This window comes from Oreochromis niloticus, linkage group LG11 (assembly GCF_001858045.2).
Source record: "Oreochromis niloticus isolate F11D_XX linkage group LG11, O_niloticus_UMD_NMBU, whole genome shotgun sequence".
Classification (NCBI taxonomy): domain Eukaryota; kingdom Metazoa; phylum Chordata; class Actinopteri; order Cichliformes; family Cichlidae; genus Oreochromis; species Oreochromis niloticus.
In genome coordinates this window covers 4,724,933-4,869,111 of record NC_031976.2, presented here as the reverse complement: position 1 = coordinate 4,869,111, position 144,179 = coordinate 4,724,933, and the positions used below count along the sequence as shown (strand labels likewise).

The 144,179-nt window shown below is 40.3% G+C and overlaps 1 protein-coding gene across 3 annotated transcripts; it reads left to right on the top strand.

Annotated features, from left to right (window-relative positions):
- Positions 1 to 27,047: 27,047 nt before the first annotated feature.
- On the top strand, positions 27,048 to 117,048 carry gask1a (golgi associated kinase 1A). Of its 3 annotated transcripts, none has more exons than XM_019364929.2 (6): positions 27,048 to 27,372; positions 56,513 to 57,507; positions 59,377 to 59,814; positions 97,737 to 97,859; positions 111,583 to 111,686; positions 115,615 to 117,048. In XM_019364929.2, the coding sequence occupies exons 1-6, from the start codon at positions 27,324 to 27,326 to the stop codon at positions 115,817 to 115,819; spliced, it is 1,914 nt and encodes a 637-aa protein (XP_019220474.1). In that variant the 5' UTR covers positions 27,048 to 27,323; the 3' UTR covers positions 115,820 to 117,048. The 3 variants fall into 3 exon arrangements, with proteins under 3 accessions (XP_019220474.1, XP_019220473.1, XP_025766940.1); XM_019364928.2 differs by having other exon boundaries at positions 56,416 to 57,507; XM_025911155.1 differs by lacking the exon at positions 115,615 to 117,048 and having other exon boundaries at positions 56,416 to 57,507; positions 97,737 to 97,876; positions 111,583 to 111,639.
- Positions 117,049 to 144,179: the final 27,131 nt, after the last annotated feature.

The window sequence follows — 144,179 nt, the reverse complement described above, 5'->3', positions numbered from 1 at the left end:
AGTTGCCATAGTTGCAGTACAGGATGTTGACCTGTGTAAGATTTAAGGAACTTTACAAGGTAAGTTGTCTGAAAAGACCACACTAACAATGCTGGATTAGGCCCAAGCTTAATTTTTTTCAGATTACATAAGTACATTATTGTTGAAAAACTTGTTTTTCTTCTTTCTTTCTTTTTTATCTTTATTGTCATTGTAAATATGTGAAAAAAATACATGGAGGTGGCTTCCTTATGGTGACAGTCATTCACACAATACACATTGCACTTAACACATAACACTATTGCATGAGAATGCCATCCCATGTCTGGCATTATTGCACATCTTTTACAGTAATGGCTACCGAATAGAAACTAATCTTGGGGCCAGGGTGTGAGGAGTCTTTTAAAATGTTTTTGGCTTTCCTAAGGAAGTGGGATCTATGGAGTTCTTCAAGAGAGGGTAGAGGATAGCCGATGGTCTCCTGGGCAGTCTTAATGATTCTCTGGAGTGTTTTCCTCTGTGCTGCTGTGCAGCTGGATAACCACACACAGAGGTACTAGTAAAGGATGCTCTTAATAGAGCATCTGTAGAAGGACACCAGCTTTTTTTGAGAGATGCTGAGGACTCTTAGGAAAGAGTCATCCGCTGGGCCTTCTTAGTCAGCTCTCCCACCTTCACATCTCAGCTCAAGTTCTCTATGATGTGGACTCCCAGGAAATGGAAGTCTGGGGGAAGTGGTTGAATGTCTATTTTTCCATCCATCCATCCATCCATCCATCCATCCATCCATCCATCTTCATCCGCTTTATCCGAGGCCGGGTCGCAGGGGCAGCAGCCTAAGCAGAGAAGCCCAGACCTCCCTCTCCCCAGCCACCTCCTCCAGCTTATCCGGGGGAACACCAAGGCGTTCCCAGGCCAGCCGAGAGATATAATCTCTCCAGCGTGTCCTGGGTCTGCCCCGGGGCCTCCTCCCGGTGGGACATGCCCGGAACACCTCACCCAGGAGGCGCCCAGGAGGCATCCTTGTCAGATGCCCGAACCACCTCAACTGGCTCCTTTCGATGTGGAGGAGCAGCATTTTTCTTTTCCTGAAATCCACGATGCACTCTTTGGTCTTAGTTGTGTTCAGGAACACTTTGTTACTGTATTTGCAAACTGTAATTGCATGGTAAAATATTTCCATTGATTGTGGTATTGAGTTGAAACAGACAGTGATGTCTTTGCTTGCTAGTTTTCATATTGTTTCTTTGAAAGTGCTGGCATAAATTTCATTTAAAAGTAACTTTCTTAAGATTACCACCATAAAAACTAATATTTTATATTGAAGCATTCGCTACTGACAAAGGTTATGTTAATAAGTACTTTTCCAAAAATAAATACACCTTTTCATTTAGCCTGGGTAACCACTGAGTGTAATGACTATACCACATATAGCCAGTTGATATTTGTAGCATGTCCTCTAGTGCATAACCAACAGTAATCTAAATAATTTCCCTTACAGTGACAGCTTTAGCCAGCAGCTAGCCTTTGCACTTTAAAAGCTTTAGCACCAGTGTTGCACTCCTCACCACCAGTGTTGGGAGCTATGCTAAATGTATTGCTAACGAGTAATCTGAGTATTTTAATGTTTTACTTTATTACACATTGCGCCAAACACAGGTCACAACTGCTAAACATATTGGGTCTTGTGAGTGTGACTCACTACAAGCCACATCCGCTAGTAGTTACAATGCACAACATTAAACACAGACAGACTTATTTTTGATCCACTGAGTGATGTTCCATTCTGTTTACTCTGCTGTTGTAGAGCAAACATGAGTTCTGGCTCTCTTTGAAACACTTATATGTCATATATCACTACAAAGTCCAAGAGCGGCAGATTTACAGATGAATAACTGCGTGACTCAAAATTTTCAAAAGCAAAGTTAACATATGCACATTTCAGAACGCATTCAGACCCATTTACTTTTCCTACATGTCATTTAGTTGTTGATTTGTCTTGAATGGATGAAACTAAATGTTTTCTCTTCAGTCAGTACTCCATAGCAAACACAAAGTGAAAACGTCAAAACCTGAAGTGTCTTATTACACACTTTAATACTTTGTGAAACATAGACTTTATAGAAGTTACAGTTTCAAGTCTCTACAAGTGTCCACATCTGGATTTGAGCAATTTATTCCTTTCTTTCTGGCAGATCCCGTCCAGTGCTGTCAGACTAGATGGAAAGCGTATGTGAACAGCTCTCTTCACAGATATCCTGTGGGGCTTAAGGCTGGGCTTTGACTGAGCCCCTCAAGGACAGTCAGAGACTTTTGCTGAGGTTTCTTAAATGCTGTTTTGGCTGTATGCTTCCAGTGCTGTGTTGTGGGTGAATCATGGACCCAGTCTTAGTTTGCTGTGCTGTAAAATCTTTTCTTTTAGGACCTTTTTTGCTTTTAGCTGCATTCATCCTGCCTTCATTCCTGACCTCTCTTTTTCTGTTGCTGAGAAGCACTCACAAAGCATGAAGCATGATGCCGCCACCACCATGCTTCACTGTAGGGAAGGAGGACTAGATGGAAAGTTCGTACTTGTCATCTAACCACGGTGCGGCCTGGTGGATCAGCAGGTAGCTGATCAGTAGCATCACTGTTTGTCTCTCGCTCTCTCTTTTTCTCTCTTTCTCTCTCTTGCCAGGGTGGAACTCATTGTGGGTTCACGCTCTCGGCCTACGCACCTGTGAAGTGGAAACACCTGGGCCTCATTATTGCTGTCAGCATTTAAGCTGAGGGATGGCAGCTACTCACATCACTGGAATGTTGTGTGACTGGCGTCAGTGTAGCCGAGCTCTCAAAGACTTGTGTATAGCACTTGTTACTTCTTTGCCTTCGTGCTTACGTGTATGTCCTGTATATAGATTCCCTGGACCCGTTCCTGTGTTCCCTGAGAGGATTCCTTGTCGTGAGTGATTGGAGAGTGGCTGGCAGCGAGCAGTGAGTGACCGAAGAGGAGCAAGTGTTTTCCCCCTGTCCTCCCCACCTTGAATTCCCTGGAGCCCATACCCCTGTTACCTTTGTATAAAGCACTATTCCCAGCACTGTCTGTACATACACCTGGTGAAATGTGTAATAAATTCCACTGTGTTCATCTCAAATTGGAGAGTCCCGCGTGTGAGTCCTCAGTGAACCATGACAAGCCAGGAATGGATTTTATTTCCATTTGGTGATCACACAATTGTAGTATCTGTTGTATCATCTTTGAGAACAAACTGCAGCTAAACTGAATAAGGGAGATGTGGTCAGGGCTCTCTTCACTGATTTAAGGAAAGGCTTTTATTCGTGTTAATAATGTTTCAGATCTAGTTACCATTAATTCAGTTTCTCACAATTCACATTCACAATTCTCACAATGGGAAGTAACCGTGACCTCTTTTTCAGAGGCTTCTCTAACATTTAATGGTTGTGAAAAACGTCAAACTTTTCTCCTCTACTTTAACAGCTAAGAGCATTTTGAGCACAGTGGAGACAAGGAGTTGCACTGGGGATTTTGAACTATGGCCTGTTGTCATTGCTGAAGATTCGTGTACACAGATCCTTATTCACTTAGCTGCTGTTTACAGTTTCAAAGTCTTCATCAGAACAACCACTTCTAATTGTACTTTGCTCCTCACTGTCTTTGAAAAGCAAGAGCTGATAAAACAAATTCAGTAAAATGCATTTTTATCTTGAAGTTTGGTTTAGTAATCTCTCTTAATATATTTTGTGTTTTATTTATTATATGGGGAAAAATCCTGTCAGCCCTGTGCTGAGAGGGCTGTGGTCATCCGTCCTGTTCTAAAAAACCCAGATTTCAGGAACACCTTTAGATCTGTTGAGTTTTATTCATATAGCACCAGTTAACAGTCAACAAATCTTGTCTCATGTCACTTTATATTGTAAGGTAAAGACCCTACAGTGTTAATCTAGGTCAAATAAAGAGTTATCTTATCTTATCTTAAATGTTCACTCTGATTCATTGATGAAGTGAATGCAAGTTGGTAATCAAAGTTGAGTTTTTGGCCATAACTGACTACATATGTATAGTATATGATGAGTGGACAGACATGGATGTAAACCACACCTTAACTGTTTGGCTGAACCAAAACAACTACAGCAGTGATTTTAGCTTAAAGGTACTCTGGATATTGTTAAATGTGCAAATATAGTTACATTTTTTGTTTGTCAGGTGTCCTGTGTTGAAGAAAACACTTTGAAGCCACTTGAATGCATGAATGTATATGAACACAATTACATGAGGACAAACTGACTTCAAGAAAAATAAAAATGCTCAAATTTTGTGAGTTTGTGAGTTATGCTGTCTTTATATTTTAGTATAGTTTTTGAGTTGAGGACAAAAAGAATATTTAATATTAAATGCACCAATGTTCTTGTCTACTACTTGTGCACAGATAGTTTTAAGAAGTTTTCATTTACAAGCAAATTCTGTATAAGGTTGTAATTGTATAGAAATGTATGGTTAGGATATAAAAAAAAAAGTACATTTCATGGGTTAAAGTTAAAAGAAGTGACTGTAAACAAGAATAGAAACAGAATTTTCAGTTTTTCTATTAATGGAAAATATCCACTAATGATACAGAAAGTATACGGTGAATAAATGGAATTGAAAGAAATATCTGTAAATAGTACAGAGAATATACTGTAAATCTACAGAATTTTCTGTTTTACGGAAAAGTCTGCCAATTTCCATAAAAAAATTACGAGGACATTTTCTGTTTTTTTACGGAATTGTTTTTTACAGTAAAGGAGCAATTAGAGGAAGTACTTCAGTCTTGTCATCATGGGTTACTGATCGAGGTTTTTGTGGTTAATGAACACTCCATGAAGCCTGTGTGCAACACGAGACACTAAAGAAATGCTGACAGAGTAGGGCAGTTTATTGTAAGTCCTCTTGTAGAGTCTCTCTGTGGCACAGTTGCTACATTGCTGTTACGGAAGGGCCCTCCCTACAGGAAAGAAAAAGTGTATTTCCCTGGCTGACCATTGAGGGTAGTGAGTGGCTTTGGGCAGTATTTGTGTTGGGTGGATCATCTCTTCTTAATGAAACTCAGCAGGCTGGAAATCCACAGAGAGGCAGAGGTGGTGTCAGCAATGATCCGTTTGGGTGGATTTCCTTAAAAATACCAAAAAAGGAAATGGTGCTATTAAACTGCTGCAACGAGAACAACTTTTTTTGCAGTTTGACCCAAATCTAACACAGCAAGTGATCCAGCAATCACCTGCTATGTTAGATTTGTTTGTTTCCTTTGCACGCTCGTAATGACAAGCATGCAAGACCGTTTTCTAAGGAAATGGAAAATAATTCAGCTGTTAGGTCTCTCTTAGTATATTCTGTCCAATATCACGCCTTACTGGGAGTTTGTGTGCATATTAGTCCTCACGAAATACCCTTTTCCCCACATACTTCTACATGTTCTTCCAATCAGTGCTCACAAATTTATTCCCATCCTCCCACTGTGAGCGATTGTAGTCGCTGCAGAACAGTGTGCATTGGACCTTTTTGCATGTGCATTTCATTGTGCAGACCCTGTATATGTGCATGTGTTTGTGTGTATCTTTTCTGGGGCAGTTATATGTCACTGTGTCAAGTGTTTTATGGAACTGACATGTGTTGCAAATTTTCTGCGAATGCAGTCACTGGAGTGTCTGCGTCCTCAAAAGAAAGACTGAGACAGTGAGCACACATGGGCATAATTCTTCAGAATGACGATGGGGGTGGACTTACGGAAAGTTGCCTCAGTATCATTTATCCTGCACGGCTAATGTGTTTTGTAGTCTGCAGTCTAGACAGTGCAAACACGCATTTCACAAAAATGAACGTGGTCATAATTATGAACAAATGTACTCGTTAATCACATGTTCTGCAAAAGAGAGAAAATAAACACATTTGGTACAAGCTGTGCTTTTAGGTCTGACAGTACAAATAACACATAAAAATCCAACACATGAAAGTGTACCGACACACAGATGTCATGGCATTCCAAAAATTATCAAAAGTGATAGTACTATCATCTGATTGCAGACATTCACACACCAACACTTGCTTGTCATTCAGCTTACAGTTCAGGCCTTGTCCATAAACCCTTTGATGCAATGACAGGAGGAGCTGGTGATTGAAATGTCAAGCAGGAATAAGAAAGTTTTCTCACTACAAACTTCCTGGTATAATAGTCTTAACTGGTTCGTGTCTTTCCACCAGATGTGCATAAGTGGTTGCCAGGATTTTCCCCCAAACAATAACAAGAGCTACAGTGAGAGCTGGCTCATTTCAAAGGTGTTGAATAGGTAGTTAAAATCGGTGTTCTTTGGAACTGGCTTTCATTACAATTAGAGTTTCAGACGATGATTATATTGTGGATTTGTGGACATATACAGCGTTATGAAGAAATATTTGCCCCCTTCCTGGTAAGCGATATAAAAGAACCGGCCTTAGAAAAGCCTTAGAAATTGCTTTGTAACTGTATCCAGACTGACAGATGTCAGTGACTTTTTATATATTGTTGTATTATCTGCTACTTTTTCTGATCTTTTATCCTACCTCATGTTGTCACAGAGGTTTTTAAGGGTTTTCATGATTCAGAAACTTTGGCAGTAATCGGGTCTGTATGTGGATACTGAAATTGAACTCAGCTTTTACTTGCCAAGCAGGCTTGGATACCTATGATACCATGTCAGATTTTGTATTTAATCTGGTTATTTTGTTTAACATTAACATTTGTTTGATGATGTGAAACATGTAAGTGTGAGAAATATGCAAAAAAAAAGGGGGGGCAAATACTTGTTTATAGCACTGTATGTGAACAGTTGTGGACATCACAGTCAAGTAGTTGTTTCTTTTTGACTTGGTGGTATGGCTCTGTCCTGGGACCTCCTCTTCTTTTTAATTGCCTACATAGAATCGAAAAGGCAGGCAGCATAGTAGCATGGCCAATGTACAGAAGAAAGCAGGCATCAGTGAAAACAGATATAACGCTGCGTAAGTCAAACAGAACATGAAAGGAAGAGCTGAGGTGGAGCTTGCTATAAAACAGCTTGTAGATGTACAACAGTTAGGTGCAGGCTAAAGGAGCTTGAATAATATGGTTTATATGATATTTGTCAATTGGATTTGAAGAAGGAAATTAACTGAGTCATCAGCTGATTTGAGCCAGAAATGAGAACATCTCTTCCAGGATTGCTGCTAAGTATATCTTCCCGGCCTGCCTGAATTGGCTCATTGTTTTTCAACTCCACTGGGAGTCAACCTGGAGGATGCATACTTAAAGAGACAAGCAGCTGATCGGTCAGCCTGTGATGGCAAAATTTATATCACACAGACTCAACTGGTCCATCGTCATTATGGAACATTATGGAACATTATGGAACATTATGGATAACAGTGGTGTCACATTTAAACAGAGCAGGACAAGCACAGGTCCAAAGAACCATCCTGAGAATAAAATGTGAACAGATCTTCAAGTAAGGAAGACTTTCAGTACAATGATGATCCAACAATTACTGACAAGCCACAGTCATTTAAAACAGAATGTTTTTTGCGCTGTGGGTATTATAATTCAATATGTTATGCAGAATCTTATCAAAAAGGTCCATAAGAGGGTCCAAAAAATCAAAAGCTTTTCCTGATATTAAATAATTGAATCTCCCATTTGGAGATGATCCTGTGATGATGATCTGTTCAGCCAACAATATGAGGTAAGCAGCCGTAGTGCAGCAGTAATCCTACTGTATAATGACCAGAGAAAATCAAGTAACACTGTGCATATACATGTCTGTCTTTGTCTTGTGCTTCTGTATCTTTACCTAAATATATCATACAGTACATATGGATTAGGAACATTAGAGCTTTAGATTCATATTGGAGAACTCAACCTGCCAAGGAGTAACCAAGGAGGCCAGGTACAGTTTAAAGGCAAATATTGATTCATTTTTTGTCTTTACTGCACTCTATTATTTGTTAATGGATAGAATAAGAATACTTATATTATATTTAATTCATCTTTGGATCTTACTGCAGCCAACCTGTAGCGCTAAATATTTTCAGTCTTACACAAACATAAGTAGCACAGTTACTATTCTAAAAACAACCCCACTAAAACAACAATTAACAGTATTTTAAATTAATCATGCCTATAAGCTCCGCTTAGGCATCGCCTCCAGTTCATCTGACCCAGAGCCTCTATCCTATTTGGCAGTGAGCTGTGACAGTGGTCAAAGGATTAGTGAAGATCAAACACTTGCTTTAACATGAAAAGACAAACCAAAGCTCAATTAGCCACGTGTACATAACCATCAGCTGACTGCAATCACAGCACAGGGCAATCTGAGCAGAGGAAGAGAGGTGAGACTAAGTCTTCTTTTCTCGTTGTTGTAAATTAGGGATACTGTGAAATCGATCTGATTGATTGCCTGAAAGGTTTTTTGTGTTATAAAAAGCTGTTACAGGTAAACAGAGGTTTTCATTAGTACAGCTGTTTAAACAGTTCATAAAGAGGTTGCAAACTTGGAAATATTTCAGAACGCTTGAATCTTGAGAACTCCTCATATCCAGTTTCATAGATGGTGGTTGTAAAAACCACAATGACTGAGGCTTCATGGAGACCACAAACGCACATTTCTTGAGGTAAGCAAAAGGGTTTGAAATATTATTGTTCTTTTTTTTTTTATTCCTGAGGGCGTTGATTATAGGAAAATACTTTTTGTTTATTTTATTTTATTTTTTGTGCCGCAACAAGACACTAAATTTCTAGCAGCAGTCTCCTCCAACCACTGCAACCAGCTGCTTCTTCTACAAACATGGAAGCTTTTGTTGTGGTTTAACTTTCAAAATTACTTATCATCTGGAAACAGGTTCTATTGCTTTACAATGTACTACATATCATAAGCCCCCAACTGACCAATCAGCATGCAGTAGCAGCATTGTTTAGATCGTACAACAAAAAAGGAAAAAGAAGGACATTAGTGTTTTATTTTAATACAGACATATTATCAATACTGTATTTGTGAAAACTGTATGAAATGAAAGGAAAATGAAATGGGAATTTCTTTTTTTTTTGCTTTGTTTTATTTTGTTTTGCCTAAAAGCTATTGGAAATGATTCCAACTCCATTTAATCCTGTAGATTGAGGACTTTTTAGCACCTTCTGCTGTGCCCCTGGCTGAATTGCTGACAATTTCTCTACAATGGGAGTAAATGAATGGCTCTCCTAAATTGGTTCTGTTCATTGTGCTGATGTGTCTTCCCCCAGGGCATGAGATCCAGTGCACTACTGTACAAAAAGAGGCTGAGAGTAATACACAATGCATCTGTGTCAACCACACTCGCTCACTGGCTCCATTCCCTAAATCACTTGTGCCAGCTGTTCATGAATCAAGCCTCTGAGGTATTTAGTTTGTGTTTGTAAAAGAAAATTATATTAAAAAAAAAAAAAAAATTAATATATATTTTTTTTATATAAAACTATAAACAATATTATTAAGGGACATAATTAAATTGCAATTTTGACCAAGTCAAATTAAGTTATTCTATTGTTTTATTAATATTTTGGAAATATCAACCTTCTTGCTTTACAGAACTAATTTGGACTAATAAGTTGGCTTTTTTTGGTCTATGGAGCAGCCACTATGTTGTTATTATATTAGAAGCTGCAGGGATCAGTGGGATATGTGGGATTGCTGGGGCTAATCAATCTGATCACCCTGTGTTGGAAATGTGGGAGCAATTTCAAACTGTACAGTCATTCAAACTGTACTGTCAACCAGCTGAGCCACTTTCCCTCCCTCTTATGTCACAATTCTAGAAATTCAAACTTGATACTGATAGCAACAAAACACTCGATACCATTTTGGATACTACAGGAAAGATTTTGACACCATCCTGGGTCAAAAGAAAAATTTATTAACCAACTTTACCACTTATAAGTTAAATTTCAGAAAATAAGTATATAAAATTAAGTTATCATAAAATACTTTGATTATTTTGGTAAAAATATATTTTAAAAAAAAACAAAGGATGCAAGAAATGCCACAATATTTAATGTAACTAAATCATTTAATTAATGTTGAAGCATTACAGAAAAGTAAAAAATTAACTTATTCTAAGATAAAGAAGAGCAGAGCGCTCACTGTGAGGGACTGAACCTGCATATTCAAATTGGCCTCACAGTTGGCTACAACAAAACATGAAACAGATTTTAACAAATTAATGTAAAAATAGAAAAGTTAAAATTTGATAATTTTTTTCTGTATCAACTGAAGAGGCCGAAAAAGGCGGATAATTATTGTAACTTTATATTATTTTTTAATCATCATTTTAGTTTGAGTTGTTGGTTAGTTGTGTTTACTTCCTCTTCCTGATCATTTTTTGTTGATGGTTTAAACTAACCTGTATTTTTCACTGACTGTAAAATACCATTAACATGGAGATTCCCAGTATTCGTTTCCACAAATTTGGCAGCAGTTCCTCTGAGGACTGCTGTTGTACTATCCTAAGTTTCTGCTGGCACTCACACTGGATGCTTTTTTTTAAGACAAGGGTTCCTCTCCCTTTGAGATACAGCGCACTCTTACTGTACCGTAACTTGTGTATAATGTAAATGTACTTTTTTTCATTTACACAGGACACATAGATATTTTATATTGTCCAAATACTCCTAATCCTTTTCATGTTTTAGCTTTGTTTGCCACATGCTAATGAATTCCAGTGTTCTTTGGATGGTAAAACTTAGTCACTGCAACAGAGACTCTGTGTCATGTTGAAAACTTCCCCAAACCAATGCATTTTTTTAAACAGAGAATGCTGGGGTAAAAATAGCAGGAAACAAAACAAGATGAAAATGTGTTTTCTGCTGTGCAAAACACTGTGAAATTGGCCCTTCATGTCATGATCACACCATGATTTATTGATTAGTGGCTGGGTGGTCAGCCATGAGGACTGTGTGATGTAACTGAACAACAATAGGTGGAAACATCATTTAAATTAAAATTTTAATGAATGAATGATCAGCGAATTCATCATAATCACTCTGGGACTTGGCAGAGGCATCTGGATGCAGACATGGAGACAGACATTGGATGTCTTTCCATGGATCCAGTTGGGTGGGGTGGGTGGTACTGTATGCCATGGTTAAGAACTGGAAAAAGGACAATGCACCAACCTACCCTGAGGAATGATGCATATTATTTATGCATCATTTGACAAAAAATATGTGTGACTCACAATAAGCATAACACACTTCATATGTTGCTATGTGTTTTTGGTTTGTTGTCTTTTGTTTAGTACATTTTACACTGGATTACAATTTTAGCATAACTTTTTCCAACAAGCATGTCTCCCAACATCTGAAATAGATGAGAGAAAGAGCTCTGCGTGTGTCACTGGGCACATAACTGGTAGGTGGGAGATGTTTACCTTCTGGTATGTGTTTAGAGTTGTAAAAGGGTATATTTGAAACCAAATAACCCAAATCCCAAAACTTCAGCACTTAGCTTTGTTGCCTAAAAATAACCACACATTTCCCGAAGGCCTAAGCCTAACCTAAATAGTAACAAAAAGAGTGAAGTCACTCACACAAATAAACTAATATTGGAAAAATTAGTCACCCAGTTAGACTTAAATGCTTGTCTTATATTTAGATTCATACCAGCCAACAAGAACCCCCCCTCACCCAAATGTTTTTAAATTACGCTAAAATGATGGTAAGGGGGAGACCCTTTTCATTAAAAGATGATGAGAAAAGGTTCCTCATAAGTGTACCAACAAACTATTGCAAAATATAACTGAACTCCTTGTTTAATTACAGATAGTAAACTACTCAACAACACCACTCATTTTATTGTAGGAGACCTCTAACAGCTGTAATGAGTACATATTGTGTGCAATTTTGTCTTGAAGGTACAAATCTTGAACATTCACAAAATTAGAGGAGAGTCAGAGGACTTATATAACTTCAGAGGCCTGTATCAAATAGGTTAACACATATTTGACCAGTTTTACTCAAATTCATTAATCAACTGATTGACTGATTGATTCATATAATAAGCGCCGTATCCGTCTTTTAGAAAGAATATATCAAGTAAAGAAGAATCAAATAGTCCACTTTATCAGCTCTGACCTGACTGAGTGAATTCCATGCTTTTCATTTAAAACCCTCATTGCGGAACATGTTTTTGTAGCTGTTTGAAGTGTTGAACTATGCCTATAAACATATTGCAGTAATGATGAAAGAGAAGAGTTCTTCAGAATTTAACAAAGTACAGTATAGATCCACTAGAGTCATGATTGATTAGAGGGTAGAGACAAGCCTTGTTGTCTTGGCAAATTCAGCTCGGGAATCCAAACTCCCAAGCATGGGTGGATACAGCACATTCTTCTAATCTGCAACCCACACAGCAGACCTCCACTTAATATTACTACTGTTCATCCACCCATCAGTCAATCCTTGTGGCCAACATAGATCAACTCGTAAGCTGCCTCCACAGTCAGCGCTCTCTGATACGTTGTCTGTGCCACTTCTGTCATTGAGGAATACAAAAACAGATACTCTCAAAGAGAGCAAGTGTGCTTGTGCAGATTAAATTATTACCAAATGTGCCTACGATTAATGATCACAGTGCAAAAAGAAAAGCACATTCACACACACTGAGATGCAGACAGATACACACACTGATTCCAGGAAAAAGAATTCCTGGAGGACCAATGCTTTATTCCCAGAGATGATTTAAATTCTGAGGTTTTCTCAGAATAAAGACTCCCTGAGTGGGTGAAAGAGATCAGAGGTATTTATCAAAGTATAAGTATTTTAATCTGCATAATATTGATAGACTTGGTAGTAATGAGCCCTAAAGATGGGAGTTCTAATTAATCAGACTATACATCACACTTGTTGTTTTAACGCTTACAGGCTTGAGTCTGTGGGCATCGTAGTTCAAATTAGTAACTAATGACCACAGTCAGCAAACCCACATGACAACATACGCCCACATGGCTCGGCTGCATTAGTCCGACGTGCCTCATTCTTTAAGCCAACACAGCTGTTGTATAGACTGTAGAATAAACTGTGGCTTTACTCACTGCCTTTGTCATCACTCTGTGCTTCAAGTGTGTCTCCGACCAGAACCCTTTCAGTGCACGTAGAACTCACAACTTGCGTCCTCATGTGACGGATTGTTTTCATCTTCATCTAAACTAAGTACTGGTTGACTATTTTCATTCTCTCTCTCAGATTGCTCTGGTTCAAACTGGAAAGGTTGAACAGAACCCATTTCCAGTGCGCTGCTAACTGTGAACTCCATGCGGTGCAACCGTATGACGTCACTACCCAGAGTGCATTGAGAAGTAAATAACAATGGCGGCCTACTGGTAAATCGGTTTTATATCAAATGTGGTTAAAAGGAAAACATTTGGCATATTTTAATACCACATATATGTTATTGAAAGCACAGTGCATATTTTAGCGCAAACATGTGTTAATAGCCGGGGTTCCCTTTAAAATGGTTTTGTACCATCATCAGTGACAGCTGAGATTGACAGCTTCTTTGAATGAAATAGTTGGAGCGACACAGCAGACTTCGGTTCAGGGACTGTACTGACCAAAGTGGTTTGTTGCATTGTTTATGGTTCGTTGAAGGCATCAATCCAATACAAAACATTGTAAACATCCTAATTTTGTACCCTGTAGACCTTTTAGATAGCTATTTTTACATATTTGTTTTCTTCCTTGTTAAGAATAGAAAAGGCAGTTCAACATCAGCCTGTTTCATGCAACTAAACACGCTGACATGCTTCCCTTTTTTATTGGTTCTGTCTCTAATGATGTCATTGTTCTGACAAGTAGCCCACTGGACTAATCTATGTAGCTCTTTCATTCTGGGACAGTTGATTTTAGAACACCCTCCTCCAACCCCCCAACCCTGTTGCCCCTCAGGCCTAACCTTATGCCCTTTCACCTCTGCTATCCTCCAGTCCGCTGTGTACTTCATCATTACCCTCCGCACACATCTGTTTACTTCTGTTGTTAGGCCTGTTCACATGGTGACCAATCTGGACCCTCAGACCAACGTCTGGGCTTGTGAACAAGTCTGGGGAGAAAGAGTGGAAAGGAAGAGGAGTGAGAGAAGGAGAGAGGAAGCCAAAGAGAGAAAAAGAGACTCGATCTAAAACACTCTCCAGACATGGCAGAGGAAAGTACATCAATCTGGGAAAGCAAGTCCAGCGCTCCAGCTTTAATTATCTTTTAAGACACACATGGAGAAGGGCAAATGATTCCAGAATGTAGCGACAAATACGGAGGCTGGGCAGGTTCATGCTGCAGATTCCTCTTTTTCCTCACAGCAGACAAACAAATGTAAATAGAAACCAAAAGTTGACAAAGAAGAAAACATTCACAAGGATGTAATGAGGGAAGTTATTATTTCAGCATTATTCTCTACTGGTTAAAGCTTACAGAGGCCTTAAATGAACCTGCTGTGCAGAGCAGCATCTGTTTGCCAGAGAGCAAGCGAGGCCTCCACCCCGGAGAAGACCAACACTGAGATCATTGTTGTTCCACAGCCCTCGCCGGGCTCTAGCAGTGGGGCTCCACTGTGGTAGGTCTTCTATAGACATTTAAAGTGTTTTCCAAACTAATTTCTGCTCTATTAGATAATGCACCTAAGAGAATGGCAGCTAGGCAGCGGGAAGATGGAACTGATGTATAAGGAACTAGGAAATCCAGAGGTCACGAGACAAAATCCTATGATGCTGCTCCATCACGTCACCGTTTGCTCTAGGAGGAAAACCCTGACAGCAAACATTTTGGTTTTGTTGTGGTGTTTTTTCCCTTCTGGTTTACTTTTTGCTGATCTTTTATGGCTTTTTTATGTCCCATTTTAGCTATTTCTGTTTCTTTCATATTTTATAGCCATATAAGCATAGACTTTATTGAATATACACACACCAGCCATTCGATTAGTTGTACCTGTTCAGTTGCTCATTTATGCAAATATTGAACTATTGGAACTATTGAAATATTGTAGATGTGATCAAGACAACTTGCTGAAGTTCAAACTGAACATCAAAATGAGGAAGAACGGTGACTTTGTACATGGCATGACTTAACACCTTGGCAAAATCCAAAGTAGTGAGGTATAAAAATTATGGCATTAAAAGCTTCAAGCTCAGGTTCTCTACTAGAGGCCTGCGAGCTTGAGGGTCCTGCGCAGTATCTTAGCTGTTTCTAGGACTGCGCTCTTCTGAACAGAGATCTCCAAACTAGGTGAGTGGCTCCAGTAGATCCCAGGAACAACTCCTGGGACCTACTGGAGCCACTCGCCTAGTTTGGGAGTGACTGCACCTAGTGTTCAGATTACCACTGGGACCACTGTTATCTTCACCCTCCACATTTTCTCGAGCTCTTCTCTGAACCCTATGTATTTCTCGAGCTTCTCGTGTTCCTTCTTTCTGATGTTGCTGTCATAGGGAACCGCTACATCTATCACTACAGCTGTCTTCTTCTGCTTGTCTACCACCACTATCTCCGGTTGGTTAGCAACCACCATTTTGCCCGTCTGCATCTGGAAGTCCCACAGGATCTTAGCTCAGTCATTCTCCACCACCCTAGGGGGCGTCTCCCATTTTGACCTCAGGACTTCCAGGCTGTATTCGACACAGAAGTTTCTGTACACTATGCCGGCCACTTGGTTATGGCGTTCCATCTATGCCCTGCCTGCTAGCATCTTACACCCTGCTGTTATGTGCTGGATTGTCTCAGAGACATCTTTACACAGCCCGCAGCTGGGGTCTTGCCTGGTGTGATAGACCCCAGCCTCTATGGATCTCGTGCTCAGAGCTTGTTCTTGTGGTGCCATGATTAGTGCCTCTGTGCTGTCTTTCAGTCCAGCTTTTTCCAGCCACTGGTAGGATTTCTGGATGTCAGTCACCTCAGCTATCTGCCGGTGGTACATACTGTGTAAATAGCGGAGATGGCTGACATCCAGAAATCCTATCATGGAATATAGAAATCCTATTTTCCATCCATAGGTCCCTCATGAATAGGATGAGGGACCTATGGAGTATAATTAAACACCCAGCGCGCCCCTGCGGGCGGTTTATCCTTCAAGCTCGGGTCCTCTACCAGAGGCCTGGGAGCTTGAGGGTCCTGCGCAGTATCTTAGCTGTTCCCAGGACTGCGCTCTTCTGGACAGAGATCTCCGATGTTGTTCCCGGGATCTGCTGGAGCCACTCGCCTAGCTTGGGAGTCACCGCACCTAGTGCTCCGATTACCACGGGGACCACCGTTACCTTCACCCTCCACATCCTCTCGAGCTCTTCTCTGAGCCCTTGGTATTTCTCCAGCTTCTCGTGTTCCTTCTTCCTGATATTGCTGTCATTCGGAACCGCTACATCGATCACTACAGCCGTCTTCTTCTGTTTGTCTACCACCACTATGTCCGGTTGGTTAGCCACCACCATTTTGTCCATCTGCATCTGGAAGTCCCACAGGATCTTAGCTCGGTCATTCTCCACCACCCTTGGGGGCATCTCCCATTTTGACCTCAGGACTTCCAGGTTATACTCGGCACAGATGTTCCTGTACACTATGCCGGCCACTTGGTTATGGCGTTCCATCTATGCCTTGCCTGCAAGCATCTTGCACCCTGCTGTTATGTGCTGGATTGTCTCTGGGGCATCTTTACACAGCCTGCACCTGGGGTCTTGCCTGGTGTGATAGACCCCAGCCTCTATGGATCTTGTACTCAGAGCTTGTTCTTGTGCTGCCATGATTAGTGCCTCTGTGCTGTCTTTCAGTCCAGCTTTGTCCAGCCACTGGTAGGATTTCTGGATATCAGCCACCTCCTCTATCTGCCGGTGGTACATACCGTGCAGGGGCCTGTCCTTCCATGATGGTTCCTCGCCTTCCTCCTCTTTCTTGGGTTTCTGCTGCCCAAGGTATTCACTGAGCACTCGGTCAGTTGGGGCCATCTTCGTGATGTATTCGTGGATGTTTCCTGTCTCATCCTGGACTGTGGTGCTGACACTCACCAGTCCCCGGCCCCCTTCCTTCCGCTTAGCGTACAGCCTCAGGGTGCTGGACTTGGGGTGAAACCCTCCATGCATGGTAAGGAGCTTTCTTGTCTTTATGTCAGTGGCTTCTATCTCCTCCTTTGGCCAGCCTATTACCCCAGCAGGGTACCTGATCACGGGCAGGGCATAGGTGTTGATGGCCCGGATCTTGTTCTTACCGTTCAGCTGACTCCTCAGGACTTGCCTGACCCTCTGCAGGTACTTGGTGGTTGCAGCTTTCCTAGCGGCCTCTTCATGGTTCCCATTCGCTTGCGGGATCCCCAGGTACTTGTAACTGTCCTCTATGTCTGCAATGTTGCCTTCTGGTAGTTCAATCCCCTCAGTTCTGACTACCTTCCCTCTCTTTGTTACCATCCGACTACACTTCTCCAGTCCGAATGACATTCCAATGTCATTGCTGTATATCCTGGTAGTGTGTATCAGTGAATCAATGTCTCGTTCACTCTTGGCATACAGCTTGATGTCATCCATGTACAGGAGGTGGCTGACAACCGCTCCGTTCCGTAGTCGGTATCCGTAGCCAGTCTTGCTAATGATCTCACTGAGGGGGTTCAGGCCTATGCAGAACAGCAGTGGGGACAGAGCATCTCCTTGGTAGATCCCGCACTTGATGGTGACTTGTGCTATGGGCTTGGAGTTGGCCTCTAGTGTTGTACGCCACATCCCCATTGAGTTCCTGATGAAGGCTCTTAGGGTCCTGTTGATCTTGTACAATTCTAGGCATTCCAGTATCCAGCTGTGGGGCATTGAGTCATAGGCCTTCTTGTAATCAATCCAGGCTGTGCACAGGTTGGTCAGTCTGGTCTTGCAGTCTCGGCTGACTGTTCTGTCTACCAGTAGCTGGTGTTTTGCGCCTCTGGTATTCTTGCCAATCCCTTTCTGTATCCCACTCATGTATTGACCCATGTGCCTGTTCATCTTAGCCGATACGATGCCTGACAGGAGCTTCCATGTAGTACTGAGGCAGGTTATTGGTCGGTAGTTGGATGGGACCGGTCCCTTCTTGGGGTCCTTGGGGATCAGGACCGTCCGACCTTCGGTTAGCCATTCCGGGTGTCTCTCGTTAACTAGCAGCTGGTTCATTTGTGCTGCCAGACGCTCGTGGAGTGCAGTCAGCTTCTTCAGCCAGTAGGCGTGAACCATGTCGGGCCCTGGTGCTGTCCAACTCTTCATACTGGAGACCCTTTCTTGGATGTCTGCCACTGTGATGGTTACTGGACCCTGTTCAGGGAGGTCGCTATGGTCTGCCCTCAGATCCACTAGCCACTGAGCATTGCCGTTATGGGTTGTGTCTTTCTCCCATATGCTCTTCCAGTATTGCTCCGTCTCCAGCCTTGGTGGTGCTGTTCTGTTATTGTTCTATATATATATATATATATATATATATATATATATATATATATATATATATATATGTGTGTGTGTGTGTGTGTGTCCATGGAGGGGAAAAAAAGCTTTTTAATGCCATAAAGTTGGGATTCTATGGGGATTCACTTTAACCTTCACTAAGCCCCCTTCCCACCTCTTGCACTGAAAGCAGAGGTGGGTGAGCTGACATGCTCTCAGTTCAGATAGAGGCAATGCATAGTTAATTCCACTTTTACCTTCACTAGGGAGTCTCATGTATGCTTGCTGTCTTTAACTTCAAATTATTTTCCTTTATTTATTTATATTTCTTCAAGCATCTTTTAGATGATTTCCTTAGCTGCTTTGCTGCTATATATGATATAACAGGCACCGATCACTGATAAGTCACAATACATCAACGCTGCTGCCGATCTTATTAATTGATCAACTGAAAATCCCTGTTTCGTCAGGGCACAAATGTTAGGCTCTGTGCCTTTATTGTCTGTCTGGAATCACTGATGATCACACAGTTCCTGAGTTTTAGTGTCCCACCTACTCCCTTTGTTTGGATAATGCTAAAAACAACTGCTGTAAATCCAATCCAAATACTGAAATCTGGCTTTCATTGCAATGGAGGGAATCTCTCTCTCACACACACACACACACACACACACACACACACACACACACACACACACACACACACACACACACACAGAGCTCATCCTGCTTTTTGTCCTCAGCGGAAGAGAGTTTGTAGCTGACAATTGTTAAAACTAATGACATCACTCCTATTGGACCAGAGGCCATGATGAGTGTTGTCATTATTTCTTTGTAGCTATGATGTGATGCTCCTGTTTACAGTCGACATATTTTGGGTATGGAGCTCCTATAATTTAGTGGTGATGTTACTGAATTTTCAGTAACCGTTCTACAGTCACACATTAGATATCACAGACACAAAATTAGATCCCAAATACCTAAATATTTCCAACAAAGCGCTGTATATATGCACAATGTTAATCAACTACCCTTACCCTTAACTACAGCATCAACATATACTATGAGGGCTATCCTGGGCCAGTTAAAAACATAACTGTTCCCAACATTATAAAGATCCGCCCAAAATGCTTGCATTTCATGCTCCTGAATCACCTTTTAAAAAACAGGCAGCGGAGGCATCAGATGTTTTCACTTCAACCACAGACTGCATTAGTCAGTCTGTGGTTGGGATGAGATGGCAGAAAGACAAAAAAGGCTGATTAAAATCATTGGATTAGCTGGGAACATAATGATCATGGATGTAAACAGATGACTACTATTGTAGCTGTACTGAGAATTAAAAAAAAATCTTTCTGGGTAATTCAAGGATCATTTGTGCCCATGTGAGTAAAAGTTGCTACTCTTTAACTTCATTTATTTGAAGTTTTTAGAGTATGGTTTTCTTTCCTTGTTTTAAATAATGCTGCTCCCTTTAAGAGTCATCACAACAGATCTACTTTTACTACAGCTCTGCACATCACACTTGTTCCACGAATTTTCTCACTCTCCAGGATTGTGTTAAACAATCTAGATAAAAAGTCCACTGCTCTTTTTAACACTCTTCATCCTCTTTATAGGTGTCCTCACTTCCTCCTTACTAATCCTCTGCACTTCCTGATTCACTAACTGTCCTCCATCCATCCTTCTCTCTCCCTCATTTTGGTAATTTCCCTTTCCGTCCTTTATCACCCTAACTTGCTGCACATCCTTTTTAATTGCTTAGTAACGGACACAGCTTCTGGCACTCGTCTATCATGTATCTTGCTTTCACCGAGCAAATGACAAAACTGAAGATAAAACCTGGAACAGCTGCTGCAGCACTGAGATGAGTAGAGGCACAGAGACGCTTCAGCTGTACTTCCCAGTCATCAGGTAACTCTTCCCTACCACCTGCAACATTTATCCTTCTTCAGCTTCCACCATTTAATCATTGCCATTGCTTTCACTAGCCGGTGCTTCTTGATTTCCAAGTTAATCCTACAGAGTACAATCCAATCCTTTATACCCATGCAGTGTCTTTCCTGACAACACCTTGTAGTCTCCTATCTTTTTCACATTGCACCTTCTGCATAAGATGTAGTTCACCTGCGTGCACCTTTCTGTGTTTCTGACTCTTCTTAAAGTGCATGGTCACTGCAGCCATTTGTTGTCTTTTTTTTTGAAAAATCCACTTTCGTAATTTCTCTCCTTGACCCCATACCTAGCCAACAACTCCTCATCACCTCTGTTCCCCCTCACTTACACGTCCATTGAAGTCTGCTCCAATCACCAGTCTCTAGAGAGTGAGGGCACTCTCTACTACTTCATTCAGTTTATCCCAGAATTCTTCTTTCTCTTTTAATAGACCTACGTGCAGGGCATACCTTTTACCATAGTCCCTGCATTTCAAGGCCTCTCCTTCCCTCTCACTACCTCCTTATGCCTTCCTCCTCTCCTCCTCATTTGTCTTTGGCGAACAATAGCACAGTTTCATGTAGCCCTGTTGGCCAACGGCACCAGAGGTGGTCATTTTTAACCTGGGCCTCAACCAAGGTAAGGAAATCCCATTCTTTATGATCCATAAGTTTCATTTGGCAAAGTTTTATGCCCTGAATACCCTTCCTGACACAACCGCATTTACCTGGGCTTGGGACCAGAGTAGAAGTGCACTGGCTTGTGCCCTCTGTCCACGGCTCAATTATAACTACATTATGTCATATATTTATTGTCCTTTCATTTTTTTTTAGGTTTTTAAGTATAAATTCATACATTTAAAACCACTTATTTGTTAGATTCAATTTAAACATCTGGTTATAAAAACCACTTTGGCCGCTCCCTTGTTAAAACGGGTCCCCACAGCAGTAAGCTCTGCATGCTTAATTTGGCGAATGCCATTCATGACGCAACCGCAGCAGAGGATTTGTGTCTCCTACAGTCTGAACTGTTTATTGATTATTTTGACCATATTTAAATCATTTATCTATTGCCTTGAAAAATATCCTCAGACATTCATGCAGAATATGTAAAGTTGTCAGTGTAGTGAGAAAAAACTGAAGTGAGTGTGAAACAAACTTTGATATGTATAAAATCTTTGGCTGGGTTTTCCCCATACCTATCAGATCTTTACCACTGCTGACTGAACATACAAGACAACTTATCTGATATGGTTTCAAATACACATTTGTGAAACAAGGCCCTGTTTGTTATCTCTGACTGTGAGTCAGAATTTTGTAGGTTTATGGTGGCTGTCTCTGAGGGCGTGCTTTGGGAGTTTCTGCAGATTTTAATGAAACTGGCCCTGGCCAGCTGTGGATCCTGAAACGAGACAGTTATATAACCACTGCTGTGTTGACAAAGAGGTGTTTGATGTGTTTCTCATAGGTTTAAGACATCTGGAGTTTTCACACAATCTGAAAGAACAGCCAGGAGCTGAGAGACTCTCTTAAACATCACATTTTTACCTCTAAGCTATAGATTTTACAAAAGCCCATCAGGAAATACATCATCTTTCTTTAGCTGAAACAACAATTCTCCAAGTACAACAGGGGATACATCTCTGTAGCTTAAATGATGATATAGATTACTGCTAATAATGTTCAGTAATGTAAAGTTAAAGGAATCTCATAATGGAACAAAGCTCTCGCTGTGTGGCAGGGAAACATCTATGTGGCTCCCTGTGGTTTGGAAATAATCTAAATGCCACGGCAGCCTAAAAGAAAGGATTAATACAGTAGAAGATGGTTCACATATCCACTGTAAATGCATACAGTTAACTGGGTGTGCACTCAGCTGCACAAAAAACCTGCCTTTGTTTTCTGTGCACACTGAGCTCCCTGTTTAACAGATCTTTTATTCAGCTCAAATGTCATGAAGCGTGAGCCATAGGGGTCGTGTGGCCGGGAGGTTCAGAGTGAAGGGTCAGAGGTCAGTAGAGTCAGATGAAGCAGCTGATTGTATAATGGGACAGTAGTACTGAACAGCAGTGCTGAGTGAGTGGGTTGCCAGGCAGCCAGAAAGGTCAGAGAGCAGCTTTCTGCTATCACATTGTCACTCACACACACTCTCCATATTGCTCTTCCTTTTCTTTTTGTGGTTCATTGCATTCACGTTTGTATAGATTTTTTAAAAGATATAAATACATTAAAAAAAGTTTTAGTCTTTTCACTTTGAGGAGAGTTAAGGTGTTCTCTAGAGAAGCAAATTTGTACATGCAGTACAAGTAGAATTTCTATAAAAGAAGCTAAAAGTTACGCTTAATAAAACTGATAACATTTAAGTTATGATTTCTCTTCCAGTGTTGTTACTTTTTACTGTCCAAGCAATTCTGCTCATAAATGCTAAATGTTTTCACAGTACAAACAGTTCACTTATGGAGCTGTACTAAAATCTCAGGGAGCGTTAACAATAAAACAATCACATCATTTTACCAGTTTAAGCTTAAGAGTTTCAAAACACAACAACATCGCCATCTAAAGGCCGTTGTATGTCAGCACATCTGAGAGCAGGATGAGGGTGACACCCATACAAGTAAATGCTTTTATTTTTCTAATAGAATATAATTTGTTTGATCTCTTGGACAACTTTAGCATCATTTTCCCACACACCTGCTTATTTCATTTCAAATGGAAACTAGAAGGGCCCACAGAGTAGGTCCTGTGCTAAGGCCAATGTATTATTCTGCATCAATGTATAAATACTTTTTCCTTTCCCCAGCTCTCTACCATGTATCTTTAAGTGTGCCTTGGTCATTTTTTGCACAACGTCCTGCTAGTCAGACAAACAAACAGCCTATCTGATACCTATGCGTCCGTGTTTACCTTCTCTGAGGAACAAAACATTCAAAATTTTTGTTTTGCAAGCCATCAGAACTTCAGTTGTAAATGATAACATACACAAATAGGTTGCTCCATATGTTTCTGTCAGAAAAGCAAGAATAATGTTAGTGGAGGATTTTCAACAGTCTGGCAATTCCTGTGCTGTGTTTTATACTCCCTTACAACTCATTACTAGTAAATAATGTCATAACCATTAATAGGACCACTGATTAAAATGGTGTATTATTAGAACATGGTATCTATAAATGGTTGTTTCGAGGTGATAAATCACATCACGGAAATATCTTTTTAATATTGAAATGTTCAGTTTTGTTTAAAGAAAAAACTACAAAGAAAAATACCATGACATTGCTATGCTTATGGAAAATTTTGTTGAATTATGTTTAGTTTTTTTAATGAATGTAAAACACACTTTAAACCTAAGAAAGTCACTTCTTCTTCTTCTTCTTCATTATTTTGACAAGCCAACTTTAATTCCCAGGCTTCTTCAACCCAACGCAAGTAAGACAAAAACCCTCATTGAACACAAGATGTCATCCTCAACCTTCCATAAGATTAACACAGTACGTCAGGGGTCATTTCTAACAGAAGCTGTAATTACCTGCCCCTGCTGATGAACTGAACCAGCATCTTCACCTGTCAGATCTCACTGCATCTTTCGATCTACTTAAATAAATGTTCATCAGATTACTGTAAATTTAAAAAGCGATACTCTGTATAAACTGCTGACTGAAAAGCTATGCATTAAGACGTAAACACTAATCTAATTTTAACATTTATCTTATCATTTATCAATTATCTTATCAATTAATGCTTTCAAATTTTTCATTTAAATCTGCTTGTGATTTAAAATTTGAATATAAGTGAAAAGTGCACTGCCCATGGATGCTGACCAGAGGAGTATAAATAAACGCAGTGTTTTGTAGTTGTTGTTTTTTTTATTTGTAGCTGACTGTTCTTACGATTGTGGCCTTGTTACTGAAGATTTTATAATGTTGTCTTGATAAATCATTAGTGCAAGACTTTTTAAATCTTGACTCCTTAAATTTTGTGCAGTTTGTGTTTGGTCCTACTCACAAACACACTGGATCTTGTCCTCTTATACAGTTTGGTATGCCCGTGTCAAACCTAGAGATTTGTGACACTATGTTCTCTGATCATATGTCTGTATCATGTGAGGTTGGGTTGTCTTGTGCTATACTTAAAACTCACACCCATGTTCGGCGCTGTTGGTTGTTCAACCCTTTCACTGCTGATCAGTTCTCTGCTGTTTTTGATCCATTCTGTGGTGACTCCGTGGATCCAGAGGAGCTGAGTGCCTGGTTCACTTCCTCCTGCAAAACCATCTTAGACTCTGTGGCGCCACTAAAAATGAAACAGCCTAAAGTTAGATCTGACAAACCTGGTTTAATGACGGGAGTGCCAATGAGCTGAACGAAGGTGGAAGAAGGACAATCTTAATCTTAAAAGATTGTTGGCGTCTGTATTAAATACCTTTAAACAGGCTAAAAGACGAGACAAAGATGACGGCATCCAACTGTTATAATTCTTGCCTGATGTTTAAAACTATCGACTCCATTCTTAATGCCTTTATTTTGGAACCTCCTTTTTTTTATTGATAAGGTTGTCACCACCAAGGCTCTCATTTCAACCCCTGGTTTTGACCTATAAGCCTCGGTCCCTTGTTCTGCTGTTTTTAACCAGTTTGAGCCTGTGTCTCTGTGTTCTTAGAGGATGTGGTTCATCACATTAAGCCCTCAGGTCCTCCGCATGATGCTGTTCCTCCTCAATTTTTAAAAGAGGTTTTTCCCAGTATAGGGCAGTCAGTTTTTGCTATCATTAATAGTAGTCAGTCTTCTGGTGTAGTGCCTGGAAACTTAAAATTGCAGTTGTGCAACTTTTAATTAAGAGATCTGATCTTGATCAAACTGTTTTAGCTAATTTTAGGCCTATCTCTAAGCTGTCGTTACTTTTCCAAAAGATTGTTCATTATATTCAGTTGAAGTTTTTTGGGGGAAAAGCAAGCTACCTTGCTTTCCCCCCCCAAAAAAACCTGATTGAGGTTTTTCAATCAAGAAAACCCCCCAAGATTCTGGTGAGTATGTGATTCTTGTTCTGGCTGATTTAACTGAATATAACTATAAATTTAAATATAAATGCGTGTCAATATGGATCTTAGCAAGAGAGAAACTTGGGGTTTGGTGGAAAAAAAAAACCCTGTTCAGTTAGCAGGTTTAGTTCATACAGTTTTTTATAGCTTTGTATTTGTATTTGACATGGGCGTAACTTTGTGCTGAAGATTGGGGGGGTCAAGATCTCTGTCTAAATAAATAAATAAATCTGGTAAATTCCCAGATGATTAAACATGCAACTATTTTGCTGGTAATAACTGAAATGAGTAAAGAAAATCAACAGCCTATTTATGAAAGATAGTTCATAATTTTAATTGGGGGGGGGGTGTATATTGGCTAGGTCTGATTACCGGGGGTCATAAACCCCTAACCCCCTGGAAATTACACCCCTGCCCCCTGATAGAAACTCTTTCAAGGTTAAACTTTGTGCCCTCTCATTCCTCAAATCTGCAGTCACAAAGTTATTTTTGTGACTGTGACTGATCATTTTTTCAGTATCAGCACCTTCACAAACACCTATCCTTTACGCCCCTCGTCAACATTTCGTAGTGTCTGCAGCTGAGTAGAACAGTCAAACTATATAATCTTTCAGTATTCAGTCACAGTTAAATTTACAATAAAATTAATTAATTCAATATTTTGAACATTATTGCAAACTGCATTAAAAAATGAAATACAGAAAACATAAAAAAAAAAAAGTCTAAGAACAACCTTACTAATAGCTAAAAAAACCAAAACAAACTATAAACATTTTAAATATTAACAAAGAGTAACACATAGCAGTTTGAAACATAAAACAACAAACCTACTCGGTCCATTACAGACATGATGGGAAGTAAGGGATCTTGCCTATAATAGCCTATATTTACTGTGCTACAGCTGGGTACATGTGTATGTGGCAAACTGGTGGAAGGAGTATGATTATCTTGGCAATAAACGTTTGGGAAACCCTGTATTCAGTATTCACATGGTCGATAATTTGGCATCTACTTAAAAAAAGCTGCAGGCAAGGAACATCCATCCATTAATTCATCAGTACCTACAATCATGCATCCTCTTGACCACGTATCGAATTCAAGAGGCCTGAAGCCTATCAAAGGTGCTACTATAAGATAGGCAGGGTACACCCTGAACAGTACCAGGAACATTCCTTTGTGGCCCTGGTACTCTCTGCTACACAAGGATAGCACTCTTGCTTTGTAATACAGACTTTAGATCTCACGAGCTGGCGTTGCGTTAGTGGCACGCAGAGAGGATCACCAGCATGTAGGACTGTTCATAATTTTCATGTCTAGAGATTAAAATATTAATAATTTTAAAGAAAAACTATTTAAATGGTAAATGGAGTGGCATTTATATAGCGTTTTTTAGTCTTTTACCCAACCTATTGAGCCATAGCCGCCTCGTTATCATGCTTGCTTTGTTTTGTAACAGTCAAGTTCCTGGTCACAGTTCTTGTTGCAGTTACAGGCGATTGTAGTCTGCCTTGTTCCTATATCTGCCTTAAGCTGTCTGCCGGTTCTGAGACGCGTTGTTATGTTTTCAGAGAGAAATCATCTCAAATTTCACTCTGAGCAGGCAGTCCCTCCTTAAAAACCAGGGCTTTTACTTTGAAAAGTCCTTTCCCAGACGCTCGCGCAGCAGCTGCGCGTTCCCCTGGGAGAGAAAACGGCGCTCGCGACACCCCGTAGACTACTTTTTGAACTTTGCAGATACAAAATTAAGGACATGGTGATGTAACTTCTGGAAAATGACTTATTAGAAGCAAAAAGTGTTTTTAGTTAGCAAAGCAAGCAGTTTCCAGACTAGACATTTTGTTGTCCGACTGGCCCGTGGCGGTTGCAACTTAAGGACCACCGGCTGTCTCATGCTTGTGTGGGGATTCGACAACTTCCAGTCAAAGGGGATGTCCGTATGATAAATGATATAAGGGTAATGCGCTCGACCAGCGGCACGCACCATGGTGAGAGTCTTCTTTTGTCTTCCTGCAGTTTCCCCTTCAGCCTTGCAGTCTGAGACAAGACGGAACACTGAAGGTTTTCAGCCAAGTGCTGAGTAGGCAGATCCACGAGTCTGTTTCACAGAGTGCATAGTACAGCCGACCACATATTTCATATGTTAAATGAGTTTATAACTAGTAGTGGAAAAATATAGTTGTAGGTCCTAAATGTGGACTGTTTGTACATTGCAGAGCACCAGTCTCACACCTGCATTGTAAACTGGAATCTTAGTGAGCAGAGCTCCCCACTCTATAAATAATAAGGACACTGCCATGTAAAAGTAGTGTAATGGAAGTGTGCATATTTAAAGACCACATACACAACAGACAGCTATACTGTATGTGTGTGATTACTGCTGTCAGCTGCTCCCTTTCTTTCTCAGCTCCTGTTGCTGTAATTCTGCCTTAAACACACTCTGCTGTGTGTTGGTTTCAGCTGCAGATGTTTTTTCTTTCATTTAACTGCCAGTTTATATTTTGTGCATGGTCTTGGTTCAGTGTGAAACCGAAAACTGGCGTTTTGCGCTGATAAAAAGGAATTTGGAAATGAGTACACACCAGCATATAGATAAATTATATGCACAACTGAAATTGTTACACTGTGGTGTTTTAACTGAAATGCAGCTGTGTTTTATTTTTAAAAAAACAGAAAACAAGGACATTGTTGAGTGACTCTTCAAGAATGCTCTTTCTTCTGCTTTCTTTTGTGGTGTGTCTCTTCTGCTATGTTTTTCTCTCAGCACAAGCTGTTATAAATTTCTGGGTGACTAATGGAGGAAACCTGGTGCAGATGGTGCTGTTGGCCTTGCACACGTGTATTTCTCATTGACCGTAAGTCATGACCACTGAGAAGTGCAGTCTTTTTTTGGGTGGAAGTGGAACAAATAACCTGACAGACAGGTTGAGAGAAAGCAGCAGGATCTCCTATTTTGTATATTTGATAAATTTCTCTCTCATAAATATACTTTGAATGTAATCTCAAAAATACTGAACAACAGTTTTTTTTTTTTATATAACTTGTCCTTTTAATTATGCAGTTCCACAGTAAATACTATTGGGGCAGCTCTGTTGGGAGTTGTAGTTACTAGTCTCACAGTCCATTTAATGACATGTAATCCATGAGGTGAGAATGCTCTTAACAAGGCAGCAGTATTTGTGCAGCTACTTAGATAATTAGAGAGAATTCATGTATACAAATTAACTGGATAAATTAACTATTGAGGTAATAAACTGTGACTTTGCGTGACAGCTTACTTCTCGAACATAAAGTTTACAATGTCATTAGCTCCTTATTGATCTTGTCCCCACATTAGGGTTAATTTATCATCACTTACTACTGATGTGCTACTTTTTGGATGGATTCTGCCTTTGTGACGCAGCAGGTTTTCAATAAATTAAGAGAAGACTTCTCAGATCAGCTGGAAGCAACAACCTAACTTTAATCTTTTGTCAAAACGTATGTTGTAGTCATTAGAAGTGAGCCTAGTTTTTACAAACTTTAACATTTCTTTAATCTCAAGTTGTATTTTATAAAATTTAATTCTGTAAAAGATACTGTAGAGCAAAGCAAAACACAGAGATTGCCATACATAAAAATGTATTTGGCTACTTAGGAGTTGTGCTCATGGATGATAATGATAATAATTATGCAGCCACTGGTATAATGGTCCTGCCAGCAAAAAAAGATTCTCTTAAAATCTAGTCTACAATTAAGGCAATATTCATTGATACAACTATCAATGAATATTGCCTTAATTGTAGACTAGACTGTAGGCCTGAGTGACTGATGCGTTAGGCTTCAGGAAGTTTTGTTGATCAGTTTCAAACTTTGATGACATTTTACATGACAATGTAAGTATTCATTTTTTTGGAAAACAAAATAAACTTGTGGTGAAGAACTTTTTCTCATTTGATATCTATTGCTAAACATGTGAACAGATTTTACGTAACAGTAAAATGAATGCTACACATGTGCCATATACACGTAAATAAAAAAAAAGGTATATTAAAATAGGTTTTAACAGAATAAAGCAACAAAAGCTTCACTTTGCGCTTGTTTTCACTTCACGATAAACTTTTTGAAGTATATTTATATGAAAACAAAATGAATATATATATAAAATACAATACTATACCCTTAAAAGTAAATGCTGCCCAGAGAGTGAGCTGCCTTAATGGTAGTTTGTGCTTCTTATATTAGTTTGGTATGTCTGTTTTTGCCGTATCTCACAGCAGGTAAGAATCCTTAGATTCTTAGATCCAGCTCCTGTGTCAGTTCCGCCCACCTCTGGTAAAATTTTGATGCAAATCCATCAATAACTTTTTGATTAAGCTTCTTAACAGAAAGATAATCCAATCATATAACTGCCAGTAATCTCTCCTGTAAGTTACAGTCACAGCAAATGTAAACTTTGAAAGGAAAAACAATGCACACAGCCTGAAACTCTCTGAGACGAGCTATACAGGACCAGAAAACACAGTGTAACCTGATATATTTTGATACAAAATTTGAAAGAGCTTGGTTGGCATTTAAATACTTGTTTTTCTATTATCTGATTGGCAGTCATCCTTCTTTCAAGGAGTCCCTATAGTTTCACATTTCAAATTGGTTCCATATGCAGAGCAGACAGACGCCTGGGTTTCAGTTGCCACATGGAAACCACAAGGAAAACCTCTCTTCTCTTCTCTTCTCTTCTCTTCTCTTCTCTTCTCTTCTCTTCTCGTAATGTAAATTATATAACTAGGTTTTTGTAGCAGATTGGATTCAGTGAAGGTGACAGACCTACCTAAATATAGACAGAACAACAGTGCAGCCCTCTGCAGATCTCAGGTCTTCTTACTACTGTTCTGTTGGGTGTACATTGGAATTCACTGCATGCAAAACTCCTCTAGAGCCATTGTACAGTTAGTCTTTGTATGTTAAGCACCAGGGACTGGTTCTTGTTGTGTTCTCAGCTGTGTGTTACTCCATGTCTGCATCTGTGTGAGAGACAGAAAGAAAAGCAGGTAGACATGCCTTTGCTGATTGCAGTGTATCAGTGGAGTAGATCCCTACTAAATATACTGTAACAGAAGTGTGGTTAAAGGACCAGTTATCATTTTGTCATGCACGGTACAACCATTTCAAAGTTAGACAGCACTGTAACTCAGAGATTTACAGTTGCACCAAATTACCCATTACTATTCAACAATTACTGTACTGTCATTGGACCTTGAACGTAATTTTATGGAGAACCATATTTCTAAAAGGCTGCTACACCAAACACACATATACACTGATAAGGCATAACACCCTGACCAATGACAGATGAAGTAAATAACACTGATTATCTCTTCATTGGGGCACCTGTTAGTGGGTGGGATATATTAGGGAGGAAGTGAACATTTTGACCTCAAAGTTGATGTATTAGAAACTGGAGAAATGGGCAAGCAAGGGCCAAATTGTGATGACTGGGTCAGAGCATCTTCAACACTGCAGCTCTTGCGGAGAGTTCCTGGTCTGTATCTGCCAGTGGACCATAGAAGGAATGGTGGTTAACTCATTGGAGACCAAGGATCGTTGATGCACAGCGGGAGTGAAGGCGGGTCCGTGTATTCTGATCCAACACACAAGCCACTGTAGCTCAAATTGCCAAAAACGTTCATGCTGGTTCTGATAGAAAGGTGTCAGAATACACGATTCATCACAGTTTGTTGCGTTTCCCAGACTGCAATCCAACCAATCATCTGTGGGATGTTCTCCTCAAGCTGCTCAGCTTGTGTATATAGTAGCTTTACCTAAAAGTAAACATACCTGAATTAATTTTAGTAAATAAACAAAGTAATTAGCAGTGTAATGACAAACTCAGGTTTCTGACCATAATTAATGATTCTCCATGTGGTTGTATACTGACCGTAATTGCAAACATGAACTACCCTCATACTCGCTCACATTTATCATTCACATTGGTTTCTCTGCTGGAGTATATATGACCCAGAAAATCTCAGTGTATGTCCCCTGTAAATGTGCAAATGGCCGGAGGGCAACCAAAAAAAAAGGTTAATGAGGAGACTTGGATTCTTCTGTTGCACTAACCATCCTCCTACTGTGTTGCATGTCAGGTGGCACAAACAGATGGAACAATGGAGTTGCGTAGCACTGCCAGCACTTCCTGCCATTTCTGTACAGATACACTGTTTGCGGTGAAAGGAGAGGTACATGAGAACGTTTTTCCACTTCCAACAGCTGGATATACTAGCATGGGAGCAGTAAATCATAGTTAACCTTGTTTGCCTATAGTGATGAATAATTTAGCCTAGCATAATTAGCAAGTATTGGATCAGTCGATGGACATCAGTTAATCAAATGCTGTTTAAAAAGTTTATTTCTTCTATACTTTATACTTTATAGTTCGAACTCTTTTGAGCTCCTTTAAGGTACTAATAAGTACTGTTAGTATTAGACAACTGAATGATAGTAAGATGTCTAGAAAGCACACATATAGAAAAAAAAAATTCCCGCTCGCCCCTGCGGGCTGTCTATCCTTCAAGCTCGGGTCCTCTACAAGAGGCCTGGGAGCTTGACGGTCCGGCGCAGTAACTTGGCTGTTCCTAGGACTGTGCTCTTCTGGACATAGATCTCTGATGTTGTTCCCGGGATCTGCTAGAGCCATTCGCCTAGCTTGGGAGTCACTGCACCTAGTGTTCCAATTACCACTGGGACCTTCACCCAGTTACTGTTCATTGGAACTCTCTGTTTGAGGTCTAAAGAGATGTCAGTGCAAGTGAGGGAAGCCATTGTCGGACTGAAAAAAATAAATAAGATAATAAAGATAATAAATAATAAGAGGGACAGGAAAACCTTTAGGAGTAGCCAAATCAACAATATTGCACATTTTTAAAAAGCAGAAATGCACTGGCCAGCCATTGGTATGAAAAACACATCAGACTGCTCATAGTGCAAAAGCAACCCAAGAGTTTCTGAAACTGGGATATTATTCAATGGCCAAAGCACTCAAGTGATCTCAATCCACTACAGCATGCTTTTAGTTACTGAAGACAAAACTAAAGGGAGAGAAATACAAACAATCTGCAAATTAAGGTGGCTGCAGTAAAAGCCAAGCAGAGTATTCCAGGGGAGGAAACAGCATGTGGTCATATCCATGGTTTCTAGACTTTAGGCAGCACACTGACTGCAAACAAGTTTCCTTCAAATCTTTATATTTTAAATTATGATAGTTTGTCCGATTGCATTAGAGCCTCTGAAAATGTGTCTCTGTAAAAACTGTAATTCCTAAACAGTTACAGTTAATACAGTACTTTGAATTAAAGATGAAAGTCTACACTTCAGTGACGTCTTGATTGTTTTATTTATATATACCCACTGTAATGGTGCACAGAGACAAAATTAGAAATGCCAATGTTCAAACAATTATGGACTTGACTGTATCTCTCCTCCACACTCCACCATGCCCTCTCCACAGTGTTTCACCAACAAACACACACTTACATTGAGTTTTAAAACTGAAAAAGCAGACAGAAATATCACCTTCAGTTTTTTCTTTGCAGTAGTGATGGATCAGTGTAGCAGTGTAGAGGGCAGGAGTGCAAGCTTTAAGTTGTGTTCTGGGCACTGGTGTGTGCCCACACATCTGTGTTGCAAGTGTTGGTTATAAACAGGGATGCCTACATGAAACTAAGCCAGTAGGATTAAATCTAACATAAATTTAATCTTAATCATAATAATAATTTATTAAGTGATTATTAATTAGTAAAGAAGTTAAAATTATCTTGTTGCAAGCTATTACCTACCAGTGACACTGCCCTGGATCAGCACAACCCATGAATTAAAGATGTTACTACTACTGAGCAAAAAGAAAAATATCTGTGGTGCTGGTAGTGCTTTTATGCTAATTGATGCTAATTGTCAGTGAGCAGTGGTTCTGTTCAGAGTTTGGAAATCGTAATTTGTGTTAACTAAACGGTTCCTCTAGACAGGATTATCAGGTGCTCAGAATTAATAATGTCAGGTCTTTAACACTGACTTACTTAAAGGAGTACAATTATTGTACTTGTATTTCAAGTTATTAATTATGCCAGTGCTTTGTTTTTACACTGACAAAAAGAAATCTTATCTTTAGTAATATGTTCCACGTCAACATTAGTGTCTTGGAATCTGGTTATCATAGCAGAGGCCTGCCCATCGCTGCTGTTCTCTCTGTGCCTCACAATTAGTATTAAAGCAGGGTTATAACCCTGCATCAGTTGAATGCAACATTAAATTGGCCCTCACCCTCACCCTGTCTGTCAAGCAGCCTTTCTGGTAGAAAACCCTGATTATGGCTGTAGACTAGTTTGACTTATTTGCACCATGTTGACGTAAGTAAGCAGCAGTGATGATGATGCAATCTCATGCAGTCTTACTAACTCTTGCATTTGTGTGCTTGCATTGATGATATGAGTTTCTGCAGTACATTGGTTTTGGTTGCATTGGCTTTGCAGTGTAATGAAACTGGACAGGAAACAATAGAAGAGATTTCAGTGCAGTGAAAGTGACTTCAGAGGCGCTTTGCCTCCCACTCAATCTGTCGCGAGTACAACTCCAAGAGGGACGCTGTCCACACAGCCATCTGCTCCTCGTGTTTGTGTGGAGGTGGCTGGTGTATCGCTCAAAACTCATAGTGATATGCATTGTGACTTGTTGGGTAAACCAAGTAGTGGGTGGTGAATGGGAAAGACAGGCTGATGTAAGGAGATGGTAGAGAGTGGGGTGTTAGGAAGTAGTGACAGATGAAAAGCTGTAATAGTTGTAGAAATAGATAGTGTTTATAGCCCTTGTTTATGGTGGACGTGTTATATTACCCAGTGATAATAACCATTTGGTATATGATACCTGATGGGTTTGCACCAGCTGTGCTTCTCTGTCTCCTCACAGAACAAGGAAAGAGAATGCCACTCATTTTCTTTCTTGCTCTATTTTTCTACAGTTTATTGTAAAAATGAAACACTTGGCTGGGATGTCTAGCCATTAAAACGGACACCTGTGAGGATCTTTGTTAAATATCTTTAAAGTCTTTAAAGACTTAAAGATTAACACAAAGAAATTAACAGAAATTGCAAACAACAGAAAGAGATACAAAGGAGAAAATATCTATATGTAGTCATTATCTTAAGTAACTTGGCAAATCTGGCTTGCACGTAGTCTGGCCTGTGGTTGCCAATGTTTGTTCGTCCATCCGTCAGCCAGTCCGCTCGTGACGCCCACGTCTTCCATCTGGGCTTCTATCGATCAATCTTGCCTTCCACGCAGAGCAGTTTTTTCCAACACAATTTGCCACATTGCAAACTTTCCACCAGAAAATTGCCCAGCGGAGGTGGTGATCGGTGAGCAGCTGGACTGTCTGTGGTGTCAGTGTCAGGTCACATATATATTTGTAAATAAGAAGTATGTAATGCTGCTGGCCAGACAGCTATTAAAATCTTTCAGCCACACATACACTTCTCCAAGGACAAACTCACAAGGTTTCAGAGAGTTATGCAACATAATGGTTTATTATAATGAACTGCTGCCAGTGGTTTAGCAAATTAAAAGCACAAGGCTGTAAAGTTAAAGACAATTCTATACTTTCTAAAGCCTGTGAAAATCTCTTCTGAAAATCTGTTGATAGATCGTAAACAGGCAGGGATGACTATTACAACTGCAGGCTGAGTAAATAGAACAGCAAGCAGTTGAATAATATGACTGCTTGCTGATTGTTTATCCTAAACAATAAAAAAAAATCTGTGTTTAATTTTTACTTCTACTGAAATAAGTACACACACACACACAAACAAAAAAAACCTGGCACTTTGCTTGGCTGTTTTACTAACGTTGTCGATGAGGATTAAATGTATTTGCATTTGATGTGTCCGTTAAAAAATCAAAGACCCGAGGATACTTGATACTGGAGTGTCAAGATAATGTATTCAGCCTTAGTAGTGACATTACTTTTTTATAATTTGTGTTTAATGAGCATTAAACGGCATTACGGCTACCGTAGTCAGGAACCTTGCGGAGTAATCTGGGTCCAAAACTCCATCTGGTTCAGGTCCCAAAGTCAAACAAACACTGCAGCATCACTAAGAGTTAAAAGCTGTCTACATTCTTTCATCTTTAATAAAATGATCAGCGCTGCTGCTTTACCAGGTGTAACAATAAAGTTTAACATCCAGGCATCCATGAAAACAGAATTTATTAAATTTAACGGAGTTAGAAGTTAGCAGGAAGTTAGCTCGCTACTTTCCACTTAAACATGATATAGCATGTTCTGACAGAGATTTATGAAAAAATTAAAACGTACAGCTCTGATATCACTACCAACATAAGACAGAAAACTAAACAGCAGTGACGTTTGTAGGGTTACTGAAGTTGGACTAACCGGATATATATCGATGTGCTACGTGATCGCTAGCGACACAGCTATATTAGCATTACATAACACAGTGAAGCTGGAGGATAAATGCTATAAAAGTTAACGCAAGGGTTACCGATGGTTAGGGACAAATGCAGTCGCATCACAGGATGCTGTAAACAGACCAAACTTAAGTCAGGAGAACAACTGTGAGAATCCATTCACAATATGAGGTTAGTCATTAATATACTGCAACAACATGGGAATAGAGCAGCTGTGAGAGAATTCAACATTAATGAATCAATGGTACGGAAGTGGAAGAAGCAAGAAGAATGAGTTGAGTAAAGTTTGACTTATCTGACTTTTTTGTCTCACCTAATGCGGTGCATAATCCGGTGCACCTTATGTATGAAAACAGACCTGTTCATCGACAGTGTGCCTTATAATCCGGTGCGCCTTATGGTCTGAAAAATACATTTTTTAAATGATGAGTTTATTTATTAAGGGAATAAAGCTTTCTAGACATACCTGATCCTTCACTAGTCACATCCAGGTCTAGGTGTGGCTAATGAAAGTAAAGGGCTTTTTAATGACTGAAATACCTCAAAACTATACAGGGCTTAGGTTAATGTACTTACTGTTTACAACTACAAATAAGCAGCCAGGGATGGTTTCTATTTGAAGCATTAGATTTAATACATAGTGAGACTAAGAAATATAGAGAGGAAGTCATCTACCATCACTCAAGCTATGTAACCATGGCAGGATTGCTGTGTTCAGTCAATTGAGACAACATTTTTGTCCTGTAAACAAGAATCACTATTTCTGCTTTAGTTTAATTTTGGCTTAAGTTGATGTAATTTGGCTGCAGCCCAAATGTAGTCTGTTTCTTGTGAGCCAGTAAATGATCCTGAAAAGTCAGCCTTCATTTTCTTCTTGCTGCCACTTCTTTCTGCAAACAGTTGCTCTTATGCAGCACCTTCCTCTTAGGAGAATGGAATGTGCGTTGTGGAACAGACTCGACCACGTATGCACTCCGATCCCTTTGCAGCCATATGGAGGAAGGATTTTTGTGCCATAAAGTAATTACTTTCAGAGCTGTGATCTGATGTCTGGGCTTCATTCTACACACGGAGATGAATGCATTCTTTATTCCTTTGCCAAAAGGGAGAAAATCAGGTCTGTGCACTCACATAAAGCTTTTTAACAAAGCTTTCTCATTTCAAAGTGAGATTGGTTTGGGGTTCTGAACAAAAAGAGATGTTTTCTCAGTGCCTGTAGTACATATCTTATTAGGAGGTAGCTTTTAGAAAATGAGCAACTTTCAAAGGCAGATGGGGTTTTCTTGAAGCTAAAAAAACTTAAATTAATCAGCACATAAATCCCTGAAAGGCAGGACTCATTAAGTGATTGTTTTTAACATGTCAGAAAAACTTGTGGTTTTAAACAGTTGACTTGTCCTTATTGATTGTTATAATCAATGGACATGTTGCACAGTTGCTTCACTCTTTTGGAACTAGCACCTGTTCAACTTGCTCGTTTTATTAAACTGGACGTGGCAGGAGTTCCCCTCCTCATAACCAAGGCTTTCATTAAAATAAGAATAAATTGGAGTGATTGTTTACTTTCTAACACTAGCTCTGTTTCAACTAAAAGCCCAGATGATAACTTATCTCAGAGTAGTGAAAGCAGAGCCAGCAGCAGCTTGTCTAGCATGCTGGTCTCCCATCAGTCTTCCGACAGAGGTTTAATGCGCATGTGTAGACAACCAGAAGAAAGTTACTGGTTTCTCAGCTTTACAAGCTCCAGCCATTGTTAATAAGACATAGACACAGCCATGAGAACACCTATCCCATGCAAATTTCACCTAATTTAGCAGCACTAATTCTGCTTCCAGAGACAATAGCCAACTGTGGCCACAAGATGGCAATAATACAAGGGATGTAAGTAAACAGACCAGGGGCCTATTTGATTCCTCTGTTGTTACTGAGCTGTTTGTCATTGTCATGTCATTGTCTTGAATCTGGTTTCAGAGACCCTTAAAGTAATCAGTTCTTTTCCGCTTTCTTTTATTTTTATTTTTCACTCGATGATTCTTTTCTTTTCAGTTGGTAGTGAGGGAGTGACAGATGCATCTCGCTAATGTCATAGCCCAGGGATTCAGTGCACAGGCACCAAAAGACACGTTGTCAGCAGTTTTGAGAAATGGGCTGAGAACAGGCTAAAATACTAGGACCCAGGGTTTCCTAGAAGACACTTGCACTGTAACGAGAGGATCAGCTTTATTCACCTAATCAGAATCAGAATACTTTATTAATCCCTAAGGAAATTATGTGGGTTACAGATGTTCCAGTACAGTAACAGAAACAGACTAGACTATTTAACAATACAATATGTTACAGATTTACAGATTTAAGAAACAGCACAATATATACAAATCACTAAATAGTAAATATCAAGGATTGACAGAGGTGATTATAAATAAATATCTAGAATATTGACAGCAACATTACTGAGTAGAAAAGAGTGTGTGCAAAAAGGGTGTAACTATTGCAGTGTTTACAGTGTATTAGATGGAGGAGCTGTACAGGGAGATGGCCACAGGCAGGAATGATTTCCTGTGTCCTTTACTGGTGCTTTTTGGTAATCTCAGTGTCTCACTGAACGTGCTCCTGTGGCTAGCCAGCATGACATGGAGTGGGTGGGAGGTATTATCCAACATTGTCTTTATCTTGGACAACATCCGGGTCTCCGACACCACCTTAAGGGAGTCCAGCTCCATCCCCACAACATTGCTGCCCTTGTGGATCAGTTTATTGAGTCTGTTGGCGTCTAGGGGCCTCAACCTGCTACCCCAGCATGCAACAACATAGAGGATAGCACTGGCCACAACAGACTCATAGAAAATCCTGAGCATTGTCTGACAGATGTTGATAGAATAGAGACAACTCTGGCCCTTCCGTTAAAGTGCAGTGGTGTTTTTAACCCAGTCCAGTTTATTGTCTATGTGTACTCAAGGTTTTCCTGGTCTTCCTAAAGTCCACAATCAGTTCCTTAGTCTTTGCCATGATTCTGCTTGCACCACGTGACAAAGGAGTCAACCACAGGCCTGACTCATCACCCCTGCTGATGCATCCAACCACCACAGAGTCATCAGAAAACTTCTGAGGATGGCAGGTCTCTGTGCGGTGGCTGAAGTATGTGGTGTAGAGGGTGAAGAGGAAGGGGGAGAGGACGGTCTCTTATGGTGCCCATGTGTTGCTGATTACCTTGTCAGACACACAATGTGGAAGACACACATATTGTGGTCTTCCTGTCAGGTAATCAACAATCCAAGACACCAGAGAAGCATCCACCTGCATCGTTGTTAGCTTATCACCCAGGGGGGTCGGCCTGATGGTGTTGAATGCACTGGAAAAGTAAAAAAACATGACCCTCACAGTGCTCTCCGGCTGGTCCAGATGGGTGTAGATATGATTGAACAGCAAACTGAAGGGGATTCTGATGTGGGCTGACTATGAGTCGGAGCTTGTCCAGGACGAGTCTTTCCAGGGTCTTTATGATGGGGGAAGTCAGTGCCACAGGCCTGTAATCCTGGGGGCCACTGGGGGCCAATGTAGAAGTGCTTTTCATGTAATTTTTGCTGATCTGTGTCTATGGAATTAACTTGGCACCCATCCTAAATTTGTGACCATGAGCAATTTTTTGTTTCGCCTAGTTGGTAACTGTGCAACATAAAATATGTTTTCCAACTGATTTGGCCATTGCCATTCTTATTACTTTTATTTTATCTGATTAACTTTAGTGTGAAATATAGGCAATGAGTTCTTGAGTCTCTCAAGAATGACATTATATGAAATTGAGAGATGTACCCTTATGCTAAAATCAACCTTTACCATTCCAGGGCAGATGGATGGCATGAGAAGACCTGCCACAATACTGAAGATTTACAGTAAACTGATTAAAAGGGAGTGTTTAATTTTAAAAGCTTCTGCAAATAGTTTATCTTGTGTGCGCCATAGTAAGTAAAAGCAACTTTTTCGATTGAAGTATTAATATAATAATTTAATTGATCAAATAGTCTTGAGATGAGCTTCATCTGTTGTTTAGAGAAAATTAATATGTAAATAAAGAAAAGGCATTACAATTCTCTTCCATATTTAACAGAAGTTATCCCCATTTCACATCTTGAGGTGTACATGTTAAAGAAAACTATTGCTTTCTCAACATCCAATTAAAAACATCACTGTTGAAAACAGTGTGCACATGTGGAACAAGGCATGACATCTAGAACATTTTTAAACATGGGAACATTTTTAAACATGGGAATTTCACTATTATAAATTATGAGCAATTTATATTAATCCCAGTTATGACGACAGGGCTGTTTCCAGGACAACCAATAAGTGGTCTGGCAGTGTACAGCTCAAAAAAATGACTGAATCGCTGTTCCTCACGCACACAAACACAGCTTATCATCATCATCATCATCATCGTTTATTTGTATAGCGCTTTACGAACACACAGTCCAAAGTGCTGAACAACACAGATTAAAACAACTACCAATTTAAAAATACGATAAAATCATTACATACAATAAAATAAATAAGTGCACATAGCTTATGTGCACTTTAGAGGTATGCAAATTAAAGGATATGCAAAAACATGCATGAGGCCACACATAGTCACACAGCACTTGGCCAGCTGAAGGTCTTGTCAACGAGAAGATTGCCAGATTGCCCGCTGTCACACTCCACCTACTCAGCTGACACATAGTACGAATGCAGACAGGTCACCATGCAGAGAGACCACACAGTCACATCACAATGGATGACAGCAGGTTCCACACAAAGCAAACAGAGCGCAAAAAGACATTTCTGGGTTTTTCCTGCTCACCGTCTGTGAGGTATGTTACAGGATATACACAACTATAAAACTGCATCAGCTGAGTCTACATTTCCTTTTATAGGGCAGCAAACACAGTACATCAGGTACAGATTGCAGTTATCTGTGTACATGTAGTAATACTATTCCATTACAAAAATATTGCTCTACATTTAAAAATACTGGTGTTGGAACAAAAAGCTGCTCAGGAAATGACAGTACTTACTTTTTAATCATCTAGCAAACATAGTACTCTTAATGTTTAAAAATGTGCAGCAGGTTAGGGTGATCAAGGACAGACATGGAAATGTGTTAATGACAGAGTGTGTTGAGAAGATGGAAGGAGTAGGCCTACTTTGAGGAGCTGACTAATGTGGAAAATGAGAGGAGGCTGGATGGAGGACAGTTAGTGAATCAGGAAGTGCCGAGGATTAGTAATGAGAAAGGCAGGGCACCTATGAAGAGGATGAAGAGGATGAAGAGGGGAAAGGTGGTTGGTCCAGATGACATACATGTAGAGGTATGGAGATGTCTAGGAGAGAAAGCAGTGGACTTTTTAACCACATTGGTTTAACACAGTCTGAGGAGAGGATGTCTGAGGAATGAAGAAGACGTGTACTTGAACCAATTTTCATGAACAAGGGTGATGTGCAGAGCTGTAGTAACTACAGAGGGATAAAGATGATGAGTCATGCCATGAAGATGTGGGAAGGAGTTGTTGAAGTGTAAAGGATAAAGGATATTGAAGATGGAGCTGCCAGGCAGGAGGAAAAGAGGAAGACAGTAGAGAAGATTCATGCATGTAGTGAAGGAAGATATGCAGAGAGTTGGTGTGACGGGACAGGGTGAGGTGGAGGCAGATGATCTGCTGTGGCAGGCCTCAAAGGGAGCTACTGGAAGAACGCTAAGCGTTTGAAACAGGTTTTTAATGTTGTATTACTTATTTTTCAGTTTGTAAATTAGAAGTCGAGTAATATAATGTGCTGTACTATTATGTTGAGAAATGAAAGCCATCTCCAACTACAACATTTAAATGCTTTATGCATTAATTAATCAACAGTTATGATTGTTATATATTATAATATTTAAAACTAGAAGTGGGAATCACCAGAGACCCAATGATACCATATTATCATGATAATTAACTCACAATATAGACATTAGTGTGATTTCAAACATTTAGTGATATGGTATTTGTGTTTTATTATAATAATTTTGTGACTTATCACCTTTTTTCAACTGTGAATAATGCCACCAAACGTAAGCTTTGTCTGTTTTGGGCATTTAATTTGATTTGAGAAATTATTGGTCTCTTGCTGTCACCTAGCCATCACCACAGACCATAAATGTTATCTAAACTTTACAAACTGAACTCTTTGTGTTACGATGTAGTTCAAATTAACTGAATGCAGACATGTGTGAACTGTAGTATTGTCCTCTTTAAGATAATGAGCGGTTTTAGTCACATAGGAATCTATAGCCCATGATGTCCACACGTTGTACAGTTAATACCTCATAACCCCTCATACTTCATTTTCCTCAGCATGTAACAAAAGTCCTGGTTTTCCACAGCATTGCATCAATGGAGGTCTTTGCACATGAAGTGGGTGATGGTTTGTGCTTTTTTCTTAGCTCACTTTGAATTGGAACAGTTTGTTTTAAGCTAGCTTTGCCATCGTTGGCTGACTACATTTAAGGACACTCTTTGCAAATCACATATGTCACATTGATCTTTTTCGTCTCATCCTTATTAACAAATCCAAAATAATTCCATACATTTGATTTTAACACAGATGGGTTTTTATGATTTCATTCTCTGATGCCTCTGTCTTTGTTTGCTAACACAACATTTCATTTGTTAATGTGAAATAATAACATGGATAAAATGACCACCTGACCACAGGTCTCCACCTTTTACGCTGTATTTGTCACTTGACCTGCATGCATTATATCTGAGCTGAGAGCAAATAGCCAAGTATGCAATTTCCTGGAAATGTTAGAATGAAGCTGTATGCTATATGGCTTATGTCTGACAGACGTTTGACAGAATACAGTGACTTTAAGAAAACTGAGGCCAGTAGTTTTAAGTATTTCATGTCTGAAAAGAGGAAAACGGATTTTCAGTGGGTTAATATGTTGTTTCATCAGCCATCCCATTAACTTTGAAAAGTGTAGAGTAGAGATTTGGGGGTTTATTACTTAACAGATGGAAAATATCGAAGCAGTTTTATGGAGTCAACCTTGCACAAATATCCACTATAGAAACTAAAACATTTATTTTTAGTGTCTATGTCTGCTTCTGTGTGTGTAAACCTTTTCTAAAACCATATTTGAAAATCTCTCTTTAAGACCAAATAATGGGGGTGTATACCTATCATAGGTGATGTTATACTTCATAAAAATGGTATGGAGTGGACCTGGCACCTGATTTAAAATGCTGTTCCTGGGCTCTTGCCTTTTTTGGTAACCTTGGTCATTACTTTATAAAAATAAACTTCTTTTTAAAAATGTAACCCTGTCCTCCAGAAGTTGCTCTTCATTAGAAACAGCTAACCATCCTTTAAAAAGGCAAAAGGATTTTCCAGGATGATTAAATGCACTTCAGATTTCGCTGTTTGTCAATTGGATCCAACGCCTGCTTTCCGGAAGAAAAAGTTGCTGATAGGAGAGCAGGAGTACTCATATTTCAAACTCCAGGAAAAGCAGGGGTTAGTTTTCTTCTCAAAAGAGGATCTCTGTGGGAATATTTAGATTTACGCTTATTCAAAGGCCTGAACTGAAGTGCATTATTCACTGTGCTCTAGCTTCGGAAAGATATGGGAGCACATGCAGGGTGGAGTTCATATTTTATGAACGCGCAAATGCATTTTCTTGTGCACGTGTGTAGCTGCCTTCATGGATTAGTTCCTGTTGTGTGAACATTCATCCCTCTGACTGTGCGCGCTCATATCAAGATACCATAACCATCGGTTTGCATTACATCAGCAATTCCATAGCTCACTGATGTATCCAATGCCTCAGGCTTGTGTGCCCTTGAGCTGAGGTGTTACATATACCAATATTATTGCTTACTTACATTTCTGTGCACTGTATCTCATATTGATACCATTTCTTTCTGTGCTGTACTACCATTTCTAAAGTATAATTTTGAGCCCTACTGTTGTGGGGAAACTGTGGAATTCATTATGCTGAATTGTGCATCACTGGATAGGATGGTGCAACAAAATCCCAGCTCTACGCCAAAGACTCAGCACAAGGTAAGCTGATGACTTGAGCTGACTAAAACTGTGTCTCTGGCCAATGACCAGTCTAGTTGGAGATGCAGTGTTACAGACTGGAGTAGCTGTTTCTGACTGACTGGTAGTTGCCATTATGCAGTAAGTAGAGCTTTTTCACCTTACTGTGTGATGCTTGGCTTCACACTACTCTTTGTTCAGCTTTGATGCTACAGGGATGGACCTATCAAACCTTTTCCAGCTCTAAGATGATATTGATACCTTTGGGTGGGGAAAAAATAATTATTAATATTAATAATATTATTGCAATATTTTGCATTGTATGATATAGGGACACCAAGTAGCAATATTCTATTAAAATACTCAGGGAATTCTATGAAAAAGCAGGCTCATGCCCCAGCATCCTGAGATAAAGTTAACCGAGCAAACTTGAATTAAATCGGCTTAACTGAAAAACCAACCAACGCTGGGCACACTGAGCTTGGCAAAGCTACCTCTGAATTCAGAGCAAACTAATGGCTCTGTAAAAGGAGTAATAATAGGACAGCAACCATCTAGCATCTACTAGAAAAAAAAAAGAATGCCGATTGCATTTAATTTTTTCCACCTTCTGTGACTAATTGCAACTTTCAGTGCGTTTCAGTGTCCATAGGTGAGGTTGCACACTCACAGCCACTTTTGACTGTAAGGCAGTTGCACAGATTGTCCAATAAAACAGCTACATTCTGACTTGGACTGACTACAATCACTCTCGAAGAGATTGTTGTCTAATTTATGAACATGTTGCCATCATTTTAATTACTGTACCATCATAAACGATTGCATGAAATTTCCAACTTGACCCCAGTCAAGCAGACTGACTCCATCATTTTGAAACATTTATGGCAGGTTTTAGTATTGGTATGCTTGATAATCGAATTGGCAAATTTTAGCTCTGATCACATTATTTGCGACTGAAAAAACGTGATAAACACACATGTTAAATGTTATTGAAATTCTCTGTGTAACGCTAAGTGCAGCCACAGTAGAAAAAATTTTTTTATCCTCTGTTTCAAAAATGAAATTGAAAATAACCAATATTTAAAAGAAAATAATCTGAACTCTTTCTCCCTAATCTCCTCTTTCTATACTTGCTTTGTTCCCATTATTGTCTGGGTAGAAAAATACACTGATATCAGGCTGTAATCTCAAAAGTCATTTATTTTTCATCTTTCATGTGTTGTCATCATCCTCAGACTCGGATGCATCAGAAAGTGAAGCAAGCAGTTGCTGAATGCATTCTGTGCCTTGGTACATCACTTTGCTTTTGTTGCATTGCTTTTGCATTTCTTTCATCTTCCTGCCATCCTTTCTCACACGCTCTTCCTTATTCATGTGCATGTCAGAGAAAAAGAGGATCTGACCACTTTCATTAAGGTCTGCTCTTGACAGCTGAGACACACACACACACACACACTTCATCTCTTCTATAGAATTCCTCAGATGCGCTTTTGTCCTCCTTTTCTTCTCTTTGCTTTTTTGCACCTTTCCTTTTCGGTTGTTCGGCTGTCATTTTTCGGTTGTTTTCGACTTGAACTCAGTAAATGACTCTGGGGTTTTCCTCTAAACAAAAACAGCAGACTGGACATGCTATAAAACATTCAGTCTCAGCTAGTTTTAAACTACATATAGTCTGTCACGGCATGCTCTTCTTCATCACCACTGGGCAGGGTTTTTATATGAGATGTCCCGAGTCAGTCAGAAGTTGAAATCAACACTCATCCAGCCATATTTTAATGGATCATTATGGGATAAAGTAAAGCTGAGCCGAATCCAATTTTTTTTTTCTGTAAGATCTACAATCTGAACTGCTTTTTATCATTAGAGTCTAAGGTGTACAGTAGTACAGTAGCACAGGAAGAGGCCAGCAGCCTTCTCTGTGGTATTGCATGTTGTAGGTTAATTTAACCCTACCTATCATCACCCATGACACAATAAGACATTCTTAATCTTAAGAGTGTCTCTTCCCGGTTAAATAAAGGTTAATTATTCAAATTATAAAATTTGTTTTCATTTATTTAATGTCATTCATTTCATTCATTAACTCATTATCATTTATCTCATCCATTTAAAAAAGCTAGTACTCGTAGCTGCAATTCTCCCAACCTGCACAGAATTCAAAACTGTCCACTCACCTTGTTTGGCGAAGTCAGAGTAGCTATGTAGGTGAGAGCTTGGTTAATGATTTGGGCTTCCGTGATTGGTGATCATCAGTTGAACAAGGTAAACTGTGTCCCAACATTGGTTATGATACTGCTAACAATTTTTAAATTAACTTCTTTTAAAGCCTTTTTTTTAGTTCTTCTGACTCGTTCTGGCTGTTTGTATTTTTGCAGAAGTAATCAACACCAACTTAAAGGTAACATTTGTGATTTGTGAGCAAAAATACAAAATTCTCTGATGCTTCGTCCAAGTCAGGTGTGAGTTTAGTCATGGATTTATTCAGCAACTGTTTGGAAAGGATGACACAAAGTTCAAAACCAGCTACAGATAGAATGAGAATTTATATTGTTAAACAATGTTTGGCAACATCTTAGACTTATGTCAGCAGACAGCAAAGTTGAGAAACCCTGACTGCTGTGGCTGAACACATACTGAATTAAACTTTGAAATGGCTAGTGATAAATGCTTCATGCCACGCAGGTCCCTGTTTTTATTGTTGGTGAATTGAGGCTGTTTCATGTCTTTCGTAGCAGAGCTCACTCAGGGTTTCTAGTATCCTATCTGTGTAACTAAACTTAGGTATTTTATAAATTAATTTTATCCTCACTGTTTATCCTGCAGCAGCAACCTGTACAGACAATCGTGTTCTTGTTGGGAATCAGCCAGTGATGTGTATTTGCTTGTAAAGTTGAACTCTTTGTAAGAGCAATGCACAAATTTAATTGGCCTATGAAAGCACATCCAATTAATTTAACAGTGTCACTGACATTAAAGGACACCAGTCCAAACCGCATGTTATGTAGTGGCATATCTTGGATTCTGTCTCGTACAAGCTGTATCTTTCGTATTGAAGCTTGGGTGTTAATTAATTGATGTTGCACATAAACACGTGCAGTATATCTGTGTCTCTGGAGATTTGATGTCTCTCTGATTGAATTAATCCAGATTGAATTAACTGGTAATTTTTTGAGTCACTCCATCCACTTTGATCCAGACAGAGTGTTATTCTTTGCTTGTGTGTGTGTGTGTGGTGTGTGTGTTTATGAGGGGATGATGTGTGTATTCGTGTGTGTGTGTTTTTTTTTCTTTCTTATAATTGAAGCCGGCACAGACAGAGACCTCCTGACCTCATAAATTTCAAACATAATTCCAGCTTTGATAGCTCTATTAAACCAATCTCTGCTGCTGGCTCATTCAAACTCTCTAAAGCCCTGATGCCAGCTTCTTATCATTCATACACTGTTAAACCTTCTTTTCCCGTCAGTATCTCTTCATTATACAACAACATCATAGAGTTGCTTCTTTCTGTACTTCTCTATATAAATGTTTAATTGCTAGACTATAACACTAATGAATAATGAAGACTTCAGCTCTGTTGTACATTTAAATCAAAGTGCACTCAGCTTTACTTAATTCCACGCTGCGTTTGACCTTGAAGCGCCACATTTGGAATAAAACAGCTCAACAGAAAGGAATGAAGATAGTAGCAGTAAAAAAGTTCAAGTACTCATGCAGCTTAAACAGCTGGGATAGCAATTATCAAAAACCTTGGATGTATATAAATATATATATGTATATATGTATATATATGTAAACTGTGCTTTGCATCTATCCCAACCTTTGATCCGTCTTACTCTGCAGGGACTGAAATGCCATTTGTTCAAGACATTAAATCTTTGAGGATGAGTCCTTATACCTCCTTTTTTTTTCCCGCCATGGTGTTGCCATTTGTAGTTCAACGTCAAGAGCTTAATAACTAATAATAAAGTCCCCAATGAGGATATCAGAGCCTTAGTTAATTAGGCCTTGAGCCACATTTACTTTCCCTAATTTGTAGTATTTGTCATTTTTGATCTTGATTTTCGTCAGTCATTTTATACTAGTGCTAGCCAAACGCTCAATCAAACAGGACTAGCACTGGTTGCTTTGCTTTGTTTGCTACAGAGGGCTGCAGTCACCTGTAGTTTGCACAGTTATATGCTTTTGTGTGCAAACACTTGCTAAATAACCACCAATTCACTTTTGGATCCGTTTGCAACAACCCTCATGGGTTCATTTGACTGCATGACTGACTTAACAGTCAACTCCAAACCGTTTTTTGTGTTTTTCATTTTTCACTTAATTTTTCAGGTTCAGGTCCAGCAGTGATTCTAATTCTAATGTAAAAGAGTTTTAAGTTAATTCTAAATCTGTCCCTTTTTACTGTGAAGCACTCATTTTATCTGTTTCATAAATAAGCACAACCCTTGCCTTCATAGCATTGCCATGTTTTTCCCCTTCTTAAAAGCTAAAGCTAGGAGCTGTTTAGTGCAGTCTGAGTAAAAATGAATGAAAGAGAGCCTAGCCCAGACTCACAAGGTGTGCCTGTGAAAGGATTATGAACAGTTTGTGCTTTCGACTCTTGGATTTGAGACTTTGTTGCTTGCCCCAAGGTACTGTGCTAGTCTGCTGTGGCTGGGGGGCTCTCTTCATCCCTGTCTGCAGAAATCTTGCAGTGAAGGCAGGCTTGTGCATGACTGACTTAACAGTCAACTCCAAACTGTTTTTTGTGTTTTTCATTTGAATATCCTCATTCAAATTTTAATTTTAAGAAAATCCTCTGTGAACAATAAATAAACTAGTAACTGAATGATGTAACTGAAAGAGTTCCATTAAAACTGTGATACTGATCAAACATGTGGATTGAAACACAAGAAGACCCCCCTGCTTTATGTATGATTTGACTGGTGTATGTCCAGTAAGGTGGTCATTTCTGGCTAATTTTTCCCTTTTATAGCACTAAGTCCAAATATACCCCTCCTCACCCTCATTAGGCGTAATAGAAGTGTACTGAGTCTCTACTCTCCTGTTAGTAAATCACAAAGTGTATTTGTTTGAGCCATGTCCCACTAACTACAGCACAGATGGTTAGCTAATGCTTCTCCAACCTGATGGCCAGTTTCCATTTGTTAATGTGAGGACGTCCATCTGGTATGTTAGAGTTTCCCATAATTGCACTGTTCTGCTGACTTTGTCTCACAGTTAAACACACTTTTGAAAACAGCACATCCACTTGTGCCAGCACACTGCTCTGTCAAGACTTTTATTCTGTTGTGTCTTGCCCTGTCTCTTTAAACACACTGATAAAAGGTGCCATAGAGAAGACAGTGAAATGAGACAGCTTTCTGGGTCCAGACATTCTCACCTCCTTCTTTCTTCTCCATTCTCTCCTGAGGCTGGCTGGCTGCAGCACCTGTTGTGTGTCTCAACCTAATGTTGCATACCTCACCGTCAGCTTTGAGCAGGAAGAGAAGAAAAGAAGTGATATTAAAAAGAAAAGAAAGGGGAAAAGAGCCAGGAGCTGTCAGATAGTGGCACACCTGCCCTGTCAGAGCAGGTAGGAGGTATACATACATGTGGAGGGTTAGATATGAAGCTGCCAGATATTAAACAACATATCATCTTTTAGTCACCAAACTACTTAGAGGGGACTAATTATTCATCGTCATCATCATCATCATCATCATCATCATCAACTTTGCCACAGTTTTTATTCCTGGACTTTACTAGACTAGCTTTGCATGATTCAGACTCCAAAATGTTTTATCTTCTTAGTTCATTCTATGTAATAACCTTTTTTGAGTTTCCTTTCCCGTTGCCAGTTATAATCTGATTGGCTGCCTCTCACAAACAGAAAGTTTGAATAGCAGGTTTTCTAGGTTTTCTGTGCTCAGTGCCTGAGATGGCCATAATAGCGATGTCCTCTCTGTATTACATCACATAGAGCCAAGAACAGAAATAGCTGTCTGAAACAGAGTGTCAGGAGTAGTCCAAATCCTGAACTTTTGGCTCACAAGGATTACTTGGATTTTATTTGAAACTCTGGCCATGTTTCACATGAATATCCACCAGTGTTGCAAGATATAACAGAAAAATCAAAAGCATAATATCATTCTACATCTGCAAACACACATGCAGATGATGCAGAACACTTTGTAGTGCTTTAATAGACATGACTCCAGTTTATATTAGCGATAAACTCTTAGCAGATAAGAGAGATGAACCATGATGAATTTGCTGTTCTCCAAATTACCCCCTTCGTGTGTTGTGCTAAAAGTTGACTCACTTTGTATTGCTGTCCTCTAGTAGGTGATGACCACAAAATTATTTTATTTCATTTGGATATTTTGCAGACAGGTTGATAGGATTGGGTAATATGTCTTCAATATATCTTCTGAATGTTTCATTGATGCTTGCAGGCAGCAGCATTTATAAGTGTAAATAAATCTGTTCCAATGAGCGAATTTCAAAGATGGCACAATTTGTAATTTGAAATGATAATCTATTGACACAAGGTGCCACCAGCAGTATTATAGTGCAATAGCAATGACATAGCATAAGTCAACTATAAGGACAAAAGCAGTGCAGGCAGTTTTTTGCATACATTTCAAGTATGAAAGTATCTGCTTAACACTTCATTTGAAGTAAACTAAACTCGTATCTCATTTCAGGAGCTTCACAAATATTGTCACATAATAACACTCAGAAATATTTTCATTGGATGGAAATCAGTCATTTTCATCCACTGTTTACTTTTCCTGCTATAAGAAGTGCATTTAGCGAGAATAGCTAGCAATGTTTCTTAGAGTCATTTCTTTACATTTGTGCCGCACATCACCAGATGCTAGCATCTCCTCTTTCATAGCCTGGTTTGACTTGACGGGGTGATCCTGCCTTAAGTTGTTGAACATGTTTGTTGTTTCCATATTTTGAAAGGTGCTATTCTTTATCAGATGTTGTTGAAGTTGTAAAAAACAAAAGCCTGAGCTGATAGCAGCATACCTAAGGAATGGTTCAGGGTCATTTAAATGTCATCACAAAGCAAAATTTGAAGTTTAGCCTTAAATTAATATTTTAGGCTAAGTTTCCTCAGGAGACAGAAATATCTCTAAACTGCTGTCACTGCTTCCCACCATGCTTTAATGCATCAAATCCACGCTGCATGCTGCTTTGTGCCTGCACCTGGTGACCTGTTTTGAATCTACGGGAACTATGCGTACCTGAACTCTGGTAACCGTGGACACCGGTTTCGTTCGTAGTCGAGAGAGAAACTGCTGGCCCTAGGGCTGCTGTCAGAGCAGTGGAGGAAGAAGAGTGGAGCCAGACAAAGAGGCAGGACTGCAGACACAAATAACCTGTCAGACAAAAAAAAGAAAACTGGGAAGATAACAAGTGTAAAATATCTTTAGCGTGGCAGTAATAGTGTCATTTTTCTTTTTGAAAGCACAAACAAAACGCTACATTGAGTTAGACTCTATAACCTCAGGTCTTTAGGGGGTTTGTGATTCTTATCGCAGCAGAAAAAGCTTACATACACATGTGAGTGTGTGTGTGCGTGGCTTCTCACCACTCTGTATATTTATTCACTGTGGTTTGCCAGTCCTTTCTTTCAAAGTATTTATTCTGTGGGTCAAAGTGCATGACAGCACAGTCAAAAGTACAGCCAACCACATCACGTGACACATGCAGTGAGATTTCCCTCCCCCCTCATTCTGGGGGGAGGGACTCATTTAAAAAGTCATTTAAAAAGTCTGGCTCTGTGCACCTTTGTATGCTATAGAGAGGTGCTGAAGGCAAGAACACACTCCACTGTTGACATATTCACATCAAGCTATGCTAAGCTGCACATGAATGGACGCTAATTAGCAAATCTCAGCCAAAGCAACCGCTAACGCAGAGGAGGATGTGTGTGTGTGTGTGTGTGTGTGTGTGTGTGTGTGTTGTGTGGGGCTGTAGTTTTGCATATGGAATGTTATCACCTTGTGTCTTCAATGCAAGGTCATAATTTGAGCTATAATTTGAAACACAAAGTTTAAAGTTAATCACTGCAGATCCAGAGTGATTGTATTAAATAAGCATCCTGTAAACTGTATGCTGTTAACAGTTAAAAATTACTAGTTGTGCTTTCCAGTTTGTCTTGATGGTGGCAGTGTTGTGTGAGTCTTACAGTGGCTAAAATGAAACACAATGATAAAGAACGTCTTGATGCATTCTCAATCATCCAGGAAAGTAAATCTCCAAAAGTTGGATCTGTTCATCTGGACGTAGCGTTTTGTGGGAGAAACGTTTCGTCACTCATCCAAGTGACTTCTTCAGTCTCAGCTGACTGCAGGTTTCCCCAAACCTTATAAACAGTACATTTGCATAATGACTGAAACCAGCCCACTGAAGGAACAATGGGCTGTGAGGTCAGTTCCTTAATCATAATTATGCAAATTCCCATGACCATTGATCAACAATCACTGACCAAAACCCACTGATCAAAGAACACTGATCAATGGCCATGAGTACCAAAACGCTACGTCCAGATGAACAGATTCAACTTTTGGAGACAATGATAAAGACATTTTTCAGCTTGACCTACTGCCCGCCACAATAACAGGATGGCACTTGTGACTACTATACTGATTTCACTCTTTGGGGGGGGGGACGTGTCACTGATGAGTTATTGCAGACTGTTGGTGGGATATTTCATTGGACTACAATGAAAACACATTAGAAATTATTAGTATTAGGAAACACTATGTGCATAAGAAGAAAGTTAAATTTTAAAGTGACCAAAATGTATTGTGTTTGTATTATGTGTGAAGTGCATTAAAAGATTAGTAATGGCTTACTTGACTAGAAACAGTAAGAGTATTTTCACTTAGTGGCACACTCACTGCAAATGATTTTCTCTCTCAGTTCCCGGTTTTGTTTTTCATAGTCTGAAGTCTACTGTCGGTATCACACTGAGCACTTTTCACAAACTTAATTTCTCAACGCAGCAGGCAACTTTTTTCTGTGAAAAAGCTTCAAACGGCCACTGTACAGTACACTACCTGCTCAGCACAGCAGACAGTGGCTCTCAGACACGAGCTTGTGAGCATACTGAAGAATTAGGAAGGAGAAAGAGCCACATATTTTCTTCAGTAGCGGAAGAAGACCAAGATGGAACTAAATTAAGAATAAATGTTGAACTTGAATCAAGTTCATTTATATGCTAGTATAAAGGTATCATATTAGATTTAATAGTTATGTATTATAACCAAATTCAGTCATTAGCTGAAAAACTGACTTTGTGCAGTTTAGCTTCATAAATTGTACACAGGAGTGGGGATGGGACTTTAAAGGGAAGTGATTTTACTTAAGAAAAATGTACAGTTAGAAACAGTCGCTGCTTTGGTTACCTGTTTAAGTTCAGGGTCTGGTTGCTGCTGGGGTCAGCAGACACTCAGCTTTATCATCACTCTGTGCAGGTGCTTGCAAAGAGCTGAAGTTGTTGTAGCAGCAGAATGCAGTCTCCTGCATTCTGTGAAAAAGCAGAATGCAGTCTCCTGCATTCTGTGAAAAAGCAGAATGCAGTCTCCTGCATGGACAGGTCGCCAGTCTGTCGCAGGGCTAACATATAGACACAGACAACGATTTGCACTCACATTCACTCCCGCATTCACACCTATGGGTAATTTAGAGTTTAATTAACATATTAACATATCCCCACTAACTGCATGTCTTCGGACTGTGGGGATAGGTTAAAAACTATATGTTACCCATAATATTTTATTGATCGTCTTCAAACTTTGCAGAAATAGACTAGGCCTCGAGGGACATACCTAGGTATCCAGGTTGGCTAAACATTTGACCTTGACTTTCATTGTTAGTGCCCTAAGGTCAAAGTTGTCCTTGAAAAAGATTTTAAGAAACCACATCGAGTAATATATTAAAGTGCTGTGCAATATGTCACCCTACAACATCACAATGATGCCATGAAGTTTTGCAAAATCACAGACTACATGAATATATCTCAAAATCTCAAGTTTTTACAGCTTATAGACGCCAAAGATTTCAGCCAGTTCTGTGTACGGTAAAAATAATAAAATGCACAGTCTTAGTATGTAATCTTTCAAGGTCATACATCTGCATGGTGTATTAAAAACATCATACAACATCTGAGTTTTCACTTTTACATTTTGACATCTCTCTACAGGGCCTCAAATGGCCATTTGATGAACTGCAGTCTTTGGCTTTTGTCCAGATGTGGTCGTTTGTCAAGCTTGTGTTAAATGTGCTTTTGTGGTTTATTGTTTTGCTGTCTTCTTACTGCTGCAGTCTGTTGGCCTTAGCGATGTCACTCAGAAGCGTTTGAAGCTGTGGGGATTGAAATTTTCAAGTTTAATCATTTTAATTTGTTTCAAATTCGTTCAGTTTGTTAAATTGAAGCTGCACCTGTTGTACTAGAAGACAATATTTTCCTTCCTGTATATAGGCTCTGTCTTGTATATACAGTATGTACGCGCACGCTCAAAATAAATGATCAATCAATCAATATAATGACTAAAAACCTGAATTTGAACATTTCAGATAAGGTATTTCTGTATTACTAGAGAATTTGTATTAATAGTTCAAATATTATGATTGTGAAGTTCTTAATGTTTTTGATATTTTTAAGATATCTAATAATTGACCAACCAGTTAAAGATTGAACATAAGTCTTTGTGGGACTGCAAATAGCAGTAGCATCTAATTGGTTAGATAAACAGTTCAGAAAATAAATGGATGGATAAAGGATTTATATGATGTGTGGCTAATGACAAAATACATTATAGCTTTAAGGAGTTTATCTGCATTATTGATTTGGAGTAACTATTTAAACGTCTTAACAAGGAAGGTTAAGGTGAGTTTCCAGTCATCCTGCTCGAAAGTGTCTGAGGCAGGCAAGCTGCAGATTTGCTGTGAAATCCAATCCATTAGCGTGAAATATAAAAAGGCATTAAGAGGTCAGTAAACGCTGCTAGTCTGCTCAGTAATGATCTCATTTATTTAAAGTAATTCAGCAGAGTCTCACACTAATGATTCAGTGACATTCAATTTCTCCATGTAGCACATTTGATCAATTCTAGACTGAATGTGTGGCTACTATAAAATACTGTAGTCTCTTTAACACTGTTAACTACAGCATTAAAAATCGTCTTTGAGCGGTAGATGAATATATCTATATAAGTCTGACACTCCAAGTCTCACACTGGCACCGTTGGGTAGTTTGTACAGGCTCTGTCAGCACAGGCAGCCTGATTCAGGCCGTCCAGTCCAGGAGAAGAATAATGGAATCCTTTCACAGGTGGAGGAATCTGGGCATGTTGTTAAGAGGCTTTGAGATGAGGAAGAGATCTCAAGGGTCTGAAACATTCCTTCATCTGAATGCAGAAAAAACGAAAGTGATGCAAAGGGAGGGAGAGAGCGAGAGAGTAGGCAGGGGCAGAGCAGTTATCTGGGTCAACCTGGCAGCCATTCACATATGGCTTTACTTACAGGTGGGGGGAAAGCGTGGCATTCAGATGGAGCTGTGTGGTTCATCCAGCAGTTGCAGGAAGTTTTGCTGTTGGAAAAAGTGCTGTATGTGTCCACTGATACTTAATATTTCTTAATATTTCCACTGGTAGCCCACCCTGTCCGCAGAGGAGCTACCATCCTGTTCTCAAACAATTTTATTTGGAGTTTCAACTCAAATCTGTCAAATAAAACAAATGCTGCTACAGAGAGTTCTTGCAGCACAACCCCTTGAAAAATCGGACGATAAATCATTGGAAGGGCCAATTCCAGTTCTATTATTTGAATGTCAGCGTCATGGCGTTATAGTTTTGCTGTTTAAAAGCAAATGGAATGAGTGCAGTCTACAGTAAATAAAGGGCTAGCGCCTCTGCGACAAAATCACTTTGACAGAGCCTTCAGCGAGAACACCACAAGTCGTACTGGAGCAGTGAGAGCACATTGTGAGAAATATGGCTTTTCCATCTTTGCTGGGCACAGGCAATGGGCATGTCACAGCTGTATTGGTCTCAGCTGGATAGGTCCAATACAATTGTAAGCTACTGGAAAAATGCAGCCGCCTGACACAAGCTTTATATTCTTTATATTCTGCTCTTCACAGATTCATGTTTGTGCAGTGTGGACAGGACGCTTCAGTGCTGATCGCTCTGTGCTACAAAATTCTAGATTATTCCTCTCACGTAAACTGATGACTCAGAGGTCACTATTCTGATCTCATGCAACCGACCCGAGCTGTGTGCCAACATCAGTTTGTTTTTCAGCTTTCCCTTGTAGAGTTTGTTTTCCACATGCCAGGAGAAAGAGCTTTTGGTAACCCCGCAGGAGCACTGAGCACTCCAGTCTGTTTATTGCAGATGCTATCTTTGATTTGTATGTTCCCTCTCCATTATAATCATTGGTCTCTCAGTCTCCCTCTAACTTCTGTTTCTTTTAATCTGTTTTTTTGTTTTGTTTTGTTTTTTTAACCACAGGCCTGGCGAGTGTGGTCCAAACTCTGGTGTGGTCACACATGGATCCTACTTCTTACCCCTCTTTTCCTTCTCTTCCTCATGATCTTTGTGATGACAGTCACTCTGCCGCTCCCTTCACCACCCGCTGACATCGCCTGGAGGTCGTCCCGGGCCCTGAGTTCTACGGGGGAGTTCAGATCCAGGAACAGGATTGTGGAGCCCCTTCCAGCTGCTGGCATCCAGCAGCCACTCACTCACATGTACAGCAGGAGCTTGAGAAGCAGCAGTAGAAGAGAGACATCTAAACATTCTGTGCCACTTCAACCTTTCGGGGATGCTGCTGGCAATGACAAAAACAGCATCAAAGAGAGACGTCACGCTGACATACAAAGAAATAAACACAAAAGCAAAGGCATTGCCTCCAAGAGAAAAGAGCTGGCAGGCGCCAACCAGCCAGCCAGTCATCACCGTCTCCATCCAGAGTTTATAGACAACAACACACTGCCAAAGCACAGAATTAAACCAAGCAACCAGAGTGCTGTGGCAAAACAAGCTACACAAACATACATTTATCTTGAAAAGAGTGCTTCAGCAGATCCCATAGAAAGTGAGACAGGAGCTGCAGATAGACAGGCAGCCAAATTGAGGTTTAGACACACAAACTGGAATGCAGACAAACAGTTACATGGCAGCCATACGAGTGCAAAGATAGCACAACAACACCTGGGTTTAAAAAAACACAAACAACCAACAAAACAGAATCTGAAATCAGACAATGTGCAGGCTGTTAAAAAGCTCCCTGGATATTTCATAAAACACCGTAATCTCTCTGAGGATCCCTTGGATGCGAAAAAGATCCCGGGATCACTGGCCAAACCAGAGGTCACTGTGATGAAAGATGACATCGACTGGTGTCAAAGCTTCACAGAGCAGGACTTCCCAGACAGCGACCGCAGGAGGATCAGGGCCGACTCGCACCGCCTTCCCTGGTTCAGCAGGGTAGACATCCAGAAGATGGAGTTCCTCGCTAAGGGCGAGGTGGTTAGCAAGACCAGGATGCCGGGACACGGACAGGTGCTCCAAGTGGCACTGGATGCTCCAGCAGACCAACAGGTATGCTGTATGGCTGACTGTAATTTTAAGTTGAAAACACTTCTCAATGTTAAAAAAGCTGTTTTCTACTTTTTCAATCACGTAATGCAGACGCCTCACAGACTGACACAGATGAGGTGAAAGCAGGTGAAAGAGTGCTGCTCTGATATGACCATAACAACCCAAAGATGTAATTTGGCGATGTAAGCTGAATACTGCTTGAGATTGTCAGCCTGTATTGTGTTGGCCTTGAATATTGTGCCATCCTTGTCACACTTCCTGAGACACACAGGGTCAGTGGTGACTGCATGCATGGGTGACAGGATCAGATGCTGAATTCTGCAAAAACCAACAGTGAATGCATCTTAGCACTGTGCATGTGTAATACTGTGTGAGGCATGTTATTCTGTACCAAAGAGCATCTATTATTCTCTAGAACTATTTAAAACAGCACTCCTGCTGCTGCACTTCATTCTCTGAACACACACACTATGGTATATTTTGACTCAGTCTCACAGTCGCAGTCATCTCACTGGAAAAACTCATTATTGCACCAAATGTGGATGAATTGGTAAGACTTTATAATCCTATTACTGCATAAAATGTTTGTAATATAGTTACGCACTATGAAGCATTAATAATCAGTTAGTAAATACTTATTTGTAGAGCATTCCTTCTTATTTTGTACTTTATAAACATGGTTTATTTTGAATTAATAAGCTCATATATAATGGAAATAATGCCAGCATTGTTATACTTTATAAATGATGGATTAACTGTAAAGTATTACAGTAAGTACTACAAGTTATTTAGGAGTTGTTAATGGTTTGTGCTATCATTTAGAAAGTCCATGTAAGTGATACAAAAAGTATTTTGCTCATTTATGCAAAAAATGATGATAAAGACATGAATTTATTGTTTGTGTGGTGAAAGTGGTTTTATAAATACTTATTTCATATTTTAATTCAGTTGATTACTAGTTGTTAGTTTAGTATTTTGTGTGACTGCCTCAACCTTACAAAGCGGAAATTATAAATAAAACTGAAAGGTCAGCAGGACGCTGCCTTCACAACAGAAAAGAAACAGAAGCATAACGTGACAGAGAAAACATGCAAACAGAATACTGAAATATGTGTCAGACCACAGTCTGAGCTTGTAGAGGATTTAAGAGAGGAGACACGCTGAGCAATCAAACATAATAACATTATCACAAAACAATAGAGAATATTTCACAGAGCTTCACAAACAAGTGTAAACACCATAAATTGTCCACCATATTAAACAGTTATATTCAAGTCTGCGTGTTAATAAAGCCTTCACAAATTTATGTTGAGGAGTATTACTCTGAAGCTGTTTTGGTGAACTACTGCCCATCTTTACTTGGGGGAAACTGCCTGTCTCAGGGTTGCTTGTTTTATACCCAGTCGTGTTATTGACTTTTCAGTTTTGTCAGTTTTTTCATGGGATTTGTGGCCAAAACCAAAAATCTAGAGTAACAGCAGTTTCAGCCATTAAGCTGGATTGTCATGCAGTGACAGTGTGACACAAGTAAGAGCTGATGGTTGTGCTCACAAGTCAAGCAGGTTTTTTGAGTCTGATAATGGATTCCTGCTGTTTATGGAAAAGGAGAGAAAAATATATTACATTTGAAAGAATTCAACAATGATCATTTGTCTACTCTAGCTCCACCTTTGGCACATTTATATATGAAAGATGTTAAAAGGTCCCATCCTTTAATTACTTGATAAAAAGTCATAATTTGCTAGTTGAATAAATATTCACTTTGTCATAAATAAAGTCCTTACAATTAAATATACATGGCTATAGGATCATAATGGGTGCACGGTCTTAAAGTGAACGGCATTATCTAACTGTATTAATCCACCACAGAAGCCATCCGTGATGAGAGACTCACATCAGCACGGAGAAGGATGTGGACGTTCAACTACCCACGGTGAGCGCTGCCAGCAGGGCTGCTGCTCCCTGGTTAAGCGCACTGATGACTGGATTGAAGTGTTCGCCTTCCACCTGGACAGAGTGCTGGGACTCAACAGAAGTCTCCCCGCAGTTCTGAGGACCTTTCATAGCCACGTGCTGCCCAACAGGTACATTAATGGTACCCCCAGACCTGCAGTGTGGTGGGACCCAGATATTCACCACCTTTCTGATGAAGACAATGACCAGAACTCAGTACAGCTCAGCTGGGTTCACTACCAGAAACTGCTAAAAGCTCGCTGTGGGAGTGAAACAGACCTGAGGTCAGCCCCCTGCGTGGGAGTGCAGCACTCAGAGTGGGGAAGGCTAGCTCTTTTTGACTTCCTGCTGCAGGTAAGAGAAGTGATTTTGTCAATTTTCCTGTGGTTTCCTACTGTAGTAATATTAAACTGTGTATATACAGTTCAGCAGGACAATTTCTTTAGATGACATGCATTAATAAAAGTTATCCAGAAGACACAGGACAATGAATGGAGTTTGCTACTACTACTGATAATAATAGTAATAATAATAATAGTAATAATAATGACAATGAGTGAAAGGCACATTTTTTAAAAGCGTCAACCTACCCGGAAACACAGAAAAAAAACAGCTAGCTAAAAAACTTTTTTTTTTTCAGGTCATGTGACCCTCACCTTGTGGGTTGTAGTGTTACAACGTCCCAAGCTAGTTAACACTGATACTACCTAAATTTCATTGCATGCTAGCTATCTAAATTGCTAACTACACAATAAGTTAAAAGAGTTCATCACAGACACTCAGATCTTGACTTTTCTGTTCATCAGTTTTGTTAAAAGTTCTATTTTTTTAAACAAGCAAAACGTTCCAGTGTCAATGTCTGCTTTGGATTCTCCGCTCTCTCGAAGGTTGCCAGTGTCAGGCTGACATGCTGTTCATCAGCTGCTTTATTTAGGCATGCATTTCAGGCTTAAATACAGTTGAATCCAAGTTTTAAATTACTTGCATGCACGAGTCAAATGTTATTTTATGAGATCAGACATGAGCCATTTTACATTGTATAGAGGAAGCTAGGTGATGCCTTTCAGCTCTAACTTAGTTTTAAAAGTTGGAACATCTTGCTATAAGACTACGCTCTGCATCGTGTATGTGGACAAACATGGGCTTTTTGATCGGCCTTAACATCGAAACATTAAATCCGGCTAATATTCATACATTAATCTAGCATGAAATGTTTTATTGCTTGTACAACATTGAAATAGCCAACATTTGTTTCAACCAGGTTCCAAGTCAGTCAGTCATGTGCAGCCTGGGTTTCCTCCCCTTTTTAAAGCTCTCCCAGTCATGGTTCTGACATTGATTTCTGCTTTGCTGGATAAAAGCAATAAAAAGACCTGTTTTTTGTTATTACTCTGACATTTGCTTCACAAGTTACACAAAGCACATAGTTGTATAAGCATGTTCTTTCATTGGCTTGTGGAATGGGAAGAAAAGACACATACAGAGTGAGAATGATGAATGTCTGCTCTCAGACACAAAAACCCACGCTGGCCAAACTGTTACAGTTAGGGGGTAATTAAAGATGCAGCGTTATGTGTAAGAACCCATCTGGTCACACCTTGTAACTTACGCAAAGCTGTTTGATCCCACCCAGAAGAAAGTCACCTAAACATTTTTCCTAAGAGGATTACAAGCTGTCACGATCCCGGACGGTGGCGGCGACGATGTTGCTTGGTGTACAGAGCGTTGGAACGGGAGATGGCAGCCCGAGCCTTGATCCAGGCCAGACGACAGCGGCGGACCATCCGTTCAGCAGCAGGTACTTCAGCCTCCACCTCCTGATGGTCGAAGATAGGAGGGTGGAAACCATGACAGTCTTCAAAGGGCGAGAGACCGGTGGCCGAAGAGACGTGGAGGTTATGAGACAGCTCAGCCCACAGCAGGTAACAAGGCCAAAGCGACGGTTGGGCGGAGACGAAGCACCTCAAAAAGCGCCCCAGCTGTTGATTGGTCCGTTCGACCTGCCCGTTGGTCTGAGGGTGGTAGCCGGACGAGAGGCTGGGAGAGGCTCCAATCAGACGGCAAAAGGCTTTCCAGAACCTGGCAGTGAACTGGGGCCCCCTGTCGGAGACGATGTCCTTGGGGAACCCATGAAGCCGAACGACATGTTCCAAGAAGAGCTCGGCCGTCCGCCTAGCAGAAGGGAGGCCAGCCAGTGCGACCAGGTGCACCGCCTTCGAAAACCGGTCCACAAAGGTGAGGATGGTGTCGAGACTGTCCGCGGACGGGAGGCCGGTAACAAAGTCAAGGCCGACATGGGACCAGGGACGTCTGGGCACAGGGAGAGGGTGAAGGTCGCCAGCTGAAGGCTGAGTCGAGGACTTAGCCCTAGCACAGGTGTCACAGGCGGAAGCAAATTCGCGGACGTCCCGAGTCATGGAGGGCCACCAGAAGGCACGACGGAGGAGTTGGAGGGTCCTGTTGGGCCCCGGGTGACCAGAGAGTGGAGAGGAGTGGGAGCAAGGCCTCCTGACGGCACCAGGAGGGGACATAGAGCCTCCCTGCAGGGGTGTCAGGAGGAGCTGGTTCGGTGACCAGGGCGTCCCGGATGGAGTCCTCCAGGGGCCACCGAAGGGGGGCAGCAAACCGATGAGCAGGTAGAATGGGTCCAGGGTCCGATGTGAGGCCGTCCGGGGCAAACTGTCTGGAGAGGGTGTCTGCCTTAGTGTTCTTGGAACCTGGACCGTAGGCGAGGTGGAAATTGTAAGACTCAAAGAACAGGGCCCAACGAGCCTGCCTTGGGTTGAGCTGCTTGGCGGTCCGGATATGGATCAGATTCTGATGATCGGTCCAGATCAGAAAAGGGTCTTTCGCCCCCAGAAGCCAATGCCGCCATTCTTCCAAGGCCCACTTGATGGCCAGGAGTTCCCGGTCCCCGACACCGTACCGTTGCTGCGTGGGAGAAAACTTCCTTCAGAAATAGCAGCATGGGTGAAGTTTTCCATCTGGGCCATGTTGAGAAAGGACGGCGCCGGCGCCAACGTCAGAGGCATCCACCTCCACCACAAAAGCTCTGGCAGGATCAGGGTGGAGTAGGACGGGGGCCGTAGTGAACTGGTGGATAAGGTCCCGAAATTCCTGTGTTGCGTCCGGGGAGAGGCGGAAGGGTTTTGGCAGGTTAGCTGGTTTGGTGAGGGATGTCAGCGGGGCGACAATGGTGCTGAAATTTTGAATAAAGCGCCGATAGAAATTGGCAAAGCCCAGGAAGCTCTGCAGTTGCTTAAGGCTGGAGGGCTGAGGCCACTGGGTCATGGCATGGACCTTCTGTGGGTCCATGGTCAGGCCGTCGGAGGAGATGGTGAAGCCGAGGAAGGTGGTGGACCGCTGATGGAAAGCACACTTCTCCAGTTTGCAGAACAGCTGGTACTCGAGCAGCCTGTTCAGCATGGCCCTCACATGACGAATATGGTCCACTTCGGTGCGGGAGTAGATCAAGATGCCATCTAGATAAGCAAACACCCACCAGCCTAGCATATCACGCAAGACATCATTGATCAGATGTTGGAAGACAGCAGGGCTGTTGCAGAGACCGAAGGGCATCACGAGGTACTCCCAGTGCCCGTTAGGGGTGATGTCTTCCATTCGTCCCCCTCCCTGATGCGCACCAAATTGTAAGCGCTGCGTAGGTCCAGTTTGGTGAAGATGCAGGCCTGGGAGAGGGAGTCGAGTGCGGTCGACAGCAGGGGAAGAGGATGGCGGTTCTTGACAGTGACTTTATTCAGGCCCCGATAGCCTATACAGGGGAGAGGCCTCTTCTGACTTGGAGTTTATTTCGGTCCGAGAGAGAAGGCATCCGTGTGAACACTGGGGACCCCAATCCAGGATCTGGCAGGAAGACCAGGAGATGTGGGGGTCATGGTGACGGAACCAGGGGTATCCTAGGATGAGAGGAGAGGAAGTGGCCGAGACTACTAGAAACCGGATCTCCTCCTGATGATCCCCGATGGACATGTGAACCGGCCAGGTCTGGAACTGGATCGGGTAGGGTTGGAGGGGGCGCCCGTCTACTGAGGTCACCGGGAGAAAGCGATCAACAGGGGTTAAAGGAATGCGAAGTCGAGAGGCTAGTTTTTGGTCGATGAAGTTGTCAGCTGCTCCGGTATCCAGGAGAGCTTCCGATGAAAACTGTTGGTGTTTCAGGTGAAAGGTTACTGGTAACAGAAAACGAGAGGGGTCAAAGGAGTGCGATGGGCCAGGTGGGACTCCCCCGCAGTCTACCTGGCATCGTCGTTTCCCGGGCGTAGCGGGCACTGGGGACGACGGTGTCGAGCTGATCCGCAGTAGGCACAGAGACCCTCACGCCAACGTCTTTCTTTCTCTTCCTTAGACAGTCTGCCCAGCTGCATAGGCTCCTCGCTGGATGCACTGCGTGGGCTCGCAGCTGCTCCCTCAGAGGGGGGAGGAGACTGCGAAGACGTGGCTCTCTGAGGCTGGAAGGGTTTAAAGGCCCGAGGGGTGTGGCGAGGCCGCGACATCACTCGTTGGTCGATCTTCAGGGCGAGGTTCACGGCCTCATCCAGAGATTTGGGAGCCTCACGACCAGTCATCTCATCTCGGATGTAATCAGCCAGCCCCTCCATAAAAATGGAGCGTAGAGAAGCATCTCCCCAATTTAGCTTAGCGGCCAGGGTACGGAATTGTGAAGCAAAGTGATAGACAGGTTGATTGCCCTGGCGTAAGTGAAGCAGCTGTGACTCCACTTCCACTTCACTGCTCGGGGGGACAAATGTCTTTTTTAATTCCTCTACGAACAGGGCATAATCATTGCAAGCTGCGGATTTATTGTTGTAGAGAGCCGCGGCCCATTCCTGGGCCTGGCCAGACAAGGGAGAGGTTAACATTGCAACTTTTGTGCGGGCGGTGGCGTATTTAGTGGGCTGACATTCAAACAGCATGTCTAGAGTGGCGAGCAAGCCGTCAGGCCGGCCATCAACTCCGTTCCACTTATTGGGTAGTCCAATCCGGGGTTCCGCGTTCACCGGCGTTGGCTGACGTTGCAGCGCGGTGACGGAAGCGGAAAGTTGAATGACAGTTTCGGTGAGAGATTCCATTTTTGTGCTCATCCGATCTACCACACCGCGGAGATATAAGACTTCAGCTTTCAGCCGTTCGAATTCCGCTGGGTCTATGATTGGCTCAGACATCCTGTCACGATCGGGGGAAACGCGCGAATTAAACGCAGTAATTCGGCGTGCCCGTGTGGCGTGCTGGCTAGACCCAAACGTGGCGAAGGCTAGCGATGGGTTGGGACAGGCATGCAGTTACTCTAGTAACAATCGGTGCACGAAACGCAGCTTCGGAACCGACGTTACAGGAGAAGAGCGAACGGAGCCGGGATGAGGAAATGAGTTATGAGAGATAACACTCACAGTCACTGAAGCAGGTGGAGACTGACGTCGGTAGGGATTCGGAGCTCCTGACATGAAGAGAACAATGTCTGAGCGGAGAACAGGTGGGTGGTGTCTCTCTTTTAAACCCGACCCCGTGGTCAGCTGACCACTACCTGACACAAGCCACAGATCACTTGTAAAGTATAAAGCTGAAGTGGTGATGTAGCAGAATAACATAATGTCATGTTCATGGGTAACTTTAATCTGAAACACCTGGTTAATGCTGAGCGACAGTTGGATTTAATGAGCTTTTATAATAAATGTTTAATGTACATGATGTACAAAACTAATCTCTGCATACTTTATGCCTGTGGAAAAAAAAGGTTTCCACTGGACAGAAAATTATACCATGTGAAGACTATTATATATTCAACAAGTATAATTTGTAGCATTTTTTTGTATTAAAAGTTTATTGTTGCCAATATGAACTCTTACCCGACTTCTACATGACATAGTAGATACAACAGAGGAGCATAGTAGTACAGGGCAGCCTGCTGTATGTCTGATTGCACTTAAGTTGATGGCTGTGCGTGCCATTTCTAATATTTTTCTTAACCAGACAACCTTCAAGGAGATAAATAATCTAGAAAAACGTATCATTGTGACTGCACTGAATATGAATTTAATTCTTTCTAACTTCATTCATTTAGTCAAAGTGACACCCAAGCCATATTCTTATGAGTCCACTGATGTGGTCATTTCGTGTTGATTGTATTTCTGGCTGTTCATCAAATTCCCAGTTTTATGCAGTTTTCCTGGTAATTACATTCATCCTGCATAGAGATTTTCTCATCAGTACAATCGCAGCCCAGGAGTCCAGTGGAGTGGGTGTGATGTGGGGCTGTCAACTTTAGCTATAATATGTACTGCCATCACTATAAATATTGGTTTATGTATTCCAGTGATACTGTGAGCATAGCTAATATATACTTTCACTGTAAGTGATGTCCAGCCATCTGTGATCAGGATGATCTTTCCCTACAAATATTTTTTCTAATTTTGTCTGTAGTGGTATATTAAATAATTCTGTGTGTGGCTAGAAATGTAATATGTGGGTTAAAGTTCATAAATGAAATCTTTAAACCTGTTGTTACTAGCTCTCAAATCTTTTCAGTGTCAGTTTGGCTGCAGTAGCAACTGCTGAAGCTGGTAAGCTCCTTGAATGAGAAGAGGGAGGCAAAAAGAGGTAATTGTAGTTGGCCTGAGCTACAGTTCCTGTCAGACTTTAGCTTGCCTTTTTGTCAGCCACACTTAGGAGAATTAATGCAGTTATAAAAAAAAGATTACATTGCAGAATACAGTGTGAAATTTTAAACCAGTGGTAATTTTTTCTGTTTGTTCACATTTTAAAGATAGATGAACAAAAAAGTGCTACAGAGATGCTGCTAGACCGATTTATTTGGTTTGAGGAGTTGTGACATCAGTAATGTAGTTATAAAATAGATTGCACTTGCACAGTAGTTCATTTTGTATGGTGAAATACAATTATGAATATATCCATTTTAATCCAGCTTATAAGTAACCCCGCAAACGTTCCAGGGCTTCCACCATTTCTGCTGAAAAGGATGAGTGCTTCCATTAATGTAATATCCAGGTTTTTCCACCTGGACGGGAAAAACTTTATGGTTTTCCCTTCCAGAGACTGGATCACATCCTCATTTTCTTTAAAAAAAGCAGGCAGACAAGCAGACATAGAAGTATTACCTATTTCTGTACTAAGACGTTCTTACTTACATACTGCCGACATTTGAATTCTCGTGAATTTTTCACAAACAGTACAAACTGGTGCCTACATAACATTTACATTTGGGGCAGCTGAGGTTGTACAGAGATATGTTGATGGAATATTATAGTGTTATTCTTTATACCTGTTGCAAATTGTAATTCTGGATGGCAATTGCAAAACCCACACATCACTGTCTATTACAACATTTGAGCAAAATATACCAGGATGTTCTTAGCCGTGCAGGGAATTGAGGGTCGGGGGAGCAATCAAACACACATCACAGGTTCTGCAAACGTGTGTTCTGGTTGTTCAACAGGTGTCTGATAAATTGCTTGTATTGTCTCCCTTACTGTCAGATCATGTTGCACTTATGATTACAAGAACTGGAGTCACTTACTTGAGAAAAACACAATCTGAAGTCTGTTATATTTTCTCCACAGTGGCCTCTGTTCTGCTGTGTGTGTGTGTGTGTGTGTGTGTGTGTGTGTGTGTGTGTGTGTGTGTGTTAGGGGTAGCGTTTCATCCTCAGCCAGACAGTAACCAACACAGAGTATGAGAGATTTCCTGAAATAGTGACTGGGGGGTTCATTTACCTCAGTTGCCTTTATTTCTCATTCCCTTTTTATTCTAAGTGTGATGCCTAATTCTGCTCTCCCTTCCTCCGTTCAAGTCACTGAGTTATGCTGTGCACTGTGGTGACTCACACCTGAGAGGAATTGCAAGGCTAGTTCCAGCTTTTGTCAGCAGTCCTTTATGCAGACAATAAGAAGAGCATCACTCTGATTAGGATTTATCCATTACGATGCTGGGATAGTGCTCAGCTCTGTGACCCACTGCATGCACCTTCGCTAATCTAATATAAATTGCTGATTTCTCAGCAAGTACTCTTTGTGTGTGGTTTTTTTTTTTCGTGTGTAGATGACATCACAGGCCATTGTCAGAGACCCTGGTTTTAACTGACCAAGGTTTTTATTTGATCATTTAAGCAAAGTTTTGGGTTTCTTGTGCAACTAACAGGGACACAAACCTCATGTTATGGTGGGGGTTGGTATTATTTTCTCCTTTATTTGCCATCCTGGAGGAGCTGGACTAGTAACAGGATGTGATCAAAAACCAAAACTAGAGAAAAATCCGTTTAGCAGAGGGTTTAGGAGAGGATAACTTAGTTGGTCTATGGAAACCCCCGATTTGGGGATTTCTCTTCCAGTGCTCCGTTTGTCATGTTCATCTGCACCAACACAGGTTAAATTGATTCTCAATGGTTTAAGCTTCCTCACTGGACAGAGTGGTCTCCCTGAAGTTTAACGTGTTGTTACACTGTGCTGATCAAGTCTTCCGTTCAAGGAGTGCATTTAATGTCTGTTCGTCTAATTTTTTTTTTCAGTAATCTGTGATCTACTGTGACAAATTGTGACAAAGTTCATGTCACCCACTGCATTTCATTTATCTTCTGGAAGGCATCACCACTACTGAGTTGAGATTGCTTGAAATCCATACAGCTACTCACTGAGTTTATTATATTTTGAAAGAAGTATGTGTCTGACTTTTTTCTTTAAGAAGTTGGAGAGCAGAGAAATTAGCTTCTATCTGGACAGTGTGTGGAAAGCAGATGTTTATCTACACCTTTATAAATTGGACTAACATGACAAATAATGTGTAGCATGTTGACTCAGTTGAATTTTGGGTAATGTAGGTTTTGGCAGAGAAGAAAAACCAACATGTGGATTAATGCATTGGATTTAACAGACTGTGAGCTTTTTTTAGTGGAGCAAGATGATCTATTAAGACTAGAGATGGCACGATACCACTTTTTTATGTCCGATACCGATATCATAAATTTGGATATCTGCCGATACCGATATGAATCCGATATAGTGTGTTTTTTAATCAATAAAACTGTTTTTTTAATATCTTGCTGCATTTTGTATAAGTTCATACTCAAGTTTAAATAAACAACAACACTAAAGCTATTCTGTTATACCTGTATAAAAGGTATAACAGAAATAGTAAAAATATTTCATAGTTCAGCAACACTGATCAATCTAATAAACTTAAACCTACTCCATCCTTCCTATTCTGGTATTTTAAAGAGTACTTTAAAGAGCAACCTAACTAATAGGGTTGCAAACTCCCAGCAACAAAAAAAAAGGGAACCACCCCCCACCCTCCACCTCATGATGCTTAATCGATGTAATCAACTTTAATTTGATGCAGCGTGAAAAAAAATGCACAGAAATAAATTATTTTTCAAGAATAATTAAATAGATTCAACATCTTTCTTCAACAGAATTGCAGACTGCACAGATGGTACTTTCCCAAAGGAAAAAGTACTATAGCTTACTAGGGTATATTAGACTTAACAGTTACTATATACAGTAATGGACTTCTATACATTTTACATCAGATTAAAACTTTGGGTGTAAGATTCAGATAATTATTTATTAAAAGCTAGACATTTTAAATGAGAATAAGAAAGAAAAGTATGTCTTTGTGCCCCCTTTTCCCTGTTCATGCCCTATCGGCCCCCCTGGCTAAACTTTGCTAGATCCGCCCCTGCACAGTTACCAGCTGTCAGCTATGTAGAAAAGGATCCTAATCTAGAAAGTAATATTAAATAAATTCTAACAGCAGCTTATCAAGTTTAAACGTGCTGCTGTTGTTCACCCGCTGGTTTCCTCTTTCTGGTGCAAAGTGGGCCAAATACAAAGAAGAGAGACGGACTCGCGACAGAAAAGCCGATCAGCTGATCATTAAGCAGTTTCACGATTGAAGTAGCAGCAGGAAGGGGAGGGAGAGAGAGAGAAGAGGCAGTCGCTCCATATATCGGTTGTTAAGCTTAACATGGGAACGCTTTACAAACATTCAGAGATGAACTTACACACTTGCTTTACTTCTCTCTGGGATAACTTTGTTGGAGATGAAATGCTGGTTTGGTAGCGAGGCTACAAATACACACAGCCCCATGTGACGCATACTGCTCCGACGTGCTACGGTTTTGTGAGGTGTTTTTTTTTTATATTTAATGGATCGGATTACATTTTTTATTTCTCGCTGATATCCGATCCAGTAATTTAGGTCAGTATCGGACCGATACCGATACGTAATATCGGATCGGTCCATCTCTAATTAAGACTACAGTCTTTCAAATGTGGGAGGAAACCTGAGCATTAGTATTAAACACAAACAAGCATTTAAACACCACACATGCATGTCTTTGCCAGCAAGGTCATCAGAGGCAGATGCATTTAAGCTTTTTTATGATCCAAGCACTGCATCCATGTTCCCTCAAACACAATAGCCTCCTTCTCTTCCAAATGCAGCAGATGTTTAACTATGTTTTTTTTTTTATATGTATTCCAGTTTTTTTTTCTTAACAGCAAATAACATAGTCAGGTTGGCAAGAGAAAACTCACAAATGTCTGGTGTTTATATTATGCTAGAAAAAAATCTGTTGTGTAGTGTCACTGCTTGCAGTAAGAATTCAAATGTACCATATGTAATTTTTGAAAGTACATTTTGTGTTAGTGACTCGCTGTAATTTGTAGCAGTGCAGTAATCGCCAAGTTAACAATCACCAGACTGTTGGCATGTTGTATAAAGCACCTCGAGTTACTTTTAATACTTTGATGAAGGAGCTGAAATAAAATTGAGTGTTTCTGGTTAAAAAAAAAAGCAGTGCATCTCTTTTAGCGACAGGCTGAACATCATATAAGTAACGTCTAGCAAACTGTACAGATGGAATTTATGTGCATGCCGCAGCCAGTACGCTTAAGCTCTGGAGATGAGTGGAGACATTTCCAACACCCGTCATTGCTTCCCCTGTGAGAAAACAATGACGAAATCTTTGCAAATGGAAACATGAACTGCACAAAATGAAGCAAATACAACAGCAATGATAACACATTATGACACGTTATTTAAAATTCTAGATTCAAATTATTTGAATCCAGCCCTCACAGGGTAGGTGGTTTTGGTTTCCACTGAGCATTAATATGCCATTTCATTCTCAACAAATTACACAAAGTATGCCAGTAAAGATGTTAGAATTTAATATTTCTTTCAAGATCTGGTGTGTGAGTTAAATCATCCCTTAATTAATAATTGTGAGTATATAGAATAGAATAGAATAGAATAGAATAATCCTTTAATTGTCCCACAAGGGGAAATTTGGTTGTAACAGCAGCCAAAAAGACACATATACAAACAAACAGTACACAGGACACAGAACAGAAACATACACAATTTTTCTTACATATTTACATTAAGGACAATGGTTACTATATACAGAGAGTACTGTACAGTTATTAAATTAAATATAAATAACTACAGATAAGAGGCAAACCAGGTTGTAGTGCGAATCGGTTAATTAACTTATTGCAGTTACAGCGCTGATGTAAACATCTATGTTTGTTGGGAGCAGTTCTGATTGTACAATCTGACAGCTGCGGGGAGGAAGGACCTGCGGAAACGCTCCTTCATGCATCTAGGATGCAGCAGTCTGTCACTGAAGGAGCTCTGCAGTTCAGCAACATTTCCATGCATGGGGTGGGAGACTCTGTCCATCAGAGATGTTATTTTGGCCAGAGTCCTTCTGTCTCCCACCACCTGCACTGGGTCCAGGGTGCATCCCAGAACAGAGCTGGCCTTCCTAATGAGTTTATCCAACCTCTTCCTCTCAGCTGCCGATAAACTGCTGCTCCAACATACCACACTGTAAAAAATGACAGATGCCACCACAGAGTCATAGAAGGTCTTTAAAAGCGCTCCCTGTACTCCAAATGACCTCAGCCGCCTCAGCAGGTAGAGTCTGCTCTGACCCTTCCTGTAAAGAGCATCAGTGTTGTGGCTCCAGTCCAGTTTATTATTCAGGTGAACACCCAGGTACCTATAAGAGTCCACTATCTCAATGTCCACTCCCTGGATGTTTACCGGTGTCAGTGTGGTGGGTCTGCGTCTCCGGAAGTCCACCACCAACTCCTTGGTTTTCCCAGCGTTGATCAGCAGGTGGTTCTGCTGACACCAGTCAACAAAGTCCCGAGTCCACTGTCTGTACTCTGAGTCGTCCTCACCTGTGATGAGGCCAACTATGGCAGAGTCGTCAGAGAACTTCTGTAGGTGGCAGCGTGGGGAGTTGATGGAGAAGTCTGCAGTGTAGAGGGTGAAGAGGAACGGTGCCAGCACAGTTCCCTGTGGGGCCCCCGTACTGCAGACCAGCGTGTCAGAGACACAGCCCTGTGACCTCACATACTGTGGACGTTCTGTGAGGTAGTCTATGTACGTATATGAGTCCAGTAGTATATGATGTGATTAATTGTTCAGTCCTCATTCATTCTATCTTTTAACTCTTTTGTTAGTTTGAGTGTGTTCTGCAGCATGCCAGAGCTGACAGGCTGATTTTTTTACATTATGTACATCATACATAATGAGCAATACCTACACACCAGAAGTGTTTCTGTGGATTTTTGCTCGTGTGTGCAAAAATTGTGCGCCTGTGTCTGTGAGTATAGATCCAGTGCCATCGGTTCAATTAAAAATCCAATATAGCTCTCGGTGTGTATATTAGTATGTGCACTTTTGGTTCTCAGAGTCTGTGTCTTTAGGTTTGCAATTTTAGTGGAACTCGTTTAAAAAGTGTCAGCTGCTAATGATCCTGTCAGAGCTGCTGTTTCTGTGCTAAACGACAGCCTGCGAGTAGAGGGAGGAAACTTAACAATGATAGGTAGTTACTTTGTAGTATATGAGAATACCACACTAATGATTGGGAGTCATTCAGTGTGGATGTTTACAACATTTATTAGTACACTGATGAGAAACCAAATCAAATGGAAGCACTAAAGGAGGGATTCAGAGGTACAAATGCAATAAGTAAAAGCAGTAAACTGCAATGAATCCCCTCAGGAACAGCGCTGAGCTGTGAGGGTAGTCCGGGGGCCACGATCGATTAGGATCTTTTCATGTAATTTGGCCACAAGTCTCCAGGATCCTGAAATTACTCCCTTTGAACAGAGACAGTATGAAGGAAACACGGCAGTCTGAGAGTCCTGGATAGAGCTTCTATGGTCTGAGCTCAATGTTCCCTACATCCTCCTCACTGACTCACAGAACTGTGTATCATGAAGAATGATGAGTAAATGTCCTTCAGAATCGAGTGAAAATGCTGGAGCCATGCGTAACTTATCTGATTACCTGAGGTGTGTAGGAAGGGGCTTTCCTCACAGCCCTATTCTCTCTATTCCACTATTACCCTGTGGGATGGTTGCCCCCTCTCTTTATCTGATGCTTAATTTCTTTAATTAATGAAGAAAAAACATACAATTGAAATGTGTAATTTTGTAATTTCTGTTATATTTTAGCTTGTAATTTGAGTTTTCCATAATAAAGGCGATGACAAGGCTTTAGATTTGAAAATCATATAGGAGAAACAGAAATACAGTGTTAATAAGAATGAATAAGAAAACAGCAACACTATTCGTAATCGTACTGTTTCAGCTGCAAAAATAAAAGGATCTCTTACTGCTTTTACATTTCCAGTTAGAAATAGGCATTTATTTAAATTTACTGTGCTGTTGCTGAGGCAACCAGCACCACATAAGTTTAAGGTGAATTTTTTTTCTTTTCTTACATTTTACCATAAAGCATAAGTATACAGCTACCATTAGCTTAAATTAAGCAGAATGTGAATCTGTCATTTCCTTATTTGCAGAAATAAAGTGGTGGAACATTTTTATGCTGCGCTCCAGCAGCACTGCACATGTGGCTCTATGCATTAGAGGCATTAATTATGTTTCATGCCAAGGTTTTTTCTCTTTGTGTTTTTAGGGGAGTTTAGAGTAGCAAGAAAATCCAAATTCAAAACCCAGAGACCAATTCCTGTGCCAGTTTGCAAATGTGACTGTATATCTGGATATTTATGCAGTTAGAAAAGCTGAGATATTTTTTTGCTTGATTTGGTCAAATGCATTTCGTGGTAAGTCGGAAATGCAGCCCGTAATCAGCACACCGTCCATCACTGTGAACGATAACAAACATTAGAGGTAGGAATCATGACATTATCACTTCACTCACAATACTTTTTTCAGCTGTAAATCATTTCTGCGCCCCAGTATTTGTGTTTCAGGTCCTGGATTAATATTCTTTGATTTAGTGTTATTCATGTTCTCCCTATTTGTCTCTGTGTTATATGCTTAGTTTCTAGTCTCTAGTTTTCTGTCACTGTGCTTTCCCTGTGTTCCACGATTAGTTCCTCTTGTGTCCATGTTTCATGTTCCCTCTGTTCCCCTAGTCATCATCTCTCCATGTCACAGTGTCAAGTCTGCGTCTTTGTGAAAGTCTCATGTTTCCTTTTTTATTTTGATAGTTCCTTGTCCTGTGTTCGTTGTATTCAGTTTTGCTTTCTCCTCGTCTCGTTATGTCTGATTAGTCCTGTGCCCTGTGTTTTCCTCCGTGCGTTGTCGTGTCGCACTCCCTCATTGCTGTCGTTTTTCTCTGTGTTGCCTGAGATCTTCTAGTTCTGTGTTTTTCTAGTTTCCTAGTTCATGTTCCTAAGTTCCTAGTTTCCAGTGTCGTTTTTTTCTGTTGTAATATTCCGGGTTTTTGTCACAGCAAATAAAGCTGTCTTTTTTCAGTTCAACCTTTTGTTTGGGTCCTAATTCTGCCTGCCACAACCAGCTGGCACCCAGTTGAGTCCAGTCCCCTCGTGCTAAATAGAAGTTTGTCAAGCTAAGTGTGTCGGGTGTAGGGATGGGTATCGATTAGGTTTTATCCGATACCGGTGCCAAACCAGTACTTTTGAAACGGTGCCGGTGCTTAAACGGTGCTTAAACGGTGCTCGAACCGGTGCTTAAACAATGGAAAACACAAACTTTGTCCTAAAACCTCTCATGTTTAGCTGTTTTTTTGTAAAAAGATAACAATGTTAGCCTTTTCTGCAGCTATAGGGCATATATGGTATCACTCTAGACAAGAAGACAGCCGCATGTAACTACGACGGTGTTTGCTAGTTCACCTTACGTGCATTAATTTAATAACGTGGTTAGCCTACTCAACGTAAATTACACACGAACAACATTAAGCTACTCACCCAGAGAAGAACGGCTGCTGCTGCCATCATCATCATTTCTGCTACACTGGCAGGGCTAGGGGCCAGGACTCTACTCTTCGGGTTCTTGGGGGATGTTGCTAACTCCGGGTCCGATAACAGCCACCACACCCGCTGTAGATGTGCTTGGTGTGAGGTCTTGCAGCAAGCTATCAAATACGGTGCATTTCTGGGCTTTTAAAAAAACGCTATGCATCGCCAGGTGTTTCATCAGATTCGAGGTGTTACCTCCTTTGCACAGTATCACCTTAAAGCACTTGTTGCAGACTGCTGAGTTTGCATCTTTTGCTGTGAAGTACAGCAAGACTTACGACCGCTTCGCCTTGGGCATTTTTAATCTGTAACTCTGCTCTAAAAGAACGTACGTACCTGGGCCCGCCTACTATCCTTGGAAAGGTAAAATGATCGGCTAGAATCCAAAGTGTATGACAGCTCAAGAAAAAAAAAAGCACCGAAATAAACCACCGAAATGTGCACTGCTTTTCGGTCTGGTTACTACCGTTTATGTCAGTTTATGTCCATTTAAACCACCCCATCCCTATTCGGGTGGTTTTTTCGGTTGAGCTGATTAAGTTTGCTCGCCTAACATTATCTCGATATTTAGTGTCCCTGTATCAGTACGTGCAAAACATACTAAAATACTAAAAAAGAGACTTTCAGCTCTCATTTCTAACTCTATCACAGGAGTGAGACTTGGAAAAAAAAACACTCTCAAGTAAAAATTGACATTTTTACTTCTACCAAGTCAAAACTATAAACTAGAGAAGAAATAACAGTTCATAACAATAGGTCAGTCACACTGATGTTATTGAACCTGTTCCATAAAAATCACTAGCGAACACCGAGCACGAGTTTGAAAAAGAAGAGTTTACCTTCACACATCCTCTTATGTTTGAACTTGGAACCAAAATGAACACGACTGACTCAAACACACTGTCCTTTATTCTGTCCCTTTTGTACCTACCATGCACAGAGACACTATGACAGCTGCGTCTGGAGCATTTTGGGTTTCAGTGCCTTGCCCAAAGACACTTTGAATGTGCCAGGGATTGAACACACATTTCAGTTGAGTTCAGAGGAGCCTTTTATCAGTGGCTGTCTTGGAACTCAACAGGCTATTTTTTAATGAGGCTGCAACACTGACAGTAAAGATAAATGTAACATTTATCCCCTCATTATTCTCAGCTGCCATCTGGCTCTTAAAACAAACAGTTTGATGAGCCAATAAGTTGGCCCACTGGTGACATTAGACATTAAATAAAGGTTCAGTGTAGTGTACCTGTTGTTTCAATTGAAAATATTTTGTTCATTGAGTCAAGAGCATGTTAGTCAGCTAAATGTTTAAGTGCTGCACATACATGTGGACCTGTGAACCTGCAAGGAACGAGAGCTATTGCTGTTTGCTAATCTTAGCCATACTGGCTTACAGAATGTGATTAATGGTTCGGAACGGCTTACAATAAATGTTTATATAGATAATATGTTACATTTTCAGCTCTCCGTTCACAACACAGAACCAAATGAGAATTTTTACTTTAAGAGCTTAAGAAAATGTCTCGTGACTACAGATACAATACTGGTGCCTTGGTGACTTGCACTATACATTTACAAGGTACTGGCTACATTTCTGTTTGCTTACTGTTTGATTAAGAAGGTGGGACTCAGTTGGCCATATCTTGGTATGTTTACACACACACACAAACCTCAAAGCAACGACTGAAAATAAAGCCTGGCTCCTTAGTTTAGAGCTGCCTACAGTAATCTTGTTTACACCATGCTTGAGATTATCCAGCGAAAATTATGTTTCTACTAAATTAAAGAAAAAAAGCATGCTTTTGACAGCTTTGATGGTGCTCAGGGTGACAGTAAATGTGAAATCTGGGTAACTGTTCTAGGCTGGAGTTGGATCCGCAGTTTGTGTGCCAAGTGTTTTAGACTGTGGTGGTGGAGTTAAGAATCATATATTCAAACACACTTCATACTGACCTTACTTATGTCCACTTAATGAAGACATCTGCTTTATTAGCAATACAGTTGTCCAGACTCACTGGCCAGTTAAGGTGTGCATCTTGCTAGTGCTGGGTTGGACGCACTTTTGCATTGAGAACTGTCTTAATTCTTCATAGCCCAGATTTGACAAAGTGCTGGAAACACTTGTCAGAGATTTTGGTCCTTACAGACCTGAACAGCATCACACACTTGCTGCAGATTTGGAAAATCTCTTTTTCAGTCTGTTCTCTGTAAATCATAGAGACGATTATATTGGAAAATCTGGGTGGAACAGCAGTTCCTGATATACTCAGAACACCCATGCCACATTCAAAGTCACTAAATCACTCTCTTCCTCATTCTGATGCTTAGTTTTGACCATACTTGCATGCCTAAATGGATTGATTTCCTGCCATGTGAGTGGCTTTTTAGATATTTGCGTTAACGACGCAAGTAACAAATTGCCTGCTTAGTGTATTTAAAGGTATTTTTCCCAAGGGATGGTGGGAACTATGGTTGTTACTAGAATTTTAAATTTGTATTTTAAATACAAAAAAATACAAACAATGATGCTTAAAAAATAAGTTTAGAAAAATACAAACAATGAAACAAATTGAAACCACTATTATTAAACTGACTGATATACTGCAAAGAAAAAATATTTACATGATTGTAATTTTTATATATGAAAAATAATATATTAATATTTTTAGGTTGACTAATGTGGTGCTGTGCTTCTGGTGACTTGGCTCCATACTTTGCTGATCAAACAGTGTTGGTAAGATAGGCAGCCACTGTTTCTCTCTAGTTGATGTTAGACTTTTTCTCAGCTTCAGACTCGAGCCCTAATTTCGCTGAACGATAAGTTATACTATTTTAATTCAAACACACAGCTTGATGCTGCTCCAGGTCAATCGGATCTGTGACAGAGTTGGTCCCAACTCTGTCAACAAGAGCTCAAACTGCCGGCTGACATCCTGAAATATGTACAAAAGCGGTCGTGGCACAGCTTCAACTCCTGGATCAAACCATGAAACTCTCCCTGCTGCTGGTTGCTCGTCAGAACTGGATGAACCCAGAATCTCCATTTCTTTCTTTTCTTGTTTAGAAACATCAGGAATAGCTCATCATCATTTGATGCTGACTTAATTTTTTCACAGTGTGTTTTTTGAGGAGAGATTTTCTGCAGAAATGCTTTCAGTATAAATACACAACAAGTTCAGATCCAAGAAATTCTGAATTTTCTGTTGCTTTTTCACAGGACTGATAAGATTTGCTGCCTCATGCCAACCATAATGTTATTGTTTTATTATGAGCCATAGCCTTTAGCTAATGATTAATGATAAGACACAGTAAATGTTGCTATTTGATAAAGTTATTTTCAGCTACTCATCTGTGGATTTGATTTGGCAAGATCTTTTGCAGGATGAGCTAGCTGACACCACTCTTCAGTACCTTGTGACTCTCGTGTAAATGCTAATAGTTGGGTGGCTAACACTCACATGCAAAGTGAGGCTAACATTTATAATAAGTGTTCAATACTTGAGGAGAGGGGCTGTGTGTCAGCCGGAGTAGGCAAGGATGGTTGTGTTGACATCAATACTGTTGCAAATGAGTATCTGATCCCACAGTAATTTTTCATATTGATTAGTATCAATATTATAAGTTTTGTCTTATGTTATGTCCTCCAAGCAGAAGCAATACAAGAATGCAACACTAATGGCTAGAAAAGAAACTAAACTGTTTGCCTAATACAGACCAAGGGACAAAATATTCCCTGTGGTTTCATGTATGATGGGAAATAATAAACATGCGCATTACGCAGAAGAAACAAAACAGCATACATCTGCAAACCACAGCCGCCGGACTTGCCTAAGAATCCTTATATTTTTTACTTCTTTTCTAGCATCATCATTAGCTGACAGTTGTCTGTGTTATGCACAGACAACAGTATAAACAGGAACTTCTTAGAATTAAACCTGCACAGTTTTATTTGCAGCAATTTTACAAATCTGCCTGTATGTTAGTTCTAGAATGCAGGAGAGGGAAATATATCAAATATAACGTTCTGTGGACAGGATTAACTGAACATGACATCTGTTGAAAAGCAGGTAGTGATTTTAAGTTGTAATTATTCCTCTAGCAGTTCTGAAAACCAGTTCACAGATGTACTACACAGTAAATTATTAAATCCCCAGTTAGGCGAGGTAATATTAGATACCTCTGTTTTTTCATACTTTGACATTTTTCACTGAGGTGTATCGCAGCGTTTGTAAAAAAAGAAAAAAAAAACGAAAAGAAAAAGAACAGAAAAGTGCAAAGCAGCTGGTGATGGAAGGTACTCATGCTATGAATGTGAACAAACAAACAAGTTAATGTCTGATTTAACTTTGCTTCCCTCACTACAAACTAGAAACACTAATTTGGATGCCTGTAGTCCATTGTGTCTTGACAGCTGCCCTCCCTTCTGGGGTAATAAAAGCATTAGGATACTAGCTACAGTGGTTTCTTTGTACTAGACCAGTTGATTAGTCTAACTTATTGTTTAAGTAAATATTATGTAGGGAACCCTTACCTTATTCCACAGATTCCTGCTGGAGGACTTGATGACATTACTGTGTCAGAGTCCACTGCAGCAGCAAAGGGTTACTCTCTTTAACTAGAGGCGATGCTCATGTTATCAGTTATCAGTGGGACTAAACCCACAATATTTGCAAACAGTTCTCTAGTTCGACATTGTTTTCTACTTCTTGTCTCCATCCTTTTAAAGCTCACTGAACTTTAATGGCTGTTTACTGGTATCTGCACTGCGTGAAGATACCATATGCGATATGTAGTAACATATCGCATATGGTATCTTCACGCAGTGGAGTGGGTCACACAACTGAAGACATTATAGAAGAGGGACATGGCTCTCAAATACAAATGAATAAAAATATATATGCAAATGACATAATGGGAAAGATGGTGTGCACCTGTTCATCTATTCATAAAAAATGGAGGGTGCTACATTACTGTAGTAAAATGTTGAGCATTTACTTTTATTTGGGTCATTTATATCAGCAGAAATTTAAAAAAAAAATTAGAAAAAAACAGAAAACAACCAAGAGGGTGTAAGTTGAAGCTACAGGTTATATAACACCAACCTGATGCAATAAACTCAACATATAAGGAAAATTAGATCAGTGACAGTTTTAATCTCCCACTTGAAAAAGGAATCACGACAAAGAAGAAAAAGAAAGAAAAGGTAGACAGTTCACGTCAAACCCAGCTATAGATGAACTCTTCATATACAGAGTGTCTTCACACTGAATATTTAACACAGTACTGAATAATTACGTTCAGTTCTTTTCATGTCACCTTCTCGGTGTCAGGCCTGTCGCTACATGCGCTACTTGCACTGTGGCGACTGCACCCTGCCGCTAATTTTACAACGTCCAATAGTCATTTGGACCTGCTTTGTTCTGTCCACACTCTCAGATGGAATGTGTATCTAACACCCATCTACAGTGTGTGTGTGGGATGGAATATGAATAACCCATGAGGCTGCTCTCTCCCCCTCTAGAAGTCAATCCCTGTAATAGGGCCAAGCTCTAATAGCCTCCTATTGATTTGCTGAGAGCCGATGAGGGCGCCTCTGAACACTTGTTTCTACCTGCTCCCTTAACACCTCCCTTGACTCTGATAGCAGGGAACCAAACACCAAAGGCGCAGGAAGAATAGTGTGAAGGACACATATTCTCACACACATACAATGGCAGCGGAGAACACCCTGGGGAGGATAAGGGAACTGAGGCTAAGGTAACAATTTGAGTGTAGGTTTAAAAAATGAAAGGTACACTGTTCCAGACTGCTACCTAGCTGTTTGTGCTATAGCTGCAAGGAAAGAAATCGACCAAAGCTCAGCATGCTCAGCATGTTTCTGATGGGCTCGGATTATATTCTGAAATCGTTTCACAGTGTGATCAAACCAGCCTGAAGCCAATCACTCCAGTCTGATGCCCAGACAGCAGAGCCGAATAGTCCTTGCTGAAGATAAACAGCTTGGTGATTTTCTTACTTTCTGAGATTTATTAAAATGTAAACATAGATTTTAATGACATGAGGTTAAAATTTTGGTTTGTCTGTCTATTCAGTTTGTGGAAATGTTGAGTTCTCCTCAAGCTGGCACTAAAGAAAATTGTGTGAAGCTTCAGGACCAGCATAAGCTTTCACCACTTCCAAAAAAGGGGTTGTCCCCTCTCCACCACCTTTAGAGGGCTTTGATTCCGTAAATGCACCTCAAGGAGAGAGGTGGCTTATGGAAGACCTTAAGAGTGAAGTAACACCAGTGTTTTCTAGCCTTTTTTATTAATTATTGTGAGGTGCAAATTTGTCTCAGTACAGCAATCTAACCTGTTTATCCGGCACTGAACTGCAAAGTATTTTCCTCCAACAGAAGAAGACATTTTGCAATATGAAAAAACTTCACATCATATAGAGATCCAATATCTGATTTAACAATTGATGACTTAGATCTAAACTTTAAATTTCCAGTTTATCAAATGCCTCTGAGCAGTCCTTACCTTTAACCTAACATCTCCTGTCTTTGTTATCTTTCTCCATCTCTGAGTGAACTTAGCTCTCTTTCTTTTCTCTCCCTGTGAAATACAGCAGCTGGACCTTTAGCTAGCAACTGTGACACACTGCACACAGTTTGTGTGTTTACTAATATTTCTTGAGCTCATAGAAGCGTGGAATTTGAAATTACCTTCCACCTAAAAAAAAAAACATTACTGCCTTTATGCTCGCTCCTTTTCTGTAGTGCTAGCTAGATGCTAACTTACCTTACTTACCATAACTTACGAACATTTGCGCTCATTCCAGTGTCGTGCCAATTTAAAAAAATTATATAGTTTTGCGTCTTTCATCTTAGTCATCTCTGAAATAATAACTCTCCCTAAATATGTTGAACTGAAAGTAACAAGTCTGTTTTGAAAATGTAAGGAGTAGAAAGTATAAAGATTAGAAAGTATAAAGATAGTGTAGAAATCTAGGGCGTAACAGTAAAAAGTCAAAAAAATAAATATTCAAGTAAATTACACATAAATTACACAAGGTATGTGTACTTACTTCCCACCTCTGGTGATGTATAAACTTCACAGTGTTTACATTGTAGTGTTATTAGCATGACACAGATAATGTTATAGGACACTTACATATATTATTTGTATATCGTGGTATTTTGGTACCTGTAGTTCATTTACTCTTGTCCGAATCAGTTGATGAGTTTGTAAACTTGTCAGCTTGTCTGTAACTTCTTTTCACACAGAGTTTATGTTTTCACATAAATTCCAAGCGAACCAAAATATGCTCAGTACACTCAACGGCCAGATGTGTCTGGTAGTTGGTTCAAATCGGAGTCGGATAATGTTCACAACAGAAACAAACCGATCTGGAGTTTGTTTAGAGCTGACAGCACCTCCCAGGGGTCTTGGTGCGTTTGTTTTGGTCTGCACCCAAGTGTAATTACTGTGTTCACACCTGCACATATGAATAACAGCAAGGGGGGAAAACCAGAATTCGAATTAAAACGGGCTAAATGGGGGTGTGACAACACCCTCAAAAATCTAATAAACAGTATTTAATAAGTGTAAAGGAAGAAATCATAATAATGCCATGTAAGAGATAATGAACACATTTAAGAATAATGGTCTGTTTTAGTTTTTAGGCCATAACAGCAATAGCTCTTTAACAGGTGGGTACAAAATTCCTTCCAGGTGAGGTTTTTCAGGTATACCAACTGAGAAGAGACCAAGTGACAGACCCAGGACATGTTGGAGAGGCTATTCGTCTACTGGGGGCTACTAGGAGAGGGAGGTAGCTCTGCTTATACTGCTACCCCATGATGAGTAATGCAGAAAAAAGTAATACCCACCTTGAGACATTTTTTTTTTCAATCCAAACCTTCAGACTGCTCATTCCCCAGTCTGGAAATCTTCATGCAACTTTTATCAGACTAGGTTCCCCTTTGATTCTTAAGCTACAACTAGTTACTCAAAATGCATTTCCTGGCCTTCACTTTATCACATTTCAATTTGTTATTTACAATCCAGTATAACTTTCGTGGTGTCTAATCTGTTCTCTGCTCTGAGTGACTGATGATGCATGTAACACCATTATGCATAGCCTTTTTTTCAATTAGCAATTATAAACCTGTGCAGTAATTTTAAGAACAAATGATATGGTAAATCATGCGCATAGATTTCCTCATCCATTTTTTACTACAATGACCCCAATGAGCAAATGTGCTCGATAAGTTTCATGGCAGTTGAGCATGTAATAGGCAGAAAGCTGGCTTTATAATAATCTTAGTGCTAATTTTCCTCCTCTGCAAATCCTTCATTTGCAAAGTACTTTGTTACAAATACATTACTGAGCAATATAACCAAGATTTCTCTCTAGTATGTCTCAGCCTGTGGATTAACTCCACCATCTGGAACAGCAGTTGGCTATAAGTCCCTCTTGACTGCAGCACTTGTGATCTTGGCATAATGGTGCATGAAACAGTTCTCCACCTGTTGCAGGTTTCAGTTAGAGTGGCCCTCCAGCTGTCAACAGCTGCAGTACAAGAACTCTAAAGTTCAGCTGGAGTTTCTCACAGCTGGTTAGCTGGTTAGACTCAAGCTAGCACAAAGTGAGAAACTATTAACACTGAACAGAGCTTAAGAGCAGAAGCCACTAACAGGGAAGCCTGATGACCACCGCAGGGGTGAAGATGATCTGGTGAAAATCCAAACACCACCCCAAGGCGGACCCACCGTTGTCAACTCCAGAAGAAAACATAGCAACAGAAAAATAGAAAATACCCTTGCCATGACACAACCACAATGGCCGCACCCTGCAAACGGACCACTAACTAACCGCTGTGATTCCTGGACAGACCTGTTTTCATGGTATAAGGCGAACCTAGACAATCTTGGGAAGGTGGTTTTAATGTTATGCTAGTACATTGTATCTCCACAGGGTGCCAAATAGTAAATAGCATAGAAGAAATACATATATTAAAATGATTTTGAAAAAGCAGTCTGCTCCCTGGGATTCTGCTTTGAAACACTTTTGATTGTGTGCAAAAAATGCTAAGTGCTCTCCTGATAATTTAGCATTCATATTTTTGCCATCCAGCCTATCTGAAAAACTATTAGATCGACTTCCATGAGATTCGGTTTCTTAGTGTTTCAACCATATTCAGTTCAATTCAATTTTATTTATGCAGCGCCAAATCACAACAACAGTCACCTCAAGGCGCTTTATATTGCAAGTAGGCCCTACAATAATACATACAGAGAAAAACCCAAGAGTCATATGACTCCCTATGAGCAAGCACTTTGGTGACAATGGGAAGGAAAAACTCCCTTTTAACAGGAAACCTTCGGCAGAACCAGGCTCAGGGAGGGGCGGCTATCTGCCGTGACCAGTTGGGGTGAGAGAAGGAAGACAGGATAGAATTAGCACAGAATTATGAAGTCTGCTTAGTATTAATATGTAGTAGGAGTTGTGAAACCATAATAACTGGATTGAAAGCAGAGGAAAGAGCAACACCTACACAAAGTCAAATTTCATTAGAGTGAAAAAAGTAAGGAGCAGTACATGCTGCCCACACTGAGACTGAACTCTGAAAAGTTGAAAGAAGAAAGCACCAATAAACATAGCACTAGAGGAAAATGTTAATGGGGATAAATGGAAAATAAGGTCTGATTGCCATGTTAAATAGGTTGCTGAAAACGTGATAATGCAGTGTATCACTGTTCCAAATGGACACACGCAGTGGAAAAATAGATTTGAGTAAATCATACTCCCCAGATGCACTTTACAATTTGTTCCACTTTAATTTTGTGTTGACTCTGACCGCAGAAAGCTGTCTCACTCTGAGGCTTGCTGGTGTTCAGTGGCAGTGTAAGTCAATATTGGCTTAGTCTCCACAAAGCTGCTGGACTGTGCTCAAAATCACTATATTCCAGTGTGGGAGTGAAATGTGGCAACAGGGTGAGAAGTATCCTCAAAGAAGCACACAAGTGAGAAGAAACAGCAGAGGTGCATCTTTAGTACACAACAAAACACACAATCACCTCTTACACATTCTTACCTACTGTTGACTTGAGGGAATTAGGGTCATGTGAGTCATACAACCTTGAACACGCACACAAACCTTCCTTACTACATATACACACAAACCCTTGCAGTTGACCTGAAGGCAGATCTCATCAAGGTTGCATCTGTTTGTTTCTCACTCTGTCAGTCTCTGCCTTCAACACCAGGGAGTAAATTACACTGAGCTTTCTCTCATATTGTTAATCATTTTACCAGCTGCAGAATGAGAGAGTTGACTACAGATTCTCATTCTTGAAACTTGAAAACTGAGATTTGAAAAATGTAGATTTATATTGCATGGATACTGTTTGTAACCTTGCAAATTTTGAGTTTACCGCAAATTGATCTCGTACTCATGCACCTTTAAACTGCTGGTAACATGACTGACAGTGATCATCTCTTGACAATGCAATGTTGGGAAACTAGTACCCTCATGTGGCAGCCATCTACACCAGCATGGCACTGCACCATGCCATAGCATCTACCAACTATTTCTATAGCACTGCGCACTTACGGTTTAGGCTCCAATCACACAGGTCTAGAGACTGGTTGGTGACCACCTCGCAACCACCTCGCCTTGCAACCTATGGAAAAATAAGCATTCCCCGGCTGCTTTTGATTGGTTGCTGGTAGTATCCCTGAAATTGAATGCAAATTCCCAATCACACAGGCCTAAAAAAAAATAAATTTCTTATATTTTTCCTTTATCCCTGGCTGCTGTATTAAACCTGTATGTATAAAAGGCCCCAAAGTTCATAGAATAGTTTTATTGGTGTTTATAAGTTTATATAAGTTCATTTGATATTCACTCTTCTGTCAGTTTGGGCCAGCCTACCTTCTAGTGACATCATCCGGTTAGTAAGGTGGGCAGTTTAATGTCGGATGAGCAGTGTTGGTCTGGAGGTGGTGCACTGATTCCTGGGGAATGTTATGTGTGCGTAAATGACAAGTGAGTATTGACCGGTGTTGTATTTTGCCTTTGTTTGTGTCAGTACTGTAGTATGTTTACCATTTAGTCCATAGTTGGAGCGGTAGGCCACGCATACAACGCGTGAGTTCACCCTCATTTCATATGCTAATTTATGTTGTTAGCTTACCCCGGTTTAGCTTTGTTGACGCATGTACGGTCGCTCGTAGGTCCATAACGTCATTCCTGTGTTATCAGACCTTCTCTGTATGTTGTATGTGGTGCTTGTGATTGTTTACTTTGAAGTAGCGGAGTTTGTAGTGTACAATTAGGTACGAGGATTAATAAAATAGCGATCGTAGTTTGACCGGAAGGATCGCGTTCCCGCTTGCCCTTCATAATAAGAGCATTACGGCTGATTATAATGAGGAAGCTTTTATTTTGTACAACTACCGGAAGTAGTTCCTATGTCCCCATGGTAACTTAACCTCGCACTAATGCTGTTTAGTTGCATAGTGTAAGCAGTTTGAAGTGTACTGTATTGTCTTATCTCTATATATGTGATTATGTCAACTATGTTGTATCATGTTTATATTTGAGTGTTTTACTTGTCTATTCTCTTTATTTATCGTTATTTCCCTTGTTTATTTCCTTTGTAGAAAACCACACACACACACACCTATGTACACCCGCTGTGTTTACAGCCCCAGAAATTGAGTGGTGACAATAAAGTGCCTCAAACGGAACCTCAAGCTCCCTTCTTCTTTCCTACTCTGGGACAATTTGGCCTTAAGTGGTGTTCTGGCCGACACACCGGGGTGACCGTAGTGCTCAAAGTCTGAATCAGTGCCTATCTTTGATATCTCCACTACACTGTATTTCCCTACTAGTTGCCAAGTGGTTGCTTGTTATTGCGGGCCCTTTTGAAAGAAGTTGGTTTCAGCACTAACGCATAACTTTTACTTTGAAGGCAAGTAGTGTCTGTTTCAGGATTTTTCATCATCCTTTTTGCCCTTTAGTCAGCTGGTGATTGTTTGCACATAAGTCTGCATCTTCCATACTAATTGCAACCACAGCTAGCAATTGAAGCAAACACAAGGAGATGTGGCACCCTCTTTATGACTGATTTCACCTGGCTGTATACATTGTGTTTGCCACTTGCCAACACACTGGGGAAAATACATTTTTCCCTACCAACAAGAGGTTGCCAGGAGGTCCCTGACTTATCTCTGGGCCCGTGGGATTGAGACCTTAGGTATATATGTCTCTTAACTGGTACTTTATATCACATTAATGCCATGAAACAGATTTAAAACTAACTTATGACCCTCTGTGGATTATTGAATAATATATTCAAACTTATCCGCCCAATTCAGTCATTAAAAATGTATACTGTCCAATCATTCCATCCTGGAAAAAGAGAAGTTCAAAGAAAGAAATAAAACCCCAAATTACAATAACATTCATGCCCATGATGAGTGGATGTAAACTACTGACCACAACTGTGTAGTGGGGTTGGAGGTTCAGTCCTTAATCTCTCTGCACTGAAAAAAATAATCAGTGGGATAAACATAAAAAAAATTATTGTAATCGGTTGCACGAAATTAAGTTATGTTTGGTTAACCTTAGTTTTTTATGTTATACCTGCACACATTTTTCTGGTAACATGAACGTGACTTTTTTATGTTGTTGTTATGTTTTTCATTCCGGTCAAATATTTATAGAAACCACTTCTTTATCAGACATGAACTTTTTGTGTTAATTGTATTGGACTACTATGTGTTATATTGACAAGATTATTTTATGGTAAGCTTATTTTATTTTATAACAAATTTCTAATATATAATATATAATCTAATATATAATTGAGTGTTCAATAAATAAAACTAAATTAAGGCTGATCTTACTGTATGTACTGTACACTTTCTCTTCAATCAAAGAAAAAAGCAAAACATTTTTGAACAATGACCTGTATTTTTGAAAATACTACACAGTTGTACCAATGGACTTTCAATTCAGGCTTCCAAAATATACATGAGTCATATTTGTACAATGCATCTCTTGAAAAACATTCCACAACATTCCTCAAAGTTATCTGCTGTAACCTGGATTCAACATCGTGGGGCCTTATGACATCACGCTTATGTAAAAAATAGTTTTTTAAATGTAAGAGCCATAAGGTAATATGGCAACAGGGGTGTAATTATTAAAATGACACAAAGAAGAGACTTAAAATAACATTATAACCCACAGGCACAAAACCAAGAGACCTAAACTGATTAGTATTGGCGTACTCTTGCTTCTATCACTAAACATCACAATCACTAATACTAGACCATGCAATCTGTTTGTAGTGGTGCACCTTGGGAAAAAAAATTGCAAACTGGTGAAATTGGTGCAAGGCACCATTTCCATTGAGAAAAATGGACATTCAAAGTTTGAATTTTTTTTCAAAAGAGCCATGGCTTGAAAAGTGAACACTGAACACTGCAGTAATAAAGGCCCCAAGTTGAAAAGTGCCAGAAAAATAAGTTTCACTATGTACTGCAACTTTACCAGTGCTGGCTTAAAAGAAAGGATGGTACATATTCGAAGAGGTAAACATGGTGTTCCCACATCATAACTGGAAAACTGTTCAATCGTACAGTCTGGTCCTGAAAACCTGGGCCTTCTTTGAAAGGCTGTTCCTTTTGAGCTCCATAACCAGTTTCTATAATACCTCGAAGGTATACTTTTCCAGTAGGTAGGTGAGGTTCAAAGTGTACATTAGTTCAAACAGCATTGCAGCTGCTAGGGTATAGTTATCCAAATCCTGCCAGACTCTCTGGCCTTCAAGGACTATCCCGATGTCCTCAGGGCTGCCATTGGCATCTCTTGACTTTATGATGTAAATTCCCATGGTTGTTTCCTTATTAGATCGTTGGATAATGGCTTCATCTGTGGCCTAGAAAATGCAGAATTCCAAAATTTAATTAAACAGAACACTGGTCAAAGAACATTATACCAAATCTTATTTTAATCTGTGTCACTATTCCAAAAAATGTTAACATTAACACATTAGGTGAACAAAAATGGATTCATTACAGCATGTGATTTGAGTCCTCAGAATGCTTAAAAAGGTAATGCATTTCTGAAGTGAAATCTCCATGCAAAGAAGCAGAATACTGTCAGAGCATAGAGAGGTGTTCAACTATGAACTCCACACATAGTTCTAATCCAGGTAAAAGAAAAAAAAAAAACGCACCCATGGTAAATTGTGAAAATCCCAGGTGATTTTCAACGTACTCCTGGCATAGAGTGACAAGCAGCATTTTGTAAAAATTATTTTCCCTAAAGTGTATACACAAATTATTTTTTTTCTTACCTGGGCCGTGGGCTCCAGAATGTTCTGAAGTCTTCTTCCTATTTGTCCTCTTCGCCTTTTGAAGACCTTTATTAGTTTTTCAGATAGCACATCTATCTGCGAGAGTAATCTGGACTGCAGTGGCATGATGGTAATGCGCTTAAACTCTGCATTTATCTAAAAAGAGAAGTTGTCACATAAAAATGCTGTCAAAATCTCAGATCTCACAAGGTTACATCCACACAAAGTTGTTATTTTTGTCATATTACTATTTATTAGCTATGGGTCCCATGTTGCTGAGCAGTTCCATAGTTGCCCTTACTTCCATACCACCCAAAGCCTGTTTGCAACCACAGCAGTTGCCTCCTTGTGGCCATTTTGCAGTTCTGAAAATGACCCAGAAACTTAACATATTTAACATATTTATATTGTCATTTTTTTTTTTTTTTATCTCTTTAAGCCCTCCTCTCAGTCTCTCTATAAATCAGTTAAAATAATTTGTTGGGTTTTTGTGTGTCTTTAACATGTTATCAGAACATTACATTCGCTGCCCCAGAACATGAAATAAAGCCCCACGTCATGCACTTCCTCTCCTAATGAGTGCTGCATAGGTGTCATGCCCTAAATAAACCGACTTTAGTGAAGACCCCCCCTGAACACACACACACACACAGAGCCCACCCCATGGCAAACTAGCTTGTTTAACTGTTTAACTAAAACATTTTAGGTACAACCAGTTAACTAAATGGACACAAGTTTGTTAGTCTGTATTCACTGAGAAAAAACAAGCGAATGTGACTGGGCACACACTGAAAAAAAGCTAATGCACATAATATTGTCCCGCAGCTTAAGCTAGCATTATAGTTAGTTAACTTAAGGAATGACTTGTTTTTTCCATTATGTTGCTCAACGGCAATTCATGAGAAAAACTTCCCCATCTAATGGATGTTCTCTTCGTTTCCTCTCAAACATGTAGTTTGAAGTTTACCTCGACAAAGTAAAGCTCAGCACCAAAGGTAAACGAAGCGAAGACAAAAAATGGCGGACCGCCACAGTGAATTTTCCCTCGCAGAACACACCCTGGGGGGTGGAGTTTCAACAGAAAACATAACTATTTTCTGTTATTTTGATATGACTGGTTTTAAAAGACTGAACATCCTTCTAAAACAAGTGAAAGGCGTGAGACTTAATTATGTTTAAACCAAAAATATAAATAATTCATGTTGGATATATTTACTGTATTTTTACTAATTTAACAACCTCATCATTGCATTAGCTTTATGCTATAGCATTACGCTTACATTAGCTTGAAGCTCAAGGTCGTCATTTTATTTAATTTCTTTTTCTGGGCTTACAAACAGGACACACAACATTTAGATAACCGTTACACTGAATCTTGGGTCTGTGTTGAGTCTTCCAGCTGCTGACTACAGAAGCTAGATTGACCTTTTAGCATGTTTATAGTGGCTGTGGCTATGTGCTGGTAATGTTACCATGTGTGCGCAGTCACATTGGCAGCAGACATGTTTCAACAAACTAGTCATATCCCGGCCCTACATTAGCTTGTTTAATGGTTAAGACACTGCAGGTACCACCACTTACTACAGACACCGATGCAAGTTTGTAATAGTCAGTTAATTTAGACTGAAAGAATATACAGACAATATTAACTCACATTATATATGTTAATTACTAATTTGCTTATCGCATAATTTCGGTTACCATTAGCTAACTGGAGCCTAACATTGGCCTTTCATGGTTTTCGATAAACAGCCCACATACCTGTAAAATAACAACACCCCAGTAAAAGTCCACATATATAAAGGGTCTACACTCTTTCTCACTGGTGTGTCAGCTTTAAAATCTTATTTACCTTCAAGTGTAAAACTCCAGATGGTAGTAGATTTTCCAAAGCGAGAGACAAAAATGGCGGACAGTGCAGCCGATTTTTCCTTTCCAGGGGGCGGAGCTTGAGGATAAAACACGACTAACTTGTTTCTTTTCAACATGATTTGTTCTAAAAGAATGAATATTCTTAAAGAATATGTTGTGGCGGACCACCAGATGGCTCCACTCACACCCAAGTTGAAGGGAAGAGCTGGGTGGAGATTTTGGCGCTTACTGTATCTTAAGTTCTGAGAGACAGTGTGTGAATAAACAGTTGGAGTGAGACACAGGAACCTCTCGTGTCGTTATTTCTTACCTCCACATTGGTGACCCCAGTAGCGAACATGCTAAGGCTCGACGACGAAGCCAGCTCCGGCCTGGAAGCATCGGCTGCCGCCGGATTTGCACCTCCGCCGATGGCTGCGTTTGCTGTGGCGCTTAAATTGCCGGATTTTTGGCTTCACGATCCCCCTTCATGGTTCGTGCACGTAGAAGCTCAGTTTGCTCTTCGTGGAGTTTCAGCCGACGATACTAAATACCACCATGTGGTGGCTTCTCTTGACCCGCTGTCAACCCGCCGCGTGATGACTCTCCTCCGGGACCCTCCAGCCCACGGCAAGTACACCGCTCTCAAGGCGCTGCTGCTGCGGCGTTACTCCCTCTCTGATGCTGAGCGAGCCGAGAAACTCCGTAAACATGGTTTTCCCTCGCGGGCCTGGGCGACGGCACCGCCCTCGAGCTCATGGAGAGCATGCTGTCCTTGCTGGGCGCGGATGATGGAGGATTTCTCTTCACCCACCTCTTTCTCCGACAGTTGCCGGCTCCAGTGCGCGCTGGCCTTGCCAACTCCCCGCTATTGGCCACGAAGGATTACCGCTCTCTGGCGGAAGAGGCAGATCGCATCCTCCTTGCTACCAGGAGTTTCGGCGTCCAGGCGGTTGTTCAGGACTCACCAGCGTTTTCCCCTGCCTCCTCACCGATGCTCCAGGGACCCTCCGACTCGTCCACGGTGGCCGGAATCGCTGCGCGGCAGCACCGCGGAAAAGGGCTTTGCTTTTATCACCAGCGTTTTGGAGCGAAGGCCCGGCGCTGTCTCCCGCCTTGCAGTTTCCAGACCCAGGGAAACGGGCATGTCAGCGCTCGGTAGCAGCCGCGACCGCTGGCAACAAGGAAAGGCTGCTTTTCTTAGAGGACTCACGCTCGGGAGGCGTTTCCTGGTGGACTCCGGCTCACAGAAGAGCCTTCTTCCCCGGCTGGCTCGGACGGGCTAGCTGAGGGCTGCGGGCCATTGCTAACAGCGGCTAATGGCTCTCCCATCAAAACCTTCGGCGAAAGGTTGGTGACTGTTTGCTTTCATGACCGTGACTTTCAGTGGAACTTTGTTGTTGCTGCTAGCTCTGTGCCTATAATAGGCGCTGATTTTCTTTGTGCTCACGGACTGCTGGTTGATGTTGCTAACAGACGTTTAATTGATGCTGTGTCATTTTCCTCATTACCCTGTTTTACTCGGGGTGCTCAGCCCGTGGTGCATGCTAACTCAGTGGATTCGGGTGACGTTTTTCAATGTTTGCTTTCTGAGTTTCCCTCACTCACTGTCCCCACTTTCTCGAGCACTGTGACGAAGCATGGGGTGGAGCATTACATAACTACAGTAGGGCCCCCGGTTTTCGCGCGCGCGCGCGTCGCCTCGACCCTGCTAAACTGGCTGTCGCTCGGGAAGAATTTGCCACCATGGAGCGCCTGGGCATCGTGCAGCGTTCGAATAGTGCCTGGGCTTCTCCTTTACACATGGTGCCTAAATCTGATGGTCGGTGGCGACCTTGTGGGGATTTCCGCCGTCTTAATAACGTCACGGAGAACGACCGTTATCCCATTCCCCACATCCAAGATTTTTCCGCCCATCTTGCAGGGACCTCTGTTTTTTCGAAGATCGATTTGGTACGGGGATATCATCAGGTTCCCGTGCGCGCGGAGGACGTCCCCAAAACCGCCGTTATTACACCTTTCGGCCTTTTCGAGTTTCTGCGCATGCCGTTTGGCCTGAAAGGTGCCGCCCAAACCTTCCAGCGGTTGATGGACTCTGTCTTGCGCGGGCTGCCCTTTGTTTTTGTATATCTTGATGATATACTGGTAGCCAGCAGCTCGAATGAGCAGCACCTGTTCCATCTGCGTCAGGTTTTTCAGCGTTTGACGGAGCATGGACTGATTATTAATCCGTCTAAATGCCAGTTTGGGTTGCCCGTTCTCGATTTTCTTGGGCACCGCATTTCCGCTGAGGGCGCGGTTCCGTTGCTTGACAAAGTCCGAGCTGTTTCGGAATTTCCGCGTCCTGCAAACGTTAAAGCACTGCAGGAATTTTTGGGGATGGTGAATTTTTACAATCGTTTTCTCCCCAGGGCGGCACATCTGCTGAAGCCCCTTTACGGGGCGTTAAAAGGTAAGAAGGCTAATGACGCCGTCGACTGGTGTCCAGAAAGCATCCAAGCGTTTTCTGATGCTAAGTCAGCGTTAGCTAATGCTGCCCTTCTGGCCCACCCGTCCCCCTCAGCGCCGATTGCGTTGACCACCGATGCGTCGGACATAGCGGTGGGTGCGGTGCTGGAACAGCGAATCTCGGGTGTCTGGCAACCGCTCGCCTTTTTCAGCCGTACGCTGCGTGACAGCGAACGCAATTACAGCGTTTTTGACAGGGAGCTACTCGCGCTCCACCTGGCGACTCGCCATTTCCGTTTTTTTCTCGAGGGTCGTCACTTTACCGCATACGTGGACCACAAACCCTTGACGTTTGCCATGTCCAAGGTTTCTGATCCATGGAGTGCACGCCAGCAGCGCCAGTTGGCAGCCATTTCTGAGTTCACAACAGACATTCGGCACGTGGCTGGTAAATCCAATCATGTGGCTGACTGTTTGTCCCGTGCGCTGGTTTCTCCTGTCTTTCTCGGCATAGACTACTCCGCCATGGCTGCCGATCAGAGCGGTGACCCGGACATCCTCGAGCTTAAATCCACCCAGACGGGCCTCATACTGGAGGACAGACCCATGCAGGACGGTGGTCCTTTCCTGGTCTGTGACGTTTCCACCGGCCGCCCTCGCCCAGTGGTTCCCGTTTCCTGGCGTCGTCGGGTTTTTGACTCGGTACATGCTCTCTCTCATCCGGGGGTCCGGGCCTCTGTTAAACTGGTCAGCTCTAAATTTGTTTGGCCAGGCCTTCGCAAATCAGTTAAGGAATGGGCGTCGGCGTGCATTCCCTGCCAGCGTGCGAAGGTTCATAAACACATCAAGGCGCCTCTGGAGCAGTTCTTTATACCCGGCAAACGTTTCGATCATGTGCATGTCGATCTGGTGGGTCCTCTGCCGCCGTCACAAGGTTTTACGCACCTTTTGACAGTTGTTGACCGGACCACCAGGTGGCCGGAGGCAGTCCCCCTGGCATCCACTACTGCAGCAGTGGTGGCCAGGGCATTTTTGTCAACCTGGGTCTCGCGTTTCGGCCCGCCCGCGGACATTACGTCAGACAGAGGCCCCCAGTTCATTTCCGAGCTTTGGTCGGCCATGGCTGATGGACTGGGGGCTAAAGTCCACCGCACAACCGCATACAACCCGCAAGCTAATGAGATGTGTGAACGGTTCCACCGGTCGCTTAAGGCTGCTTTTCGTGCCTCCTTACAAGGTGGCAATTGGGTTGACCGCCTCCCGTGGGTTTTGCTTGGGCTGCGCTGTGCGGTTAAGGAGGATCTCGGGGCTTCCCCAGCTGAGCTCGTGTTTGGTCAGCCCCTCCGCGTGCCTGGAGAATTCTTGCCGGAGAACCCTCCCCCCTGCTTCGATCCATCAGTGCTATCGCTCAACCCACTTTTGCGCTCGCTTCGGGTTCCTGGTCCTGTGCACCATTGCGTGCCTGACACTTTTGTTCCAAAGACTTTAGAGACTGCTAAGTTTGTTTTTGTCAGGCACGATGCCCACAAGACACCGCTGCGGCCGCTGTATGACGGCCCATTCCGGGTTATCGAACCGGGCCAGAAACATTTTGTTTTGGATTTTGGGGGTCGAAGGGAGACTGTGTGTGTTGACAGACTTAAGCCTGCACATGTTCTTCCGGACAGTAATGTAGTGCCGGCCCAGGCCCCTCGCCGTGGCCGCCCTCCTTCAATGGGGTTGACAGACTCTGGTTTCCCCCGCAGGACTACCCCCGGACCACCAACGTTTGAGCCTCCTTCTGCCTTTCCTGCTCGCCTTCACCAGCCTCGTTCACAGGATGGACCTTCCTCTGCCTGTTCTCTCCCTCCCAGGTTCAGTCGTTCGGGTCGTTTGCTTAGGCCCAGGGTCCTGGACTGAATAGAGACCTAACTGTGTGTTCAAGGGGGGGTATGTGTGGCGGACCACCAGATGGCTCCACTCACACCCAAGTTGAAGGGAAGAGCTGGGTGGAGATTTTGGCGCTTACTGTATCTTAAGTTCTGAGAGACAGTGTGTGAATAAACAGTTGGAGTGAGACACAGGAACCTCTCGTGTCGTTATTTCTTACCTCCACAATGTGAAAAAAGACAAAAATATGTTTAGACGTGAAATTTAAATTAGTCATGCTGGATATATGAAGTAATTCTATGCAAATTCAACAACCACCCTATTGCATTTTTTTCAGTGTGCGTGCTCAGATGTTCTTAGTAAAGACACTGAATCCCCCAAGGTTGCGACTGATAGCAGCCACTGTGAAAGGGAGCTCCACAGCCACTGGTGTGTTTGAATTTGTAAATGAGAAACACACTCTAAAGCACTTATCTGGCCAAGATTAAAAGGCGTTAAAGTGCACATTATTTAAAATTTCATGAAGGGTGTCATCCCTAATCTTGCTAGGCTTAGATTACAGGAAGTAAAAGAGACCAGGCAGCAGGTAAAAAATAGCCAAGAGAACCTTTTGTTCCATGGAAAGTTCCATGATCACTTGAGTAAATTGCCCAGTTACCTCAGCTATTTGAGTTAAATATAGTACTTAGAATATCAGGTCACAGGCAGTTCTCACAGTAGCTGCACCTCTTTTTCACACTGAAATTTAAAAGCTGTGTTCAAATACTTTGCTGCATAGAAATAGAATGAACTTCAAAATATGTGAAACCACATTCTCTCTATTTCATTAGAACATTTAAAAGGTTCTATTAATTCATCTGCACTCGCACTTGTACATGCTTTCTTAGTTTTTCAACATGTATAATGTATGGTTTCAATAATTATAGCTTATATACAACTGTGCACAGACATGCTTGTGTGGAGTGCAGTCCTGTCCTGTATACATGTAAGTAACATGACGTTACCTGCAACTGTTCTTTTTCAGTAGTGTTAAATCCATTCTATGAAGTCAACACAACAGAAGTATAATTCCAAACTCTGATTTCAGGCATTAGACTCGTATGTCAGTAGAATTTAAATTCACTTAAACAGATGTCACATTAGGTTGGACATTTCCCAAATATCAGGCATAGTCTGAGTTGTTCATAACACCAAATGTGTTTGCATATTTTTTGGCAGCAATCACTGAGTATGTGGTGTAGAATATTCATGTCTGATAAGCAAGGCTATGAATTTCACTTTAGCCCTAATCAGTGCTTCTCTTGTTTTGAACACAGATATTAAATGTGAGTCTACTTTTTAACTCCATGAGATTATCTGTCAGGCCAGCAGCCAGAAGCAGATAAGTGGCTGGGGTGATGAGCCAGCAGGACTAACCCAAATCATTTAGCCAAAAACAGTAAGATGTCAAATAACAGACTGTAAGGAGGGCAGAATAAAGTCAGAGATTCTTCTTTTATATATGTTATTTGAACTATTTTTTTGCATACTCTCATACCGGGGTTCAGAAATCTACTCCATAGTACTCATAGTACCAAATGTGATTGTGTTTTTAATAAAGATTTTAATAATGGTTTTATTACTGGTAATCTTCTCCCTACCATTGCTAGCTGTTCCTCATAGAGTCTATATCATACAGTATAAAGTGACCTTAGAAAGCTGTTGTTGTATACCAGTGCTGTAACTAAATTGAACTGAAACTAAATTCTTAACAAATTAGTAAACATTATTATTTGTTGTTTGTAACCAGTAAATAACTGTTAACTGAATTTTATTCACTATCAATTAACAATCATTCAATTGTGTTACTTTAAATCTGAGGATATTGACAATTCTACAGCTCAAGCCTCCACTCAGTGTTAATTTACTGTGTCATATAAAAAATATGTATTTGTTTAAATCATATTTTATTTGATAAATTACAATTAAAAGATTAAAGTGGAAATTTCCATTACACAGTGCCCTTGTATTAACTCCTGAATTACAAATAACTTCTTGAATCATTGCAAAATTAAATATGTTTAAATATTAATATTATTCTATATAGTTTTTATCCCAAAAAACTATATTAGTGCGATTCTTTGTATTTCTGTCTTATCCGAGCTTCATTACTGCAGCACTAAGTCTGAAGGGCACTCTTGGAGCAACTATTTTAGAGACGTGCTTCCTTTGCACACACTCGACCTTTCTACTGAGTATCACAAAGTGCAGCCTGGTAGCTTTTGCACAAACTTGTTAACAGACAAACAGAAAGGCAAACAAATGCCCCTGAAAACTTAGTTCCGCCGATGAATGTCCACATAACAGCAGTTTGAGAATTCTTGCATTGATCACTTTCTGCTATTTTGCAGATCAAGACTCTGCAGCAGAAGTCAGTTAGGAACCTCTAGGTCGATTATTATCAATGCATGTTCTTTGTTTTGCAGGTAAACGACCGCCTGGACAGGTACTGCTGTGGTTTCATACCTGATCCCACAGAACTCTGCGTGGAGAACCTGCTGTATGCAAGGTGTGCCAACACCAAAGACCTGCTGCTGGTTCACATCCTGGTATGTATCACATCCTGGTATGTATCACAGCCTACCCTAATGCTTTTTCATCCTGTCTAATCGCTGCAGACAGTAGACCCTTACGTTTCCTCTTTGTTCCATTATCAAAGTAATTTATGTCCTGAGACGCTACAAGGCAAACATTAATCAGTTATCTTCAGTCAGCAGACCACTTTACTGATCACTGTTTGATGGATGTGATAGCAAACAATGCTTTTCTCTTGCCATTCTAAATTGTTGTTTAATCAAAAAAAATATTTAAGTGTCAGTTTTCTGTTGTTACCAGATCAGTATTCATTAAAACAGTGGGAATGCACTGAATAAAAACCACCTGGGCTCCCCAGTTTTCGTTACACAACAATTTGTTGCTGTCATTCTTCTCTGGAAAGAGAATGGTTCTATATTTAAATGATACAGCAGGAGTGGATATTAAACTCTCAGAGTGTTGATGTATGTGTATTCACAGACAGAAAATGAGTTCAGAGCCTGGCAGATGTTACTGAGCTGGAGCTGATTATGTTGCATGTGCTTCATATTGTTTATAAGAATAGATAAAAGCTCACAGCATTTCCTGCAGGAAACAAGCTCTGCAGAGAGAGTCTCAACACATCTTAGCAGCACAAAAGAAGCAACATTAGCTACACTGGAACTTCACAGAAATTTAGACTCTTGAACAATATAAAGACAATAAAAAAACCACGACGGCCCGTCAGTTCAAGTTAGTGCAGGTTATACTTTTGTGAGTGTTTTTTGTACAAGCAGTTGGTCTGTGTGCTGATGTGTTTTCTCGAGGTTAGCTGAACATCTTTGCACGCTCTGAGTGACACACAACAGTCTGTTCCTGACATCTGTTTGTTTGTACGTCTGATCCAGTGGAGGGGTTTCTGGGCTGCCCTTTCAGTCAGATGTTAGAAAATAAAACGTTTTTTCTTCCTTGTTTTTTCACTTTTATTTGGGTGGGCGAAACACCTCCACCTGTAGCTACTACTGACCCTGCCTACAACACAAGTTCTTGTGTGATGAACACGTTTACTCCCTAAACTTCAGAGCATATCTTAGATAGTACAGTAGCTGAATGCAATTAAGAAGTCATTTAAGGATCAATGATGCAAACTCATATCACAAAACTCACACATCAGCCCATCATTCCCACCTTCCCTCATGTTCTCAAGGGTGCAGAATATCTTTAGTGATGAGGAAAAAATCAGTTTGCCATATAAAATGTTGCTGCGCATTTTAAATATTTATATAAAAATGAATGGTGTCCCTAAATTAACCAGATATTGTGCAATATTCCTTCAATAGGAGACAATAGCAGTTACAGGGGCCAGTTTTAAGGATGGAACTTGAGAAAAAAGACTTCAGAAAACACAATTTCTGCTTCTGCTTTCAGTTCTCCATTATATAGTCTAGATAAGGTAAATCTATTTTAATGTCATGCTGTCCTCATTTCTTATTTTCTCAATGAATCTGTGTTTTATGTTGTTTTTATACAAGTTGCAATCAGACAGTTCTGTGACATAAAAATGTAAAACATACCACGTTTACATTTGGCCAGTCTCCCTTTTTTATGAACGCTTGGGCAGCACTGTTGATATTTCAAGATTGTATCAAGGATTACATTTGCACATCTGCACTTTCACCTCAAACACCAACTTCTATGTCAAGCCGACTTGACCTTCATATCAGGAATGATAGCTGGTGATGAAATCTACATCCGCAGGTATGACCTAACAAGGGAATCATCATTTAAATTCAATTCAATTCAATTCAATTTTATTTATATAGCGCCAAATCACAACAAAAGTCGCCTCAAGGCGCTTTATATTGTACAGTAGATAGCACAATAATAAATACAGAGAAAAACCCAACAATCATATGACCCCCTATGAGCAAGCACTTTGGCGACAGTGGGAAGGAAAAACTCCCTTTTAACAGGAAGAAACCTCCGGCAGAACCAGGCTCAGGGAGGGGCGGCCATCTGCTGCGACCGGTTGGGGTGAAAGAAGGAAAACAGGATGAAAGACATGCTGTGGAAGAGAGACAGAGATTAATAACAGATATGATTCGATGCAGAGAGGTCTATTAGCACATAGTGAGTGAGAAAGGTGACTGGAAGGGAAAAACTCAATGCATCATGGGAATCCCCGGCAGCCTACGTCTATTGCAGCATAACTAAGGGAGGATTCAGGGTCACCTGGTCCAGCCCTAACTATATGCTTTAGCAAAAAGGAAAGTTTTAAGCCTAATCTTGAAAGTAGAGATAGTGTCTGTCTCCCGAATCCAAACTGGAAGTTGGTTCCACAGAAGAGGGGCCTGAAAACTGAAGGCTCTGCCTCCCATTCTACTTTTAAATACTCTAGGAACAACAAGTAGGCCTGCAGTGCAAGAGCGAAGTGCTCTAATAGGGTGATATGGTACTACAAGGTCATTAAGATAAGATGGGGCCTGATTATTTAAGACCTTGTATGTGAGGAGCAGGATTTTGAATTCAATTCTGGATTTAACAGGAAGCCAATGAAGGGAAGCCAAAACAGGAGAAATATGCTCTCTCTTTCTAGTCCCTGTCAGTACTCTTGCTGCAGCATTTTGGATTAGCTGAAGGCTTTTCAGCGAGTTTTTAGGACATCCTGATAATAGTGAATTACAGTAGTCCAGCCTGGAAGTAATAAATGCATGAACTAGTTTTTCAGCATCACTCTGAGACAGGATATTTCTAATTTTAGAGATGTTGCGCAAATGGAAGAAAGCAGTCTTACATATTTGTTTAATATGTGCGTTGAAGGACATGTCCTGGTCAAAAATGACTCCAAGGTTTCTCACAGTGTTACTGGAGGCCAAGGTAATGCCATCCAGAGTAAGAATCTGCTTAGATACCATATTTCTAAGATTTTCAGGGCCGAGTACAATAACCTCAGTTTTATCTGAATTAAGAAGCAGAAAGTTAGCGGCCATCCAGGTCTTTATGTCTTTAAGACATTCCTGCAGTTTAACTAATTGGTGTGTGTTACCTGGCTTCATGGATAGATAGAGCTGCGTGTCATCTGCATAGCAGTGAAAATTTATGCTATGTCTTCTAATGATGTTGCCTAGGGGAAGCATGTATAATGTAAATAGAATTGGTCCTAGCACTGAACCCTGTGGAACACCATAATTGACCTTAGTGTCTGAAGAGGACTCTCCATTTACATGTACAAATTGGAGTCTATTAGATAGATATGATACAAACCACTGCAGTGCAGTACCTGTAATACCTACAGCATGTTCTAATCGCTCTAATAGGATATTATGGTCAACAGTATCGAATGCAGCACTGAGGTCTAGCAGGACAAGCACAGAGATGAGTCCACTGTCAGAGGCCATAAGAAGATCATTTGTAACCTTCACTAAAGCTGTTTCTGTGCTGTGCTGAGCTCTGAAACCTGACTGAAACGCTTCAAATAAGCCATTCCTCTGCAGATGATCAGTTAGCTGTTTGACAACTACTCTTTCAAGGATTTTTGATATGAAAGGAAGGTTGGAGATTGGCCTATAATTAGCTAAGACAGCTGGGTCTAGAGATGGCTTTTTGAGTAAAGGTTTAACTACAGCCACCTTGAAGGCCTGTGGTACATAGCCGATTATTAGAGATAGGTTGATCATATTTAAGATTGAAGCATTAATTAATGGCAGGACTTCTTTGAGCAGTTTTGTAGGAATGGGGTCTAAAAGACACGTTGATGGTTTGGAGGAAGTAATTATTGAAGTTAACTCAGAAAGATCAATTGGAGAAAAAGAGTCTAACTTAACATTGATGGTACTAAGAGTAGCTGTAGATGATATTACATCTGTGGGATGATTATTGGTAATTTTTTCTCTAATGATAAAAATTTTATTTGTGAAGAAGTTCATGAAGTCATTACTAGTTAACGGTAAAGGGATGGTTGGCTCAGTAGACCTCTGACTTTTTGTCAGCCTGGCTACAGTGCTGAAGAGAAACCTGGGGTTGTTCTTATTTTCTTCAATCAGTGACGAATAGTAAGATGTTCTGGCTTTGCGGAGGGCTTTCTTATAAAGCAGCAAACTATTTCTCCAGGCTAAATGATGATCCTCTAAATTTGTGACACGCCATTTCCTCTCCAGCTTACGAGTTATCTGCTTTAGGCTACGTGTTTGAGAATTATACCACGGAGTCAGGGACTTTGGATTTGAGGCCTTAGTTTTCACAGGAGCTACAGTATCCAGAGTCGTACGTAGTGAGGAGGTAAAATTATTAACAAGATAATCGACCTCTGTTGGAGTAGCGTTCAGATAGCTGCTCTGCTCTATGTTGGTACAGGGCATTGAAGATGATAACAGTGGGTGGATTATATTCTTAAACTTAGTTACAGCACTTTCAGAAAGACATCTACTTTGATAAAGTCTACTCTCCACTGCTGTGTAATCAATTATTGTAAATGTAAATGTTATCAGGAAATGATCAGACAGCAGAGGGTTTTCAGGAAACACTGTTAAATGTTCAGTTTCTATGCCATATGTTAAAACAAGATCTAGAGTGTGATTAAAGTGGTGGGTGGGTTCTTTTACATTTTGAGAGAAGCCAATTGAGTCTAATAACAGATTAAATGCCATGTTGAGGCTGTCATTTTTAGCATCTACATGGATGTTAAAATCACCCACAATAATTATTTTATCTGAGCTGAGCACTAAATCAGATAAAAAGTCTGAGAAATCAGAGAGAAACTCTGTGTAAGGCCCAGGTGGACGATAGATGATAACAAGTAAGACTGGTTTCTGAGTTTTACAGCTGGGGTGGACAAGGTTAAGCATCAGGCTTTCAAATGAATTAAAAGTCTGTCTTGGTCTTTCGTTAATTAATAGGCTGGTGTGAAAAATTGCTGCCACACCGCCCCCTCGGCCTGTGCTTCGAGATTTCTGGTAGTTAGAATGACTCGGGGGTGTTGATTCATTTAAACTAACATACTCATCCGGCTGCAACCAGGTTTCTGTAAGGCAGAGTAAATCGATTTGTTGATCAATTATTAAGTCATGTACTAACAGAGACTTGGAGGAGAGAGACCTAATATTTAATAATCCACATTTCACTGTTTTACTCTTTGGTTCAGATGTGGATACTGTATTGTTCTTTCTTTGTGATTTTTTATGTTTAAGTTGTTTATTGCTGGTTTTTGGTTTGTTTTTTGTCTTTTTGGGAGCTGACACAGTCTCAATGGAGATGGGTTTTTGGGGGGTAGCAGGAGGAGAGAAGCTGCAGAGAGGCGTGTAAGACTGCAACTCTGCTTCCTGGTCCCAACTCTGGATAGTCATATTTTGGGGGGTTTAATAAATTTGTCCATATTTCTAGAAATGAGAGCTGCTCCATCCAAAGTGGGATGGATGCCGTCTCTCCTAACAAGACCAGGTTTCCTCCAGAAGGTTTGCCAATTATCTATGAAGCCCACATCGTTTCTGGGACACCACTCAGACAGCCAGCAATTTAAGGAGAACATGCGGCTAAACATGTCACTCCTGGTCTGATTGGGGAGGGGACCAGAGAAAACTACAGAGTCCGACATTGTTTTGGCAAAGTTACACACCGATTCAATATTGATTTTAGTGACCTCCGATTGGCGTAACCGGGTGTCATTACTGCCGACGTGAATTATGATCTTACTGTATTTACGTTTACCCTTAGCCAGCAGTTTTAAATTTCCTTCAATGTCGCCTGCTCTGGCCCCTGGAAGACAATTGACTATGGTTGCCGGTGTCTCTAGCTTCACATGTCTGAGAACAGAATCACCAATTACCAGAGTTTGACCCCCGGCGGGTGTGTCGCCGAGTGGGGAAAAACGGTTAGACACATGAACAGGTTGGTGGTGTACCTGGGGCTTCAGTTTAAGACTATGCTTCCTCCTCACCGTCACCCAGCCGCCCTCTTTCCCCAGCTGCTTGGGGTCTGCCGGGGAACAGCTAGCGGGGCCTACGCTATCTTCGGCTGCACCAGCTACAGGGGCCTGGCTAGCTACGGGTGAATGAAGGGTGCGAAGCCGAGTCTCCAATTCAGTAATCCTGGCCTCCAGAGCTGCAAATATGCTACATTTATTACAGGTATCATTACTGCTAAAGGAGGCCGAGGAGTAACTAAACATCTGACACAATGAGCAGGAAAGTGCAGGAGGGACAGGTGAAGTAGCCATGGTGCTAACGAGTCGGCTACGAGCTAAGCTAAGCTAGCGAAACAGTAAAGAGACAGTGAGTGAATACTTTGGCTATAAATTAGGTAGTGAGTACACAGAAAGGGTGATTCAGATGAAGCACGTTAAGATTATACTATGAAAAAGGGATGTATCAAAAGATTTAAATTAAATTGCTAAGCAGAAAAGCTACTCAGAAACACCACTGTGTTTGAGCAGGAACAGGAAGTGATACTCATCTGATCCTTAAAGGGGCCAAGACTGAAGGTAGCACAAATACACCAGGAGCAGGGGTCCGTTCTTCGTACCTCGCTTACTACATCCAAGATCAAATGACACATCCAAGATCAAATCATCGCGCCAACTTTGAGCTCGCTAATCCGGTTCTCCGAACACACCTGTTGTTGACGATTAGTATAGCTGGATGAAGTAATCTGAAATCACTGGGTGGCTTAAAAGGGGCTACGCATTGATAGTAGAAACATTGATCGGCAACTAGGGATGCAACGATACCAATTTTTTCAAACCGATCCGATACCGATACTTGGATCTGAGTACTTGCCGATACCGAGTACAAAAACCGATACTTCTGCCACACACAAGTTAAACTTAACCGGTAGTAAAGAAACGACCCCACACAGCTCTTTAACACAAACGAAACGTTTACTGAACGTAAGGGCAGAGACAAATACTGTACAACACATCCCTTTTTTAAACTCAAATGATATTCCAATTCCTTAACCAAATGAAATACACTGTATAAATGAAATAATTCCCTTTCAAATTATATTAAACAACCCAACTTATTTTATCACCTTTTGGTAAGTGACTCACTAATATACACTCCAAAACACGTTATATAAATCCACTAAACATACAATATTCACACATGGGCGCCACACACACTCACATTCACACTTGTTGCAGGCCTGTTTGCTGCTCACGCCGGACGATGGAGAAAAATCCTCTTCTCCCCAGTAAGAGCACAAAAGTCTGACTTACAGTTCCGTTGCTCGGTAGGTCGCCATTCACCAGTCCCACACTAAATCCACTCCCTGCGGACCCGATGCTGTCTCTGCTACAGCGCGTTAGCCGGTCACTGTCCAGCTCTCCGACAGTCCATAGCAGCTGCCTCCGTGGCGCAGCCAAGCAGTCCGGGCTAGCCTTTAGCCTCGGCGGTCATGGCTGGAAACACAGTTTTCCACGGACGGTGGTGCGACCGTTGAAACAAAAAGTCACTTCACCCACACTCTGTTGCGAAGCTCTCACACGGTTAGCTTTCTAGTCACACACTCTTTTGTGCAAGTTAACCTCAGTAAAACTAGCCGAGTCTCTCACTTTGGTTCAGCTAACCTCGTGCATCTCTCCATGCCGTTCTCTTCTGTGAACTGTGAACACCTTATGTGGCGTTCAAGTCCATGGGAATTATGAGTATCTACTACCAAATTCCCATCCGGGCTACATTAGTATCGGTTCATGGTATCGGTTGACTTTTACGAGTACGAGTACGCACACATTTTACAGTATCGGCACCGATACCCGATACCAGTATCGGGATCGGTGCATCCCTATCGGCAACCCTTTGATTGGTCGGCGAAGATGTCGAAGGAGCGCGCTCAGTATTTTTCGGCAGCAGAGCAAGAACTCTTGATTGAGGGATTTCAGGAGTTTCAGAGTTTAATTAAAACGCAAGGGAATACTGCAAAGGCTGCAAAAGCAAGGAGAGAGGGCTGGCAGAAAGTTGCTGACAAATTAAACTCGTAAGTAATTTATTATATTATATTACATTATATCCTCTTTCACATTAGAGCCACAACAGGACCCACTAGAACATGGGGACAAGTAAAAGTGAAATATAAGAATATTCTACAGAATGGTAATAATTATCACTTATATTGCTTTTAGTCTCTTGAAAAGAGACCCTGAAATAATCTGTTTGTTTGTTTATAACAGCAACCAAGAAAAGGGCAGAGCAAATAAAGACAGGTGGTGGTCCTGCACCCCCTCGTCACACCCCGGCTTTTTGTACTGTGACATTTATTGACATTGTGGTTTTTGTTGTGTGTAGTTTTACATAACACTCCATCACTTTTACCTGTTCCCATGCAATTGGTGACTGAAGCATGCACAGTAAGTTGGGAGATATATATATGTATATATATATATATGAGAGAGAGAGAGAGAGAGAGAGAGAGAGAGTGTGTGTGAGAGAGAGAGAGAGAGTGTTAAGTAAATAATACCCTCACGGGAAAATCGATATCTCTCTATGAGCACACTGTCGCGCTGAGCTAAAGGATCCTGTCTATCCCGCAATATCCGCTGAATTCTGAAAACTCTCCTTATCAATCTTGCACCTTCTGCAATGGGTTGCTCGCGTACAAACGGACAGGACATGGCTGCGACAGACTTCCCAAATCCACCTTCACTTTTATAGCCGTGGTCTCTCATCTTGATTACACGAAGTGTTTTACTATTACTACTCTAAAATATGAATTACATCTGAAATAATCAAATACATGAAATAGAATGATTAATAGTACATTTCCCTTTTTTTTAGGAAATGACCTGTATGTATCTGTATGATATCAATAAAGGAATCAAATACTGCATTATCTTTAGTTACATTGATAATATTTATTTATGGAAAAACAGTGGAGAAATATCGCTGTTGCTTTCGTATAAATGAAGCGGACATACCTGAGAGGCCGCGATCTAATCCTGTTTACATAAAGTAAGCCTGCTCCCAAGCAGGTTTACGCTTACGGATCTGTTGCTATGACAGCAAGTCCCGGATGAGCTTCGGAGAACCGAACGATCCAAGATCACGCGAAATCGTCAACAATTAAATCCAGCTAACTTACTTAGCGAGGTACGAAGAACGGACCCCAGGTCACAGGATTGTGCACTGTGCACTTGTTCTTCCTGTGGAGTCTGAGGGAGAATGGTCAGGCTAACTGTGTATGATCAACACTAAAAAAATCAACATGAGCACAAAAGCTGAAAGTGGATTCTTAATTCAAAAATGATGTTCCATGTGTAAACGTGCACCTGTGATCAACCATAAAGACTCTGATTAAAAATGGAGATATGTACATTAGTTTAATGACTGTGTGAGAGCATCACTGGCTTTATTTCCAGACTGCAGAGTGTACACAATGTATATGTTCAGGTGGGGATGATGTGTATGTGAGACTGGAGAAGGCAGATTGTGTTTCAGCTTTCTCGGGTGTGCGCTGTGCTCCTGACAGCGATCATGTTCACTGCAGAGATTTCACACACATAAGCTAAGTGAGACCTATCACCATGATCAATCACTTTAACTCTCTGTTCTGAAATTCTTTAATTCTCGGTGATGCTATCTTGGATATTAACCACTGATGATGATTTTATCTTCCTTAATGTGATGAGGAAGACTCACTACATTCATATTTGGGAAAGGCACCCCAGACTTTTTCCTCATCCTGCCACATGCTGTCATTATCCTGTAAACTGCTGCTGTGAGCTACTCACCGTGAGTGTCAGTGTCAACAGTCCGACCCTCTGCTGCGTTCTCCAGGAGTGTGGAAGTTGATTGTGAAGCACTGAGCGGATGTTGAAATTTGATTTGGCTCACTGATACTGAAGTAACACTGCTGACATGAATGTTTATCATAAAATTAATGTTTTTCACGAAGTCTGCAAACCCAGGGCCAAAAGAGTTGGCACACTGTATAAAATGTCAGTAAAAAAAGAATGCAATGATAGAACATACAAAATATATCAGATGTTTGAAATATTTTCTCATTGTGAATTTGATGAAAGGAACACATCAGCCGGAGGAACATTTTGCACATAAGTCAGTTAGATAGGCAGCTGGTCAGAAATGTCATGGGTATAAACAGTAAAAGACTTTGAATATTTCATCATCAATAAATCCTGGGAGGCTGGAGCAATGACTTTGCGCAAAGGACAACACCAAATATCAATATTGGATGCCTGAGATCTTTGGGCTCTGAGGGCTCTGCATCAAAAACAGACATGAACCTGACATGAAAATCAGAGCAGGGCTCAGAAACACTTCAGAAATAACTGGCTGTGAACACGGTTTGCTGTGCCATCCACAAATGCAGGTTAAAAAGAAGCTATATGTGAGCATGATCCAGAACCGTGGCTGTCTTCTCTGGACCAAAGCTCATCTAAAATGGACTGAGGCAAAGTAAAAAACTGTTCTGTGACTAGACAAATTGAAATGTGAATTTCTTTTTGGAAGATATGGACGCTGCACCCCCTGAACTATTAAGGAGAGTTACCATTCAGGTTGTAATCAGCACTCATTTCCAAAGCTGATATGGGGGTGCATTAGTGTCTGCAGCCTGGTCATCTGGAAAGGCATCTATAACAAGAACATGGCTTTGTAGTACGAGAGTCTGGATCCTGGCCTTCCCTGTACTTTAGACCTTCTGGCACATCATGAACTGAAAAATAAAGTAAGTTAAGACCCAAGATTGCTGAGGAGCTAGAGTCCTATATCAGACAAAAATAACAACATTCTTCTCCAAAAAGTCTAGCAGCTGCTCTCCTTCAGTTTCCAGATGTTTATGGATGAAGAGGGAAGCTACACAGCCCTGTCCTGGCTTTTTTCAGATGTGTTGTTGTGATCAAATTCAAGCGCTATTTCTATGCTTATAATATTACATAGTAAGAGATGCTATAGTTAAATCCATATTATGATCGTTCTGCACCACCGCAAAAACCTTCTTTTGCCATTGAAAAGCAAACGTTCAATTTTGCAACTGAAATGCATGGACACTGTTATTCTGTGGCTAGCTTTATTGCGTGTGCATTTTATGGAGCAAAATTTTGTGAGGAGAGTATTTAAATTGACGGTCAAGCTAATAATCTTACTTTGCAGCCCTTGTCGCTGAAATATATGCTGCTAGAAGTGTTCATTTACAACATCGTCAAAGCTATGGTGTTTTGGCTCTGTCCCGTAACTCCTTAATGACTTGTCCCCTGTCCCACATATTTCTGGTCCTTAATGATAGAGGTATTTTGATAAATAAAGTAGACTTAATTTACTTTGCAGCATAAGGGGGAAGAGGAGACTCCCAAAACAGCACAGTGAGGCAGACGAGTTTTTACAGAGAGTGATGTGCTATTAAAAAAGACCAAAAAAATTAGAAACCTTAAAAATACATAAATCAACATCAATAGTCAACATCATCAATTCACCTAATTATGTGTATGTGGGGTTAACATTATAAATACTAGCTTTAATTACATGTTCAAAAAATTTTGAGTTTGAGTTTGAAGTTGACATATTTGGTTTGGCTTAGATTTTTATGCCAGGCTTGGAACCAGCAGGGGTTTTACATCAGCTTTTGATTTTCCTGCATGAGATTTGTCTTTCCTCCCACTTGTAAAAGGCAGACCTTCATGTATCAGGCAAATGTGCTCACCCTGGCACTATCAAAATTACACTTTCAAGGATATTTTTGTTGCAATACATGAAAGGTTGTTACAACATTATGTGTTTCCAAAGTGCAGGGGTTTGCACATTTCCCTAACAAAGCAAAGGTGTCTGGTTAGCAACTGTAAGGATGCTTCAGGATCCCAAACCATCAATTGTATTGCTAACCTCACAGGAAAAGCGTAATTAGGGGAACAAGAAAAATCAAATTGTCATTACTAATGCTTAATAAAGGAAACTGCAGGTCACACAAATGAATAAGCTTTGCGTACAAGCAGAGCTCTGAAAAATCACATGTAGTGACTTTCATGTAGTTTACTTTGTTTTCTTTACTTCTATCTAAAATCAGATCTGTTACATACCATATGAAACATCTGCCAAAATACAGCTACTCACATACATCTAAAGTGTATTATATTAATATCTGAATGTTACAATATGTAATATTGATTTTAATAAATGCTGGTAAGTTTATATGGCGTGTAGCAAAAACACAAGCAACCCACACAGGTGGCACAGTAGCTAATCTCATGTGGACAGATCAGGATGGGGCAATAAACAATGTCTTTTCCACACCCAACGGGTAATTGTTGAGTCGCAGATTTATTTCATGGAATACTTTATAATATTGAAAACCTTTTCTGGATAAATCATGTTCTCTAACTGAACTGATTTATCCGGATTGCTGATACGTTATCCAAGACCCCACACAGTTTCCAGTATTTTCTAACAGTAGAGTCTGTCTTAATAGAAAATATCAGTTCTCATTGTTTGGCTGTTTCACTGCCATAGGTCTCATGCTATTTCTTAGGGTACAGGGGAGGTTGTTAAATGTTTTGTTCATGAAGCAAAGAGTTCATGTCTGAAAAAGCCACTTGGGTTAATGTAAGAATGAAATACTGGAATGCTTTGAATGCAGTGTGACACAGTCCAAGTGGGCTGTCATGTGTCTTTCAATCTGTGTAATGGTGACACACTATTTAAAGAAACTGTTAAAGGTGAACTGTGGTTTCACTTATCTTTTTTTTATTTAGGGGCACACATAATATATTTTATCCCCTTTGTAAAGAAACTGCACAAAATTATATAAATCTGTTGTCACAATCTGGGTGAAGCAGACTGTGTGGATAGAGGACCCAAGTGCTGACACACAAAAGAACAAAACTTGAGCTTAACAAAAAATAAGCCGTTTATTAAAGCCTGGTGAAACCGTACAAAACAAAAGGGCAAGGGTGAAACTAAACTATAACCTAAACTGGGTGATCTAACGCTAACATAAAAAACCTGGACATGAGCATGAACATGAATGTGGAAACCTGGCATGAAAAACCTGTAACGTGAAGACTTGACATGAATACATGAAATTCCTGGAAACATGACATGAATGTAGTAACAACCAGACGACAGGCAAGGAATGAATGAAAACTCAGAGTCTAAATACACACAGGAGGTGATATGGGGAAGTGGAAACACATGGGGAAACAGCTGATTTGAATTAAGTTAATGACAACACAGGGGAAGTGAAACTAAACACACTGAACATACAACACCAGAGCATTTCAAAATAAAACAGGAAACATAACAGGAGGCAGACATGACACACATGACGAAAAACGTGCACACTATAAATACATACAGAGGAAAAAGGGGACTGGAGATGAGACATGGACATAACTAAGCACAAACAGACCATGATGGCTGGGAGGAAACACGTGACAGAAGGAATGGGTCACAAGGGGAAAACATGTAAACGAGGTGGAGACAGGAAACAAAATCATTACTTCAACGCAAGAAGGCCGAAGGAGACTTAAACACAAGGGGCGAAGACACAAGGGGAGTCTAATAAACAGAACCTAGTTAAAATAGAAATGAGCTTAAGATAACTAAATGAGACTTAAATATAAACCGTAAACATCGAAATATAAGAAAACTCAAAACACTGGGTCAAACGACCCAGGATCGTGACATCTGTAGTTTATAAGCTTTATTTATTCTTGTTAATATTGTATTACGTTTAATGTTACTCCAATCGCTGCACCCTTCATTCTTGGTGAGCAAACTGTAGGCTCTATGTTAACCAGGTATCTTTGTGTGTATTCAGGTGAGGAAGGCGGATCCCTCCACATTGGTGTTCATAGATAATGCTGGGAGACCACAACAGTCTACAGACAACCTCAACTTCAGGCTGGTTGAGGGCATTGATGAGTGAGTATAAAACATTATGTCAGAGAAGAAGCAGGCAAATGAGATTTTTTTGTGTGCGTGTCCTTCACTCTAGCAGTGAGGTTCAACAAATTACACCATGTCGATTGAGAAACTCATTTTAGCTCACAGCGAGTAGAAACAATGATGTAAGGAAATGTTCCAGGAAGAAATAAAACACATCCAACAACATATTTCCCTGGTGACGTTTCTGATTTGAACAGCTTTCAAATCAGCAACACAGAAACGTCCACTGGAAGCTTGTTAGATTTTTGTTACAATGTCTGTCTGATTAGATTAGCGTGCTTTCAATTAGCCTGCTATTCAGTATGCTGAATGAATCAGCTCTGATAGAAATTCCCCTTTGTCTGTCACTTAGGATTACTAAGCTCCTCCATAAAATTCTCTTAAATATCTTAAGCCTAGACTTGGAGCTGAATAAAAATAGAATGTTAAGTCACATATTATTTCTCATGACTGAAGATTAAAGAGCTAAATAAAAAAGAAACTTGTTAGTTTTCAGAGGTGTTGCAGGACTAATTTTATTTTCTTAAAGTCCAAACTTGCTGTATTTAATTAATATACATTCATTTTCACATGATAGATCTTCCTTTTTTGTACACTTTACTGGGTTGAAGGTTTCATTTGAATTTATAAAATTAATGTTTTTTGTCAATAAATATGTCATGACTATACTGTTAACTTGTTCATCCTCATAATAAACATAGCCAAGTGTGAAATATTGAAGTTATATTGAGCCAACAGCTCAGGCTTCAAACTCTGCTAAACGCTCAATTTCTGAAAGTTTTGTTCTACTCTTTGCTCTTTATGACATCACTCAGAGCTGACAGAAGACCTGCTGTTCAGATCTGTTGTTTATCAGTGGCAGCCAATCAGAGGAAATATGGCTTAAAAGGAAGTTGGTCTTAAAGCTCAGTATGAGAAAAAGAAGATTTTGAATTATTGATCATATTAGAGTTACTTTATTATTGTCTAAGAATAAAAAATATGTAGCTGGAAGTGAGTAGAATTTAAAATCCAATAATTGAAATCTTTCACTTTCAGAAGTAGTCAGACCCCTTACTGTGACTCAAAACAGGTGTGTCCCGTTTTAATTATCCTTGAGACATGTGTAGAATTTGTTAGGAGGCCACCTGTGACAAACTGAGTATAAAGGTTCCACAATTCACATGGTACTGTATGTGAGGGCAACAACTAAGCCAACCAAGGTCCAAGAAACTCAGTGTAGCAGCCACAAACCTATAGCAGGTTATGGATAAGGACTAGGGCGTAACATTTTAAATGCATGACGTTTGGGCCCAGCCAGAAGTAGAACTTGCCAAACGGCTTATTTAAGGTAATCAAGGCAACCATAACATCACTCCACTCCCAGTGTAACAGAGCTTCTGATGTGGGAGAACCTTCAAGAACGATTACCTCTCAGGCTGCAAACCATCAGTCAGGTCTTCATGTGAGAGGAGCTGGACAGAAGACACAGACTGAACAACACATGACAACCTAGAGAAAATTGTTATCAAAGTAATCTCCTTTGTCAGAATTTCAGCGCCACATTTATTGAATCGCAGGCATTGCTTATGACTAATACCACTAGCCAGACAACCCTGAAGTGCCTTAATGACAAGTGTCCTTGAGTGGCTCCAGGCAAATATCAGACTTGAGACATTCTAAACTGAAGGAGATGCACCTAAAAATGGAAATTAACAGACACGTCTCATCCACTTTTGTGTAGATTTTAGATATCTCTGAAGAGTTGAGTAAACTAAGAAGACTGAAATCTGTAACTACCACCAAAGAGTCTTCTATGAAGTGCTAAGGGTTTCAGTGCACTTGAAAATGAGAGATAATAGTCTTATAATTGTCTTAAAAATATATTTATTTTCATAAATTCCCAAAGAAAGAGTTATTTCACGCGATCAAGAGTTCTGTAAGTGAAAGTCATTTATGGAAATAAGCTTGTGGTCCATGTTCTTCCATGATACGTAACAGATAACAGGGTCTGTATGCAGCTCTTTGTTTAGTAGCGTCCTCTGACAACGTAGTATTTTAGTCAAGGACTGCTGCTTTAGAAGTTTAGAAGTCACTTTTTTGTCTAAACTTGAGTTTTCTGAATAGTTCTGATTTGATGGCACATTGGCATTTTTTATTTGGCACCTCTTATGTGATTACAATATGCTCAATCACTAGGTTTGTTAACTACGCTGAACAGGCAGCAGTTTTAGGGTTACTGAGTATGCTAATGACCAAATCATCTCTTTATCATTTGAAAGTCATCAGTCTGAAACAAGCCATTTTCAAACAGTGCAGGTGGATTTGAGCTGACCTCTAGGTCAGTCATACAAACAAAGCTCACAAATTACATCTTCTTTTATACACATATCATCTTTTTTTGTCCACAACGGCTGCAGCAGTGTCGGTTTACTGGAATTAGATTCATAAATTTCTTGGTTGATGAATACAAAACATGAAAATAAACCACTAGAAGGATGTGGTCACTTTAACATCTTTAAAATGAACTGTGTAAACATACATACATTTCGGTTCCAAAAGTTGTTGTTGTGTTTTTCTTTCTCTTTTTTCTTTTTAGTGTGGCGATTTGTTGACCTTTGCTGCTCTTGTAGCACTAGAGGATGGCTAACATTGATGTCTCTAAAGCTTTTTGCTTATGACTTATTGGTTCGGGAAGCTTGAATCACCAAATGACTTTCCAACCTGACAGAAGTCTACACCACACTATCACAAAAATCTAGTATGGCACAGCATTGTAAAATAAAAAAGTAATAATAATAATGTATGGCCCCCCTTTTCCTTGTTTGTGAAAATCTTCATTAAAAATCTCCTATGATTATTGATCTGTTTGTGAAAAATCACGCAGAGAGTCAGAGGCAGAGAACTATGGACAAAACAAAATTAACTTCAGATAAACTGCAAACAGAACAAAAGGCACAAATATTTAAAGGCAACAACAGGAAATCTGGCTCTGTTTAACCCGAAGAGCCAACAAAACTGAATTAAAGAGCAGATTACAAACAGTAAGTTAAACACCATCCTTCCAGCTGAAAGAAGCAAACATGTAGTATGATTGTGTTTTATAGAATGCATCTTGTGTAATAATTAAACAACAGTCTCTTACACATCCTTGAGTTGAATTTCACTTTTGCAGAGTAAAGGTTATGGTATGCAGTGGGACGCATACAGTATGAAGGGTGGTAGAGTTTTCAAAACTTTATTTATATTTACAAAGAAGGACAACACGTTTTTTAATTGCTGTGTAGTTGTTGCTTTTTGAATTTTTAGAAAAAGCTGAAATGGAGCTGTTAAGCCACGCCCCTGAGAGGTAATGAAGAAAAGTGTCTGCTTCCTTTTAATGAATCAGCCGGGTTCAAAAACTAATGATGGCTGAGGTAGTATCTGCTGTGTAATAATCACTATCAACATGAATTCTTCTTGTGGCACAGAGTGACCTGACCTCTACCACCGTCACCAAGTCTAAAAGTGTACTTACTAAAATACTAAAAATATACAGTTTGTGGGTAACCTCAACATTGAAGTAGAAGAGCATCCCAGCAGAATGAAACTTTTTTTGATAATCCACAAGTTTTCTTCTTGTGCCACCCTCAGGCTAAGATGTCAGTCTTCAGTAGCCTTGCAGCCTTTATTCTAGCAGCATGCTCAGGGCAATTTTTTGAACTTTTCTTGGTAAAGCATTTTCTTCTTTTAAAGTGTTCTGTACAAATCAGGCTTGGCGCCATTGTTTCATCCCTGGCACTGCTAGGACTGTGAGAAAACCTAAATCATGAGCAGGTTCTTTGTTTTTTCCTATGTTGTGACGAGTAAAGAACATGACAATCTTTAGAGTGAAACAGCCATTAAAGCTAAAACATATCAAAACCAATGTTTTGTCTCTTGTCAGATTTCCAGAGAAAGCTGTGTCTGTGCTGCACTCAGGCTGTCTGGAACGTCTTCTGCTACACTCCCTTTACACAGACAGGGAATTCTGGGACAGCCACGGCGGGTCCAGCGGTCTCAGGCCTCTCATCCACATGGTGGAGCAGAGAGGGAAAATTCTCCTGCAGCACATCAGGGACAAAAAGCTTCAGCTCAACAGGGATCTGTGACTGACCTGATCAGGCCAACCTGGATTATAAAGTAGATGCAAACTGCAGATCAATGAGCTCGAAATCCTATTAGCTGTCGTGAAAGAGAGCAAGAGTCGCTGGAAGAAAAGAAGCCTGCAGAAATGAAATGCATTGTATAATTTAAAGCACAAAAGTCATTTAGATTGAAAGTGCCCATGCACCGAAGCACAAAGAAAACAGATTTAGAATGGTTTTTGCAGTGCAGAGTCATCCAGGGGTCACATGGTGGTATAAAATATTTAAATGTGTGCAAACAGATCAACAAAGCAACAAAGTGGACTGAAACACTGGGAGCTAAGTGCACTGTCTGGCAGCCCGAACCCAGCAAGTCATGAACATGTTTGAGTTTCTCACTTCATGATGCGCCTTTCATTCTTCGTTGTTTAATCTTAGTCTTCTGTAGTATTGGCTGTACAGCAGATACAGTATTTTTAAAAGGTGCAACTGCTTTTAAGTCAGCTGGCCAGATGGACTACTGTGCTCTTGCATTCTGGTCTGCACTTTGTAAAGGTGCTAAAGGGCCCTCAGTGCCTCACAATGTGACGCCCACGAGACTGACCAAATGTCAGCATGTGGTGTTTTTAGAGTAAGATTGAGTTGATACAAAGCACCCTGAAAATTTCTAAAGGTATATTGCAACTTGCGTTATATCACCAAGTCCTACCACAAAAGACAGTTTGATGTCTAGGCTTCAAGCTCATCACTCACACCAAATATGATTCCCACAGAAACTAGCGAGTGATGACTAAACATCCTCCCTGGAGCCTACAGGTTGATGGAGGTAGAGACCCAGGACAGCAGAGCCATTAATATGTCAGAGGGAGAAATGGGAAATTTGGGAATGAAGGAAGACTGCTAAGGCTTCGGCAGGTGTATGACATAAGGAGAGAGTGTGTATGACTTACCAGCCAGAGCTCACAAGCTTCACTCCATTTAATTCATTACAAAATAAAGTCTGTTGTCATGTCTCTGCTTTAGCCTTTTTTTATTGTTATTATTCAGGAAACAGAATCAAAACTAAACCTGAAGGTGTGTCATTTTGTGTACCCTGTTAAAAAAAGAGAAAGCAGTCGTAAATTTGATTGACTCAAATGGTTTGATCATCTGCAGAATATGTAATACCCCTGTAGCTCCGTCTGTTCTTCAGGGCGCCTGTCACTGGCTTTTCATTGAAGCCTCCCATCTGCACTCAGTAGCTTCTCCCCAAATGTCGCCTCAATGAAGGGAAATGTTAGACAAATTATCCCCCCGTTTCCTCCCCCTGTTTTAATATTACAGAGAGCTAGCAGCAGATCGAGTGATTGATTTGGAAATCTGTTTTTGTGAGATAAGCTTTTAATCGAGGGATTAAAACTAGCTGTCAGCAAATAGCTTCTGGAGCAGATCCTGGAAGCTTTTTCATTTATAAAAAAAATTGACCAAATATATTTATTTATATATATATATATATATATATATATATATATATATATATATATATATATATATATATATATATATATATATATATATATATATATATATATATTTATTTGCAAACTGGCTGACCTTGTACATTGGATAATACAAAAAGTGAAACTAAAGTTGAAAGAAAATTGGATAAAAATCAAATACCATTAGTGAAGGAACTGAGCTGTGGTCTTTTTTGTTTGAGCAGCACGTATTTTAAGCTGAACTATCAGGGAAAAAAAACCCTTTTGGTATGTTGATATTGTGAAAAGCACAGATGATATCAGTTGAAGCTTTTTTATATTTGACCCATTCTGAATTAAAATTCCAGGCATATTCAATTCACAGATTAATGACATTTTCTATGGCTCCCTCTTTCATCACTGAATAAATGGCTGTAATGAGAAATGATTCAGATGTGTGATCCTCTCTTCATCACCACTCGGTCTCTTTTACATTAAATATTTTTCCTTTTTTTTTTCTCTGTTTTTTTCTTTTTTCAGTCCGCTAACTGTGCTGGCTGCTGTTGGATTTTGCTATTTTTGCATCCGTTCAGTCCAGCTCATTAAGCCCCATCTGGATTATACCATACTTAATGCTTTCAGACATAAATAGTAAATCCTTCATACTGTACTGCTGAAGGACGGCAGTTCAAATACCAGAACACTGGGACTAAAGAAAGGCAACAAAATGAAGGAAGTGGTCACAGTCACAATTTAGATGAGTGAATACAATACCAGGATTAGGGTTTAAAACTTTAAAAAGATGTAACTTAGTACTGGAATACTGAAAGCACATAGAAAAACACAGCCACTCAGGAACTAGCTTTGTACAGATACAAAGGCCATACGTCCCTCACCACACCATCAAACTTTAAGCTTTAACCTGAGGTCAACATCATCTGTAACAGTAGCCTGCAACAAAGCTTTATGACTTCCCTCTTGTTAGCACCTTTATACACATGCACTGTGCCATGCTCTAACTAGTCCTGGAACTATTGTTCAGTGCCCTGCTTGAGGACTAGTCAACCCATCGGTTTAGACATCCAGACATGCTGTGACTTACTTTTCCCAGGTCACATGCTCCATTTCTGGGGGACGCCTGGCATATCAGAGGGATGGTCACGTCACTCGTTTTTGGCTGATAACTACAGGCTCAGGTTTGGACGAGCTTATTTTCATCCCAGCTGCTTCACACACTGCTGAAAACTGCCCATGTACAAGCTGGAAGTCATCACCAGACAGAACCACATCATCAGCAAAGACCAGAGCTGAGATCCTGAGAGTCATCCTGTGGCCTTAAACAATGAGGCGCTGATTAATGGATAAAATGCTGTGAAGCTAAACGATTTGAACGCTTTTTTAAAGCTTTTCCAGCACTTTCAGATAAATTATGGTAAGTAAAAAAATGCTTACATGCTAGAAAAATAAACTTTGCGCCAAAAAACCAAACATAAACAGGACTTCAGTGGGTGGGTTCTTGGCCCATCTCTGAATTCTTGATGAAACTATGGGATTGACTGGCTCAGTATTTGATAAAAGTTGGGCTTCATCATTTAAAATTTCAGTGTGGTGCTAAACCCAAAATATAATAAATGCATTTAGAAAGATAGCGAATCACATCATTCTAAGTGAAGAATGAAAAATGCTCACATGCTCTCCACATCAGTATAACTGCTCTCTTTTATTTCATTGATTTAGCAGTATCCACAGAGCCCTTCCCAGTGTAATGTTCCATTTCTGTTCATCTTGTGAATAAAACTATTCACCAACTTTACTGAATGAAATTATTTTGCTTCCCTCTCTCCTAGCAGAGCGTGGTTTTAACATGTAATGTCCTTTCTGTTAGCCTCAGCTGTCTCTTCTCAACTGCAAAGTTCTATTTATGATCACCAAAAACTGCTACAGTAGCATAGCTACTGTAAATTATTAACATTTAATCTTTTCAATTGGTAAAAACTGCCGGCTGCATCTACACCTACCTGTGTCCTGCCACATCTTGAGACTGAACCCACTGCACCAGCCAGGGGATTCAAATCCTTGGCTCCCATTCAAAATATGCAATATATTCTTTAGAAATACAAATTCATTCTTTTTCAACTTGCTCTTTCCAAATCCTGAACAGGTGTCGAGTCAAACTGGTAAACCCGTAAACTGTAATTTTTCCTCTAGAAACCAGTTTGTTTACTCAGTGATTGGACATTAGATTTTAGCCCCCATTTAGCCATTGTGATGTATATGTTACCTCACATAAAAGATTTAAATAGTCAGCATAGGAAGCTGTATTTTATTATGTATATTGTCCACTGACTACTTCTCTGAACTCCAGAGTGCAAGTGAGTGCTACTGTCATTATCATTTAAAGTAATGCAACTCAGATGTAAATTATATCTGGTGTAAGGCATGCAGTGTACCGCAGAATCATATTTGCCTTGCTCCTGTTTGCAGTGATTTCCATTAAATAAATGTATGCCTCCCATACATGCTCAAAAAAACCCCAAATGTGTTAATGCGTTTTTTAAGACAGAGACAGAGAAAGCAGAGGAGACAGAGAGATATAGACGGCAAACATAAACGACCAGTCAACCATGACTCATCCATGAAAAGCTATCATCATGGAGCAGTATGGTGAAGGTCATTATCTGGTGCAGTGCAAAAAGAATGGGCTATTATGAGAGGCAGAGGCGAGCTGCAGGCCTAATGTTGGTGCCTTGAAGCTGTGATGTGAATCAGACTGCTGCACTCTGGAAAAAGGAGGCGTGCAGGTAATGAGGATATTTTTCTCCCTCATTAGCATGATATCAAATTTTACATTAGCTTCATTTTCAATGCTATTACAGTGAGCCCATTTATCCAGAGTCCATAAATGGAGACAGCTACTGCATTTATCAAATTGCTGCTGTGCATTCTTGGCACAGAACCAGAAATGTATTTTCACCAAGTAAACAGTCCAGGTCAAATTCAATTAAAACATCTAAATGTTTTAACTATGAAAGTCACAGGTTGTCATGCATAGTTTTGACCAGTTCTGAACAACTGGTTTACAGCCAGGGTAGACAAACAGGATCTGCATCGTGTTCAGGCTCCACTGACAATAGCTAGAAAGAAAAAAAGAAAAGATGGATGCAGCTGCTGTGACAAATGGCAGGTGTTTCTGACTGCAAAAGTGCACAGTCACTGGCTAATGACTTGACAATCACAGGTGGGCAAGCAATGAACATACACTGGATAATCTATCTTTTCCAAAGTTAGATTGAACATCGGAACAGGAGCACGGTAGACACGTCCACGTTTGCATGCTTTTCAGCATATTTTAGCACCACGCGGTTGCTGATACAATACGAGGCCGCGGCTTTCCAATCGCCCGCGAACATACACACCAACAACAACAGCAACATAACGACAGGACCCAGTTCCCATTTTATGCGGCGAGGAGTGAGTGAGTGTGTGTGTGTGTGTGTGTAGACGCATTAAACACAGTGTTATTTTTATTAAAAAAAAAACTTGGGTAGGCTCTGGCTTTATTTTCCATATAATATCAGATTCTTCAAAGCTTGTTTAAGTTTTTGTGATGATCATTTTTTCAGTAAGGTACAGTGCTCACCTTTTATAACCACTCAATACATTCCTACATGTCATGTCTAATTACTGAAAAAATTGAAAATGGAATGGGAAAAAAGACGGATTTAGCAACTAGCTTTGATGATCAGAGCTAGTTGCCACAATCCATCAAATATTTGTGCCCAGGTTTCAGTAACTCGATGATCTGGACATATTAAATGCAGGTTTATTAAATGTAAGGTTTCTGACCTGGAAAATAAATCCCTCTTGAGCTTACACCTCAGTCCCACATTCTTTTGTCATTTTAATCCATTTGCTATTCCTTAAATGAGGTATCGTTATGTATAATATTTTCATGATATGTGCAGAATGAGAACTCCAGTGTGTGTCTCAAGTTAATTTGATCATTTAATGAGCATCTATGAAAGAGCTCTCAGGTGGAATCAGTATCTATCCTTAAAGAGATCAAATTCTAACATTGAAATTGTGTGTTGGTCCTCTCATAGTTGGAGAACAAATTCAAAGCAAAACAGTAACCAAAATGTTCCTTCACTTTTAATATAAATGCAGTAAGCATGTCTGTCAAAAGTGCAGAATCTAAAACTGGTCCACAGCCAGCATGTTCATGGTTATGTCAGCCTGTCCCCCCTCTCTGATTACTGCTCCATTCATGCCTCTCAGTTGAAACTGTAATGATGACTGCTGCTAAAAGAATATTTACACACTTTCTGCTCTTGCCTATCAGCTAATAATGATGTTTTTACAGCAAGTGACAGCAAGCCATAAATAAGAGAGCTCAGCTGCTCAGCATCTTCTAACTATAGAGGAGAGAATGTGGATCAGAGATAGGTCAACGCCTCGAGCTTCCACTGTTCTTTTTTACACACAGATTTCTGTTCTCTTTCTCCTCTTGTCTGCACTCTTTTTAGCCATTCTACGTCCTGCTTTTGGAGCCTGAATTTAGGTACAAATCCAAGTCAGCAAACTGCTAACAAGTTTTAGATATTTAGACTTCAACATCTCAGTATTAGTTAAAGAATAAACGCTAAAAATAACAACCTTTATTTATGATGTGTTATATTATATGACTAATATTATTGTGGGTTGTAAAAGAGTAAAACACAAAGACAAGAAGCCGTCTATCTTCTGTGCCTGCACAATCTGGGTTTGGCGGTTGCCAGGAGAACTGTACTTGCACTGTGACAAGTGTACACTTTGGTGGAGGGGGGATTATGCCGTGGGGTTATTTTTCAGGAGTTGGGCTCGGCTCCTTAGCTCCAGTGAAAGGATCTCTTAATTCTTCAGGATACCAAGACATTTTGGGCAATTTTATGTTCCCAACTTTGTGGGAGCAGTTTGGGGATGGCCCCCCTTCCACTTCCAACATGACTGCGTACCAGTGCACAAAGCAAGGTCCATAAAGACATGCATGTGTGAAGTGGAAGAACTTGAGTAGCCTGCACACAGTCCCAATATAACAACTTTGGGATTAATTAGAGCGGAGAATGCAAGCCATGCCTTCTTGTCCGACATCAGGGTCTGACCTCACAAATGTGCTTCTGGAAGAATGGTCAAAAATTCCCATAAACACTCCTAAACCTTGTGGAAAGCCTTCCCAGAAAAGTTGAAGCTGTTATATATATAAAGGGTGAGCCAAAATGCTTTCTTCCATTATTACAATTCCTCATCATGTTGATTTGAATTCATGGAGGGTGGGCTTTATAATGTCCACTTTACATTCAGGAGCATATATATTGGTGTTTAAGAAAGCTATTCGTTTCTCATTTTAGGTTAAAAAAAATAAATAAAGTATATGAAAAACAAGTGTTTCAAAAGTATATTGCCGTATATTCTTTTAGAGGTAGAGCACAGTGCTCTTACGTCAGTTTACCATTAGAGACCAGGGGTTGAGCTACAATGCGTATGTGCAAACCAGAAAAAAGCTGCTGACTCTCAGCTTGCCCAGCTCAGCAATATATGTTAATGGGAGATGAAAACACCCATAAAACAGAGACAGCTACAGTTTCCTATGAGCACAAAATAAGCATAGCTGACTGATGCCCCAAGAGGGCAGTATTGAAAAGGATTGATGCAAACTGGCGAGGAACTTTATGACAGTGCTGTCTGAGATGGTAAAGGAACTGGTTCTTATATTAAATTATATACATAGCATTTTTTTTCTCAACTATCCTTGGGATAGAAACAGTCAAGCGCTTTCTGTTCCAAGGATACTCTGGGATGCAGATTGGACAGTGCAGTGATCAAACCACCAATCATCCAATTTGTAGATAACCTGGTCTACTTCCTGAGCTACAGCCAGCTTAGATAAAAAAAAAAAAAGTTAACATTGCTTGTTGTGATGAAAGGGAGGAAGTTTCTACAAACTGTATCCAGGCCCAGCTTGGCTGTGATGGGCTCCCTCAGTCTTTTTGCTCCAGGGTGAATGTAACTGTTAATGATGTGGATTTTGGATCCTGTTAAATGCAAATAACAAATTTATATGAAACCTTCTGCTGGTCTGCCAGTAACCTAAATCAATACTGTGCAGACTTTGACTCCAAAAACAGGAAGAAGGATCTGTATTTTAATATGCAGCTAATATTTTCAGGTCAAATCAGAAGCACTTTGGGTCCTTAAATAAGGTAGGATTTCTTTTTTTCCCAGATTTGGGAAATTATTTTCTTACAGCAGATGCAAAATTAAAATAAATGTAAAAAACACAACAAATATGCAAAATAACAAGTAGCTTACATGAGTAAAATGGTATATATGAAACAATTCAAAAAAGGGCAAAGTTGAAGTAAACTGTTAACAGATGATTTTCTCCTGCGCCGATGCAGTGTAGAGAGTTACTGTAGTTACTGAGAGAAGGATGGGAGGGATGAGAAAGATTTGCTGTATCTGTCCTTGTGGCAGCAGAGCAGTCATGATTTGAATGCCGATTGTTGCTGATTATGTGCATCGTACCATGTTAATAGCTGCTTCTAGACAGATAATGATCCTTGTCACACTGGTATCATGTACACAACAATGAGTTCATAGGTCTCCTTTGGCCGCCCCAGTTACCACATCCAAATCCTTTTCATATAGTATAATTGGATGTATACAGTCCCAAAAAGTCCAAGAACAAAATTCTAGAAAAGAGTGCAACAAATCCATTGTAACTACATCAGAGCAAAATCACAAAGGAGAAACATCCTTGAAACTGCTAGACTGAGCTGCTCATCCTGTTACCAGTGGTCTTGAATTACTGTTCATTCTTTTTTTGTTGTTTTCTTTTTTTTTTTTTTTTGTTACACAAACGCCATACAAATTGAAACAATGTTACTTTTGAGTAACTGCTCAATCTCCTGGTGACAGCAACATATTAATATGAGCATTAGTGCCTGAGAACCAGTGATGCACTGAGCAGAATAAAAACAACATTAAACATTCAACAAAGGACAAGAAGACACAGTGGGATACAAAATGTTTTTTCTTCCGCTCAGCCCACACTCCTTTCACTACTCACTCATTATCTCTGGCTGCTGAAATTATTAAGTAAGTGTAACAGAGTTGCAGCCAGGTTGACAGACACATTGTAGGTTGAGATAAGCCACTTGTAGATGTTGGCTTTTCTTGTCCCCAAATTAACAAAGCCTCGAGAGCTCTTGCTTTGACAAATCGTGCACAACATTGTCATATCTGCAGCTAGAAGAAGAATAGAGGTTTAAAATGCTCGTAATGGCAGAGGGTTTTTTAGTCTATATATTTAAACACTCTATATATTTAAACAGTCTATATTACATGCTCATATAAGCATATATTCTTTATCCTATAATGCAGCTTACCTTGGCACAGTGGTAACTCCTCACTCTAACAGTGCAGGGAGGATTATGTGCTATAACATTCATGTGAGCACACAGTGTGGTCCTTTGATATGCCAAAACTACTGTGAAGATCCATGCAGAGGTGACTGCTGCTCTCTCCCTGCAGGGCCCCATCAGTTCTTTACAGGTGACGTGATAAGACAGGAGCTGACACATTAGCCCCCTACCTGCCACATATTAACCACATGGCAGCCTGCAGGGCAGACATCAGGCTTTGACCGACAGAAACCGTTTAATGGACTGTGTATTATACTGTAATTATGTATCCCTCTTTTATTGTTCAGTCTCACATTTTTATAGACTGATCTGATCTCTATATATTACATTCTATAGCTTCAGTGTTGATTTAATGCAGTTCATGCATGAAGCGTGGTTCAAAAATAGGAAGCGTATAATAGTGAAAATCCTCATGCGATTTAAATTTCCTCTTCAAGACAATTTTCAGTGCAGCTACTATTGATATCACCAATTTTGTGGAGCTGGATTTAAGAAATAAGTGCTTAAAGTTAAAGGGTTTTAGGAAATGTCTTGTGCCAGTACGGAATGTTACATCACAGGGTTGGTTGGTTGGGATCAGGACAATTTTATACAACAAAATAGTCTTTTATTTTATAAAATCCAAACATTTTACTATGTAACAGGTTACCCCATGCATCAGATTACAAACATAACTATATTTCCTACTTAAACAAAAGAAGAATCCTGACATCCATCAGCATGTCGTTGGGGGAAAAAAATGTACGGTTACTGTGTAACCTTGGTTCTCTGAGTGAGAGACTATCTCTCCACCTTCAGGCCACTCGGAGACGCGTTACGATCAAGCTATCACCAGTGTCACGTTTGCACAGCTGTTTTATACATAAGCTGTCGGGTGTGGCCGGGTTAGCCGGAGTGTCTTAAAGAAATATCCACACGCCACAACCGGGGGGGGGCATACCCCGTACATATGGAATATGTAACGGAGTGGAGAGATAGTCTCGATATGATAGAGAACTCCATGTTATGGTCTCCTTCACTTACATTTGAGCTTCAGTTTTCCTCACTTCTACAGTCCCGATCAAAAGTTTAAGACCCCTTGAAAAATGGCCACCTCTCTGTGTCTCATGGATGCAACCCAACAGTTAGTCTAAGGAGCTTGGAAAGAAAAGCGACTGGACTTCTTTACATTTCTTGAAGATGTTTCACATCTCATCTGCGAAGCTTCTTCAGTTCTGAACTGAAGATTACTATGGCATGGATGACTAAGAACCTACACAGGCACCCCAGCAGTTACCATTTACAGTGAGGTCTATAAGTTTATGGACAATAACACAGTTTTGTCTCTATACAATATCTCAGTGCGTTTTAAATCAAATTATCAAGATGTGAATGAAGTGCAGACCTTCGGCTTTAATGGGTTTAAATAAAGTGATAGGGAATTACAGACATTTATATATGTAGCCCCCAACCTTCAGAGGCTCAAAATTAATTGAACAATTGTCTCATACACAGTTTCATGGCCAAGTGAGGGTGTTCCCAATTCCAAAGAAATGTTGATGGAAGTGAGGGAGGCTGTCATTAGTCTGAAGGTCGACAGAATAGAAATATGTGGATGGGGAGGTGCATCATTGCCAAAGTCTCCAATGAAAAGACACCATGAATGGAAATACAGAGTTTACAACAAGGTGCAAACTGCTGGTTACACTCAAGAACAAAAAGGCAGAAAACAGCTAAAAGAGTTGCTAAGTTCTGAAAGACTTATTTGGACAGATGAAATCAACTTTAACTTTTACCAGAATGATGGGAAGAGCAACATATGGAGAAGGAGAGAAGCAGCTCATGATCCAAAGCATACCACATCGCCTGTCAAACATAGTGGAGGCAATGGAGTGTTTACTGATGATGTGACTGCTAACTGCTGTAAGTAGCACGATGGATTCTGAAGTGTACAGGACTACATTCTGCTCAGATTCAGCCCAATGATGCAAAACTGATCGGACAGCATGTCACAGCAGATAATGACCCAGAGCGTACAACAAAAGCAACCCAAGAGTTTCTCATATGCGCTGATGCCCACATCTCTTTGGCCTTCACATTTAATTTGCCAGTTTGAATTAGCTCCAGATATTATGTCTGCTTCCTTTGTCAAGTCTTGCATTTAGCTCTGTCCACTACATGACACACTTTAGTGTTCATTTTTTAAAGCTGCGTTAAGCTCTGCTGTACATGGTGAACGGATTCTAGAACTCTTTTGGCAAATCAACAAAAGTCTGGAATATTCTGGGTGCCAGTTTAGCCCAAAGGGCGAGCAGGCGACCATATGCCACAAGGCTTAATGCTCCAGCCTGGGCTTACCTCTGACCCAACGCCTTTGTTGTGTGTCTTCCCCTGCTTTTCTATCCTATCTATAAAAAAAGGGCCCAAAAACCTATGAGAATAAAACCAAGAGTTGAGAATAGATTATCTGTCATAGTATTTTGAAACCTCCAAAAGTTGATTCTGTTCATCTGGACGTAGCGTTTTGTGGGAGAAACGTTTCGTCACTCATCCAAGTGACTTCTTCAGTCTCAGCTGACTGCAGGTTTCCCTAAATCTTATAAACAGTACATTTGCATAATGACTGAAACCAGCCCACTGAAGGAACAATGGGCTGGGAGGTCAGTTCCTTAATCATAATTATGCAAATTCTCATGACCATTGATCAACAACCACTGACCAAAAAAGTTTGTGTTTTTTTTTTTTTTTTACAAAATCCAGTTGGAATCCACTGTAAATGCTGTGACTCCATGCTGACTATAGCTGCACAAAGGAACAAACTTTGAAAAGCACCTTTCATGTATACAGGTGGTGAAGATGTGATGGTAAAACTCTACACTCTCAGAGGATGAATCCTTCAAGTTAGTCTATTTGGTTGTGGAATCTCCTCGACTGGCTGACAGTTTGCTCTCCATTTTTCATGGAAGTTACATTTTAATGGCCTGTCATATCTCCCACAATATCTTTTAAAACTTTATTAATGGCATTATATAATTTATAGCTGTAATAGAGTTGTAAAATGGAGTGCAGAGATTAATACGGATCTTAATCAAAAATTCATTGATGGAAGTGTCAATCCATCCAGCCATTTCTAACACTTATCCTTTGTGGGTCTTATTGGAAGCAGGCTAAGCCAGAAGTTTGTCTCCACAGCAACATTTTTAAGCTCCGCCTGTGGGATCCTCAAAGATTTAAAGACTGGATGACATATATTCTCTATGGCGCATTTTAGGTCTACCCTAAGGTAACCTCCTAGTGGGACATGATGGGAAAACCTGCACAGATAGCAGCCCAGGATGCATCCTAATCAGATGCCTGAACCACCTCACCTGACTCCTTATGATGCAAAGGAGCAATCACTCTACTCCAAGCTCCCACCAGACTGAACTCCTTACTCTATAAGGCACATACAAATCCAGCCTCCAGCTTGAGTTAATATGGTCCGCTGCTGACCCTGTCCAAATTATACAGTAATACCAGGTGCAGCGCGAAGTGGACAGGAGTCAGACCCAGGATCAATGTGTTGAATCTCAATCAAGCAACCGGTATCTGCGTCTGAAAAATTAAGACAGTGCAGAGAAGGGCAAAAACTGCAGTTCCTCTAGTGGCCACTTGAGGCTGCCTCCATGTTAAAATGTACAACTAACAATAGCTGATAGCTTAGTACTCTGGCCTCCGGTCTAAATATGTTCACATGTGGCTCAAACATCGGTGGGTGATGTCACAGTGATTGCATTCATCTTTTATGTACAGTCTGCAGCCTGATCTGAACACGTGCAAACAAAAATAGAACAATGTAATTAATAGAAATTAGGTTAACTTGATGTCCTTTTTCCATATAATACTAGAAATGACTTTGTTCCTTGTATAAATCAGTCAAAGTACGACCAGTATGGAACCTGTCCCTCCACATGTTGCTACAGTGTTTTGATCACATAAATCACAGCAGGTACATTTTAGTCCAAATCAGTGAGAAAGAAATTTTCTAGACAAATTGATTCCTGGTTTTAAAACTGACATTCTGCTGTCAGTAAAATGTCTGCTCTTTAGAAAAAAAACAAACTGCCATCTTATATTTAGGTATCATTTAAAGAGATACAGTGCATCTGTCAAAATCTCCACAGATAATAAAAGAACCGGTTAATGGATCGTTAACCACGAGGTACTTTAAGGAAGAGCGATCACACTCTTTTGTGTAGCCTGAGCAATGAAAATAAGACCTTCTGTCTGTGCAAATGAAGCTACTGAGTGACATGGCATCACCCTTGGCTTGTCTGCCTTGGGCTCAGATTCCTGGCTATTGTTGCTTGACAAGCTGCCAACAAGGCTGGCACCACTGATGCTCCTGACTCCTGCACTGATCCTGTGTCTCAAGCATGGCAGCCTGTTAGCCGATGCTTTCAGTTTCTCAACAAACACTGCCAATGCACCAGTTATTACTCCAGTCTTACTTTTGGAACTGCTAAATTTTCCAGGCATCATGTTCCTCTAGCACTGTATCTGTTCATTTGTTCCTATCGCAGTGGCTACTTTATTAGGTGTAGCTGTTTCATTGCTTTTTAATGCTAATATCGCATCACTAACAATGCATTTAGGCATGTAGACATAGTAAAAATAACTTGCTGAACTTCAAACCAACTATCAGAATGGGGAAAAAAGATGGTTTCAGTGACTTTGAACATGGCACGGTTGTTGGGGCCAGATATGCTGGTCTGTGGACTGATTAGGAAGACAACACTAACTCAGATTGCAACGTCATTATAGCAAAGATAGACACTAGTCCTTACAGCTGGTGGACAAAATCAACAGAAGGCCACAGGTTGCTACTCCTGTCAACTAAGAACAGGAAAGTGACATTAAAAGAAGAACATTGCCTTATCTGCTGTGACATTTAGATGGTAGGGTCAACGTTAAAGCATTGATCCAATTTGCCTTTAATCAGCGATGATGATGGTGATGTAATGTTGTGAGAATATTTTCTGGGCACACTTTGGGCCCCTTAGTACCAACTGAGGATTGTTGTTGCCTCAGCCTCAAATAGTATTGTTGCTGACCATGTCCAGAGGTGGCAAAAGTACAGATATTCTGTACTTAAGTAGAAATACAGATACTAGTGTTAAAAAATACTCCAGTAAAAGTCGAGGTACTGATTCAACTTCTTTAATCAAGTAAAAGTAAAAAAGTACCAGCTCACAAATGTACTCAAAGTAACAAAGTAAAAAGTTGCTCTTTGGGGGACGTTTCTACCACCTTTTTTGTGAAAAGCTAACTGAGCCTTGTGTTATAATAATGTAATAAAAAAATAATATCAGTACATAGGAATACAAACTTTATTTCAGTCTAAATTTTATTTCTAATAAAGGGATGCAAGGAAGAGGACTCCCTTACTACTATTTATATTATAATTTGTACAGCACTTTAGGAGCACCTTTCACTTTATTAAAAGCACCTTATCTAGCACTTTATTTAGCGACGCATTTTAAGCATAGATTTGCACATCAATAACATTTGCATACAAGAAGTTTAATTATTTATTGAATACTTATTGAGTATTTTAATAATTAAGAAGTAGCCTTTGTTCCAGGTCCTGCACAGCTGCTCCTCATCAAGAAATGTGGTGGTTGTCTGTGAGGAGAAAGGAATTGTTACTGGGAGCAAAAGGTTACTAGTAAGGAGAACTAATGCAAATGTGTGTGAAAAGTCTAGAAATAAAGGTGGTGCAAATAAGTGACCGAGATGTGATTACTCACCTTTCTTTCCTGTGTCCTCTCCAGGGTGTTTGGGCAAATGTTTCCGGGGGTCCAGACACCTTTTAAGGTTCCGGGAGAGGCCATGGGTTAAGGGAGTGTGGGGAATCTTTTGTGCTTGGGTTTTTATAATAATGGGCATGGTATCAGGATAAAGTGTCAAATATTTATGAATATGATAAAGGAAAATTTATGCATATATTTATTTATTGAAATTGATGTATTGTATAATGTGGTGGAAACTTGGGATTTGAGAACTCACCTGTTAGTGGAATAATGGTTTAGCCTGTGACAGTATTTAAGGCTGCCAGTTGTCATTAGACAGTGATTGTTTTGTGAGGAGAGCTATATGGTGAATAAATGCCTCTTGTTCCACTATACTTGTCTTGGTCTGCCTCACTGTAAATCCAGCCATGAAAGGTTGCCCTGTTACAAGGAACTTAGCTGTAAATAGTTAAGTAAAACATGAGCAGAGAAGAAGGAGTTTAAAAAAAAATTGCTATATTTTCTGTTTCCTCCATTGTAGAGGGTAACTTTGCCTCTAAACAGGAAAATAGCAGGGAAGAGGCTAAAATGGAATTCAGCAGGTGGGAGAACCTTTAAATCCATCACAGTACAGGTAACTAACCTGTTTATCCTGCACTAAACTGCAGAGTATTTTCAGTCAACCTTTAAATAACACAGTTAGTCTGCCTCAGTTTGTTTTGCAGCACATTTCACAATCTGAAAAAAACATAATGTCATATCTACAAATCCAATATCTGATTTAAAAACATGAGGACTTGCATGAAAGCTTTACATTTCCAGTTTATCAAATCCCATTAAGCACTCCTTCCCTTTAAATCTAACCTCTCCTCTTCCTCTCCTGTCCTGCCTTTCTTATCTTTCTCCATCTTTGAGTAAAGTTAGCTCTCTTTCTTTTCTCTCCCTGTGAAATACAGCAGCTGTACCTTTTAGCTAGCAACACACTGTGAGCCAACTGCACACAAACAGTTGAATTTGAAACTACCTGCCACTCTCTTTATGCTCCTCGCTCCTCTTTTGTAGCGCTAGCTAGATGCTGAAGTACCACAACCGCAACTTAAATATCGACAAAAATAAAAATACCAGCCACCATGAGCTTTCATGTGTTACTGTTTAGACTCAAATTGGTTTGGCATTTGAAGGCTCGCATCAAAGTGAATTACAAAAGAAACAAGCCTGTTTTGAAAGTGTAAGGTGTAGAAAGTACAGATAATTGTTCAAAACTGTAGGGAGTAAAAGTAAAAAGTAGTCAGAAAGAAAACTACTCAAGTAAAGTAAGACACCTGAAAATTCTACTTAAGTACAGTAACAAAGTATTTGCATTTCATTATTTCCATGTCCATTCCTGTGTAACCACATCTTCTGTGTGATGCTGTGTGATACATCACTTTTCGGGCATAATTGCCATAAGTATATTTTATACGCAATGAAGGTTTATACCCAGCACTATAACAGAAATCAGAAGTTGTTAATGCATTTTATTCTAAACCCTAAATGTAAATGAGACGGTGCAACATCTTAAAAAAAGACTTCAAACAACCCCGCACGGCGACTCGATGTGAGAGATTTGGCACTATTTGCCAGCAACCAGCACCTTATGAGAAGTGTGACAGCCAGATAAGCAAAGTAGAATCAGGTACAGTATAAACACCAGTGCTACACGGGTTCAGTGCTACACTGGTTCAGTGCTACACTGTTAGAGAATAGATACAAACAGTGTGTCTTTGTGAACTCTGAGAACATAATTTGCTCCCGCAACGTTATCATGACAGTGCCATCACAGTTCCTGAGTGCAAATTGAGTTGAGTTGGTTGCTGCTTTGTGGTCATCAGAATCTAGGCATTCAGTGGTATAATTATCTGAAATCATCTGTATAGCAAAAATTTTATAATTATAGCCCAGTGTATTTTCTTCTATAGTATAAAATATTGAAACAGAGGAGGAAACGCTCACCCAGAGGTACTTACAGTAAAGGGAAATCTTTATGCACCCTTATGAAAGATGTTTAAAAGTCCAGTACTTATATTGGTTTGAGCTTTTCAGCACTCAGTGGGACTCATTTTTGTATAATTATTTCACAGGTAAAATTTGTAGCCAGATTTTAAAGATGAAGTATGAACCAAGAGTACGATCTATTTAAAGAGTCTTTGTAGCTCACCTAACACCTCCTACCCGGCTGAATTCACTTCCAACCCTCTGAACTGTCTTTCTGGGCTTTTTTGCATGTGCATTCTCGTTTCAATGATAACATGAACATCGTGCCCTGCACACCCTCCTTCTCATGGAAGAGTCTGGGGATGTCAGTGGTGTGTGTGCATATTTGTCTGTGTGGTAATGGTACACCACCTCATACCTTATTAATGCTGATGTCTCTGTACTGGTTCCTTTGGCTCAGAGGGTAACATGTAGAGGGATGGAGATTGCTGCAAATTAATGGATAGAGGAGAAGAGCAGAGAGAGGGGAAGAGAAGAGAATGACATAATGGAAAATTGGTGACTTAATGATGCCTTGAAGAACTGTAAAAAAGGAATCAGCAAAAAGAAAGGCAGAACAGCAGGGAGGGGAACAAAAAACAAAATGTAGGTATACTGTATGTGGATAGAGGTGAGCAGCTTTCTCTGCAGCCATCCATCCCCATGACGAGGTCACTGGAAGCTGCCTCATTAACTAGACAGAACACATAGATCCTCCCTTGGGTGAATTACTATAACAATGATGAGCCGTGTATCGCAAAAATAACATACACACACACGCGCACACACACACGCTGCCATAGTAGTAATGAGCAGAAGTGCAACGGTGCTTGTATGCAGGTGCAAACCCCTTCCTGTGCTAATGTATGTGAAAACAGCCGATCAGGTTTCCAGACATTAAAGAGGCTATATTCTTTAAGTTATCACTTCCTCCCAGAGTACACTCTGACACAAGATCACCTGGTGCTTGGAGATGTGCTGCTCCAAGGACAAACTCAGGGAACAAATGCACCTTTGCTCGTCTTTCGATAAACTGCCAAAGTGCTACGGAAAATACAAATGCATCATTGTACTTTCAAACCTAAACAAACCACTGCCAGTGTTTACAGGGTTGAATGCTGTAAAGTAGATTGAAACCCATCATTGTCACCAGTTGTTGCTGTGTGTGGAGCACCTTCTGTTAGTCTAATGCATTACTGTTATCAGGTATCACTCCATGTTTAATGTGGACTGCATGTAAAAGATTACTGTATTGACTTGTTCGTTTTGGACACTGTGTTCTGAGGCGTTCTGTTCACTGTCATACTGATTTCTTTGGAGCCAGAAGTGACCATATTTAGATATGAAGGTGAGGTGCCAAGTGCTAAAAATGGCCAGTCGGTTAGCAGAATGTATAAATTGTATGGGTGCAAAGCACAGACACACATTTACGCAGATGGATAAAAAACTAGAATTTCACTCAGGAAACTGACACAGTGGATTGTAATATTTGACCAGATCAGTGACTTGAATGAGCAGAGGTGGACAGCTATCAGCTACAGTTGACGGTATGTGTTTGCACGGCAGCAATGTGCCTAAACTGAAGCCTTATCAGTATTTGAGGGTAGGATTTTTTTTTTTAAATCACCCACCTTACAGCTGTTATGAAGGTGGAAACTAAACAGAACATGTACTATGCTCCAAGAATGATTTTACACAGTAACAATGTCCTGGGATTTATGGCTTAATTTTTACACATGAATCTTAGCCAGTGTTAGGAAAATGGAGTCTGGGATTCGTCCAAAGTTGCTCTTTTTTTTTTTACATTCAATACAAACAGCAGATTCACAGCCTCAGCTACGTTCTCACTTGTGAAAATACTGAGTTTTATTTGGGTATAGTGCTGTCTGGACAGAGCATGCAGGGGCAGGCCACATGAGATCCACTCAATATGAATTTTACAGAGTTTTACCTGCCGTGCTGTCTCATGGATGATATCATTCTGTAGTTTGAACAATCTAAAGGTGATTTTTTTTTTTGTCTAAATCTCTTTAATCAAAGTGGGACTGTTATACCATCCATAGTTATTCACTCTGTTCTGGAGCATTTCCATGTGGAAAGCAAAAAGGCAGGGATATCAACAACAACAACCCCCTGACACAACAGAACAGGCATAAGTAAATGCTATGAAAAGCACAAACTGGAGGAGTTTGCATGGAGGTGGGTTGCAAAATGGCTTGCAAAGGCAGCAACATGGAGGCTGAAACTTAAATAGCACACCAAATGGACAATTTGCAATAAAATGTGCCAAAGAACATCAGCTGAGCCAACAGTTGATGTAAAATAGCATTAAATCAACGGATGTACCAAGATTGCTGACTGTGCTTGACACTGTCACCTGCTAAAAGTAACTATGACCAGTTTCGGGATGGGCAGTCCTGGGAATGTGCACCACTGTTCCAAATTCTTTCCATTTACTGGATTCCATAAGCCTTAAAAATGACTTCTTTTCTAGACTGATGGATAACAATGACTTTGTTTCACAGCTGTTTTTCTAGACTGAGGCATGATGTATTACTTTTTTAGTCTACTTAACTTTTTTAGACATGTTCTCTTTAAGTGATTTCTTGACCCAACAGGCCTGGATGTGCCTTGTGAAACTGAACTTTCCATTAAAAAAGTTGTTTTAATCAGTTGATTCATGATGTAATAATTGTGTAATTACTTTTCACATTGGTACTACTTTTTTCAGTCATTTGTCCAGTAAATATAGTGAAGTCAAACTCATTTTTTTCATGTAGAGCAGTAGAATTGATGTGGAAATGATTGGTGGGAAAATGAAGAAAAACTGAGAGATTCAGTCACACAGCTGCCTCTCACATGCTCTCACTGAATAAATTAGCATGTTTTCACAAAGGTTAAAGGGATAGTTAAAATAAGAACAGTGAAAGAAGTTGAGGGATTGCATCTGTTGTGAGCATCGACAGAGCTGAGTTTTTCCATATCAGTTGTAGTAAAAGTATTCAAAATTTAATGGCAAAAAGAAGAATGCAAGTAAAAATCAGATTTTGAAGGAAATGTTCTTACGACTGCAGTCTGCAGCACAGTTTAACATAGTCCAAGTAAAAAACATGAAACTGATGTACTGTACATAAGTATATAGCTATTGCTAATTTCCAACCATTGTCCCCTTGTTGGGCTTACACTCACAATACACGGAGATAAAACATACATTTTCATGAAACCAAAATACACCATGAATACAGCTACAATTAACAGACAATGTAAAAACAAACAAACACTGTCAGAACCTGAGCAATCTGATTCTGTGTGGGTACGAATAACAGTACATTTACTACTTTGTCTATGTTGTATATTATTGTTTTATCAAAACCAATTATATTGTCTTATATTCATACATTAATCTGATCTGCTGTAAAGGCATATTTTTAACATTCATTTGTAGAAGAAAGTAAATGACTTAATATGAGTAGTACTATGAGATTTTGGTAACAACAGGCATGAAAATGATGTTGTTTCCACATTATTTATGAACCAATATTGGTGCTGCACATTTTTATTTCTATAAAATGTTTCTTTATTTGGCTGGAGATTAGTTTGGGCACTGTAGGACCATGACTTTAGGAGTCTCGCACTGTAAGAAACCCTCCATTTGTGATTTTGGTTCTCCTCGTCACTTGAACTTTTCCTCCAAGCCTTAAGGGCCCTTTACGATTTTAGGCAAAGAGCTCAAGCAAAGATAAGCTCCTGAATTAAAACGGTGCTACACGTTACAAAACCCCATTTTCTAGGTCAGCTTGGTCAAAAGTAATACGCCATCCAAAGATGGCAATGCCAGCACACATAAATGTATTCCCACAGCAGCTAAACGTCACTTAATTTTGAAAGGTAATTATAGGTTATAATAAGCTGCTCTCATGCAATATGTGGTTGATTATGTGCAGAAAGATGGTCCTCTTGGAACTGAAATGTCAATGCATTCACAAAAGCATAACTGTGAGATGCACCATAAAAGGAAGATCTTGCCTAGCGACCCACCTTCCTCATTTGCTTCCCCTTCTTGGATGACCTGGAACACCTTTCAGGATCCTCCATTGGTGAAAACTACTGCCAGAGATCCACACATCTTCTGAAAAATTACTTTTTCTAAACATCCCAAGCAGAAAGGAATGGCTTGAAGTATATAAGTCCAAACAATAGTTACATTTTTTGTGTATGAGATCTAGCCAATCAGAAAACAGCTAGGTTTCAGCTAAAGCAGTTTCAGACATATGAAATCATGAGCTGCACCAACCCCTGGTATGATATAAATAATAGTTAGTTAGTTTTGAACTGTGAAGACCATAAAAAACACAGAGCTGGGCATGAGCAAGTTATGGAACAAATTTGTTTGGCTGAATTATAGTGCCCCTCTTATTTTTCCAGCCAATAAAGGCTCCAAAGCTTCATAAGGTTGTCAAATTTAAAGGCTGCTGTGATCATTTCTGTTATCATTCTGCAATCTTCGCTATAGAAAGAAACACTGGTATACGGTCCGTGTTGCAGCAGTTTTCTTAAAAGGCGTGTGGTACTTTTTAAAGTAGTCATTCACTAATGCAAGCTCAATGCTATTAAAGTGAAAAGTTTTATTATCCAGTGACTGCTACTGACAGAAACTCTCTAGAATGAACTTTACACATTCCCTGCCCTACACAATCCCCCAAAGTCACCTTAACCTTTTAACAGAGATCAAAGAGGGGGGGGGAAGAAATACAGAGACACAAGAAAGCTTTAGTCACAGTTCAAAGCACCGATATCTGTGTGTGTGTGTGTGTGTGTGTGTGTGTGTGTGTGTGTGTGTGTGTGTGTGTGTGTGTGTGTGTGTGTGTGTGTGTGTGTGTGTGTGTGTGTATGTGTGTGAGTGCAAAGGAATGATGGAGAAAGTGATGAGAGAAGAGAGGGAGAAAGTCAAGGAGGCACAACCTGACTTCAAACACATACAGATTAACCTTATGCCCCTCCTCATAGTGGCATGTTGGTTCTGCCAGGATCCAGAAACCTATTAGTCAGTCCAAGCTCTCTTTAGAAAGATCGTGATGGGGAGGGCGGGGCACTGCAGTGGCACTGTCTGAATACAAAGAAATCCACCTGAACACTCGTTTCTTCCCCTTTAATTGGTTCTGGCTCAGTTTGTACTATGCATATTTTTACCAATGATGTGAAGAAACCAACCACAGCTGTGGAAAAAGGATCATCAGAAGTCTTACTGAGAGGTTAATAAAAGAGCTGCTCAAAGGTCATCAAACAAAGCTGGAACTTGAGTTCAGAAATAAAATAATCCTGCCAATTCCAAGGTTACTAATCTGAATAAAAACAGAATCCAAAATGAATATTTAAAGTCACGAAAATTTGATCTCAGTATATTCTTTCAGTGTTTGGATATAGCCTATAGGTGATCAGACTGCTAAAGGAACTAATATGATGACCAGAAGCTGAAAATTGACATCAAATAATGCTGAAGATCAACAAGAGTCGTGGCTAAAAAGTTACTTTCACTATTATATAAGCTACTTGGATATTCTTTGCTTCTCTGAAAGGACTGTCAGAAACCTCTGAGGGTCTGTCTGAGGGATTTTCCTCCTCCTCGTTGCTTCTTTTTCTTTTTTGGAGTTCTCTATTCTATTGTTTTTCATCTGCTTGTTTAAGTTGATGGTGCTGACACAGGAGTGAATATCTTATATATACAGATTACAGTTTACATTGTTCTCATTTGCAACCATAGAATATCTCCTCTTTTTCTCTGCTATCGTGCTGTCTCACGCTCCAGAGTCACATGACAACATGACAACAAAACACAGCAGAGCAGGGGAGGAGGTGACGAGCAACATGCGCATGCAAGATGTGAGAGGAGCAGCATTTGTTCAAACCTGTCTACTTTTTGATGGAACAGGAGCAATGTACTGAACACAGATGGGAGAAAAAAACGATCCCTTCACACTAGTATCAATCAACTGGTATTGATACTATCGATATTTGGATCAATTCACTCATAGCAGTAGGTCGTGAAGTCCATATACTCATAGTTAAATCTGGTGTAGTGTGGAAGTGCCAATGCAAAAGGGTCTTTGGTAACATAAAGTAGTCCTAGTAATCCTGTTACTTTTCTCAGGAAGCAATAGATTTTTAATGACTAACAAATTACTTTAAAAACGTAATGCTACTCAACACTGTCTGTCAGGCTTACAGTAAAATTTACTGTTTCTAAAGTTCTACAACACAGAAACATTGTGTTTTACATTTTGCCTCTGTGCAGAGTAGCTTCACAGTGTTTGGCTAGAATAGACTGCAAGAAAACAATGGAGGGGTAAAAGATAGATAGATGAAGCAACTAATTTAAATATTCATTAATGTGCACATAATAAAGAAGGTAAAGCTGCACAGTTTCATGCAAGTCATTTTAAAGTCTTTTTTAATGGAAAACCTTATAAATAGCTGATGAACATGAAGGAGTTTTTATGGTCTGACCAAGTGAGGTAAGGTCACCTTTTAAAGAAAAGCCAGCATGTCGTATGAAGGTTCAGTTATCTGTGCAGAATATGGCTCAGTGAGATGAGAAAGGTACAGATATCCCCTCTGGCTGCGTTAGATTCATCTGTGCCTGAAATGTTTGCACAGGGAGAGAGAGTCTGTATGTGTGCTGACCTAAAAAAGGCAGAAAGTCAGTGTAGGATCAGAAAAAAAGGGCACCGATAAGAAATTTGACAAGAACACACTTCAAGGCAACACACCCGACAATAGCAGCAGAGTATAGACAATTTTCAGGGAGTATGTAAACGTGTTTTGCAAATGTGTTTGCTTTGCTTACCAGATTTAGAAGAAAAGACTAATATTAATGCATTAAATAAGATCATTTTTAGCATCTTAGAAATTTGCTTGAAATTTAATCAGCACGCTCTTCTACCCACAGGATGAACTGTTTTCATTTGAATTCCCCATGAGCTTTTTATTTGCCATATTCTTTAGCCAGAATGTCACATTCAATTCAATTCTATTTATACAACACCAAATTACAACAACAGTTGGTTAAAGGTTTCATAAGGTAAAGACCCGACAATAATACAAGAAATACACAGAAAACCCCAACAATCAAGTGCTTTGGCGACAGTGGGAAGGAAAAACTACCTTTTAACAGGAAGAAATTTCTGGCAGAACCAGTCTCAGGAAAGGGAGGCCAAAGACACTCTGTGGAAGAGAGTCAGAGATTAATAATAACTAATAACTAAATGCAGAGAGGTGTATAACACCTGGTGAGTGGAAAAGGTGACTGAAGAAGCAGTGCATCATGGGAATCCCCCAGCAGAATCCAAACTGGAAGCTGGTTCCACAGAAGAGGGCCCTGAAAACTGAAGGCTGTGCCTCCCGTTCTGCTTTTAAATACTCTAGGACATTAAATAGAGCCTGTTCCTGTACATTGTCTGCAAGGATCTCTGTCAACAACCCAAACTTCAGGTCAACACTGCTGGGTCCACATCTACAAAACAAAAACCAAACAGCAGTCTCCAGTGGAAGAGCATGCTGGTTTTAAGACTGTGTCAGTTGAGAGTGTTACCATTCGACATTTAAAGTACACCGTCAAGTCAAACTGTCTGTGCGAAGTCCTACAGCAGCATCCTGAACAAGAACATTTGGCACAAACAGCTTCATGGACATTACTGCTAACGGTTCTCCCGAAGAACTATGTGTTTAGTACTGATTACATTCAAGGGCTATATAACCACAATGGACCGTAGTAAGTTTACATTATTATTTTGAATTATTGAACTATTGCTCAGTACACAATCAGATGCTAAACTGGCTTTATGAATGAATCATCGGTCTCTTCAGCTTTATCTCCAGCTTTGTTTGTCTGACCATCTTGAACAACTTCTGCCTTCCTCACATTTCACTTCTCTACCTGGATGTGTTGTCTTCCTATTTATTCTCTGCTCACTACTAGAAGAGGTTAATAATTAACCACTTGTCAAAGGGTTCATGTTTGCAGCTTACAGTTTTCTTGCATTTTTTACCTCACAAATCAATCTACACACTTCAGTCTTATAAACCCAAAAAATGAAATAATTGCCAGATTATTCAAATTTTTTGAAACTGGAGTGATTATTGAACCTTCTGGTGAATTAAAAACAATAAATGTCAGTTTGGATACATCAGTTTAATTTATATCATATTTCTTTCTAACTCCCAAAATCTCATGCATATGATACACTTGGTGTACGGTTAAATAACAATATCTAAGATGTGACTGTTCATTGGCTCTCTTGCATGAAATACACTTAACTGATGACTGACTGACCTGTGAAAGACTACCAAGAATTGGATCACCAGAGGACGGGTGGATGGATGGATGGATGGATGGATGGATGGATAGATGGATAGATGGATGGGTGGACATGTCCAGTCATTGAACTCTTTAATCACACCTTGCAAGAACAAATTGATAATTCTCAATGTAGCTTAATAACTTGAACAAGTTAGACAGCAAAATATCAAGAAAAGAGCAAATAGACATACTGTATGTCACTTAGTTTATTCAACAATGTGAGACAAACTGTTAAATGTTGAAGCTGTAAAATTTACTGTAGCTTGGTGAAACAGACGAAAAAAATAGTTGTGAAAAAAACTGTTGGTTTAGAAAAGAAAGCTGAGGTTTGTTTCACAGCCTGCTGCAAGTATTTGTGTGGATATAGCTCACGAGGTAGAGTGTCTACTAATTGGAAGGTTGGTGGTTTAATCCCTGGCTGCTCCAGTCTGCATGCCAAATATCCTCTGGCAACATACTAACCCCAAGATGCTCTCCGATGCATGCATTGGAGTGTGAATGTTAGATAGAAAGCATTTCAGTTGGAAAAGGGAGAGAAACATGAATGGGAGAATGAGGCAAGTTGTATAAAGCACTTTGAGTGCTCAGGCAGATTAGAAAGCTGCTATATTAGAATCAGTTCATTCCAGTCTATCATTCATGCCATCTTTTGACTGAGCAAAACCATGTCAGTGATTTTACTGATGAATCTGAAGTTTAGCATGTTATTAAACCTGCACTGTCTGTTTATATTGTTTTTTTATATATCACTGATGAAGGGATGACATTTAGAATTAGTTGTGTTGGGTATTTTGCGGCACCATGTATGTATATCACATGCCAGTCTTCCACAAGCAACAACTTCAATTTAAATGTCTTCCAACCATCAAAACTGATCATGTGGTGCTTCTTTCTACGATGTTTCACCACTTTCATATTCCAAACAATAATTTTCTCCATTTGATCCCTTTTCACTCCATCTGTATGTGCTGGCAGCCTGCAGGAAGCCTGCAGGGTTAGGTGTATGATGTAATCAGGAAGGAAAGCTGTCTAGAATCTACTCATGCTCCATAAATTCTAGATAAAAGTGCTCGTTTTGAGGGGCTACTGAAAAATGAGACAGCATTATACTTGTATATAGGGCAGGACAGTTTTTTCTATGATTTCTTAAATGATAATCATCAAGCACCTTTGAATAAATATCTATATATTCAAAGAGTGGAAATAAAAAAAGGGATAGCTCTAAAAATTCTTATTAAATGTGTCTTTGTGGTACAGTCTTCCACAAAATGATGTACATTCTGTTGACAGATGAAAATATCAATACCTTGATGTGACATGACTGCCCCCACTGAGAGTAGAGACTCAATGTCACGGTTCTGGGTCCGTTGGACCCAGTATTTTGAGTTTATTATGCTTTGATTTATTTTGCATCTGGGATTGTTTTCTTGTTCTCTTGTTGTGGTGATGATTATGATGATGTCTATTAATAGAGTTTCATGTTTCTGTTTATTTGTGTTTAAGGAATTGTTCTCGGTTGTATCTCACGTTTAGTTTAGTTCAGGTTCCATGTGTCATTCTCTGTCTGTCTCTCAGTGTCAGGTCTGCGTCTTGGTGTAGTGTTCTTGTTTCCTGTTTTATTGTGAAGGTCTGCGTCTCATGTGAGTGTGTTCAGTTTTACCTCTTGTCTCGTCTCATTAATTACTCCCAGCTGTGTCCACCACCTGTGTGTAATCTCCCTGTGTTTCTCTGTGTGTATTTAAGTCACGTCTTTAGTCATTGTAGTTGCTGGTCCGTCTGTGTATCCACCCTGTTTCATCCGTGTGTCCCCTGCCGTCATCATTATCGTCTTCCTTCTTTCATGTCCAGGTTCGTGTTCTTGTTCATGCTCAGTAGTTTAGTTGTCCCAGTATAGTTTAGTTCTCCGTTTTGCCGTTTGCCTGCCTTTATTTCGTATTCAATAAATCACCTTCACACCTTCACGCCTGCCTGCGTTTGGATCCTTCCTTACCTTTTCCACACGGCTCTTCTCACTCGCCATGACACTCAATATTCAGTGCATTTATTTCTAATTGTCTCTTTCTGTGATATCAGAAAAAGCAAAGAATTACACAAGTACTTTTTTCTCTGCTCTGTATTGCCATCAGAGCTAATAGAGCTCTGACGGTGGGGTGGAAGAGGGAAAGAGTATTCGGTAGGTTGAGTTTGTGTAATTCCATTCGTAATGATGACAAATCCACACTAGGGAGTCATTCAAATATTCAACACATGTGAAGGAAATGAGAAACATTTCCCTTCCTGAAGCTCAAGAAGACACACTATTATTCTTGTAAAGTGTAAAAAGAGATTTACAATTCGTTAGAGGCCCAGATTATGCTCATCAACATCACGCTTACACCCTTCACTGTGTTCAGTGGAACTTGCGCTTACATACACCAGTGGGGGATGGGGATTATTCGCTTGTGTGAATCTTATGTTTACACATGAGCAACATCTTTGTCAGGTTGGTATGCTAGGCGACTTAGTGACCTTAAAAGGGCATTAAAATGTTTTCAACAGCTAATCACAAAAGCAGACTACATCCAACAATTCTGCTTGACTATTTGTTTTAATTGTGTCTTTTCCTCTAAACTGAAATTCAACCAAAAAACAAACACAATAAAAAGAAAGTGAATTAATGTGTAAGACAGTGGAGCCAAATTTACAACAAAATGTGTTCATATACTCAATACGGTAGTACTCTTTGATACTGTTGATTTTGTCAGTGCATGGTGACACTGAAGAATCATAAATGTACAGTTATATGACATGACAGACTATAACCTAATACTAAAACATACCTGATATAAACACAGACAACATTCACATTTTTAATGCAGTTTTACATGCATGTTTAAATTTACACATATGATGGACATGGGCAGCACGGTGGGACGGTGGTTAGCACTGTTCACAGCACAGCAAGAAGGTCCTGAGTTCAGTTCCACCATCAGGCCAGGAAGTCTGCATGTTCTCCCCATGTTTGCGTGGGTTCTCTCTGGGTAGTCCGACTTCCTCCCACAGTCCAAAGACACGCCGTTAGTGGGGATAGATTAACTGGAAACTCTACATTGCCCATAGTTGTGAGTGTGAGTATGAATTGTTAACTGTGTCATTGTGTTTGCCTTGACTGGCGACCTGTTCAAAGTGTACCCTGCCTCTTGCCCTAAGACAGCTGGGATAGGCTCAAGCCCTCCCGTGACCCTGAAAAAAGGATAAGTGGCAGGGAATGGATGGATATGTTTATTCTAACTGATAGGTTGTGAAAAGTCAGAAGGTTGATATATCCTAATAGTACTATTTACTATTAGCATGTATAGTTAATGA

What these genes read in the sequence shown, in the direction of transcription:
- gask1a (XM_019364928.2), top strand. An exon ending in ATGCTCCAGCAGACCAACAG is followed by an intron (nt 57,508 to 59,376) that starts GTATGCTGTATG and finishes AATCCACCACAG; the next exon opens with AAGCCATCCGTGATGAGAGA. An exon ending in CTGGTTGAGGGCATTGATGA is followed by an intron (nt 111,687 to 115,614) that starts GTGAGTATAAAA and finishes GTCTCTTGTCAG; the next exon opens with ATTTCCAGAGAAAGCTGTGT.